Source organism: Podarcis vaucheri (assembly GCF_965113315.1).
Source record: "Podarcis vaucheri genome assembly, chromosome: 4".
Taxonomy (NCBI): domain Eukaryota; kingdom Metazoa; phylum Chordata; class Lepidosauria; order Squamata; family Lacertidae; genus Podarcis; species Podarcis vaucheri.
This window is the reverse complement of record NC_138762.1, coordinates 60,163,009-60,307,187: the sequence shown is the minus strand read 5'-3', so window position 1 is coordinate 60,307,187 and position 144,179 is coordinate 60,163,009. Positions and strand designations below refer to the sequence as shown.

Here is a 144,179-nt window from a genome sequence, read left to right as displayed (position 1 = left end):
CAACTCTGCAAGGTGGGTTAGGCTAAGGTAATGTGACTGGCCCAAGGTCACCCAGTGAGCTTCATGGCTGGGTTGGAGCTTGAACCCTGATTTCCCAGGTCTTATTTGGCCCAACACCATACTTATTTTTTTCAGTTCAGGTTCAGAATGCTACTGTCTTAAATTTTCTTCACTCTTCATCACTATTTTCCCACAAGGCTACTAGGAGGGAGATATCTGAGATAGGCTGGTGCAGAAAAAACAAATTAGTATCTCCACCATCAGTTATTCATGTAATCCAGAATGTGGCAGCTAGACTGGTGACTGGGAGTGGCCACCTAGACCATATAACACTGGTCCTGAAACACCTACATTGGCTCCCAGTACGTTTCTGAGCACAATTCAAAGTGTTGGTGTTGACTTTTAAGGCCCTAAACGGCCTCAGCCCAGTATACCTGAAGGAGCATCTCCAACCCCATCATTCAGCCTGGATACTGAGGTTCAGCTCTGAGGGCCTTCAGGTGGTTCCCTCATTGCGAGAAGTGAGGTTACAGGGAACCAGGCAGAAGGCCTTCTTGGTAGTGGCGCCTGCCCTGTGGAATGCCCTCCCATCAGATGTCAAGGAAATATACAACTATCTGACTTTTAGAAGACATCTGAAGGCAGCCCTGTTTAGGGAAGTTTTTAATGTTTGATGTTTTATCGTATTTTTAATATTCTGTTGGAAGCCTTCCAGAGTGGCTGGGGAAATCCAGCCAGATGGGCGGGGTATAAAAAATAATTTTATTTTTTTATTACTACTACTACTACTACTACTACTACTACTAATAATAATAATAATTCTTTACTTATAGCAACATGAATCTCTCTACACTTTTTTGTATCTAGAGTTAGTTAATTAATTACCCTTTAATGTGCCTAAGATGTGGCAGAATTGAAGTATGTTAACAGCATGCTCTTTCAGCATTTCCCAATAAAGAACAGGAAACTCTTGTGCATATAGAACACCATTGTTGTTGTTTGCATTGGAACTATTTTCAATGAAGTTGCAAAGTAAGAGAAAGAAAGGAAACCTCAATAAAGTATAATCAAACAAATAACAAACTGACAAACTGGAACGTGTCCAGAGGAGGGCAACCAAAATGGTCAAAGGTCTGGAAACGATGCCTTATGAGGAACAGCTAAGGGAGCTGGGCATGTTTAGCCTGGAGAAGAGGAGGTTAAGGGGTGATATGATAGCCATGTTCAAATATATAAAAGGATGTCATATAGAGGAGGGAGAAAGGTTGTTTTCTGCTGCTCCAGAGAAGCGGACACGGAGCAATGGATCCAAACTACAAGAAAGAAGATTCCACCTTAACATTAGGAAGAACTTCCTGACAGTAAGAGCTGTTCGACAGTGGAATTTGCTGCCAAGGAGTGTGGTGGAGTCTCCTTCTTTGGAGGTCTTTAAGCAGAGGCTTGACAACCATATGTCAGGAGTGCTCTGATGGTGTTTCCTGCTTGGCAGGGGGTTGGACTCGATGGCCCTTGTGGTCTCTTCCAACTCTATGATTCTATGATCTTCTATGATCTTCTAAATACAGATCTCATAGCAATTTCCTGAGTTTGCCCCAATGCTCTGCTCTATCCACTGTGTATTATTTCCATGTACTGTGCAGTAGCCCGTCCTACACTGGCTTCTGAAAAAGGCTCTGCAGCAGAAGGAACACAAGAAGTTTTTCTTTTCTTTTTAAAACTGTCCTATTATACTATTCCAGGGAATAGGTTTACCCAAGAGCAGAACGTTTTTATCAATAAGGCACCAGTTACTTCCCTCTTGGTTGATGATTACTTCAATTAGAGGGAGCCGTTTCCAAACTGATACTTGGAGAAGCATAGACATGGCTGTGAATCATCATCATCATGGCTGTGAAAGTGGAGATCACTGGTTCCATTTACACCCTGGGCAGAATCAGGACCTAATTGACAGACTCTTTCATCATAGCCTCCTGAACCAGCGCCCTCCCCCTTTCCTATTATCATCTGCAAAATGAAATAAGTAATCTGCAGCTTAGTTTCCCGCTGATAGCAATCTGCACCAAGACACCACCACACACCAGACGCTCAGCTTAACCCCATGTGCTAGAAGCTTGATTGCAGAGCCTTGGCTATGGAGGAGCTCAGTGATGAGTTAATATGGAGACTGACGAGTGGCTCTCCCTAGGGAAGAGTGCGCTCACAGGTCAGCGCTAAGATAATCGGCAAAGCAATCCTGGGAAATGCCATTACTGTGGTTGCCTGCACCTGACACCTCTGCTGCATGTGTCCCACCCTTCACCTCATTGATCAAAAATATTTTTCCTCCCCCCTCCCACTTTTCTGAATTAAAGAGAAAAGCAGAAGGTTGAGGAAATATTCACTCTTGTTTTCTTGTTTTAATCAATAGTTGTCACAGCAGCAAACAGCAGCTGTGGGTTGATAATAGTTCAGTTTATATATATATATATCCTTCACCTGTTTTCTCTCTGTTAAATTACTAGTTGAGTGTGTGTCTTTGTCACTGTAGTCCTTATCAGCACTGCTGGAGACAGTGATGGCTGTGTATCTGAAAATGATAGTGAAATTAAAGCTTAATTGGTTGTTTTAGAAGAAGTATGATATCAACCTTGAAGGGATTTAAACTTATACATTAAGGATTGCTTTCTGGTTCAAAGGCAGGCTAGAAGGATGCTTCCACTGCAGCAATGAAGAAAGAAAGAGAGGGGGGAAACACCCCTAATTCCTATTACTGGGGACGAATGCTCCTCATATCACAGGGAGTGATGAATTTGCTCGCACTGCCAAAAGGGATACAGTGGTACCTTGGGTTACAGACCCTTCAGGTTATGCAATCTCGGGTTGCGCAGTGCACTGAACCCGGAAGTACTGGAACGGGTTACTTCTGGGTTTTGGCGCTCGTGCATGCACAGAAGCGCTAACTCGCGCTTTGCGCATGCGCAGAAGCGCCAAATCATGACGTGTGCATGTGCAGACGTGGTACTGCAGGTTGCAAACAGTGCAGATTGTGAAAATGTCTCCCACACTGATCACATTCACAACCCGAGGTTCCACTGTAGTTACCTAACACTTTGTTTCCGCATTTGTTTGTTTTCAGGGCAGCAGTCTGTGAGCAAATAAGGGGCAAAAACACAAACACAATGTAAATAGATGAAAACTGGCAACGTGAGTGCTAAATTCTTGTCATGTAAAAGACACCCTAAAAGACTTGGGGGAGGGGGATGTTAATATAAAAGGAAAGAAGAAATAGGTGAGAGTGCTGCAAGGCATCACAGACAGATTATGCAACGTAGACAATAGACAACTTACTCCGTGCCCTCGGATATACGGGTCGCTTCTGTATCTCTAACAAGCACCGTGCATATGTTGAGCCGTGGGGCACACATTGGCCCACTGTGTTTAATTCCTGAAAAACTGCAGGTTGCTCAACCTAAACAACTGTCACAGTTTGTAATGCTCTCAACAACCACTTCGCTCTGAGATGCAGTGAAAGCTGCTGCTAACAGCTTAGAAAGTTTACCTTCTGATTCACCTGGTGAAACCATTGACAGTGTATCATCTAAGAGAAGCGCACACATGGCCCCCCTCCACCCCCCAGGTATAAGTCAGGCTGAATTACTTCCTTTGGAGGCATTCTCTATGTGGCAAACAATCCATGCGCACTGGATCATACGAAGCCAGCAATTTATTTGCCAAGAAACCGCAGGGAGTTTCCATCTCCCCAGCACTTAAAAAAAATAATAATACAGTAGCACAGAAACCATAAAATAGTATAAAGCAGACTTTGCCCAATAACTCTATAGCACAGGGGATGGCCAACATTGCGTTCCCCAGTTGTTATTGGACTCTCATCTCTCATCAGCTGTAGCCAGCACGACCAACAGTCTGCGGTAATGGTAGGAGATAGAATCCAAGAATCCAACAACAACTGGAGGGCTGCCTCTGCTATAGCACATACTGAACCCAAGGGGCAGATCTACTATGAAACTAATGAAGCTTACGCTTCAGGGCCCTTAATCCTGGAGGGGGTCCAGAAGTGACTTTAGTCCACATTGCTTTTAAAAAACGGGTCTAGTAGACCCAATATGAGTCGCATGACTCAAATTCATTATTTTATTTTTTTGTATCTGTTTTAACAATCACAAAATTTGAAAGTCAGTAGCATAAACTGCGGGGGACAGCCCCATCAAATATTTTATTGGGGGGAGGCCAAGGGACCTCAGCCCCTGGGACTTGGCTCCTGTGCTAGGTTGGGGCCAAAGCTGACATCACGTCTATAAGGAAAGGCATATGAGGGAAGTGAGAGTAACTGAATATGTTTAACTTGGAGGGGAAGGCAAAGGAGGTTAAAGGGAGATACGCAACTATTTTCTTGGTTTACTTAAATTAGAAAGAAGAGAGTCGATTCTTCAGTCTATCTGAGGGTATGAGCAATGATTTTAAACTCCAGGAAAGTAGAATTGGGCAAAGACTAAGCAAACCTCCCTAGCTAGAAAAGCAGTCCAGAAATGGAATAAGCTGCCAAAGGAGGTTGTGGAAAATCCTTCTTTGCAGGTTTTTAAGAAAGGTTGGCTAGGAATCAGTTAGGATGCATTCAGCTTTTTTTTTTTTTAAGTTCATTCTCACTGCTAAATAATAGGCAATTTAAAATTTGCATGCATCTAAGTTGATTAACATGCTCCCTCCCTTCTGTGGGGGGTGGTAATCCTAGCTCCTCAGTAGTATAGGTCTCTTTCTGAGCAGCAAATCACTCCTTTATTTTATGGGAATTAGACGTTGTAAAGTAATTGGTTATTTCAATAAGCCCCCTTAGTCTAGGCAGTTTCTAATCTCTCACACACGGCCTGAGTGCCTTATCGGGTCACCCAGGAGAAGCTTATGTTCTCCACCACAATTGCAAGTTGGGATGCAATCCCAGACTACATTGTAGGAAAGCAACAGTTTGCTTTGCTGACAGGGAAATTCAGGGAGTCCACTGTGCAAAGTGAACATGTGCCTAGAACAGGAATGCAAATGGGCTGGCGTGGTGCTAACTAGTTTGTTACTGTTGGGAAATAACTGGGGAATACCAATTAATCATGAAGTCCCACATGTGTGGGGAACTACAAAGAAAAATGGCTGACTTCCTGAATTTGAAATTATTGGGGGGGGGGGGCTTGGCTCACTCTTTAGCCAAAGCAGTCCCCAGCAGAGTTTAAAACACAGTTCTACGCAGCATTTGCAAAGCATGGGAAATATAGGTTGTTAAACCTTTAAATGTCCCACTATTACGTGCTTACAGTTCTCCCCTGCCTCTACCCACTTGGAGTGAATAGACTTTGAGCTTTAGTAAGTTTAAATGCTTTACTTACAGTACGTTACAGGTTTCATTCATGCATTGTTCAATGCTACAGCAGAAACGGCACAGGCAAGGTATTCTTGGTTGCAAAATACAGAAGTTAGTCTCAAACACATGGTCTGAGTCTGGAGAAGCAGCCTCAGATGTCTGCTTAGCTTGCTGTATATGATTCAAAAGCAGGGGGAAAGAGAGAAGAACAGGAAACAAACAATACTCCCCCCCCCAAAAAAAAGTAAGAGGGTATGACCTAGCCATGCCTTTTCTAGAAATTTACGGCTCTGTGATCCTTAACCCCTTTGTTAAAAAGGTAAAGGGACCCCTGGCCGTTAGGTCCAGTTGCAGACAACTCTGGGGTTGTGGCGCTCATCTCGCTTTATTGGCTGAGGGAGCCGGCGTACAGCTTCTGGGTCATGTGGCCAGCATGACTAAGCTGCTTCTGGCAAACCAGAGCAGCGCACAGAAACGCCGTTTACCTTCCCGCCGGAGCGGTACCTATTTATCTACCTGCACTTCTTGCTTTTGAACTTCTACGTTGGCAGGAGCAGGGACCAAGCAACAGGAGCGCACCCCATTCACAGAGATTCGAACCACCAACCTTCTGATCGGCAAGCCCTAGGCTCTGTGGTTTAACCCACAGCACCACCCGCGTCCCAACCCCTTTGTTAGTGGCAATTAAAATACAGTTATGTTTGGTTGCATAAAATCTCCCACAGTTACCAGGTGGTTTCCATATATAGTACTACTAGAGGGCTAGGGTTATAATTGTGACTGGCCTTTTTGCCCATTAGGCATTAATAAGTGAGAATCCCTTTTTTGACCAGTCAGATGCTCAGCCCTAAGACCAGCCATAAAAATATGACTGAATGATGTTAGAAAACTGTGCATCCAAAAATCTCCTCATTATATGGTTTTAAAAAATATAGTATTTACATTTTATAGCAAAGGTACAGTCGTATAGGAGCACACATAGTTTTGAAGCTAAGGTTAGAAAATATGTTGAATGGAGACTGACATCTCTTCTTCCTTAGCCGGTGTTAGTGGATGTATTTGACAGAAGTATCTCTTTAATTCCAACAGGAATTATTTTGGAGCCATGAGCCAGATCAGTGAGATATTTGTTCTGTTTTGCTTCATTGCAAGTGTAACAGTGACAGTGTGTTTCAGAATAGAGAGCACCTACATGGGAATATAACAGCCAGCCACAGTAGAAAATCCATACAAGCGAAAGCCTTTTCATCAAAACCAACTTGGTTCTAGAATTTCCTCAGCTTATGCAGTATTTGCTAAAGGGCACAACTCAGTCACCAGATGTGGGGAAATCATTGCAATATGCTGTCCCCTTTTTGTACTCTAACTTTCTTTGCTCCCTTATGCTAATGCTGTGCTGAGTTAAATGACATAAACAGAAACATGGTAATAAGAACAATTGAACAAAGCGTAATCTTTCAATCACACATGAAAGGTGCTAGAATACCAGTGTAGTTGAACAGCTAAAACTAAAGCTTAGACTTAAGGAAAGACTGTTCAGGTCAAGCTACACATGAGAGGAGCTGGCCCATATGGTTAAATCTGGGACAACTCCAATCACATATAAAGTGAGGGCAAGGAGGAGCCATGTTTTTAGAAGTTAAAGCAACATACAAGTGAGAAGCACTAGACTCTCTCTCTTCCTATAACTTACCTCCCTAAAGTATATCACCCAAACTCATATATCTCTCTGTCAGGCTCCAATACTAGATGTGAGCTTGGCTGTGAGAAAGGGGAGTGGCGGTGGCAAGGCTGTAAGGAGGTAAGTTGGGGGAGCGCGTGACAGAGGAAGCTGCCTTACACTGAGTTAGACCACTGGTCCATCAAGCTTAGTATTGTTTACACTGGCTGGCAGTGGCTCTGTAGGTTTCCAGGTGGGATTCCTTTCCAACCTTACCTGGAGATGCCTGGGATTGAACCTGGGACCTGTTCATAGAATTGCAGAGTTGGAATGTACATCAAGAATACATGCAAAGTGTATACAGTGGTACCTCGGGTTACAGACGCTTCAGGTTACAGACGCTTCAGGTTACAGACTCCGCTAACCCAGAAATAGTACCTCGGGTTAAGAACTTTGCTTCTGGATGAGAACAGAAATCGCGTGCCGGTGGCGCGGCGCCAGTGGGAGGTCCCATTAGCTAAAGTGGTGCTTCAGGTTAAGAACAGTTTCAGGTTAAGAAAGGACCTCCAGAATGAATTAAGTTCTTAACCTGAGGTACCACTGTACTTTACAACTGAGCTATGTTCTTTCCCTTGAGCTATGGTTCCCTTGAACTCTGCATCTCCTTTACCTCTTAAAACCAGGGCTTCTAAGCCACACTTTATACATGACTAGGGCAGATCTGGAGTAAAGCCAACTGGTTTGCCACAATGTAGGTTGTTTTTAATGATGATGGTGGTGGTGGTGATGTTTTTAATGCTGGGTGAAAGGCAGGCAAAAAAATATTTCTAATACTAATACTAATACCAATAATGTGCAATTTGAGCCTTAGCTGTGAAACCAGTTGAGTAAGCTTTGGCAAGTCACTCCCTCTTTGTTAAGCAAACCTATCTTGGCAGGGGTTTTTCTGAGGCAGGCTTTAATGCTGTGGCTCCCTATCTGTCTTTGTGCCTTCATTATAATCATTTCATCAAGGATTCCTCAAGCATGTAGCTTGCCCAGTCCCCCAGAATGTTAATTCTCAGCAGAACAGTTGGCGCTTTGCATATTTGAATATTCAACACATGGCTGATTAGGGATTATACTTCTTCTCATCCCCATATCTAAACTTGACCTGATCAAAATTCTGAAGCACCACAGTTTGGTCTTAATATAAATGTTATAGCACAGGGATCTTCAGTAATGGGAACTGGATAGAAGGTTGCTCTTTGTGTGATCTGATTTGACTAATGGCTTGGTCCAAAGTCCTGTGCTATATGCCAAATAATGCCACTATCACTTAGAGTTGGACCATTTTTGCATCATTGGCAGGGCTTCCATTCAGGGGGACAGATTATGAGTGGCATTGCCAATGGCTAGCTCCTCCAAATGATTGCTTTCTTCCACTGGGGCACAGCTTCAGAGATGATCGGCCTCCTCAGCTAGCAGAGGCACTTGAACTTCTAATAGGGTAGAAATATTTGGTTGTTACCTTACTGTGTAAGAGCAAGAAGGTATCTGCCATCCTACAAAGGGTCCCTTCTCAGGCCCATTTGTGATGTGTGAGACATTCTAACATGTCTCCATCCTTTCTGGACCACAAGGGCAGTGAGGGAAGCCCCAGGCATGTGAAAGGAGCCCAATGTTACAGCCTGTTGGAAACCAGGACAATGTTGGTGTGAAGAACAGAGTCAAATGTAGGTCCCTACTTCATGGCCAAAAGGGATGCTGGTGGCGCTGGGGGTTAAACCACAGAGCCTAGGACTTTCCGATCAGAAGGTCGGCGGTTTGAATCCCCATGATGGGGTGAGCTGCCGTTGCTCAGTCCCTGCTTCTGCCAACCTAGCAGTTTGAAAGCACGCCAAAGTGCAAGTAGATAAATAGGTACCACTCAGGCGGGAAGGTAAACACTGTTTCCGTGTGCTGCTCTGGTTCGCCAGAAGCGGCTTAGTCATGCTGGCCACATGACCGGAAGCTGTACACCGGCTCCCTCAGCCAATAAAGCGAGATGAGCGCTGCAACCCCAGAGTCAGCCATGACTGGGCCTAATGGTCAGGGGTCCCCTTTACCTTTTTACTTCATGGCCAAGGACTTCACAGCACAGATTTAAGCTGCATGACATCAGCACCCACACTGCAAATATAACCTTAGCGAGAAAGATCCCTTAGTGTAGAGGTTGGCAACCTGTGGCCCTCCAAATATTGTCAGTCTCCAATCTCCTATCATCCCCAGCTGGTACAACCAATGGCAGGAGCAATCAGAAGTAAGGTGGGGTAAGGGTAAGGTGGGGTAAGGTGGGACTGTGTTGCTTATCCAAGCTTGCCAATCCTGGGATTGGTGCTGGTTACTGAGAAGGAGAGGAGGGATGGGGAGGGGAGGGGAGCTGAGTGTAATGCAGGCACAGCAACAAAGACAACCCAGAGCTCCCATCGCTGCATCTGCACCAAACCTATTTCCTCGCCAACTCCTGCTGCTCAATGGTCAGAGATAATGGGATGTGCAATACAATAAACTCTGGAAGGCAGCCTGCCTTTAGTGGCTTGGCTACCAACAATGCTGTTTTAGCATTAAGGTCACTCACCTCCTATTTTGGCTTTTTTGTCTTGGAAGAGGGCAGAGGAAAAGGGAGAAAGTAGGTTGTGTTTAGACAGTGAACAAGAAAAATGGCTGAATTTTTTTAACTAACAAGAAGGCACACTTGGGAAGGAACTAAAAATATCTCTGTGTCCCCTCTGCTTCATGTGCACATTTGTAAATAAACAAATTATTATAAGAGACACCATCATTCTCCAGTACTTTCTCCCCAGAAGGAAACTGAGCCTATATATGCAGACATCCTTTTTCATCACAACAATCTTTTGGATTTTCTACATCATCCGTGTAGAAATCTAGGTCCTTTAGCTATATTTCACAGTTGTATAAAATTTAATTCCATGAATAAAGAAATGCAGCGCTACTGAGATGTCCTATATACTGAAATGTTCCTAATGGGAAAATATTTCCACATCAGCAACTTTATTATTTTGGGAGGCTGTTTTAACTTGTAGCCTTCTTAACCTGGAACACTGAAATTTAAAAAAGGAAACAGTAAAACAGATATTTTCATGTCGTTTATTACTCTTTCCAAAGGAGTCTGATTAGAGCCCAAAAGAGCAAACATCAGCACTTGGGGAAAGTTAATTTCCCAGTTCAGAAATGTAAAGAATTAGCTCAGGACAACATGGACTCCAATCACAGAAGCTCAGCTGTTCTTCTAACAAGAGAGTATTAAAGATGATTAATTATGCATTGTGTCTTATTAATTATGCATTTATTTTTATTTTTACCTACATATCAAAATTGCCCAGAAAATCTTCCCCCTTCCCTTATAGGATGATTACAAAGTGGCAGTAAGTGATTCTTAATGCAAATATTCTCCTTGAACTGTTCCAGAATGGGCACAATTTTTCTCCCTCCTCTCCCATTGAGCTTAGTCCAGCAGTCTGAATTCTGGTAATGTTAAGCTGTCCCCAATTTAAAAGTAAGTGGTTAATTTTGGATCTACTACCTAAAGCAGTAGGGAGACAAGTCTCTGTGGAGTTGCTATTTTGTGCCACTTAGGAATTATCAAAAGCCCATCACAGCAGACCTTGCTAAGGCTGCAGTCCCAAACACACTCAGGATGCAGAGGTTCCACTACATGGTCTACTCAGACTTCTTCTAAGTAAACATGCCCAGGTTTAGTCTGGAAATCCAGGGGCACAGTGTTGACTAATTTGGGATGGAGAGTTTGCTGGTGGTGCTCATTCACTTCCCAGACCTGACACTTAAGCTGTGGCTATGCTTCACACTTATCATTTGAAACAGCATACTAAAGATGCAATATCATCATAAAACCATGTGCTGTACATTTAAAGATACAAATGGAAGTTTACTTCCTAGAGATATAAGGCTGCTAAACTCTATGTTTACTCTATTACTTCAGAGTAATAAATGTTTCAAATTGAGCCATTGATACTATCATTCTCACTGTTTCATCTCCATTGTTTTCTGAAGTCTATTTGTTGCGGGACTTTTAGTAAAGGGATACATTACACGTGTATCTTTTGCTGTCTGTAACACATTTATTCACCCTTAAAATAAATGCAAGTGCTATGCTGGCTTAACCTCCTTATAAGAGGATAAAGATACAAGAACTTCTTTATTTAAAAAACATACATTTGGAAAAAGCATTCTCACAAATGACAAGCTGCTTGCACCGTGTGTGTGTGTGTGTATCTTCAAGCTCAATAACTTGCTAGCAAGCAGAGGGACCAAGTAATGGGAACATTTAAAAAATTAATTATGCATAAAATCCAAGGCTATGATTTCTACATAAAATATTGCAGATTTAACACAACCTGACCAAAGAATGTTGATTTTTGGTTTTACATTAATAGGCCTCATTAACTCCTGCTTATATAATTACAAGACGGACGACACTTGCTGGAGGTTGAAGCATCCGCTTCATAATCTCTGTGCAACTTCTGTTTTTATGGCTGAGATGCACTTGGTCCATACTTGTTTTTCCCCCCTTTATTGCAAAAACTCATTACATAAAAACTGTAGGTAAAACAGCACAGAAGGCAAGAAGCACAATGGCAAGCTCATCCTCATTTATGTTAGCATTGTTGAACAGTTTAATGCTCATTTTATCACTCATCCCTGATGTGGTTGGTTAATTTACGTTAAAATAAATCAAACGTGGGTATATTTCTGAGATAGTTTTTGCAGCTCCCTGTCAGTACAACCTAATGCTCTGTGTCTATCTTTTACGTTACTAAACTAAAAACAAAACCCTGTTTCATTACTGGGGCCTCACTACACTTTTTTTGGTGCTCTGGGTGTAGCCCATCTTTTGTTTGTCAGGCTCTCTCTAACGTCAGCCATGGTTCCTCTCCCCAAATGTAATGTATGCATTATTAGCTAATGTTCCTTTCATGTGCATATTGTGTGAAAGGGACAGCAAATGGTTCCACCCCCTGATTCAGGCATGTTGCTAGCCCTACCCACAGATGGCATGGACTATCAACAGGTCTCAGCTTAACCAGCTGCTCTTGCATAAGAGCAATCATAACAAGAGCCCTGATGAATCAGATCAAAGGTCTAGTGTCTAGTCTAGTGTCATAGTGACCAACCAGATGTCCATGGGAAGCCTCTAAGCAGAACCTTGGTGCAACAGCATTCTCCCCCCTGGTGATTCCCAGCAATTGATATTCAGGGTTGAACCCAACAGGCAAGTAGTCATTGGTAGCCTTACCTTCCATTAACCCACCAACATCCCTTTTAAATCTATCATTAATGTGGCAGCAGCAAACTCTGTCATTTAACAATGTTCAGAAGCAGATAGGACGGTGGGGGTGCTCAACTGACCTTCAGCTGTCGACATGACTGCTGCATATTAGGACAGAGAGGAGGAGGGGGAGAGAGGTGGTGGCAAGGTCAGCATGGTGCAAATGCACTGGCAGATTCAATCTGGTGCTCCTGCCAGTGCACTTGCACTGTGCAGACCTCACTGCTACCTTCTTCTCCCAGTAAAGGGGAGAGGTTGGAGGTGATGTCATCAGTGAGTGTAAGAGAACAAGAGACTAGGGGCCAGTTCAGTTTTGGACTGGGCCAGGAAGATAGACAGAGGCTTGACTTACTCTGTGTGCTGAATCTCAAGCTATGGCTTTGCCCACCCCCTACAAAATCTAAAGGGGGAGCAAGATCTGTTGGAGTGTTAATGTGGTGAACATTGTCTGTCCAGCAGGTAGATAGTCATGCATGTTACATTCTGCACAATACATTTGATAGCCCCCAGCTGCCTAATTATCTGTTCCTTTGGCACTATGTTAGCTGGAGCTCTCTTGTTATTTATAGCCCTGTCTAATCTCTCTCAGCAGCTGCTGCAGCCAGGTTGGCCAGGAGGCCTTCATATGAAAAACACAAGGAGGTGTGGCTCAACTACTTGGCCACACCAAATTCTGGTGAACAGACGTTTGAAATGGAGATTTATTTTAGTTTGGGGTGTGATCAGAAGCTTGAAGGGCTTCCACACAGGAGAGAAATGGAAACCATGCTGCCATGAGATCTTATTTCAAAATTGGGATTCCAGGGTCATTAGGTTCAAAAGGATGAGGAAACATAGCTTTTAGGTGCAGTCTGTGGTCTAATGTGTAGTCTTTCCTGGCAGGAATCAGAAACCATGCTGGAAAACTGCTGGACATTCCCACCAAAGGTGAAAAGAAGAAGCCCATCTATCCACAATCCTTCTAGCAATACTGACTGTAGCTTGTACGCATTAGGTGAAGCCTAACAAGAGCAATGCACCATCTACTATGAACTTTGAATTGTGCTTCCTTTACATTTGTGCTGACCGATAAAGCTGCAAAAGAGATTCAGATACCCCATGCCAGTAATATTCTTGCTTGCTTGCTTCTGCATAAACTTACTTAGGACTGCACTGCATATGCAATAAAACAAGCATCTATTTCAAGCACATTATACTTGCATTCTTTAAAAAACTGAAACTGAAACTGAAATGAAAATAAAAGACATCTATATATGCATGGATAGGTAGTATTCAAATCTCAGGCTTTGAACATTAAACGTTAATAACAAAAAGCAAGCCTTCAATACATGCTACAATAATATTTACTTTAAATGAATGAAAGAGAAGTAGAAAATCCCTGTAATAATGTGTTCAAGCTTCATTAGGCTTTCTATTCTGTGTTGACTCGACAGTAAAAAATCTTCTGTATCCAAATTCTAGTTACAGCCAATGATATCTGCCTTAAAAGAAAAAGAAAAAGAAGTATCAGTTTAAAAATCGAGTCTTGCCTATGGCACTGGCAAACTCCCATGGAACTTTTATAGATTCAGGATGGTTCCACTGTTGCTAATGTCCAAAATTATGGGAATTATGAGTACAAACACCTGGAAATTCTCCTGCCCAGGCACCAAGGAAATGATTGAGAGCAGAACAAGAGTACTAGCATGAGTTTGTGCAGATCCCATTTATTTTTATTGATTTTGTAACCTTTTATTATATAGAAGGATAAACAAGGGCTGTGTGATATGTACTATATGCAGGTGCCTGGCCACAGAGAGCCTTCCAAGGATGAAAAAGGTAAGGAGGATAACTGGGGTAGAACAAAGCCCCGCAAAGAGTGGGGGAGGGGAATCAGCTACATAGATGGGTCACAGCACTTTTCTGTATGTGTGTGTGTGTGTGTGTGTGTGTGTATGTATATGTGTGTGTGTGTGTGTGTGTGTGTGTGTGTGTGTGTGTGTGTATGTATATCCATGGAAACAAGTCCATTTATTCCATTGGTTCCCAAACATTTGCTTTCTGATGGACCATCTGAAAACTGCTGAAGGTCTTGGTGGACCACTGAATGATTTTTCTGCCTCTTGTAGCAATTGCAATGTGCAATGCTAGATGCTGTATGATTTTTAATTGCATCTTTACAGACATGCTTCCCAAAAATGTGAAGTGCAATTCTGTTGACACCTCTCATTTCCAAAGTGGCTAATTAAATTTAGTTCATTTAAATGCCAGTTTTCTACTGTGCACAAAGAAGCTCACAACACCATCTTATTATCAATATACAAAACATTTTGGTACACTAAACCTATGTGATGCTTGTCACAAAACCTATCAATAAATTCAAATGAGACAAAATAATATTTCAACAAAGCAGAATAAATTCAATATAAGTAGAGAGGGAAACATAAGTTAACAGATCACCACCACCCCTGCCCAAAGCTAAATACAAGTGCTCTAGCTTTGCTGTACTCCAAGTGGCCACAACAGCCTGGGTCAAATACAGTTCAGATGGGGTGGGAATTTTCTTACCATGCTAGATGGTCCACAGCTGGCTAGTTCATCTCTCCTCCAGAGGAGGCAGGCAGCAGCAAAACGGACATGCTGGAGGAGGCAACAGTGGCAAGCCCTATTCCCCCAGCCTCCCAAATGCTCTGGCTGGTATTCCTGGTCTTACTGCAGTATGTTCCTCACAAACATATGAGCATCCAACATGTACGGCATAATAATACTGGATTATAATGCACACTTGCCTCTGGTGTAAATCTTGGAAAAGAAAAAACACAATATCCCGAACTGTCAGAAACAGTAATGGCAATTCTACTCTCTGACTCTAAACACATTGCTTGCAGCTTATTTGCTTATTTCTTTAAAGAACCCTCCAAATTCTCTCTTTACACAGCAGAAAAAATTGAAGCCTGTTTTGCACTCCCCAGTCCCAGCACAGCAAGATATTCCAGGGCACTTTGTTGGGTTCAGGGTGCTTGTGAAGAGTGAGCACTGGAGACATGTGTCCTGGTGATAATTCATTTATTCCCAAATATGTAGCTTGGGATTGCCTTGACACATTTAAATTTCCAGGAACATGGAACATGTGTGAGCTGCCAGTGGGAAGGACCAAGGAGTAAGTTGGAAGCACATGGCAAATCAGGTGGCAGGATCAAGGAACAAGTCGGACAGAAGGACAGCCAAAGGATAGAGGAACTCCAGAAGCCAGGAAGATTTTGTGAGGCTCAGTTGGAACAGGAAGCCCTTTTATACTCCTTTCTGTCCAAGGGGATCCAGTGGCCCAGTTTGGATGAGCAGTGTCAGTCAAGAGTGTTGGGGTACCTCACTGAGAAACTACCATCTACATACAGCTCAAACATTTGCTATATGGTGAGTCAGCAGTTCCTGACACACTGTACAGCTAAGCTGGAAGTATGATGAGCCTCCCACCCAAGTATGTTTTTCCGCTAGGGGCGTGCAAAAAATGCTGCGAAATCAATAGCCAAAGCAGGTGTCTTCAAACAGATTCGGGACTTGTCAGAGCCAAAGTGGGATTTCTTTGAAGCACCTCAGAGTGAAGTGGGGATCTCTGAGGCGCTTTGGATATTAGGGTGTTAAAAATATATGCTGCAGATGTGTATGTTCTAAAAGTGAAAACTTGGTTTTCAAAGTTTGTCATATGAGGAAAACAGATGGAGTTCAGAAGGAATAGTTCTGCTAGTGGTACTTGTTTGGAAAATGCTTGATATTCAAGTCCTTCTGCCTTTGTGCCACATGACCACATATCCCACCCTGGCAAATCACCTTTGCACTTACTTTCTGTCACTTTTTGTGCCAATTTAGCAGAACACCAGCCTGAAGCAGTTTAATTCATCATTACTCCCTAGGTCCTGCCCTCCTCCTTCTGAAGTTCTGTAGGTTACTTTCCTAGAGGCACTTCTATAAAGCATGCCATTTTCATATTGTTGCCCAGAAAAAAGGAGAGGGGGATGCAATCTCTTTCAGCTCTCCCCCACCCCAAATCCATTTAAAAGTGCCTGGCACAAAACATCCTGGATCCATATGTGTTTCCAAGGTTTCTTACCTTGGAAAATCTCTCCCATCTCTGCTATTTTCATACAGATCACCCATAAAACAATATGATAGAATGAACAAACTCCCAATCAGGAAATGCTGCCTTGGCAGGAAAAAACACTGCAGCTATCCTCCTGAAAGTTGGCAGGATTCATTCATTTATTCAGGACTGCCATACCTGAAAATTCCCTCTAATTCTTCACTCTTATTGGTGGTGGGGGTGTTAATGGTGTCCATCACAAAAAGTCTTGGACCTATTTGTCAGTAATATGGCATTTGTTATCCACTCAGAAGGGGTTAATATACCTGCAAATTCCATCCAGTTCTGCCAAGAGGGGGAAAGTATTATCTGAGTTTTTTGGTGTGTTTTTTAAAAATCCATAATAGGGAGGAAGGGAGCCATGAAGCTTCATTTTCCCCTAACAGGGATTCAAATTCGAACCCTGAGCCAAATGAAACAGCATCCAAAGTGCTTCTGACTGAATCTTGATCTTTTCCAAAGCATGAAGCTTTGGATCTTGATCTTGATCTTTTTAATAATAATAATAAATTTTATTTATACCCCGCCCTCCCCAGCCAAGACCGAGCTGAGGGCAGCTAACAGCCAATAATGAAAACAAGTTGATTAAAATACAATTTAAAAAACAAGATTAAAATACAACATTAAAACATTAGGATGCAGCCTCTTCACAGGAGGAGAAAGGAAAAAGAAAGAGAAGGGAGGAAATCAAACTGATTCTAAGCCAAAGGCCAGGTGGAACAACTCTGTCTTACAGGCCCTGCAGAAAGAAATCAGATCCCGCAGGGCCCTGGTCTCATGAGAAAGAGCGTTCCACCAGGCCGGAGCCAGTGTTGAGAAGGCCCTGGCTCTGGTTGAGGCTAATCTAATTTCCTTAGGTCCCGGAACCTTTAGGGTGTTGCTATTTATGGACCTTAAGGTCCTCCGTGGGGCATACCAGGAGAGGTGGTCCCGTAGGTACAAGGGTCCTAGGCCATGAAGGGCTTTAAAGGTCAAAACCAGCACCTTAAATCTGACCCTATACTCCACCAGGAGCCAGTGCAGCTGGAAAAGCACTGGGTGAATATGCTCCCAAGGCAGAGACCCTGTGAGGAGCCATAGAATCATAGAATCATAGAGTTGGAAGAGACCACAAGGGCCATCGAGTCCAACCCCCTGCTGCAGCATTCTGCACGCGCTGGAGTTTCTGGGACAGCTTCAAGGGCAGCCCCGTGTAGAGCGAATTACAGTAGTCAAGCCTGTATTATGATTGTTTGATTGAAGAGCAAGCTACCTGCAGCCCATATTAAAAGGGGTATTTTATGCCAACTTAAAGAGCCAGTCAGCTGACTTTGGGAACAACATCCAGCAAGCTCCAGCAAGCTAATGCTCATATATGTTTGGTGTTGATGACACAATAATAGAAGAAAAATCAAATGTACAATGATTAGAGCAGAGAGGTCAAGAGAAATGTAATGAAAGGCACAGGAAAGCACTGGTTGAATCAGTATTTCTTCTCAGAAGTGAGGGGAAAGTGCTGCCTGCTAGTGTAATCAAGGCATCTTAAGCTATATAAGCAAATCTGACTGACCTTCTCCAGTTAAAGTGATGCTCTGCCCTTGAACTGCCAGAAGATATTATTTTTTTCACACCTGAATTGCATTTCCCAAGAAACAAATTTACTTATTGGCAAATCAGTTGTGTATAAATAAAGACTTACAATGCAGAAAACACAGTGCATTCATGCCTAATGCTCTGGCAGCAATGGCACAATCCACTGCAATATTAAAAGCTGAAGTTTTGTTTTTAATCATATGTTATAGTCTTTGGGCTATTCTTCTTTGCCATGCAATATCTTAACATTCTGGTGCTGGTCGATTTTTCTTTCTTCTTTTCTGGCAGGCAACTGCCTAATATAGCAGATAGGCTTTCCAATGTTATTAGTAAAAATAGAGGAGTTAAGCAGGGAAGACATATGACACAGTTCAACAATGCATATTGTCCCAAAGCATTATTTTCTATGATGAGTAATGCTTTGCTACATCTAAATATTGTGTGACACCCCATTTTTGGCCAATTGAAATTCCGGAGATAAAAATGGAGCTGGAAGGGGTGCTGGAAAACTCACATAAGCTCCCAGGCATAACTTTCCTCATTTTTAATTAGTTTTTCCACCCTCTGTGCTCTCCCTTTCTGATCCTCCAAATGCTATTTATCACTCTTCACAAAATGATTCTACTAGATCATGGTGTCATGATCTGGACCTCAAGCAGCAGACAGGAAGGAACCAATAACGTTGGCAGAACCAGCTGTTGGGGTGATTAATGAAGAGTGTATTCAGCCATTAAGGGCTAACATGTAAAATAAGGTGAGTGCTGGCCCCACCAACCAAAGTTGTTGTTGTTGTTGTTGTTGAGTCATTTAGTCATGTCCAACTCTTTGTGACCCCATGGACCAGAGCATGCCAGGCACTCCTGTCTTCCACTGCCTCCTGTAGTTTGGTCAAACTCATGTTAGTAGCTTCGAGAACACTGTCCAACCATCTCGTCATCTGTCGTCCCCTTGTCCTTGTGCCCTCAATCTTTCCCAACATCAGGGTCTTTTCCAGGGAGTCTTCTCTTCTCATGAGGTGGCCAAAGTATTGGAGCCTCAGCTTCACGATCTGTCCTTCCAGTGACCACTCAGGGCTGATTTCCTTCAGAATGGATAAGTTTGATCTTCTTGCATTCATGGGACTCTCAAGAGTTTCCTCCAGCACTACAATTCAAAAGCATCAATTCTTCGGCAATCAGCCTTCTTGATGGTCCAGCTCTCACTTCCATACTTCGCTACTGGGAAAACCATAGCTTTAACTATACAGACCTTTGTCGGCAAGGTGATGTCTCTGCTTTTTAAGATGCTGTCCAGGTTTGTCATTGCTTTTCTCCCAAGAAGCAGGTATTTCGTGACTGCTGTCACCATCTGCAGTGTTCGCCCTCAACATAGAGGGCTAAAGAATGGTTAGGGTTGTTGTCTTTCCTGGATGTGGTGAGCAGCAGGTCTGTAATCGTCACCTGTAGCATTTGCCAAGTCCTTCTAGTTTTGTCTCCTGCAGTGTTTCATTTTACTCCCTTGGAAGCAACTGTGAAATTAATAGTCACTCTAGGAGAAGCCATGCTTATTCTTGCCATCATAAAATCACAGTGATGAGATGGCTCACTCCAACGCCAGAATCCTGCTCAATTTGAAGCAGAAGCATGAAATTTGGATCAAGTGCTATGTTTGTCGTGCTGAGCAAAATAGGGTATGAGGCCAGTCCTCATTTGGCCTTGTTTGGGCAGGAATGGCCATTTTCCAACATGGCAGCTCCAGCGATGGGTAGCTTTTGAAAAAAGGTGCAATTCAGCTTAACATTTACTAGTTGAAAATTAGCCTTCATCCTTGGCATGGTTGCTAGGAGCTCTGTTTTGGCAAAAAATAATAATGACATATAATCCGCAATCTGAAAAATCAGAAAAGGGTTCTGCTGCTCTTGAACAGCACTGCTATATATAAAAAAATGAAGCTGTTCTCAATGCTTTTTGTTGCATATCAGTCACAAAGAGATCTCATGGCTGCCATCTGTTTCAGCATTTAGAGAATGCAGCTTTATGGCATAGTTTAATACATGGGTAGGCAAACTAAGGCCTGGGGGCCAGATCCGGCCCAATCGCCTTCCATATCCGGCCTAAGGACGGTCCAGGAATCAGTGCATTTTTACATGAGTAGAATGTGTCCTTGTATTTAAAATGCATCTCTGGGTTATTTGTGGGGCATAGGAATTCGTTCATTTCCCCCCCAAAAAAAGAAATAGTCCCCCCCCCAGGTCTGAGGGACAGTGGACTGGCCCCCTGCTGAAAAAGTTTGCTGACCCCTGGTTTAAGGAAGGGGTCTGCATTGAAAGAGTGGGCCACATGGCAGTGGTGGTCAGTGCAGGGTGGGGCATTGCTCACCAGGCTTCACAATGCTGAGAATCACTGTTGGATACTGAAAGGAAGAGGGGGAGATGCACGGGCAGCTCAGTGTGGTGCCAATATGGCACGCCAATGTGTGCCCACACTGCAGCAAGGCCCCCTTGCCTCTCCCTTTCTCAGTAACCAGAAATGATCAGCGTTTCATAGAACCATAGAATCGGAAGAGACTCTGGGGATCATCTGGTCCAACCCCCTGCAATACAGGAATATGCCGTTATCCCATATGGGGATTGAACCTGCAGCCTTGGTATTATCAACACCATGTTCTGTAACCCAGGCTTCCTCAACCTCAGCCCTCCAGATGTTTTGAGACTACAATTCCCATCATCCCTGACCACTGGTCCTGCTAGCTAGGGATCATGGGAGTTGTAGGCCACAAACAGCTGGAGGGCCGAGGTTCAGGAAGCCTGCTCTAACCAACTGATGTTTGTCATTGGGAAGCCAAGTGAGTTACACTGCCCTACCTGTGCCACAGACTGCTGCTGCCATATGGGCCAGCTCTGTCCCTGCACTGGTGATTTGGAGAGCTTCAGAAGGAGATGCCCATCATCAATGCACACACAGAGGTCCTTCACAAGAGGGTTTAACCTTGCATAAAGAAGCTCCAGGTACATACACTGGAGTCATCATAATCCAATGTACTCTAAATGCACAGATAATGGAGAAAGCCAGTGTTTCCTCTGGTATGGAAGAGCTTTATGGAGCATGTGTAAATTCCCTGTCTGGTGCACTCTGAGTGTTCATGGTACCTGTGTAAAGCTTCTGTCCAATATACCCCAAATGCCAATTAGACAAATTCAAACAAAACACCACTCCAGTCACACAAACACCCAACTGTGCGAAGTAGATGAAAACGACACGACACAGGCAAATTAGTGTCTCCAATATGGGGAAGAAATGGAATTGTTTGCATATAGAAGGTCCCAGATTTACTATCTTCAGTTTTCAGGAGCTAGTGTGGTATAGTGGTTAAGAGCGGTAGTCTCGTAATCTGGGGAACCGGGTTCGCGTCTCCGCTCCTCCACATGCAGCTGCTGGGTGACCTTGGGCCAGTCACACTTCTCTGAAGTCTCTCAGCCCCACTCACCTCACAGAGTGTTTGTTGTGGGGGAGGAAGGGAAAGGAGAATGTTAGCCGCTTTGAGACTCCTGAAGGGGAGTGAAAGGCGGGATATCAAATCCAAACTCTTCTTCTTCTTCTTCTTCTTCTTCTTCTTCTTCTTCTTCACAGCAGGTGTCTCTGTCCGAAACCTTGGAGAGCTGCTGTCAGTCACAGTAGATAATACCTGGCTCGATGAACCAGTGCTCTGCTTTGATAAAACTCGGCTTCATATGTTCCTTGTTAAAATGATTGCATAAATTCATCATTTCACTTTTATGAGCCTAATAAATGGGACTTAGGCTGTGTTTTCAATGGAACTAAATTTCATTAAAATCAATGAGGCTTATTTCTAAGGAAATATGTTGTGGTTTTGGATCACGTTGTCACACCCCTAAGTAACTTTGAAAGTCTTTTGTGCCTTCTAATGTACAGCTGCACCTCTTTCTGTGAGCAAGAATAGCATGCCTCACCAAAAGAAAAAACAGCAGCGTATCTATATGCTGCTACGTCAGAAATGATTACACATATTTTTTAAAAAAATCTACCAAACTTGAAATTATTGGCACAACATGCTATATTTGAGAGTGCAATTCTATGCATATCTCCCCACAAGTAAGTCCCATTGATTTCAATGATGATGTCTACCAGGTAAATGGGTCTAGGCAGTGTTTTTTTCTTAAAAAATGTTATAGGTACTCTCATTTTTCTACTCATATTAAAATACTGCCCCTCAATGGGGCCAAACTTAGATTCCCAAAATGTTTAGGGGTATGCTTACCCCTGCGTCTCCCCAGAAAAAAGCACTGGGTCTAGGATTGAGCCCTCAATTATTTATTTTCTTTGCAGTGTTTCCATTTACGCAGAACAATCTCTCCCCTTTGTAGCAGCTCTTCCTTTCAAAATGTACCATGAATAGGCAGCAGCCTCACAAATTGCAGACTCACAGAGGCAGGAATCAAATCCAGCAAGTATATTCAGCTTGTCATCCTCTTAGGTACAAACAAGCCAGCAAACAGAAAAATATTCATTTTGCCTTGAGACCCCCTGTGGCAGTGTGGATCGAGGTGCACGGTTCCCGGGATAGACGTTCTTTGCGTTTTCTCCATAAGATTAGTTAAATAGGACTGTAGGGTTTGGCTTTCAGTACAGTAAAAATTGTTCTCAGTTGTTCTCAGCCTTTGACGAAGAGACACAGAGAGGAGGGGATGTGAAACAAGACATAATGCTATAGGGTGGAAACTAGTGTTGTAGTCCCACTCATTGAGTGGCTTTTGGTGCAGCTGAGGAATCCACTAATACAGGAGGGGGAACCCTTTGCCAGCCAAAGGACACATTTCCTGCCAGGCAACTTTCCACGCATCAGACACTGGTGGAGGGAGGGGCCAGAGGTGAGTGATGAAGTCAATTTTACTTTCCCATGGTAGGGTGATTTCAATACACACTGGATGGTCCTCCATCCAGGCAAACCGAAAGTATTATGACTACGATTACCCACTTTTAATTGGAGGCCCCAGGGCAGGCTGTAGCCATTTAAAATCCAAAAATTAAGAACAGTTGGAACAAATTAAAGTCACAGGAATAGGGCGGGTTCTGAAAGCATCAAGTGTCAAAGGCAGGGTCGAGTTGTGTCTTCAGGATTCACCAAAAGCTATAGAATGAAGATGTCAGATGCATCTCTCTGGGGAGGAAATACTACAATTTAGGGACTACCACAGACAGGTATCAGGCCACTACCCTCCAAATCTCTGTTGATCTTAGCACCTGAGAGGGTCAGTAGGGAAGGAAGACACTTCCCAAATATTTGAGGCCTAGGTCATTTACAGACTCTCCAAGTGCCACTATAGTCCAGGTACAGTCCCAGATTTACAGAAGCCATCCCAGTTTCTGATTTGATTCTGAAATGTCCCACTTTTTCTTGTTGTTGTTTAGTCATTTAGTCGTGTCCGACACCCCTATTTTCATTGGAGAAATGTTGGTGAGTATGGCATTATCTGATCCCCGAGTCATCTGAGGGCAGTCCTGTATAGGGATTTTTTTAATGTTTAATGTTTTATATATGTTGGAAGCCACCCAGAGTGGCTGGGGCAACCCAGTCAGATGGGTGGGGTATACACAGTAAAATTATTGTTAATAAAATTATTATGGAATAGGATGTCCCTATTTTCATCAGGTAAATGTTGGAGGTTAGGCATTTAGGGCTTTAAATGCTAATATGAGCACCTTAGATCTGGAAATGAACTGGAACTACACTTGGCAACACTCTCTTGGCCAGATGTCAAAAGCCCATTCACTCCTTGGAAAAGCTCTACCAAACAGCTGCTTAGAGATACAATGGTGGTGGAAAAGCTTCCTTTTCTGCTACCACTACTATTCTTATCAGAATTCCAAGACACATTCCAGCCAAGCAAAAACACTAAAGAAAGGTGCACAGCAAAGTCAGTGAGGGGTGAACCTCAGGATGGTGTCTGGCCTGGGAGGAGTCCTGACAACCATTTAGAGGGCGCTAGGGGCCTACATTTGACCTCCAGGCCTGAGGTTCCTCATCCCTGAACTAATGTAATAGGAAAGGAGGGAATCTTCTCAATCCCTCCTCCCACTGTCCCCTTATAACTTGTTCTGTAGGTTCCTCCCCAACCTTCTGGACCATATTGTGTTCCGGAGCTATAATGGGAAGAGAACAATTGCAGAAAATTGCCTCCCATCCTTTTATGCTTCTTCAAAAACTCATAATGTGAGCAGGATAGCAAAATTGGATTTCACCCATAGCTTAAGACAAGCATTTCCCATGAACGCATTCGCTCACACACACACGTTGTACATTAATGCTGCACCCAAAATCAATTCTTTCAGTGTGTATTCAAGCACAATGCAGAAGTGCATGCTTCTGGGAAGCAACTTCTTTTTAAAAAGAAAAGAAAAAAACTCTCCAGGGCAGGCAAGATTACATACTGAGATAAAAGGATAGTTTACAAGACAACATTGACTTAATGATGTTAATAAAGAAGAGCTATTAGTTCACTTATGAAAGTAGGCCACCCCGCCAAACCTGACAAGAGAAGATGATGAATGTAGATAAAACAAGCCTTCCCTTGCTTAGTTTCCAGATCAAAGAGCAAAATGTATTGAGTCCATCTGACTATCAGCAGCTTTGATTGATTACTTCTGACTTCTATGGTCAGCAAAGAAATTTTCCCTATATCTCTGGATGGAAATAAAATGGCTCCAAGTTAAAGTTTATTCTCGATCTAGCCTCACTGAGAACAGGTAGCATTATATTTCTGAATATTTGGAATAATATACATATTTGGAATAGAGATACATGCTGTATCTCTATTTAATCAATATTAAGATTGCCACGCTAGAAATTTTAGCTGACAAATAGATTAGTTATTGATTAAATTAACATAAATTTGCATATATAAACAACAGCTTTGGGGGGAGCTGAAAAGGCCTGAAACACATTACAATTGCATTGCCTAGAAGAGGCATGGTCTTCCATATGTAAGACACAGAAGCATTTGTAAACTATTGCATTAAGAACTTTAACAAAACAGTCTGGTTATATCAGGGGCAGCTGCATAGATTGAAGCTGCAATCCCATTCCCACTTAACTGGGAGCAAACCCCACTGAATTTAGTAGAACGTCCTTTTGAATAGTGATGGCTAGGATTACTCTATAATTAACTAAACATATAATCAACTAAACATTGTAACCCTAATCAATATATGACAGAATACTAACAAAAATGTAATTTGTAAACCGACATTGGTTTTCATAGTATTAGTTAATACAAGTCATGACTTAGCTGAACTGTTCTTGTCAGAACTCACTTCGTCGAGATAGCTTCCGTAGCAGATTGACTTTGACACTAGCAAATGTCTCTCCATAATTAGGGCAATCTGACAGGTGATATTTCAGACAAAAGCATTCTGCAATCAAAATGAAAAGCTTCATTGCCCCAACAAACTCTGCACTGGGCAGCCCACTGCCTAGGACAGTCAATCTGTCTTCCCGGACATTTGAAATCGCATAACAGAATATAATGAGCAGGGCGATAGGAGAATTGATTTAACAGAAGGTCAGGCTAATACTGCTTGCACGTAATTTTCAAGCCCACCTCTGTTTGCATCTTTGCACATGAGGGAATTCCAATAACTGCTGTGCCCTAGCAATTCTGATTTGTCAGGCAATCTTACAGCAACTGGCTCAGCACTTAGGGAAACCTGTGCATCATCTTCAGGGCTAACCTAGTTTGGGATCTGAACTGATTGACCATACATGAGGCACAATATCTTGATTACAATTCTACAAGAGCAGATACGAAAACGTCAATTCATATCTTACTTTAGCAGTGGTTTCGCTGCTACAAAATCATTTCCCTATATCTTGCTCTCAGGCTCCACTAGTAAATAATGCATTCCATCATCATCATCAAACCTTTATTGGCATCATATACAAACATTCAGAATAAATAGGCCAGTGCGATCTCGCCACCATTTCAACACTACAGTCATTTGCCAAAGGGAAATAAAAAAATTCCTTCCAGTAGCACCTTAAAGACCAACTAAGTTAGTTCCAAGAACTAACTTAGTTGGTCTTTAAGGTGCTACTGGAAGGAATTTTTTTATTTTGACTATGGCAGACCAACACGGCTACCTATCTGTAACTTTGCCAAAGGGAAGAAGAGGCGAGCAATCTATTTCATCTCTGTGGATCTCCAGCAAGGGCAGGATCCTGTAGCGTACGTTGGCAATAAAAAAAATCAAATAGAGGAACTTAGCTACTGTCTTGGTGAGCTCCTGGTCTCTCCCCTGTAATAAGAAGCGTATAACCTCTGTCTCTGGTTTCCATGTTGGAATACATAGATGGTCTAGAAATTGTTGGCGGAGATCATCATACGTTTTACATTTAAGGGCCACGTGAGCTAGAGTTTCCACCAGGTGGGCATTGCATGGGCAGATCCTATCTCCTTCTGCCAATAATGCATTTCAGCTCGTTGCATGTTGTTTCATTTTTGTGTGGTTACTTGGATATGTCAGTATTCCCATGCTAACATTAGCAGCCCCAGGTAATCAACTAGGCTTTACTCAGAGTAGACCTACTGAAATTAATGGACCTAATTTACTCATGACTCCTTGGCAGCTTGTGTTCCCTAGCCACTCCAAGCAGCTATGAGGCAGTGTAGTGCAGCATTTAGTGGGAGACCATAGTTCGAATCCTTGTGAGGTTTCTCAGTCTACTTCACAGGTTTAGTTGTGAGGATAAAATGAGGAAGGGAAGAACTGTGTATGCACATTGAGTTCCTGGGGGGAAAGGCGGGGTATAAAATGAAATGAATGAATGAATGAATGAATTTTAAAGGCAGCTATCAGATCGCTTCATCAGATTATAAATTTATTTCTTTTTTGAGAATAGCATGCAGGGATAGATAGAAAGAAACAAAAAAAAATAGATAAAATCTGCACATTAAAGTGCAAATGGGATGGAATAGAATCATAGAAGAGAGTTTGAATGGAACATTTTTAGAAATGGTATTGACCAAATTTGGACGGATCTGTCAATCCCCCCCCCGAATTTTTTTAACGCTATATAAATATGATAGACTGTGTGAAAAATATTCCCCCCCCCCCAAAAAAAGTCTAGTTTATACATTGAATGGGAAAGCATTTGAGAACTGCATGAGAGATTAGCAAAGGGGTGTCAGAACTGTTGGAGATCAAGTGTTGATCAGAAAGAATGAAAGATCTGAGAAAGACCAAGGGCTTTTTGGTGACACTGCAGAGTTGGATGAGGGAGTTAATATGGTGCTCAGGTTCAAATAATATATATAAAAAAACAGTTGGGAAATAAGAGAATACAAGGTCAGCTGTCATGAATATAAATGCTGAAGTTGCTCAGGGTAAGGAGACTGATAAAGAACTGGGCAGGATAATGAGAAGAATTTAAATGAGCAACTGTGAGATATACCAGCACTGCTCAGGCATTTTAACACATGTACAATGAACACCCTTAGGCTTGTATGTGCTTCCTGGGGATTTGCAAAAAGCACAGTCCCACCACTGCACGTATGACTAAATGATGTATTTAGGCAAGTTGGAAACATGCACATGAATGTACATATGGTGGTGGCAGAGCTTTGTCACAATTATCCTACTGACCCAACATGCACATGGACAAACACTGTAGATAACGAGCGAGGCACTAGAAATGGCATAGAAACCATTTTTGATGATTGGAAGATAGGAAGAATAAAGCAGGGCACACAGGAGCTGTTGTTTTTTCTCAGAGTGCAGCATGCTCAAAGAAGGTTCATCAGATCATTGGTTCAAATGCTTACAGGGCTGGTACTACAACACACAAAATAGGAACTTGCCTTACACCTAACATATGTAGTCCCCAGCAGCCTACAAGCCCCAATCCTTTCTTTTTTATATAATATTTTTATTCATTTTCAAAAGCAATTTTATACAATCAATTCACATTTTCTCACACATTCATCTATTTTTTGACTTCCCTCAGTTTCTCTGCCAATCTTTCGTTTAAATTTATATTATTAAAGCATTTCTAAGCTTAGTATTGCCTTTAAAGATCACCTCTCCCCTCTTACTCTCCTTTTTACAATATTTCTTAATTTTTCACAGAGTCTCTTGAAAACCAACAAGCGTTATCTGTTCATCACATATGCTTTTCAGATAATCTGTAAATCTCCCCCAGTCCTCGATGAACTTTTGGTCTCGCTGATATTGAATCTTCCTGTTAGTTTATCCAATTCTGCGTATTCAGTCAATTTCATTCTCCATTCTTCCACCGTTGGAATTTCTTCCTGTTTCCATCTTTGGGCCAGAAGTATTCTTGCTGCTGTTACTACGTATTGGAAAAGTTTACAGTCTTTCTTATTTATTTCATTACCTACCAATCCTAGTAGGAAGGCCTCTGATTTCTTAACAAACGTATATTTCAACATCTTTTTCAGTTCATTATATATCATTTCCTAGAAGCCTTTCACCTTTTTACACTCCCACCACATATGATAGAATGTTCCTTCTTTTTCTTTACATTTCCAACACTTTATACATTTTGGCCAGTTTTACTGGCATTATATACCATCTGTATACCATTTTCATTATATTTTCCTTCAGCGCAGTACAGGCTGTAAATTTTAACCTTTCATTCCATAATTTTGTCCAATCATTATATTGTATATTATACCCAAAATCTCTGGCCCAATGTATCATTACCGATTTGACCTCTTCATCTTTTGTATGCCACTCCAGCAACATTTTATACATTTTTGACAAATTTTTATACTCCTTATTCAATACCTCTGTTTGAAATTTTGAATCTTTTTCTCCATATCCACACTCTTTACAGTCTTTTTTAAACATTTCATTAACCTGATAGTAATGCAACCAACAAGCCCCAATCCTTTCAAGTACCAGTTTTAGCAGACATGCAAATCTCAGGAGCTCTCCTTGTTACTAGCATCTTTGCAACCCTTGCACTGCCTGCTTCCTGCTCCACTAGGATCCTCAGCCAATATCAGCCTCTCAAAAAGTTATTTGAGAGACCTGCCCTTCCCCTGTTATCCCCAAAGCTCATCTTTGACATTTCCTTCCCTGTAGGACCTCCTCTTGTCACATTTCATCATTACGTATTTTGTAAATGCCGCTGCAAGTTTTTGCAAATGATGAATTAATGTTTGGGTATGATAATGACGCTTCGCCACATGAGCAGGTAGCTTTCGACAGTAGGCAATATATAAAATGTTGGTGAATCACTTTGATATGACCTAAAATGCCATGATTCAAATCTCGTCTCAGTTTTGGTATTTTTCAGGTATGCTGTTATCTTTCATCCACACACCATACACGACTTGCCTTATAAAAGAAGCTGAGATAATGTATATTCAATCCTTCAAGACTGACAGAGACTGAATACTAGCACATACACACACCAAAATTTCATCCTAAATATGCAAACCAAATGATACCCGTAAAATATAGTGCCTCTGAAATAAAAGCCATCCATTGTGTTGTCTAAGAGTTCTTACATTCTAGAAATATGGGGCAATCATTTTCCACTGGGGGGGGGGAGGAGAGCAAGTAATGTAGTAGAAGGGACTTTAAAAAAGAAAAAAGAAAAGAGTAAGATGTCCTTCCCACCTGCACTCCAGCTTGGCAGACACACTGGTTAGTCACAAAGCAAATCAGATCAAAGCTATTAATGTCAAATTAAGGCAATTCATTATTTCACGGAGCAAATAATCTTTCTACAAAAATCTGATCCCTCATGCATTGTAATGGAGTCAGTCTTCTGCTTTTCTCTGTAGTAGCCAGTCCAGCAAACCTTGCATTTCTTTGAATTTTTATACAAATCACATATTAGCATAGAACCAGGTGAAGCATTGCTCTGAGAAGGTGACTGGTGTGATTTTTTTAAATCTTCCCTATTCCGAATGGTTCCATGCTGATCTCACAGTCCTTTGAGCAGCTGACCTAAGTAGACCATTCTAAGTACTTATACTGCAAATTAGTACAGAGTTTGCTTTTAAATATTATTGAAGGTGAGCACCTCTGTTTGTTACTAAAGTATACATTTGATTTCTCTTGGAATGTGTCAGATTAACAACCATGCTTATAAAAACAGGATTAGATCTCGGTTCCTTGAGAGTATTTTCATTGTGCTTGGGAAATCCATAGGTGATTTGTGGTGTGGCAGCGGACTAAGGAGTGAAGATGCTGGATGCTGGACTATAGATACGACATACATGAATATATCTTTAGGAGGCTCATTGCCACTACTCCTAAATCACTTTTCTCCTCTCACTCTCATGTACTCAGTGATGCTTTCAGTCAGCCATGTTCTAGGCTGTAGTTGAAATAAAGGTTGCTGTTCTTTTAAAAGCTTGGCACTATCTGCTTGGTTCTTCATTCTGTGGACAGACTTTTTGAAAGTTGGTCTACATATAACCCACATAGAAATAATAACATAGTCATAGGCAGCCTGGCCAGTCAGGGCTTGGACAAGCAAGAGAATAAGAGACAGCAATGGGGGCCAGTCTTAGCTGTACCATGTTAGGCATCAATGAGCTGACCAGATGAATGAAGCCACAATGGAGCCTGGTGCAACATCGGAGTGTGGGAAATATCTTAAGCTGCCATGCTTCTAATGGACAGAACAGCTTGTCGACTGGAAGATCCCATTTTCTGGTTCCAGCCATTTCTGGAACAATATTTCCTGTCTTAAAACACGTCAGTTTTCTGAGCATTCATCTTGATATGTTTGCAGGGAGGTTAGATGCTGACAGTTGTTTTTGGAGCATTCACACTGATTTGTGTATGAGGAGGTTGTACAAAAACATGTCGAGCCTCGTGATTTGTAGTTGCTTCCCCTACACTTTCCAGTACTTTTCCTTATCACACAAAGTCTGAACCGGGCGGGGCGGCGGAGGGGTTGTTGTACAAATCAACTTTCATTGCACAACTCAAATCTGCCAGAATGTGGCTGAATCCCACCTGAAAATAGTGACAGTCAGGAAGTGTCCCTAATTTCCCCAGCAATTTTTATAGTCAGCAATAACAGAAACTATGTGAGTGAAAGGGCAAACACCTCTCTTGTTTGCCAGGCTCCTCTTGTTCCTCCTGTTTCTGGTTTGGGGTGAGGGACCAAGGAGAACATAAGAAGAGCGTGCTGGATCAGGCCAGATGCCCATCTAGTCCAGCACCCTGTTTCACAGTGGCCAACCAGATGTCTCTGGGAAGCCCAAAAGCTGGGCCTCAGTGCAACAGCGCTCTTCCCATTTGTGATTCACAGCAACTGACATTCAGGGACATACTGCCTCCAACAGCAAATGTAGGATGCAGCCATTGTGGCCAGTAGCTACTAGCCCTAGCCTCCATGAATTAGTCTAATCCTCTTTTAAAGTCATCCAAGTTGGTGGCCATCGCTCCATTTGTGGGAGAGAATTTCACTGTTCAGGTATACACTGGGGAGCAGTCAGGGCAGACAAGAACATGGAAGTTCTGGACATTTCTCTTCATCCATTTATGGTGCTTGAAGAAGGGGAGCTAGCAGCTGTGAGACGGCACAAAGCTCTCCCCTCAAGTGGCCTGACTTCATACACAGGCTGTCAGCAACCAGGATTTCTGTTTTATAAAGACCCTTTTGCCATTTAGGTTTCAAAGTATTCCTGTTTGGGTAAGTATACTAGATATTGTCAAGATACTAGATATTGCCAGTAAGACAGAAATTTATAATGAGTGTGCAGGAATTAATGTGATCTCCAGCATACAGTGATACCTCGGGTTAAGATCTTAATTCATTCTGGAGGTCCGTTCTTAACCTGAAACTGTTCTTAACCTGAAGCACCACTTTAGCTATTGGGGCCTCCTGCTGCCGCAGCGCCGCCGCACAATTTCTGTTCTCATCCTGAAGCAAAGTTCTTAACCCAAGGTACTATTTCTGGGTTAGCAGAGTCTGTAATCTGAAGCGTCTGTAACCCAAGGTACCACTGCACCTTATTTTAATGACTTGGCAGAAACCAGAACTGAAAATAGATGATGAATATTATCACTTTCATTGCATGGAAGAATTAGTATAGCTAGGATTAATGCTTAGATTAACAGTTAACCCCCTGAGCATTGGCCTATATATGTAATTTCATTATTGTTTATTGCTGACATTTTGGCTTGGCAGTGCTTTGGTGCAACCACCATTTCTCTTCATTAATGGCTGTGATAAGCAGCTTGGAAATAAAAATAAAACGCTTTTTAAAGTCTCATTGTGGGCTAATGCTACACTGAACGTTTAGTAAATTTTATGTGTAAATTGGTAAAGTTCCAGGTTGTATGGTTTATCGTTCAGTCTTCTATTAGTCTAATTCATTGCAGTTTTTGCTTGTAAGCATGCACTGGCATACATAATTTTTGCAACACGAGGATGTAGGCTGCCATGTGTGAAACGGCTTTGAGAAATCATGTCTGTGACACAGGACCTAAAGCGGACCTGATCAGAGATTGATATGCTTAAGCCCATTGATTTAATCTAACACGCTGAAGCCCATTGACATCAATAGGCACCAACATTTCAAACTCTGCTATGCCTAAAAACATGTATCTAACAGGTTATCATACAACTAAGTTATATTCAGAATATAATTGAAATTAATTTCAATTGGTCTCCTCTGAGTAGTGCATATTAAGGATAATTGCATACAAAAATGAGGACATTAGGCAAAATGAACACGAAAATTCACACATTTTTTTTCCTTTGGAGTAGAAAATTGCAAACTGATATGGAAATGGGGCCAACTGCACTTAAGATTTTTTTAAGAAGAGAGAAACTGAGAAAAAAGGAAATGGGCAAATCTGTTCCTTCCTGCTGGGGACCCAGTTTCTCTGGAAGGAGTATGCTAATGGCCAGATGCAGTCGCTGCTTGTCTTAAATTGAGTTAATGCTGATGACTGTCTAGTCATGGTAACACAAGGCTTTGGCCAGTAGTTTATACCTCAGCCCCTAATCCCTTCCTATTAAGGGCTTTAAAAAGATGAGATGAATTCTATTGACTTTTACCTGAGCTGTGCTAGAATAAATATATGGCCATTGGCCAAACACTGAAATTCCCAGAGAGTCCTATAACTCTTAAGTCCTTCAAGAGGCATGTAATCAACGAGGCCTGTCAAATGCATTTTCAGAACACACTATGCCTGATATTAGCCACATAAAACATAATGTCTAGCAAGCTCATGCCATTCTTTGATCTAGACCTACAAAGGGGAAAGGCAGCGTGTTTCACATGAGCTCAGCTATTTCCCAAATGGTTTGCAATTCCAGCAATCCAGTCAATGCTTTTTTTAAAAACAACAACAACACTAATCCAATTAAAAAACAAAATATGGTGTCAGCCCTTAAAATCTCTGCAGCCCAGGTTCATCGTCCTTCTGAAGGCCAACTGCAGTAATTAGAATGGTTACTTTAATTGCATAATATTGGTAGCATAAGTGGCACTGGGTTATCTAATATCAAATGCCAGCACAGAGATGGCAAATACAGTGAGTCAAATTAATATAAGATACAATCATATTTGCTTTCTAGGGATGCTGTTGGAGAGGGTCATGGCAGGGCACTTGCAGACATTCTTGAATGATATGGGTTATCTAGACCTCTTCCAATCTGGTTTAAGGCCTGACCCTTGAATTGAATCAGCCTTGATTCACCCTGATGGATGATCACTATCAAAAACAGAACTAGAGAAGTGCAGCCTTGCTCCTTATTCCTAATATCTATGCAGCCTTTGATGTTCTTGACCATGGTATCCTCCTGAACTGGCTTCCTGGGATGGGAATTGGAAGCATTGAGTTACAGTGGTTCTGTTCCTACCGCTGTAGCTGAGTCAAACAATTAGCTTTGGGGGTCCACTGGTTGGTAATGGTATGGAGTGCCACATGTTCTGGGGTGCACATTTGGTTTGCAGGAGCTCTGTTGGACTTCCCACCCCCAGAAATGGTCCATGAACTGAAAATGCTAGAGCCTTTACTCCTACCCTTTAAAGCAGGATTCCCTCCAGGTTCCCCCTCCCCCCAAAAAAACTTTGTTGAATTAATTAAGCAGATACACACACACACACACACACACACACACACACACACACACAACAAACAACAACAAACAACTAGCCATCTCCCCCAGAAGCACATTCCATAATGTACATATTAATCATATCAACAAATATTAATTAAATTTAAAATGTGTTTGTTATCTGTCTGCTGTTTCACAGAAATGTCCAACTCATCACAACTCATTGTGCCGATCAGAGGCATCCAGATTCTGAAGAAAAGTAGCTGACATTATTGGTTCCATATGAACTGGTATTCCGTTGGGATATTCTGATCTTGCTATATAATCAATGAAGTCAGATCAAATGGTGTAAAATGTGTCTTTTTTTTAGTCAGTGTCTCTGAAAATGTCAAAAACCATACCCCTTCATACCATATCTCTATAGAAAAGCTCTCCAAATATTTCCAATAGCTAAAGGTTCTTGCAGCCATAAAAAAATCTGACTAAAATTTTACTTTTCCCATCTTTGTTTTGATTGCTCCATATACCTACAAGTGGCAGTGAGGGCACTGGCAACAAGTCATGTGCTGCTGTTTGAGTTAACATTTGTTATAAAAACCTGAAGCATTTTCATTAGGGATTGTAGGGAAAGATCTGCCAAAAAAGCTGAAAAGCATCTTCATTTATGCGGCAATGGCCGCAAGAGTTCTGGTAACACAAGGATGGAAGACTGAAGAAACCCCAACCAAAGAATCATGGCAAGAAAAATTGATGGACTATGTAGAACTGGCAAAACTGACATACAAGCTACAGGACAAGGATAACTGTGACTTTAAAGATGAAGATACAACAAAGCGAACTGGACTCCATGGCTTGTTTTGAATAAACATTCATAAACTTTTTATTGATAATAATCAGCTAAATAGTTTGAGGATTTATACAACTGTGTAACATGCAGAAAACAGCATTTTTAGAGAAATCAAAGACTGGAACTGAGGGAAGTCGGGGGGTGGGGGTGGGTGGGTTCTGTGGGGGGAGGGAGGGGGAGGGAGGAAAAATGGGGGGAAATAAGGATAATATGTTTCTGGATAATATGTTGGTTTTAATTTTGAATAAAAGTTATTTTTAAAAACCCCTGAAAGTGGAGTATTTTTAAATTACAAAGGCCTTTAGAAGTCTGTGGAAACTAGCAGATTCTGGAATTAATAATATGCAAAATACTCACCTGCACTTTCTGTATTTGTGCATATCATTAACATATGAAATAAAGCCTTGCCATCTCCCATGTGTGGAATTGAATGTGCTATGCCTACACAGTGAATACCCAAACCTCCCTGTGGGGGAAGATAGGGAGTCCCTGCTTCAGGCATTAACACTATGTGCAAATGCAGAAGCATGACTCATGCTTCCAGTAGCTATGCATATGATTAACATCCTAACCATGCTCAGAAACAAGAGGAACCGAGTTGTTTGCTATCTGGCACTGTAAATGATTGGCTATGTGGTGACTTGCCTGCATGCTCAATTCTGGAACAGGAGAAATTAAAAATAAAAAGCAAAAACCACTTTCATTTTGACCTATTGCTATTCCAATCGATTTTAGTAACTCCGCAGGCCTCCAATATAGCTTGTCAAAAATCCTGATTCACTTTCCCACCCCTTTTCCTCCTTGAACTTGTATTGTGCAAAATCAATGTTTCCTAAACCTTTATTGCCCCCTGGTGGAATTTCCTAAGTGAACACCTACCAGCAGGCATTTCCAGTTGTAAACATCTGCTGCTTGATACAAACATACATGGAAAACTAACAATCATCTAATCCACCAATAAATATTTCAAGCCTTCCTAAGAAAGTGGGTCTTCCAGAATGAGCACTAGTCTAATCCATCTATTTATTTTTTTGCAATTATGGATCAGAGCAAGGATGTCCACTTGCACAATGGAACTTACCCACCCTCCCTAAATCTGTTCTAGGGTTTTCCCCAACCCTTTAAAGCAGATTTGGGGAGGGTGTGGGTTGCCGAGAAGGGGGACGTTCCATTGCATGAGTGAAAACCCTTGCTTTGATGGAGCCAGTTAGTTGAATACCACTCATAGTCTATAAATTCATTTTCCAGACTTTTGTACAAAGCACATTACAAATCTGAAAAAAGACGACAATATAGCCTTTAACCCCTAACTTCACCCTCCTGCTGAATTAAAGTAACTAAAATTAGGTCAGAGCACATTCATTCCTCAAGGCATGCAACACCCCCCCCCCATGCTGATTTTAAATATCTCTCTCTCTCTCTCTCTCTCTATCGAATTGTGCATTCATTGTGCTGGTGAATTTCTTTCATGTCTCAAGGTACTTAATGTGATGTTCTCTCAGATGCACCAGTAAAAACAGATATTAGCTTTCTTCAGTATACAGTGGTACCTTGGTACTTGTGTGGCTTGGCTCCCGAACAAATTGGCTCCCAAATGCCACAAAGTGTTCTGGTTTTCAAACATTTTTCGGAAGCCAAACATCTGATGCGGCTTCCACTTGAGTGCAGGAAGCTCCTGCAGCCAATTGGAAGCTGCGCCTTGGTTTTTGAACAGTTTCAGGAGTCGAATGGACTCCCGGAACAGATTACGTTTGAGAACCAAGGTACCACTGTAATGTTGTTTCATATATTTTACGATCTGAGGTTAATTTTAGTATTTATTTGGCATGGTCATGTTCTGTGCTAGGCCCATGGGGCCAACTCCTGGGGGCTGAGGACACTTTGACCTCCCCAATAAAATATTTGAGGGAGGCAGCCCCCTCCCCCAGTTGATGGGCATTGCCATTCAAATGGTGTGTGTGTGCTGTGTCATGTGATTGTTTATGGGGGGGCAGAGCTTACCTGTATTTTGAACCATACAAACTGAACACTTGCCAGGCAACTGTAGAAATGTCCATGACAAGGTCATAGATGCAGATCATTATTCCATCTAGTTGTGTATTGTTCACACTGGACCTGGGACCTTCTGCATGCAAGGTACCTCTGGTTACAAACTTAACTCGTTCTGGAGGTCCGTTCTTAACCTGAAACCATTCTTAACCTGAGGTACTACTTTAGCTAATGGGGCCTCCCGCTGCGCGATTTCTGTTCTCATCCTGGGGCAAAGTTCATAACCTGAGGTACTACTTCCGGGTTAGCGGAGTTTGTAACCCGAAGTGTTTGTAACATTCCCTGTCAATGTTTCCCTTTTTAAAAGGGAAATCCCCTTATTCCAAATAGGATTCCTCGCAAGAAAAAGGAAACGTTTACAGCTATGGTTTGTAACCCGGGTGTTTGTAACCCGAGGTATCACTGTACAACCTTCCCTCGCTAGGAGACCTTGCCATTAAACATTTTTCCTCTCTAAAAGGCTGGCAACAATTCACAACAATACCTACTATATCAACAAAAAAATGATTGCGGAAGTGCCACCCATTGCAAACAAGATTATAATATTATATTAAACTCAAACAAAAAATTGCTGCAGACTTGTTTATGCTTGGGGAGTAAGAGTCTTTGAACACGAGGCTACCTCTGAAAGAAAGGAAGATATAGAAATGAGAAATTTGTTATCAGTTACTTTTATGGATGCTTTCTTGTGCAGCTCATACATATGCAGTCCTGCACCTTCTTCCCACCCCCACCTGCAATCAATAAAATGGCTTTTTTAAGTGCCCTGGACACCAGCATACTATGCCAGGAGCAATTCTCATACCATGATCATTAACATGAGAAATTTAAATAGCAAAGTGATTCTGTAACAAATAAGCTTATTTTTACAGTACTTGTACTAGGAATATGCAGTTAAGTATTAATAGCCGCAATTGTTTGACTCTAAATAGCTGGCAACTAACCACCAGCTGTAATGAAATCTCATTTTCCTCTTTTGATCATTACGCATTAATAGCCAACTTTTAACGATCTATTTGGTCATTATGCAGGCAACACACATAAGAATGACTCACTAATGGCTTCTGCTGTAAACTGTATGTTTAAACAATGAAAAAGACAGTTTACAGTGCTAGATGGCTTATCTTGCTTTGATGGTGGCTCCTTTTACACTTGTAAGATGGAATTCCAGGTAATTTGATGGCAGTCTTAATGGCAGGTTTTCTGTAAGTCAGAATCCTGCTCAACACTGCTGACCTCAGCACAGCCAAAGGTACATATGAGGAAGGGCTGGAAGTCGGTGGCAGAGCATCCATTCCACAGACAAAAGCAGAGGAGTTCCCATGGGTTGGTGAAACCAACCCCACCAGGAGCAGAGGCAGTGAGATCAAACTCCTCGATGATAATATTAGCTATATGGCATGGTGCAATGTGAGCTGCGCTGTGGGTTAAGCTGCAGAGCCTAGGACTTGCCGATCAGAAGGTCAGTGGTTCGAATCCCCGCGACAGGGTGAGCGCCCGTTGCTCGGTCCCTGCTCCTGCCAACCTAGCAGTTTGAAAGCACGTCAAAGTGCAATTAGATAAATAGGTACCACTCCGGCGGAAAGGTAAACAGCGTTTCCGTGCGCTGCTCTGGTTCGCCACATGACCTGAAAGCTGTACGCCAGCTCCCTCGGCCAATAAAGCAAGATGAGCGCCGCAACCCCAGAGTCGGTCACGACTGGACCTAATGGTCAGGGGTCCCTTTACCTTTACCTTTAATGTGAGGTGCAGCCGTACAGGCTTACTACAGTCAACCTTTTTGGGATAACATAGTAAAACATGTTGCATAGCCCCCAACATTTTGGGAGGGCAATTCAGAGCACCCCCCACACCATCCTGCTGCCCCCGTCACTTGCCCTCTTCCTGCTGCCAAGCCCTTCCTCACCTGCCCACGTGCCCCCTACCTTTGTCCGCTGTCCTCCTCTTCCTCCACAGCCTAGGGGGAGAGTCAGGAGATGCTGCAGGGACAAGCATGGCCTACTGGAAGGTTGCACCAGCCTGTGTGGTGTCAGGAGATGGAGCCACGGCAGAAGGAGGAAGAAAAGTGGTGATGGACAGGGTTTTCCTTCTGTTTTTTGGTCCCACACTCTGGTGTGAGCCAACTGACTCGCACCACAGCGCAGAACCTAAAAACACCCATCTTTTGGTCCTGGCATGGCCAGAGCACAGGAGCCAAAATAGGACATTCAGGATGTGGATCAGAAGCCAGGGCAGCTTCTGTCAAGTCTATGATGTCCTGCTTAAATCAGGACACTTGGAGGGTATGATGTTGGTGCTTAGGTAACAGGCGATCTCAATTCATATCCATTTTTGGTTGTGGAAGAGAAGCAATTAATTGGCTCTGGTGGAGAATCTGCAGAAAGACAGAGGAGGTTATATCAGTGGCGTAGCGTGGGTTGTTAGCACCCGGGGCAAGGCAAGTAATTTGCGCCCCCTAACCCATGGATTTTAGTAGGGGCAGAGAGCTGCGAGTGCGAGAGCGCGCCCCCCCCAGATGTTGTGCCCGGTGCGGCCGGCCCCCCCTGCACCCCCCACGCTATGCCACTGGGCTATATGATCCCTTGATATATTTCCAGACTTCCCAGAAACCTTTGATACTGCTAACCATCAAATCCTTCTGACTTTCCAAGAAGAGTACCAGTTGGGTTTTCTGGTTTTGCTCTTATACCAATAGGCAGTTCTGTAAGGTAATTTTTGGACCAGCTTTTACCAACCTCATGCCCTCCAGATGTCTGGGACTACAATTTCCAGTGTTTCCCATGCACTTGGGCGTTTTGTTGCTTGTCTAGGATTCCCTGATTAATGTGCATAGGTTTCTTGGTTTAATCTGTGTTATTAATGTCACTGTGTTTTTTTATTAGCTCCATGCTGCACACTGCCTTAAGCATAATTGTGGAAGCCCAAGATAGGAATGTAAAGATAATTAAATAAGCTGAATCCATAACTTCATCTCGCTTCACCCTGCAGCCTCAGCTTTATAAATGGTGAAATGGCTCTGGTGTTTAAGCACAGAAGCAGCCTGTGGGTGAAATGGCTCGTGCATATTGTGTTTTGTAAAACACTTCATGTGGTAAATACCGGCATTGTTAAATGGTGGTGTTTTATCCATTTAATATACAGCAAGGTTGCACACTTTACAGGCCCAGAACAAGAGGCTGATAACTGATGAACAGGTTAGCACACAACTATTTAGGAAAATGAAAGTAATCACAAGCTTAAGGATGGAGTCTTCACTCCAATCCATAATCACTGGACATAATCTTTTACTCTTTAATGACCAACTACTACAGGCATAATAGAATTGCTTTTCAGAGTCCCTCACACACACTTCTGACCGGATTAAACTACAACATGCTACTACTACCTTTTTATGTGCTTTACAAGCAATTTCTTACATTCCTGCTATCCCTAGAGAGTAGTTCTTAAATGACTCTGCTTCAGCCTCTGCAGTATTGATCCTGCATTCAATTCCCATATTGAAATTTGCCTCAGATTCATCTATTTAGCTTGGCACTGTCAACATGCACTGGCAAACATTCTCCAGGGTGGCAGAGAGGAGTCTCCTTTTCAGCTCTGCCTGGGTTTACCAAGAACTGAACCTACATGCATAGCACTTTTTATTATTCTTGGTGAGCTCAGTCTCCTGACATTTGCCCTCATAAACAATGTCCTTAATGACAGAGCTTGTCATTTCAGCTTCAGCAGATATCCTTGCTCTGTCAGTGTGTTCTCCCTGCTCTACTGGTGAGTGTTTAACCCTGATTTTAGTGGTTCTAAAAAATATTCCCATTTTACCAGTTCTCAAAATTCAGGCACTGACATAATCCTATATGCCAAATTTACACCAAATCAGTACAATCTTCCTGAAATCTATAGCAATGGATTACTGGATTACTGCAGTGCTCTCCATGTGGAACTTCCCTCACGCTTGATCCAGAAGCTGCAGTTAGTGCAGAATGCTGCAGCATGATTGCTGACAGAATTGAGGCCTTGTCAGGATATAACACCTGTGCTCAGGGATCTGCACTGGTTGCCTGTATGCTACCAGGCCAGGTTCAAGTATATAGTAACAACTTTGCAACTTGGGACCACTTTGCCTATAAAATCACCTTACCACATTTGACTGCTTCCATCTGTGGAACTGGCCCTGTTACAGATACCACATACAGTGGTGCCTCGCAAGACGAAAAGAATCAGTTCTGTGATTCTCTTCGTCTAGCGGTTTTTTCGTCTTGCAAAGCAAGCCCATTGACGGATTAGAGGATTAGCGCTATTAGCGCTATTAGCAGCTTTTAGCGGCTTTTAGCGGCTTATCAGCTTATTGGATCAGCTGATAAGCGGCTTAGCAGCTTAGAAAAAGGGGGGGAGGAAAAAACCCCACAGGAACTCGCAAGACATTTTCGTCTTGCGAAGCAAGCCCATAGGAGATTCGTTTTGCGAAGCACCTCCAAAACGGAAAACTCTTTCGTCTAGCAAGTTTTCCATCTTGCGAGGCATTCGTCTTGTGGGGCACCATTGTAATGCCTGTTCTGCATTTGTAAGAATGCTATCTTTTAGTGTTCTTAGGCTCTTTTCAGAGCCTGCTAATAACATTTTTTTGTTTAGACAAGCCTGCCCAGAAATTTAGAAAGTTGATGTGAGTTTTAATCTGTTTTTAGTTTATTGTTATTTTAACTTTTTGGAAGTCTTAAAATTATGGTTGTTCATTCTTATTGTTAATTATATTATTTTGGGGTTGTTGTTTTTTGGTTAAGTACTTTGAGGATTGTGTTGTTTTGCAATCAAGTAGTGCACATGTTATTTTATGAACTAAATACACAATAGCATACAGTTGTCTGAACACGTTTATTATTTATTTAATGAGTTAGTGAAATGGTCATTTACGCTGCTCTTTAACCAAAAACAAAACAAAACAAAACAAAAACTTCCTAGTAAGACAATCCCTGACCTCAGACCTGCATTCTAAAAAGGCATAACACAGAAGAAAAAAGGGATGGGGGGGGGCAAAATCAGGGCCCAGTCCTTAAAATTACAGTTCTTATCATCTCCAGCTAGGACAGAACCATAATGGCAGCCTGATGAAATAGCTGCAACTGGGTGACAGTTGAAGGAGGACTAATGGCATCTGGCATCAATAGAAGCAATTACTGCTTCTCTTTTCTCCTTGCACTCTGTAGCCTGATAGAATGGTACCAAACATGTAATCAAACCTCAGTTAGGAGCGTAGGCATTAATTTCTAGGAAAGGTGCATCCTTGCCAGAAGGCTGTGTCTGCCTGTTCAACAGCCTTTCCTTAATCAAGAAGAAAAATATACTTGGGTAGATTTTGACCTGTTGTAATGGACAGTCAGGGAGACATGTCCCTACACAGCACATTTCCCCACTTTGAATTCCATTTTGAGGTGGTACATGACCCCAGTCAAGCTTGCAAAAATCTATCATTTGCCCGATAATAAATGTTGGAAATGTAAAGAAGCTGAAGGTACATTCTTTCACCTTTGGTGGACGTGCCCAGGGATTAAGGCTTTCTGGGAGATGATATATAATGAACTGAAAAAGGTATTTAAATATACCTTCTTGAAGAAACCAGAGGCCTTTCTCCTAGGCATAGTCGGCCAATTGGTGCCAAAGAAGGACAGAACTTTTTTTATGTATGCCACAACAGCAGCAAGAATACTCATTGCAAAGTATTGGAAGACACAAGATCTACCCACCCTGGAAGAATGGCAGATGAAGGTGATGGACTACATGGAACTGGCGGAAATGACTGGCAGGGAGAAGAGTCGGTGGAAGAAGATTGGAAGAAATTTAAATACTATCTACAGAAATATTGTAAAATTAATGAATGTTAGAATGATGTTGGATAGAAATTAAGTGGTTTTCAGCTGTAATACTATAAGGGAATATGAAAAATTGATTATTAATAGGCAAAAATTTAACGTTATAATATTTTAAGATTAATGATTAGGATAAATAAAAAGGGTAAGGATTTGCTGAACCAACAAACTGAACTGGAATACAAAAAAGGGAGGCGTGAGGAGGTCCAGGAAATAAGCTAACGGAAAATAAGTAATGGAAAGAATGAGTTGTTTTTAACCATTTTTATTTTGTATTTTTTTAATTATTTTTTTTATTTTTACTTTGTAATGCTTTGAAAATTTTAATAAATATCTTATGAATTCCATTTTGAAAGACTTTTATACACGCTAAGCTGCCTTCTGTTGTTTTCTTTTAGCGGCATTTTGAGGAGGAAGCTTGAACAGTAAGGGCAGCTTGCTTTGACCAACCTTAAAAGCCCTTGTTCTAAAAGTGCACAGAATATTGGGTAGGATCTAGCCAATGTTCAGTGCTTTTGAATCTCATTATTCAATGGGGAGTTTAAGCAGTGAGCTTAAATATATTCCATGGTAATCAATGGGACTTGGAAGTGTCTCAACTGTGGCTATTGTTAACAGAAATCAGTGCAAAACGAATGCTATTTAAAAGAGGTAGGAATGTGAAAGCGCTTAAAATATTTGGAAGCAACTATAAGCCTTGCGCAGCATGTGGCCACATTGATAACAGCTTGTTTTTAAACTTGAAATCTGATTAATAGCCAGTCTAAGTACAGCTATAAATGCACTACCTGCCCAGATTGCACACTTTCCTTGTTAATCTGTAGGGGCCCAATATTAGTTCCCGTTCTCTCTTTTTTGTTTAATTTTCCTAAAATGTTTTAAGGAAATAAACTGAAGGACAAAGTTATGAGACTAAAATATAGGGTTTTTTAAATCACACACCAGGCTCAGCATGCATTCTTTGGTGCTTTATTGCATTTCAAGGAGGCAGACTTAATGAAGGCATATTAAAGCAAAAGGCTATTATCTAGTCCTAGAGATCTCATTGATCTTGGCATCAATTTATTACAAGGGTTCTTGAAATTTAAGCTAATTAGATGAGAGGCCCTGCTCTCTCAGGGTAAATCCCCCCTTTCTTTTTCTTTTATATTACAATCAAAGGCATAAATATGAAATAAGGGTTATTAGAGAAATTTCATGCCTACTCAAGCATCAAATAATCAGCACTGTCCACTAATGAATTAATAGTGCTACTGAACTGGAATTCCTGGTCTTCAACCCTTTTTGTTCATTCCGCAGTTCATTAGATGCAATTAGCATATATGCAGCACTCCAAAATATTCCTTTTGAGACAAGTGGTTGAACTTGTGCAACTGTGAAACAGAATATTCTGGACTAGAGATGCCCACCCCAGAGCGATGCAATTTACCAAGGGACAGAGCAGGAGAAGGCAGTGGTGGGTTTTCATAAGCCTCAGCACTGCTTCTTTTCTTGCTGGGGTTGCACCTGGGAATACAATTCCAGAACCGGCAGGAACTGGCCCAATTTGTGACAATTCCACCCAGGATAGAGCCCTGGCAGGAGCTCTGGGAGTGGAAGATGCTGTGTGAGCATCCAGCCCTCTTGGGACAAGCTCTGCGGGTATAATACTGCTTGGTACAGGAATGGAGGGTTAGCACCTTGAAATCCCGTTGATTTCAATGAGAGAGTTAAGCACATCAGTGTGGCCTGATTCTATGCATGTTTCCTCAAAAGTATCATCTGAACTCAAGGGGACTTGAGCAAACATGTGTACGTAAGATGGTATCCTGACAAACATTTAACTTTGGCCGGATCACATCCAATCAGCACAAATTTGTCCTCCTAGTGGTGCAACAAGAAAACTGCTACCACTTTCGCAAGGCTAAGCAGGGTCCAGTATGGTTTCGAACTGGATGGAGGACCACGTGTTGGTATTCCAGCATTTCAGGGGGTTGGACTAGATGACCCTCAGGACCCCTTCCAACTACACAATGCTATGATTTTAAGCCCTCTCAGTTCTCAGGAATGCAGGACAATATTTCAAGCCTACACTGATGTCAGCACGGGTTCTGTTATTCCTTGGGGCATGCACCTGCCATGGAGCGTTAGAAATGGAATGCATTAAGATATACGAAGCACAGAATCCTCCATAAGTCCAGCCAGCCTGCTGTTCCTAAGGGGCAGCGTTGCATTTGCTGACCTTCCAGTCATCATATATGAGGAGTGTTCTTTGCTTCACCTTTGACACTGATTGTGTATTGGCTCAGACTTGCCTTGCCATATTTCTTCTACCAGAGAGCTGTCTCAGTCCCCTGGGCTATCATTTACCTTCCAACATTTTGCTCCTTTTCCCCTTTGACTGCAATTTTATGCTTGCTGTGTATGTTAATAAACCTTATTTTTTATTTTTATGATTCTATTTTTCAGTTTTTCAAATTAACAATAATAATAATCAAATACCATGGCATACATAGTTGTTTAGACTTCCCTCCTCCCCTTCCTTGGTTCCCTATAGGAGCATTTGCAAAACTGCATCTCTTCCTTAACTCCCTTTGTTTATTACTCTTTATACTTCTTCCAAAGCCACCTTTTAACTGCTAGATTTTAAATTAATCCTGCTAATGTATTTAATTGTTTACATTTAAATAATAATAATCCACATATTCACAATAATCCCCCATTCTTTGTTGAAAGTTCTTTCTTCTTGATTTCTTAATCTTCCTATGAGTTTTGCCGTTTCTGCATAGTCCATTAACTCTGTACCTTTCACACTATGTATGTTAACTTCCAGCCAAGGAGCAAAAAGGATAGGCTGAAACTTTAAAAATTGGTGCTCGTGCTTGCCTTTCTTCTCTTCCGCCCCCTTCCCTTTTTCTTTATGTGTCATGTCTTTTAGACTGGAAACCTGATGCCAGGGACTGTCTTACTACTGAGCTCCAGGATGGAAGAGCACTTTTAATAAAGTACTTATGTGCTTTGAGACTGTATTATGTCTGAATGCATAGCTGGGAGACCAGGGTTCAAATCCCCACTCAGCCATGAAGCTCACTGGCTGACCTTGGGACAGTTACTGGCTCTCAGCCTAACCTCACAGGGTTGTTGTGAAGATTAAATTAGGAGGAACAGAACTATGAGGTCCTTGGAGAAAAAGGTGGTATAAAAATACAAGTATGGAAACTTAGCAAAACACAAGTTTAGAAATCTTAATCAGAAAGTGCATACAGTGGAACCTCGGGTTGTGAATGTGATCCGTGTGGGAGGCACGTTCGCAACTCGCAGCATTCACAACCAGCAGTGCTGCGTCTGCGCACGTGCAGGTTGCTATTTGGTGCTTCTGTGCATGTGCAAAGTGCTATTTAGCACTTCTGCACATGCACAAGTGCCAAAACCCAGAAGTAACCCATTCTGGTACTTCCGGGTTTGGCGCGGTGCACAACCCGAAATCGCGTAACCTGAAGCACCTTTAACCCGAGATACCACTGTATCTAGTCATGATAATAAAGTTTTAACATCCAATATTAGTGTTCTGTTGGGTGTCTATGGTAAAGCCTTGAGTTTCTGAAAGTCAGGAATGAAAAAGAAAGAAAACAGAAGATATGACCTATTTTAGACTCTGCCTCAGATGCATCCCAGGAATAATGGCATGCTTTTTAACTGTTGTACCGATTATGGCTTTCCATATGTACAAAAGAAATCTGTGATACTGTGATCGACAAGGTCTTTGGCTTTACTACGAAGTCTCTTCTCCACATCCTTTATCCAGGTTCTCTTTATTCTGATGTCAAAACAAGCTTCCCCCAGTCAAGAAGGGCAGCCAGCCATCTGGAAAGCTAATGACTCCAGTCTCCACTCTGCTAGCTTTCAATATTGTTGGCAGAGAATCAGAACTTCAGTTATCCTTCTGTTCTATAGATTTTTAAAAATGCTTTTAAAAGAGGATTTCAGAACACAATACAAAAGATTCTCAGAATAAAAATCGCATTCAAGTCTGGTATCTAATACACAGGTGTTAATTTTGGCTGTCTTTAGCTGCATTTTATTCCTCCTTCCCTCCAAGGATCTCAGGATGGCATACATGATGCGCAACCCATTTTATTCTCACAACCACCGTGTAAGGTACGTGAGGCTGAAAGACAATAGCTGGCCCAAAGTCACCCAGTGAGCTTCAGGGCTTAGCAGGTATTTGGCCCAGATCCTAGTCTAATACTCTGACCACTGCACCATACTGCCTTCACATTTGCATAAGCTAGCACACTTTCCTCCACTGCAGCAAAAGATTATCCCCATGTGCCACATGCTGCTGAAGCATGGCCAAGATTAATGGTGGAAGCCCCCCATGAAGACATTTGGGGCAAGAGTAGCACCCATAGGGACCATTAAACCCTAAGTGTGCAGCAGTGTTACAGCTCCTGAACCCAGCATCTTCCTCCCCAGCATCAATTCCAACACACAAAAATCCTTGAGAGTTCTCTGACTTGTGCACTTCATCTGTTTTCTCCCTCTTCCTGTGTCTTGGCTTGTACATGGGAGCAAGCAGCTGAGACTCATGATAAGGGGGAAACTGTACCAAAGTATCTGTTTGGAAGGGCTATAGTTCTTTGGCGCCTCCAGGCAGGGCCAGGAAAATTCACTGTCTGCAATCCTGGTGACTTCTTTGACCAGCAAACAGCCCCACACAATCCAAAGGCCACCAGCTGCCAGTGTTCCTGTGCCACTGCTCCCATGGAGGGGACAGCTCTTTGAGGAGTCTCTGGGGTGAGTTAGGGGGCAGACCCATTCGAACACTGCTGGCCCTTGTTCAGTTTAAAGTGTGATCCCAAAACCTGCAGTTGTGAATGACCCAGTATACATCAGCAGCTAAGACAAGGGAGGTTGTATGAATGCAAATTGGCCTCTGTATCTTGGGTTCGTGTCCAGCTTACCATTGCATTAGTAGAAGCCAGTGCAAGGAGGAAGGTTAACAACAGGAAGATTTAAAGGAACTATTGGAAACTCAAGGCAGTAGAGATATAAGATGATCAGAGCCCCCCTGAACTTGAAGCATGGGAAGTCCCAATAAAAAATTATAATTTGGTAGAATATTCAGACTATATGATATGTATTTGTATAATTTGGAATATTTAATGTGATTTGATTGGATTGTTAAAATGGAATATATATAATATATATATAGCCAGTGCAAGGATTCCCACTAGCATAATGGGAATCCCCACTCCCCATGTACCCCACACCATTCCCAAATCTGCTCTGGAGGGTTGGGGAAGGCCCAGGGCATATTTAGAGGGCACACAAGGGGAGGAGAGGGGGAGAAGTTTCTCTGGACTAAGGAAAATCCTTGCACTGACAGAATTTTGGCCGTATAACTTTGGCCAGAATGCAAGCCTTGGTTATTTTTAGCATGTGGTTTTCTAAGCTAAGGTTGGAGGCAACCTTCATTTTTTTGAGAATCTCATCAGATAATAATTAACAACCAAGGCTGGTCATAGAGATACACAAACCTTTTCAAATTCTGCTTGCCATGCAGCTGCTATAACATCCACATATAACAATGTTGCTCATTTAGCAACTACTATGAAGTGATACAATCAAAATGTATACTGTTATACAAAAAAAACCCCACCGCAAATATAAATTCTGTGTATGTAAGTTGCACAGGCAGCATTTGGGGGGCGCAAAACAAGCAAAAATGTAGAAACAAGTCCTTCTAAAACATCCAAAATTGAAACGAACTCAGTGACAACATCACAGTGATGCTGCTGACAGTACAAAGTTCCCTGTCTAACACTGTTGCAGAATTTGAAACTATTATTAACTGATACAGTTAAAATATAAACTGGTATACATAAATACAAGTGTAAATGTTGCAAACATAGCTACATAGGTAGCATTACTGAGGGAGTGGGTGGGCTCTGTGACATACTATTGTTCTCATAGTCTTGGGCTCTTAACACCTTTCTATGGTTAACTTGCTCTGAAATGATGTTGTTGGCATCTACAGTTGTTCCAGCTCTATGGTTCTTTGGTTCTATGATTATGTATTTAACAACTGCCAATATATTATGTGAACTCAGACATTCATTTTACATCTGTCTCCTGATTGCACAGAGGGTGTATTCTTGCTTTGCTTCACCGCAGTCACTTTGCCAATTCTGAATGAGCATTTGAACCCATAAAGGGGGGGGGGGAATACAGTGCTGCATTTTATTATAGGTGGAATAAAGCTGATTCTGTCAGTTCTCATCAAGTTGCTTATCTATTTGTGGCATTTACTAGCAGTTTGAGCTTGGCCTTACTTCTCACTATGGAAAAGAACTTTGAACATACTTAAAAGTAAATCATCACATCATAATAAATTTTGCAAAGAAAGCGGTTATCAATATCTCATTGATGTTGCAAACGATGGCCTTCAAAAGATAAGGAGATCATGCTTTAAAGAAAGATAGGTGGGCCTGTGAAAAGCTGATTCGATTCAAAGGACTGATATTCCGACAGCCAACAGATATCAGGAAGAGGCTCTGAATTTCTGGGTTGTGGGTTCGAGCCCCATTTTGGGTGAAAGATTCCTGCATTGCAGGGGGTTGGACTAGATGACCCTCATGGTCCCTTCCAACCCTATGATCCTATGATAATAAGAATAGTGGGTGTGGGCGCTCCTCAACCTGCCTACCAATTATATACCATTGATATATAATTTTATGGAGTAATACCACAAAATTATATATCAGTGGAAAGATAATTCAATAAAGAATGTAATGCAACAAGGTTTGTTCAATTATCTGTATTCTATCAAAAGATAAAGCCAAATAACCAGAAATAGGAGTGTTAAGAGAGCCAAGCATCTTGTTTTGGCTATGATGACTCTTAACACCACTTTTTTTTTTCTTTTTAGTAATACCATAAAATTATATATCAATGGAAAGATAATACAGTGGTGCCTTGGGTTACATACGCTTCAGGTTACATATGCTTCAGGTTACAGACTCCCCCAACCCAGAAATAGTATCTCGGGTTAAGAACTTTGCTTCAGGATGAGAACAGAAATCATGCTCCGGTGGCGCGGCAGCAGCTGGAGGCCCCATTAGCGAAAGTAGTGCTTCAAGTTAAGAACAGTTTCAGGTTAAGAACAGACCTCTGGGAGGAATTAAGTACTTAACCTGAGGTACCACTGTATAATGAAGAATGTAATGCAATAACTTTTATGAAGGATTATTTATTACAACATAAACAAGGAGGGCATTTGTCAGTGTGTTATTAATAATAATAATAATAAATAAAATGGTGTTATGAGCCATCAGACCTCAGAAATCCACTTTCTCCAAAAGCTTTCCACAATTTTGAGTGGGAAGAGGCTGGGCTGATCTCGCCAGTTTGGGGACTTCGCCCTCTTCCTTTCCCGAGAAGGGCCTGAGAGACCCGCTGTCTGGCCAAGAAAAGCAGCGCCCCGCCCCCTCTCCCGCCCCCTCCCCTTGGGCACCAACCTTCTGCCCTGATTGGCGGCGCCGGCGAGGGGGCGGGGCGCCAGAGAGGGAGACCCAGCTGGGAAGTTCCCAGGGCTGCCGCCGTGGCCGCTTTGCCCGAGTGGAGAAGCCCGGCGCGGGCGCGGCGCTGACAGGACGAGAGGCGCGCGAGGAGGCTGGTGGCGCTCGGAGCTGCGAAGGGCACAGAAGCAGCAGCAGCAGCAGCCATGAGCGTCGACTGCGACGTGGTGGTGGTCGGCGCGGGCATCTCAGGTGGGTGAGCTTCCCCGCTCTTTGCCCGCCCGGGTGACCCTTGAGAGGAAACCGGCCTGGCGGTGCTGCGGGAGGCGAAGGCGGGGAAAGGGTCGCGCCCTCTGTCACGGGAGAGCGGCTGGGCGCGTTGGGCACGATGGTGGCCCCGCCGGGAAAGGCGTCCGGGGTGAGGCGAGCTCGTGAGGGGAACTTGGTGGCGGAGGCTCCGGAGGCGCCTGGCCCCCGGCGGACAGGGACGCTGGCCCCGCCCCCTGTGAAGTCTGCCCAGGGCCACCCGAGGCTCGGCGTTGGCTGCCTGTCGCGGACGGCGCCGGCTTCTGCTCGGGGTCAGAAGGCTGGCCACGCCGCGCCCCACTCCCTTGGGGCTCGGGGTCCGGAGGAGCCACAGGGGGTTTGCCAGGCAGTTTGGCGACTGCCAGGACGGGGCTCCGCGAGATGGAAGTTCTTGCGAGCCGAGAGAGTACAAGGGGGTTTCGTTTTCGCATTGTTTGGTTGGTTTGTTTCTTGTCCCGCCGCGATCGGTTTTACTCTGGTCTGCCCATCCCCGCCCAGCGCGCTTTGCACCCAGACGGATCATCGCAGCAGTGAGAGGAAGGGTTTCGCCAAAGCGGACCTGAGCAGGTGCTAGGCATAGCTTGTTCCGAACAGAATTCCTCGCAAGAAAAGGGAAAAGTTGACAGCTATGGTGCTAGGGAAGACTTTCTCACTATGAGATTCTGTGATCCATTGTGTGTATGTGCTTAAAAGCCTTCACTGAGGGATAACGAAAGCGATACATTGACTCGCCCCTTTAAAACACACACACACAAATTACCAAAACTGTTGACTTGCAGCATTGCTCCCAGAAAAGCTGCTGGCACCTGTTGAGTTCCTCTTCTGTTTCTTTTCCTACCTGAGGCAGACACCTGCATTCTGATATGGAATACGTATATCTCAGCCAAAGGGGTTGGCAATTTTTTGGCCAATCCTACATGTGCCTGCTCTCAGAAGTACGTCCCACTCAGTTTGGCAGTACAGTTATAGTTGATTGGCAGGTCTTGTGCAACACACACACACGACTAGACTCGGTGCATTAAGGAAACTGACAGGAAAATGCACTGGAAAGTGTGAGGTAGCACTTGTTTTGACACAGCCATTGAACAAATCAGAATCAATGCTCTTTAAATAGCTGGTATCATCTAATCCCCATGCAAACAAGTCTGGATGGATGCTCAGTTAACAGGTTGCTTGAAAGCACAGTGCTTACCCCTGTTGCACAGTATGTGCTCCCCAGCTACTGTCTGCTACATTAAAATTAATTCCCTTGGACACTTCAAACACAGGGCGTCTTTTTTTGAGAATAACTTGTGTGCTAGAAATATAACACTGGAAGAACTATAACCCACTTACTTGCCTTATAACAAAGAGACATGTTCCCTGCAGGCGCTAACAGTTCTGTCCTGTTTAACAAGCCTGCACTTGCAGAAATATAATCCAGCTCTTGTATTATATTTTCAAGGATGTTAAAAAATGAATGTCCCAAAGTGAACGCCCATGCCATTCAGATCTTATGTGGTGTTTTATGTTTTTATTGTTTATTTGAGCAGACTGTTCAGCACCCTAAGTGCTTTTACAGAATGGCAGCATGGGCGCTTTCAAAGCAAAAAATATACATATACATAGGAGGAGGAATCTTTGCTACAGCCTGGAATTGTAAAATTAAGATGACAAAACACATCTATAGGAAAGTAGTATATAAACAGAATAAGGAAGGCCATGAGTCTGTGTACAAATACCAGGAAGTACGCCCTACTGAATTTCAGTACAACTTACTTCAGAGTTTGCATGCACAATTAGGCTACACTCTTGCACACACTTGCCTCAGAAGTAAGTACCTCTTGAATTTTGAAGGGAGGGGCTGCTTTTGAGGAAGTCCTCCTAGCATACGGGTGCAAAGCTTCCTTTATTTAGCTATTTCACTGTCAGACTTTTATTTATTCTTCATTTTTTTCTTCCAGTGCTTCAGATTAGAAAAGAAAGGATGTGTTAGCTAAGGGAGCAAACACACATAGTGCCAGCCTTGTTCCTGTTTTTCAGTAGCAGTTGGCTGTATCATATTGCTTTCTTGGATGCTTGCCACAGCGAGAGCATGTGGAAAACCTTTGATTGACCTCTCTCCAAGCCTCTATGTCAGGAAGCTACCAAAAATCAGACAGAGCCCTTCAGACTGAGAGCAGCATTATTATTCTAAATTAAAGGACAGAGGTCTCTTATTAAATAACAGTGGGAGTGGTGCTTATTTGTAGCTAGAACATGGCTGCTGAATTTGTTTTCAGGGCCCAGATCTCATGTGGAGTAAGAATAAAGATGGTGCCTCTAAGCACCCTAAGAAGGTACAGAGTGCTTTCCACATAGCCCCAATGAATAGCTACAGTCAGCCCCAAAACAACAGGTTTTAAGGCTGTAGGGTTTACAGAGGATAACTTTGAACAATCTGGAGTCACATTCCACTTCATCTGAGATATTAAGCATGCAAATCTCACGGATGGTAATAGGCAACCACACTTAAATGAACATAAAAGGGGATCTAAGTCCATTATCCTGTTCTCAAATTGGCCAGCCAGATGCCCATGGGAAGCCCGCAAGTAGGACCTGAGTGCAGCAGTACCCTCCCCAGCTGTTATTCCCAGCAACTTGTATTTAGAGGCAGTGGAGGTACATAGCCATTGTGGCTAGTAGCTTTATCCTCCATGAATCTGTCTAATCCTCTTCTAAAGAGAGTGCAGTGGTACCTTGGGTTAAGTACAGTGGTATCTCGGGTTAAGTACTTAATTCGTTCCGGGGGTCCGTTCTTAACCTAAAACTGTTCTTAACCTGAAGCACCACTTTAGCTGATGGGGCCTCCTACTGCCGCCACGCTGCCAGAGCACAATTTCCGTTCTCATCCTGAAGCAAAGTTCTTAACCCGAGGTACTGTTTCTGGGTTAGCGGAGTCTGTAACCTGAAGCGTATGTAACCTGAGGTACCACTGTATAAGCGCTTGGCTTATTATTTGATTATTGACTTCCTCCCCCACATGGGGCTTGCCATTCCCGCGCCCCCCACCCAATCTAGTCAAGTGAAGTTCCACACCTACATCAGCAATGTCACACCCACTCATCTGGATAGAATAAGGCAGGTTGTGCAAACAAAAAGTATAATATCATACCCTGTTGATGTTGGTATCTTACAGCAGCAGAGTAATGCCTTATTAGAATTAGAAGTCACCTGTTTTGAAGCAGAGTGAGGTCCAAGTTCCATGTTATAATAGGAGATCTGTTGTTGTTTTGTTAAATGCAGCTGGGGGGGGGGCAGGGAATGCTAATTTGATCAGGAAGTGGTGCCAGGGATGGTGGCATTTAACCCTTTTCCAATTTAAATATTGCTCCATGCTGGGGGTGTGGGGGGTGTGGGGGAGAAATATAAGTCCCTTATTTTCATGTCTGAATTTTTATTCAAGACAGAGCAAACACCATGTGTATGTGATATAGATTGGAAGAACAGTTCAGGGGCAATGGTTAAATACCTCAAGCCCTTTCTATTTATCCCCAATCAGATTAGTACCTCCACTCTTCCATGAAAAAAAAAGCTTGGGAATCAGCTAATCATGGATCTTTCAGCCTAGCCTGTAGTTTGGCCTTGGGATAAGAATTCAGCCTTCTTTGTCATTTATGTCCCATAATTTCATTATTACTCTATGCTGTATTTTTATGGCAGCAATTATAAGTTCAGTGAACTGATGAAGGTCTTGAGACACACAGTACAAAAGATGGCCCCAGCCGTGAAGACTTGCAATCTAACATCTCAGTCCCTAAGCACATTTCACATGATCCTCCCCATGAACTTGGAGATGAGTATTTCAAATCACTTTTGAACATTCATCCATCAGAAGGGAGTTCCAGATTTGTCAGGGGCCAGAACTAAAAAAGTTTTGTCTTAATTGTTCTTTCCACTACATGGGGTGCAGAGCAATCTTGCCCACTCCCTCCAGCATCCCCATACATATCGCGTTAAGAGAACCAGCTGAGGTGCTTAATTAATAATAGTAAAAACCCCCTTCTCTCCAAGCATTACATATTTCCAAGAGTTCTTATCTGCCTGCTGTACATTTTATTCATGTATTTTGTGTGCTAGTTTGTGTTGGTGCAAGGGAAAATAAATGCATATAGAAAGGAGAATTCCCTGGATGCCAAGATCCAAGTTTGGGGCAAGTATCCTTGGGTGAGAGAACCCAAAAAAGTTTAAAAATCACAAAATGTGTAAAACCTATGCATGCTAATTAGGGTTGTTTTTTAAAAAAAACAACAACAACACAAGGAATCCCCATAAAAATATACAAAGAAAACCAAAAAATTACCAGGGATAAGCACCAGGAAATAGGTGCTGCCTATTTATTTATTAAAATACATACATTTATATTGTGCTTTTTGAAAATGAAGTGTTTTGGCCACTCATATCCCTATTACTGGTAACCCTTACAGCATAGTTGACTATTGTTAGTAACTCTATATTACAGATGGGGGAGGTGAACTAAGAGTGAAGATGTGCGGCTTCCTAAGACCAATTCATGACTGAGGTGAAATCTGAATTAGGTACTTCTGACCTCATAACATTGGCCACTAACCACGGATCTTAATAAAATGCATTAACTGGGAACTTGTATTGATCTCTGATGGGATATTGGATGATGGTATTCCTATCATTCATGTATCCCAACTTGAGTTGAGTGGTGGTATTGATTATTTCCACAGTACAAATAAAATGGAGGTGAATACTGGGAAATGTTTCAATAATTTTTCCTAGTTCTGATCCAGCAGCATCAGCTTGAGTCAATGTTATATAGCAGATCAAAGTACAGAGGAAGTTAATACAGGCACTTCCCCGAATAATATTGGCGAAGAAGGATCTGAATGCATTTGTGGGCTGCTTTAATCATGGTCAGGATTCTGTGATCTTGTATTTGTTCTAGGGGTTATAATGGAAGTATGTAAGCAACATCAAAAAGAACCCTGCAGTCAAATTTAAGACATAGGAAACTCTAAGCTATGTTCATAATTAGCATCATCTCATTTAGTACAGAGGACTCTGAGTATAGTAGTAAGTGGTTTGTTGCTTGGAACATCAAAAACATTTTGCCAAGACAAGTGGATTCTCAAATTTGCTGGTAGCAGTGGGAAATGAAAGTGCTTCCTACCATATTTATCTATCAAACATGGCCAAGTAGTTGAGAAGAAAAAAACTGAATCCTATTCCATTTCATAGAATTGCTCATCCAGCTATATCATAATTTTAACTAGTTTTCAAATATATGAAAAACAGAAAATATAGGTGTGCTTTGTGAATTCTGCAATGACAGCAAATATCATATATGCTTTGCAGACAGGCAAAATACTCTTGGGTAGAAAATACAGACTATAGTTCCAGACACATGCTCTAAGCTTGGGAGCAAGCATAGCCATGTCCTTCTTTGATACATGGGAGGGCGGTGGAGGGAGAGAAAGAGAGAGAGAGGAAGGAAGGAAGGAAGGAAGGAAGGAAGGAAGGAAGGGGAAGAAGCTTCATTTTCTTCCTCATGGAGGTAAGGGAAAGTGACCTAGTTTAGGAACAGAACACACCCCTTATACACTAGCTAGCTCTCATGCATTGCTATGTATGAGTGCAATTTCCCACAATATTAAAGTCATCTTGATAGAATACCAACAACTTTATTTACTATGCAATTACTTTGTGTGGGAAACATTCTGTCTATGGTCTTTGGGCTGTCCACAGTGTCTGTACATCCTCATGACTGGTTTATCACTGGGAATTATAATCCTAAAAAGAAAGGGGTTTTGACTATTGGTGGCTACCTAAAGATGCATTGGAAAAACAAGTCTAGGCCATGCATTTCAGTAAGCTGCTCCAACAAAATACCATTAAAACACAACTGCATATTGGAAAAGGGAAGAATGGGCAGGAAAGTTTATCCCTGGGGGGATTTTCAAAGTATTATCTGGCCCATATTGGCAGCTCCACATTTTACTTGGCACAGAGATTCCTGTTTGACTAATGAGAGCTGAAGTTAAGATGGGCCATTGCCAGATTTCATTTCTCAGTTGTGTGTAGGAATAATTAGATTTCCCATTGAGGAAGCAGCGAAAGTAAATCATGGCAAAAGTGCATCATTATGGTGGAGCTCTAATGTAATAAAGATACATCAATAATTAGCCTTATTTACCACTAACTGATGTGGACAGTGAATAAGAAAGGAGAAATGTTGGGAAATAAACACACAAATAAAATGCAAAGACAAGACCATAAAGGGATTTTCTGTGTTTACTGTTCAGCATTAACTAGCAAGGTGACTGCTCTAATGGGCCAATAACTTTATTTTTAATGCACCACTATAACCATAATCTCATGGAGGATGCTTGTGTTATCATTCTAGCTGCATAAAGCTCATATTCGTGACTTATTTCTTTAGCTGTTCATTACTTTAGCAGTTTTTTAAAAAAATCTTGCTTAATTAGTAAAGAACTGCACAGGAAAATCATATAAACCACCTTCCTCCATTCTTAGAAGTAGCCATTGATTTTATTTATTTAACAAAATTTCTATGCTGCTTGATTGCAGGGAGGCGGAGGCGGCTCAGTGAGTAGAAGGGAGCATGTGCACGCAGTGGCTCCAACAGCCCAGACACATGGAGGGGCCAGGCACCCTACCCCTCCTTCCCTCTCCACAGGCCCAGGGTCAGGGCATGCTCAGGCATCCCTAAGCTGATCCTTCTCCTTGTGGAGAAGGAGGCACTGCTGGCACCCCAGCCCCTAAGGCCTGACCAGGTGCAGCTTGTCTCCCCACGGCTCTGATTCTCCTCCCACCTGCACAGTGGGAGCCCCAGCAGCCAACACAGTCCTTGGTGGGTTAATCCTCTCCCCTCAAAGCTGGTGGAGAGGAGTGCTACATGATGTTTCAATGTATATTATACACTCCTTTGGGTTAGTGTCCCCTGCACATCATATATGAATAAGTGTTTTGACTTCCTTCTTGTCAACTTACACCTTGCTACATCTCTACAGGCTTTGACATAAATAAATACATTTAGAACAATTTCTAGCTGAGAGATACCTGCACATATTAAATAGTTATTGTAAGGAGTATTGCAACAACAGCCCAAGTTTCACATGTTTGGATCTGTTGAGTTGGTTCCGGTAGGGAACCTTGCAAATGGAATGCAGTTAACTAACAGTTTACGCATGTTTTTTAAAAGTAATGCTAAGATAAAGCCCTCAGTCTACAGCTTGTTTGCACAAGAGAAGTCAATTTAATGTGAATGGGGTTGCTACAGACCATATTCTGGTCTGCAGCCAAATGGATAGTTTCTACTTAGCACTCACAGTTCTTCACACACTTAGGATTTGTTGTGATGAGAACAAGCAGCTCTTGTAGAATTTTGCTGATGTTTTATTTTGACTTTTAGCTAAATTTGGGGGCAGCTGGGAAGAACTGGCTTGTAATCTTTAGCCTGACATTGGTTTATTTCCCTTTTTATCATACTGGATCGTACCACAAATTGTATATATCGCTGTGCATCTGTGTTTGGATACGATGAGATTGAGGGCTTTTTCTAAAAGTAGGTCAGTTCTGGTGCTGAATGTGGCAGTTGCAGTTTAGTGTCTTTGAATCCACTGTAGAATCAAACTGGGATGCAGCCACCCCCCCCTTTTTGCAGCACCTCCAAGCTTGAGTTGAGTTGCTATGGAAACGCCTGGGCAAACTGTTCAAGTGGCTATGACTTATTTACCCTGACCAAATAATAAGCAGACTCTACCTTGCTAGGAGCTTGCGAATAAGTCAAATTTGTGATAGTAATGTTTTGTTGTGACTTTTGGGTGGAAAGGCTTAATTTCGTCAGAAAATGCCAAGGTCTATAATAAATTGTAATGGCATGAAGGTTTTTGAAACTAGGACTATGTTTGGAAGACATGAGGGATACAGCTGAGTACTGTTCACCACTGCTGGGGAAGGAAGGAAGGAAGGAAGGAAGGAAGGAAGGGAAAGAAAGAGAAAGAAAGAAATCCCGCCGTTCCTCCTGAAGTTACCCAGGGTGGCAAACACACAATTAAAGCATCTAAAATTCCAACACAGTTGCAGACTGAGAGCTATCTGTGCTAAAAAGTCATGTTGAAAGAAGAAGGGGTTGTATTCAGTGCAGTGCTTGCCTTCTCTCCCCCTCTTGGTAGTCTCTACAGCAATGTGCAGCATTGGGAAGCCAGAAGAGCAATGCAACCCCAGCTACACAGCCCCACTGGCCAGTGGCGTAGCGTGGGTTGTCAGCACCCGGGGCAAGGCAAGTAATTTGCGCCCCCTAACCCATGGATTTGCGCCCCCTAACCCGTGGATTTGCGCCCCCTAACCTGTGGATTTGCGCCCCCTAACCCTAACCCCCAGATGTTGCGCCCGGTGCGGCCGGCCCCCCCTGCACCCCCCACGCTACGCCACTGCCACTGGCCACTACTGGGAGGGGTAAAGGTAAAATCCACCTCTCTCTGTAGCCAGACTCTACATGGTTGTGAGCTGTCATGTAGTCAGCTCAGAGGATATAATCACCTGCTGTGTCCAGCTGCATTGGAATACATGGAACTCTGGAAAAGAGAAACACTGTGGCAGGCAAATGAATTTGGAAACAGAAAAACAGCTGGCAGGGAAAGGATAAAGCCCCATCCACCTCTCTTCCTGATCATCCACTCCTGAAACTGCTTTTTGATTTTAAAGAAACATTACATGCACCTGTTTCTCACGTGTAGCTTGTTCCCCTCCCCATCATAGTTGGAGTCTTTGTTCTCCATGGAAAAGGCAAAGTAGTGTCTTACTACTTGGAGTCTCCAAGAACTAGTGAGGTTCTGGAACAGAGAAAAATAAATGGCATAAGGATAAAATTCTAAAATTGCTTGCTTGGTTTTCCTGTTTAGAACTCTGGGTTGTTGTAAGACTGCACTGTGTCACATGAGCCTGAGGTCCTTTCCAGGCTTGTGATGCTAAGCCTTGAGACTAGACATATGGGGCTCCAAGGGGCTTTTCCTTCCTGCCTCTGTGCTAGCTGATAGTACAGAGAGCCAATTGCTGGATTACATATAAGACTGGCAGTACACCTATTTCCTTCCTCAGACTGTTGGGAGTGCTGAGATGTTTTGTGTACTTCCTCCTCACTCATAGTATATTCCTAGCCAATATATAGCTAGTTAACACTTTGCATATCCAGCCATTTTTGTATTTAAGAAGGTTTTTTGTATTTTGAGGGGTTCTTTGTGCTACTTAGCTCCATCCTCGTGCAGTTATACATTTTAAAAAAGGGGGGTGGAATTAAACCCAATTTGAGGGTATCCATTTGCATATTGCCCAAAGGGAGAATATGCACCATAAAGGGGGGGGGGGATAGGGCAGAAATTTGCATTAAATGTGCATTTGCCAATTTTTATGTGCAGGTACAAATTTAGAAATAATTGTTAGAATTTAAATTTAACTGCAGGCAAAACAATTTATTTCACTTTGAGATTACCCCAAAAGAGTTCATTTAATTTGTTTCACACCTCCCGATCAAATGAACTGTTCAATAATTTTGCCCTGTATCATTAGGTCAACCATCTTCGGTTCATGGCCCACAACTGCAGTGTGTGTGTGTGTGTTAAAAGGTGGCCAGGGGATGGTGGTCTTTTGGGGTTTTTTTTCTTCCTTAATCTAAACCCCAAAAGGCAAGCTGGGAGCCCAGCAACAGGTGTTCCCAAACCACAAATGACCTGGGAATTGGAAAATAACCCTGCAGGATTACGTACCCTCCTGGTATATAGCCTTTTCTTTTCCCACATTTTCTGGAAATGAAATTGAGGGTACATCATTCTGCCAGGTTGATTCCCACTTTTCAGAGACATCCTGCATCACAATACATATTGCTTCCCTTTAGGCATCTTGCAACACAATCCTAGAATACCTGCTCTGTAACAAACACCATTGACTTCAGTGGGACATAACTATGACTGCAGTCTTATATACACTTACTTAGGACTAAGTTTAAGTAAATTCAATGGGACTTACTTCTGAGCAGACGTGTGTGTCTATATCATCTATCTATCTATCTATCTATCTAGTCTAAGTGGTTTGAATAAAAACATTAACATTCAACAGTTCAAAAAATTCATAAAAACCAGATTAAAACGATATACCAACTGAATGCTACTGTATATCACAAATCAAACTGAGTAGTGTATAAAATGGAAAATAAAAATTAAAAATTAACCGAGTCCAGGAAAGTTTGGGTAAACATAAAAGATTCTAAGATGTGTTTAAAGGTCATTACTGTCTCCACCTCACAGAGTTGTTCTGTTTGCACTTATTCAATAAACTTCCCCTCCCCTCCTACTCCCCCCTCCCTCCATGCACCCCACTCCCCAAATCTCTACTGGGGTTTCCCTGACCCTCTGGAGAAGATGCAGGGGGCTTGAGAGGACAGAGAGGAGAAGAGGTCCTAGCATGAAAGGAGCAACTTTGTTGGAGTCAACCCAGTACTTTTTAATAGTAGAGGAAATAAAATAAAATACTGTTTTGTCTTTGTTTTAGGTCTGTCGGCAGCTAAATTGTTGTCTGAATCTGGAGTTAATGTTGTGGTTTTAGAGGCTCGTGACAGAGTTGGAGGACGGACTTTCACAGTTAGGGTAAGAAACAAGTAGCCAATAACCATATTTTATGTAAATGTAGCATATGACATTCTTGAAAGAGGGTGCCAATTCTGCAAAAGGTTCTGCTTAATCACAAAGTTGTGTAGAACACATAACTGTGGTTCTAAGTTTGCATGTGTGAATTAGGCCTAATTCTGAGGTGGAGCTTTGTTTGCTGCTATGAAACGTAAGCACTTCCTGGCTCTTCCAGTGTGGAACATCTAGTAGGTTCTGTTATTCCTGCATTTTTCCTCTTTTGACAGAACAAGCAAGTAAACTATGTAGATGTTGGTGGAGCCTACGTGGGACCTACCCAGAACCGAATTCTGCGACTGGCTAAAGAACTTGGCATAGAAACATACAAAGTAAATGTAAAGGAGAGAGTTATCCTGCATACAAATGTAAGAATTACATTTTCTACATCTCCTTTTGGCAGCAGTGTACGCAGGAAAACATTTGATGCATTGTAATATGAAGGACATAGATCTATTTTCTGTTCGTTTATTGACAGCTGAGTGGAAATGTTTCTTATGTATTCTTTTTCTAATACAGTGGTACCTTGGGTTAAGAACTTAATTCGTTCTGGAGGTTCGTTCTTAACATGAAACTGTTCTTAACCTGAGGTACTACTTTAGCTAATGGTGCCTCCTGCTGCTGCACGATTTCTGTTCTCATCCTGAAGCAAAGTTCTTAACCTGAGGTACTATTTCTGGGTTAGTGGAGTCTGTAACCTAAAGCATCTGTAACCTGAAGCGTCTGTAACTCGAGGTACCACTGTAATAAATTCCCTACTGCATATGGATGGTCCATGAAGCACTGCTGAGTGAAGGCAATTGATCAGGACTTAACAGATTCAGGAACCTGAAGATTTACAGAACAAATTTTTTATTGCCCTCCAACAAAAAAAAATCCCCAAACTCCAAAGCACTCATAAGAACATAAGAACTTGCTGTGTCCTGCCAGTGGCCCATCTAGTCCAGTATCCTGTTCTCACAGTAGCCAACCAGATGGCAATGGGAAGCCTGCAAGTAGGATCCAAGTGCAAGAGCACTTTCCCCTCTTGTGCCTTCCAACAACAAGCATTCAGAAGCAGAATGCCTTCAACCATGGAGGCAGAGCATAGCTATCCTGACTAGCAGCCACTGGTAGCCTTTACCTCTATAAAACCTCCATGCATTTGTTTAATCCAGGCATAGGCAAACTCGGCCCTCCAGATGTTTTGGGACTACAACTCCCATCATCCCTGACCACTGGTCCTGTTAGCCAGGGATGATGGGAGTTGTAGTCCCAAAACATCTGAAAGGCCGAATTTGCTTATGCCTGGTTTAATCCTCTTTTAAAGCCATCTAAGTTGTTCACCATTACTGCCTCCTGCTGTAGCAAATTACATAGATCAACTTTGCTCTGTGTAAAGAAATATTTCCTTTTGTCTGTTCTGAATCCTCCAGCACCCAGCTTCTTTGGACAACCACAGATTTTAGTGCTATGAGTTCTCGTGTTTCCAACAAAACAAAAATGTCCCATCTTGGTTTCAGAAATTAAAGAGAATGCTTATCAGTGGAGATGCTTTCTGTGGAGGAACTGTCTCCTCATTCCATAAAATAACACAATCTTTTTAAAAATAATAATAATGAATAATTAAATGACAATTACTAATAGCAGCAGAAATCCAGGTTCTCGCTCCTCCAAACATCCACTGAAAGAAAAGGGTTGTAACTATTCACCTAAAACTAGGAGGGGTTGGGGTTGGGAGAAAGAGTGTGTCAGTTTAATTCTTGTTTCCTTATATACACATTGTATTATTGCAAATCAATAACTGGATACAGAAGAACCGAACCAAACCCTGTACTTGCCTGTCTGTGCATCCTTTGCTGTGAGTGTGTTCAACGGGACACAGTGGGACTTACATCTGAAAAAACATGCATGAGTTTCCATAGTTACAAGGCGTGTTCTCCCCACCCCCCAATACACTGTAGAGAAAAACAAGTTTTTGGAAGCTCAAATGTTATTTAAAAATAATAAAGCAATAGAGTGTGATAGCCAAAATTGTATGCAATAAAAAATAACTTCTGTCATGCCACCTTGGTTACGCTACATGCTGTTCCCAACCTTCAGACCATAATTCCAGTCACTGGATTAAGTACAAGTTCACTGTTGAGTTTTAAATCTGAATGCAGAGCACTTAGAAGATACAGCAAAATGTTTATTTCTAACTGTTGAAGAGAATTTGCTTTCTTGATTGATGAAGTTTCCCCCCTCCCTCTTGAGTTATATGGGAATGATCATGTTCCTCCATTCCCAGAAGGTGTGTATCTTGTGATTATGAGCTAAGAAAGGGTTGAGGACGTTTGCTACTTGGCTGTGATAACTGGACAAGTTTTCTCACGTTTCTGTAAATCCAATTGGATTATCTGCTGAGTTACTTTGGATAAAAACTGGCAATAGAGCACTGCCACTCACATTTATCTCCCTGCCACTCTGAGCAGCAACACAGGATTAAGTGGGGTGTATCTATAGCCCAAAAGTCTTCTGCGGTTTTCTTATTTGGTTTCCTTACGCTATGTTTATTTAGCTACAACAGTAGTTTTGGTGCCTATTCAAACACTGCATTTCACATCCATGCAATAGGGGAGCAGAGATCTAGAAGGGAGTTCAGTGTTGCAGCATCTCCCTTGCACGCAGAAGGTTCCAGGTTTAATCCTCGGAATCGTCAGGTAGGGCTGGGAATTCTCCCTGCCTGTAATCCTAGAGAGATGCTGCTAACCTGTGAGGACAGTACAGAGCTAAATAGAGCAATAGTCAGACTTTGCATAAGGCAGCTCCCTATGTACCTTATCAGATCCATCCTCCTAGGACCAGCGCTGTAGTGACCCTGCTGTCAGGAGGGTGACTTTGTGGCTCTGCCTCACCACAGTGGTTTTTATGCCACCCAAGGAAACACGGGACATGGAATTAATAGGCAAAGCCCTAATTTGTGCATGCTAGCCTGCTTCTCTACTGAAGTTTAGCAATTGGTAGGATGGGTGGGGCAGGTCTCTGTAGTATAAGAAAGCAACTCTATTTGCTTAGGAGATGAAGTTTTCAATTTTGGGTTTCTGTCCTAAGGACCAAACTGAGCACAGTTTGCAAAGGCAGAACTGTGAGAACAGCTGAAGGAAGAGAAGAAGAAGAAACTCTGTAGGAGATTTTGTTTCTGCAATACCTAGAGGTCAGAATACTCATTCCATAGTAATCATTAACCTTTATTTCTGAGGCAGTTGGACAATGAACTTGAGCTTTGTTTATTGCATTTATTATGTGTTCTTTGATTTCAGTTTGTTGGGGTGGATAAATGGGGTTGTTAGCTGATGCTTTTTGAATATTTGAAACGTCCTGCTAACCTGTGCAGATGAATTATATAGAGCACACTTTTAAATGTTGCTTTTTAGAGCCGTTTCAAGAGCAGTTTCAATCTGATGAGCTACATGGGATGAATGTAAAAGGGTTTACTCAAGCATGAATACAAATCAGGAAGAACCTTTAGCTTGCCATAGCCTCAATCCAGCTTTTCTAATGTATTTTGCTGACATTCTGGACACACACGCCCATATCACAACTTGGGGACACAAAATTAAATCAATTGGTAGTAGAGTCAGCAGCAAAAAATTATGCTCTTCTCACAAGACATGAGAGCATTCATGCAGTCAGCAAAAGGAAATGGCAGACCTTAACCCTTTCACGCCCTTGTGGTTCTGATCCCTATAGTCCTAAAGTAAGAAGAGTGGCATTCATTTAAGAATATTCATGAAATCACATAAATGACATATGATGCAGCAATATTTGCATCCAGTTAAATATTTATTGATTAATCTGTATGTAGTGTAAAGGGTTTGTTTTGGGATCCATCTGGCTTATATTTGAACATTATATTATATTCTCACGAAAAGGAATACATTTTCTTTGGTTTTGACTGTGGTATAACAGCATGTAGAAAGATTAATTCCACACACCCACACCCTGGAAATGGACATTACATTTTGGGATCTTCTCTATATGAAAGCTACCTTAACTAGCTTTGCTTATTGGCTGATGTCTTCAGAAAAATCCATCTTTTTCTATACTTTGTGTTTATGGATTCATTTCCAATTTTGTTTGTGGATTGTAACTGATATGGCTGCTATGGAGACCTCAGATCCATGCCAGGAAACAAATCCATTGTTCCATATATTTATTTGTTTCAGGGAAAGTCCTATCCATTCCGTGGTGCATTTCCTCCAGTGTGGAATCCTATCGTATATCTTGATTTTAACAATTTTTGGAGGACAATGGATGAACTGGGAAAAGAGGTATGCTAGAAACAATGAAGGGATACTACGTATCAATATCTGCAATATTTCTAAAAGCTCATGTGGAAAATCATTAGGGCTACATGAAGATAGCATTCAGTAAGAATCCATCAAGAATCAAAGAGAGTTCTTTATACTGTATAGTCATTGTGTAGACATTGAAATCTTCAATTGTGAAATGTATTGGCCAAATGAGTTGGTGTCATCTGGCATGATTAACAACCAAGTGTGTTTTACTTCAGGAAAATAAATTGTGCCAGAGGCACAGACCTGCCTTTCCGGCACTATCCTAATAATGAAATACAGATAGTGGAAATCTCTTGTGTGTTCAGCTTTACTGGCTCTGTTGGATGTGACCCAGCCTAGCTTCACTCTATTTTGCCCAGAAGCAGAGTTAGTGGTGTATATTTTGTCCAAGCCAATTTTTCTTCTTTCCTTCCACCTGATAGGTTTTTTTTGCAACAGCAGCAAAGAAGGGCAAAATAAAACAGACGTAGTTTTGGAGTGGGCGGAGCCCAGTGCCTTGAGAGGGATACAAATTGCCCCCTCCTCAGACATCAGGTGGATCATCTGATGGGCAGAGATGGGGCAGTGAAGGTCTCTGCCCAGTTGATCTGCATGGATCAGCTGAGAAAAGGAGGCTTTGCACCTGAACATCTGCCTTTAAGTGGTGTCTCTCTCTGTGTGTATGTACAAGATGCATGTGCAACCCCTGGAGGGTTGGTTATGGTTGAATGGGACCCTCAGGCTGAAAAGGATTAGCCCCCACTGGGTACCTGGGTATAAGTCCTATTGGTGCTATCTGAGTAGACATGTATAGGACTGCACTTGAAATCTTAGTGAGTATTAAATGTACATATAGTTAACTTCAACAGCAATGGAAAATATCTACTAATAGCTGTCCTATCTCCAGCTGTTCTGACTGATTAAAACAATGTTCTACTGGTTCTGAATAGAAGAATTCACCTATTTAATTTTATTCCACATGGAGTGTTCTGCATCTATGAAGCATGAAACACACGTGTGTGTGTGTACATATGTATGCGTGCATGCATACACACACACACAGAGAGAGAGAGAGAGAGAGAATTGCATTAGCATGCATTTGGGGCTGTGGAGTGAAACTATTGCCTAAATGCCCTTTTGGTGCATGGATGGAAGTTCAGTTTTGACTGTGATGTATGTAGTAAGGAGAGTGACTTATTTCCCCACCTCCCACCCCTGGTCTTCAGATTCCGGCTGATGCTCCCTGGGATGCACCACATGCTGCAGAATGGGACAAAATGACAATGAAAGAATTCATTGACAAACACTGCTGGACCAAGTAGGTGATTTGATTCATTTTGAAAGTTTACCTTAATGTGATACTTGCTTCTTTGCTTGCTGCATGCCATATTCAGGCTACATACATCAAAGCCTTATTCATGTTGCCTCTCTCCTCTAGTCATAGAATAACCAATCACACATATACAGTGTTGCTAGAGAAATACATCTGGGAGCAGATAGTAAAAAATGTAGAATATACTTAAAGTGTGGAACATGCTTGACAGATTGACCTTAAGCATCCATCCTGATTTGCTTGTGCAAAGCTTATGCACAAGTTAGACAATACCTAGCCTTTGCTGAGCATTCATTCTGATTTCTTTGGTGGGCAATTATACAACAATGAGTAGTCATTCTGATTTGTTTTCAGGGTGTTCTCACTTCTTCCCGGTAAACATTGATCCACCTCACACGTTTCAGTGTTTTCCCCATCACTTCCATAAAATCTGGTTTTTTTAAAGTGCATTCATTGCATCAATGAATAATAAACATGAATACTGGAAGATGTATAGAAAACACGTTCCTGATTCTGAAGGTGAAAGGAGGGGCTTTGGGATATGGTATTATAGTACCCATTACCATTCCCTACAGTTTGATAGGTAGTTCCACTTGTTTCCTCACATCTCAATGTATGCAGGCATTGAGAGACAGGAATAGGGAGAACTGTGGTGGACTTCAAGGGAAGACTCCTCACATTGAGGGGTATCTGCATTGTGTGTGGTGGGGCAAAGCCACCCTCCTGCCATTGATGTCATTGCTGCTTATCTTGGCAGGACCATGGTGAGGTTGGGACTACATGGTTGCACTGGCAGAGCTGCTGGATCACCCCAGCCCAACCCTGTCCAGACAAGGAGCCATGATGCCCCAGCCATGCCATGCCCCACCACACACACCAGTACTGAGGATTCAAAAGAGATGCTGAAAGACTTTTCAACTACATAAATGATGAGCTTAATGAGGCTCCCTTGGAGGGCAGAGCAAACATCGCCACTAAATATGAAATACAGTTTTCCCCAAAGCAAATATTAATCATTGACTGCAACCATTGAATAAATAAGGCTATAGTATGTTGAATCCATAGAATTTGTACATTCATATTGCTTTTGTAGACTAACAGCCTAGTTGGGAGCTACCTCAGATCATCAGCTGGTCAGTTCTGGTCTAGACCAATATTAATATGCTATCTGCAGTTTTAAGGTCTTTGCAATTAACAGAGAATTTGGACAATTTATTTTTAGTGGAAGTGATAACATCTAGGAACGTAGGCAATAAATTCTGAACAAATCAATAGCACTACAAAATTAATGAACAAAGGAGGAACTGTCACTCATTCAAATGATCTTTCCTCATCAGATTAAGAAACACTTCACTTTCTTCTATTATTATTTATTAGATTTCTTACCTATCCTTCACCATAAGGTCCCAGGGCAGGTTATAATGGCAGAAACAATAGAGTTTAAAACAAAAGAAAACCAACAATCAATAATAATATTTTAAAATCCTTACATTAATTTACAATTTTCAGGTAGGCCAAAATAATACTATTCAGTTATCAAAGCCCTGGATAAATAAGTGCATTTTCATGCGTGATAAATGCCAAATAATGATGCTGCTGGAGGCATACCTCTGTTTGGATGGAATTCCACAGTTTATGGGCTACTCTTATCTCACATTGCCACCCCTCAAGCTTCTGGTAGTGACAGAACTACCAAGAAGGCCAATTAAATAGAATCTTTGTTTGGTTTTCTAATAATAATATATTAAAACATTGTAGAGAAAAGTACTGTTGATAATAGCAAATTAATATCAATAGCTCTCAATCTTTGTTGTCTCTACCTCTTCATTGTATAAAGAACCACTAGGGATTTTGCTACACTCTTTGTTGATATCAACGTCACTTCGGAGTCACACATGGTCTCTGCTCTCTGGTTCCTGTGGTATGTGAAGCTGTGTGGAGGAACAACCAGGATATTTTCTGTAACCAATGGAGGGCAGGTATGTGAAATCATATACGGATTCTTCCTTGTGAGAAGAATGTGCTGTTGCATCTTCTCTAACTGATGGAGAAAGAGCATTTGGCAAGAACTCAATGTGCTGGAATAAACAAACAGAAGATCATGCTATTTTGGACATTTAGACTTGTGTTGAAATTAGATTAATATTATTTCCTCTCCCACATTCACACATCCCATACTATGGAGGCTTTGCTGTGCTATTGTGATAATGATCCAGTTTAGTTTCTATGGTTACTAGCCAGTTACTGTGTTCTTAAGAATTCTGTATCTCATCAGAACCACCTCCTGCCCAGAGTCTCTAGTTTAATAAACATGCACCCAAAGTACAGTACTACTTATTGCCTGACATAATCACAAGGGTCTTTGGGAAGGTCCCTCAATTAGAGCAGAATTTATAAAATAGTTTTTATTATTTCTGAGAACATGAAAGTAATAAAGAGACACTATTTCAAGGAAAACTTTGTCAGGAACACTTCTGTCCCCAGTGAAAGCAATATTTCATAAATTGGAAACTTTATGCTTTCCCTGTGCTCATATCAATTGTGAATTCTCCTGACCTAGAAATGATAGCAAAAGACTGTCTACGATCACCTCTTTCATAATTATACTAAATGTATTAGAGATACCATATCCCATAGAAGAAAACTAATATGCTTTTGTCCAGATATGGTTTTGGTTCAGGGCTGACGCCAGTAGTCAGCCAGGTCAAGCACATGTTGAAGATGTTTGCTGATTTTGATTACTTGGGAAATCCAGATTTCAATGTCTTTTTCTCTCAAGCTTAACTAAAGATGGACTACACCATTAAAAAATAATAATAACAACATTGTTATCTTATTTCTCTGATGGTGCTGGTGTTCCCAGGAGAGGAAGTTTGTTGGGGGTTCTGGACAGATAACAGAGAAGATAATGGCACTACTCAAAGGCACTGTGAAACTGGAGAGGCCTGTAATCCACATTGATCACTCAGGTGATAGTGTCATTGTGGAGACACTGAACCATGAGACATATAAGGTAATCCAATAAGAATAAAACATAGTATGCATTTAATAGGGGGCATGTCCGCTATAGCTTTTAAGCCAATGTAATCAGCCCCACCCTTGTGTGTTACTCTGCCTCTCTCAGTACTGAGGAAATCTTTGAAATCTATTTTATTGATCTATTTATGAGAGCTTCATCAGCCTCTGACATTTTCCTGTCCTCGCTGTCACTTTCTTCCTTCCTTTTATATTTATGTCACTGGACTGCCACTACAGTGCTCACTGCTTTTATCCTGTACAAATGTAAATGTCAGAATGATTGAAGTACTGAGCGAACATCTCTCAAAAGTGTGTAACATTTCCTCGTACAAATCTGGATGAAAAGCTTATGCCACGATAAATGTTACTCTTTCAACATTTAACAAAGCAGCGTTAGCCTTTAACTGCCATGGTTGCTCTTCTGGGATATGTGTCCTATGTTTTCCTGTTTACATTTTACAGAGCAAGTACGTGATTAGTGCCATCCCACCAGCCTTAACCACAAAGATCCATTTCAATCCAGAGCTACCAACAAAAAGAAACCAGTTAATCCAGCGTATTCCCATGGGCTTTGTTATCAAATGCATGATGTACTACAAAGAAGCCTTTTGGAAGAAGTCAGGTATGTGTGCATCAGTCTGGCACAATTAAGAATTGATTCATTTATATCCCACTTTCTGCTTACAAAAACAGAGTGGACTTTGGCCTTTCAAATTTGAGTAGCACACTGTGCAAGGTCAAAGTCTTGTGCCCCCCCCCCACCTCTCACTTTCCGTTCTGCTCAATTCACATCATAGTTGCGGCGTTCCCTAGGCTATCCATCTAATGTAGCAGAACCAGTTAAAGGTAAAGGGACCCCTGACTGTTAAGTCCAGTCGCGGACGACTCTGGGGTTGCGGCAGTCATCTCGCTTTACTGGCCAAGGGAGCCGGCAGCTTCCGGGTCATGTGGCCAGCATGACTAAGCTGCTTCTGGCAAACCAGAGCAGCTCATGGAAACGCCATTTACTTTCCCGTCGGAGTGGTACCTATTTATCTACTTGCACTTGACATGCTTTCGAACTGCTAGGTAGGCAGGAGCTGGGTCCGAGCAACAGGAGCTCACCCCGTCATGGGGATTCGAATCACCCACCTTCCGAAAGGCAAGCCCTAGGCTCTGTGGTTTAGACCACAGCACCACCCAGTTATGCTGCCCTAAATATGCCTCTGGTAGAGCTCAAGAAAGCTAACAACATTCAAAGTAAAACTGTAATAAGGCTGGAGTTATCAAGCATCTAAGTTTCGTCTGTTGGGTACACAAGTTATGTAATCCTGTCAGTATGTACAATCACTAGTCTTGATGCACTTTCCTTCTCTAACTCATATTAATCACAACATAGATATGCAGTGTATTATCTCAGTAACTGTGTTTAATAGAATTTTCATTGTATATGACAAGGGGAGACAGGGAGGCATATCAAAGAGTTTTTGAATATTGCAATGAGCAAAAATGTTTGTTGTAAAGAATTTAAGATTAGAAAGTGCATTCCTTGGAAGTTTGAACAGGAAGATTTATGCAACACAAGAGTTCTAAATGTGCAATGGCTAACAGGATACTTAATGTTAAAATAAATGTACATTTGTGCCTGGAAATACTACTCCACACTGAGTATTTCTGGTGGCCATTCTATTTTTCCTTTCAGATTTTTGTGGCTGTGCAATGATTTTGGATGAAGAGGCTCCAATTTCAATCACCTTAGATGATACTAAACCTGATGACTCTGCACCTGCTATTATGGGGTAATGAAGCCTGCATTTATATATTAGATGCAAGAAATATTGACAGAAAGACTTGTGCAAGACCAGCTGGTGTGAAGTTATGGAATGTATGCTAGGTAACATTAGAGAACCGTATAGAAAAATGTATTTATACCTTGCTATTAGTTCCATCATGCATGTCCTGAGCTCTGTCCTTCATTTCACACACATGCAAACATTATCTTTCAGCACTTGTTGCTGTGCCCACAAATCTCCACATACCACAAGGGAATCTACATCCCATTGCAGGAATCCAGTATTGAAGTTACCAATTTCTGAAGAAGAATAATAATAATAATAATAATAATAATAATAATAATAATAATAATAATAATAATTTATTTATACCCCGCCCATCTAGCTGAGTTTCCCCAGCCACTCTGGGCGGCTCCCAATCAGTGTTAAAAACAGTACAGCATTACATATTAAAAACTAGTTGCATGTAGCTCTTGCATATTGCTGTTCTTTTTTTTACATTTTGGTGGCATGTATTTTTTTTCCAGTTGGTACCTTTATGTATGCAATATTGACATGTACTTTCCTCCCTGTTTAGCTTTATCCTTACAAGAAAGGCATTTAGACTAGCAGATCTTAGCAAAGAGGAGAGGTAAGAATAAGCAACTCCTAAACATATCTCTGATTTGTATTCCCTAACAATAATTAATTCTTTATTATTGTATAGTGGTGCATTTTTAAGATGCAGAAGTCAGATTTTTAAGATACATACAATCAAACCTAACTTCATGGTTGTTATGAGATAGCACCTTGGACAAGGTCACCTAACAAGCTGAGCAGCAACTAAATAGCATGCTCCGACTCTCTGGAAGAGGCGAAAGTCTGCCATCTTTGTGTATGAACTTCAGTTTAGTACAAAAAAATGTAGTTTTTGAGTATATACACTCACTGGAAGATTTGAGTTGTTCAGTGGTTTTGATAGTTGTTTGAAATCTTATTTTGCTATCCTATTAGTTTCTAAAACCTAGTGATTATGGATTTGGGTGCTTTCACATTTTGTCTATTCCTTTTCCTTCTTCATGTAGGAAGAAAAAAATCTGTGAACTCTATGCAAAAGTCTTTGGATCAGAAGAAGCTTTACATGTAAGGAAGAAGAGCATCTAAAATTGGTGGAGTATTAATTATTACAACTTATGGTTTAGCTATATGAACATTTGAGGTCTGTGTTCATATTATTATTTGTTTCTTAGGTGAAAAGGTAATAGAGGACAACTATTTTATCCCTTACCATCTGAATGAAGTCCTTAAATGTAAATATCAGGTGATATCCAGTCATATTCAGAGCAGACCCCTCAGAATCAATAAGGGAAAAATGCAGAATTTCATGCCACAAATTAGGAGATACAGGTGTGTTAAGTAAATTAGCACAATCATTATGGGTGGAATAGGGTATGTGATAACAATCTTTTTGAAAATGAATGAAGATCCTTCTATATTATATTAGAATGCAAGACAAAATAAGGTGCTGGAAAACTCCTCTTTTTGTAAAAGCATTATTTTCTTTTTATTTGGAAATATATATTTTACAGCATGTAATTGATTAATTTCCTTGTAAAGCAAAATACAAATCTAACTTGAAAGCAGTGCTTCTGTTATAGGGAAATGTAATTTATCTAATATGATAGCAATCTTGTTAATGGTTTTGATTAATGTGAATGGTTTTGATTAATGTTAATGGGCCTAGGTAAAGGTAAAGGTACCCCTGCCCGTACGAGCCAGTCTTGACAGACTCTAGGGTAGTGCGCTCATCTCACTCTAGAGGCCGGGAGCCGGCGCCGTCCGCAGACACTTCCGGGTCATGTGGCCAGTGTGACATCGCTGCTCTGGCGAGCCAGCACACGGAACGCCGTTTACCTTCCCGCTATAAAGCGGTACCTATTTATCTACTTGCACTTTAAGGGTGCTTTTGAACTGCTAGGTGGGCAGGAGCTGGGACCGAAAGACGGGAGCTCACCCCGCCGCGGGGATTCGAACCGCCGACCATACGATCGGCAAGTCCTAGGCACTGTGGTTTTACCCACAGCGCCACCTGCGTCCCTGTTAATGGGCCTATCTTGCATCAAGTGAGTGACTAGCAAAAGAAGCTTGATGGTCTTTAATTACTTAGAATCTCAGAGGCAGAAAGAGGCAGGTATCTTTGAGCAATGTTGTTTGGGGATCTGATGCAGGAAGAACCATGTAGTGATTGTCAACTACCTTTTAATCAGAGTTGCTCCATTGATATTTACGTAAGAACAAAGCTAGATTAAGTTTATTAATTTCAATAGGACTACCTATGAGCAAAACTTAGTTGGTAAAACTTACTTTTACTTTGGATCTATGTGGAAGCAACCATAATCTCAATGGCAATCATAACAATTTCTATACATCTAAAGATTATCAGAGCTTGTTTGCCTATCTTATAGACTATCCAAAGCAACCCTGAGAGGTGCAATTATGCTTTCTTAAAACATGTTAACCGTTACTCTTAGAACATTGTTTCAAAAGGCAACTGCCATTATTCTTTTGTACTGTTGAAACACTCTGTTTACGAAGCATTGCCTAATCCCTTGTATCCCATCACTGAAATCTTCAGAGGAGTCACTATTAACGACTGCCCATGGCTTGGATGAAAACAGCTCAAATCCACCAAGAGCTGTGCATTCAGCATTGTGGTTCCAATCTTATGAAATTCCCTTTCAGCTGAGGTCAGGCAGGCCCCCTCCCCCGTTGAACTTCCAATACCTGTTGAAGACCTTTTTTTTTGTTCCAAAAGACATTTTAATGGAAGTCTGGTTTTATAGTTGTAGCACATTTTTATATTTTCTGTACTGTATTCCTTGTACACAGCTTAGAGATGATTATAGTTAAGCAGCATATAAATCATTTAAATACCGTATTTTTCGCCCCATAGGACGCACCGGCCCATAGGACGCACCTAGGTTTTTTTGGGGGGGAATAAAGGGGGGAATTATTCAGCGCTACTCAGCGCACCCCGAGCTTTGGGATGCAGGCAGCTCTCCACAAGCATTGGGAGACCGGCGGGAACTCCCTCAGGCTCCCAAGGCTTGCGGATGTGTTCCTGAAGCCTGGAGAGCGAGAGGGGTCGGTGCGCACCGACCCCTCTCACTCTCCAGGCTTCAGCGAAAGCCTGCATTCGCCCCATAGGACGCACACACATTTCCCCTTCATTTTTGGAGGGGGGAAAGTGTGTCCTATAGGGCGAAAAATATGGTAAATAAATATAAGCCAAATCAATAAAGTTTAGAAAAAAGTAGATTCTGTTCAATACTTATAGGAACAAATTAATGCAGACTTTTCCCATTTGCATGAAGACTCTCACTTCTTCCTGAAGGGGGGAGGAAATTGCAGGGGGGGTCACTTCTACCAAGGACCCCACCCCTCGGGTTGAAGAGCATAACCTATGAGTCCATACCATGGGACTGCAACATGTGAAAACAATGCAAGTTCTGGAAATTAAAGTTCTGCTCCATTATTACCATTTCTTCATAGACATACTGCAAGAATAGTCATTTCTCTTACCTACCAATCCTCAAAGCACTCGGCTCTTTGGAGATATGAATCAGGCTTTGTGTTAGAGAAATGCTTGAAAAATCACAGCCTTGTTCATAGCCAGTAACAGTGAAACCCAGCTCAGTCCAAAGTATTGAGTCAGCACTGTGTAGTAGCATAACCTCCTTCTCTGATTTATATGAATTGTATTCCGTTTGTAAATTAACACACCTCCCTGTAATCCAGTAATGGAAACCTGGAAAAATATCCAGCATTTACAATGTAAATTCTACCATGAATCAATGCCTTAAAAAACAAACAAAAAAACTATGTTTGATTTATTCCTGCAGCCAGTGCATTATGAAGAAAAGAACTGGGGTGCCGAACAATATTCTGGTGGCTGCTATTCAGCCTATTTGCCACCAGGCATTATGTGCCAATATGGAAGGTAAAACTAGCTAATAATATACTCTTGTTTCGTTGTTGCTAGCAGAAATTTGTTGAACTATAAATCCTTCTAGATATGAAGCCTGCTACACTTAGGCATACTAATACACTATCCTAGTGAGAAAAATGCCAGAAAACTGAAGCTATTGCCAGCAGGCAAAATAATAATATGCTGTAAAGCGCTCTGTAAAAGCATAATAATCTATTTTAAGGTTGTAGATAACATGCTCCTGATTTAGGCATCATTGAGGAGAAACAATTCAATTACAGTCATGGGGCTTAACTACATATTACTAGCAAATATGTGGCTTATGACCTGTGAAGAAGAAGACAGTTGCGAGGGGCAGGGGGGGCAGTTTGGAGATTCCCACCCCCCAAATGGCCCACATATTTCCAGTTCCCTTTGTTTGATTCCTCTTAATAGATGTTGGATATATTTAAACCTCTGGAACTGGGGATTACTAGAGCTGAGGCAAAATGGGAAGGCTGCATTTCATACAGCATTTTTGTTTCTTGTAGAACACATCACCCACTCATTCCCTTGGTAATTTTTTTACTGTGTTAGGTTAGATGGCATGTCACCATTGGCTAGGCAACTGGACCCAATGTTCTCTCCTCCGGCTCTGATCACAATTAGCAGAATATTTGGGCTAGAATGTGGACACAGATGCACATTTGAATGTGCAACCAAGTCCGCATCCTGCAACAATTAGTACTGCATAATTAGACGTGATAATTGGAGGCAGGGCAGAGTTTTACTGCACAATACAAATTGACAATGATGCTGTCAACAGAACAGTCAAGGGTGGCACATTTGGGAAGCAGAGATGCTTTTCCTTTCCATCTGAAACAATAACCAATTAGGGTAATGGCGTAATCATGAATGGGAGAGAAAAAATGAACAGTGAAATGGAAGGTTCTGTGAGTTTTCCAAACATTTGCACCTTCCCTGAAACAACTTTCACAGTGTTACTGGCCACCCCAATCTCTGCCAAGCAGTGCATGAGATTCAAAGAGGGTCTTGGCACTCAACTAGGGTCTGTGTTCCTTTGGAGAAAATGAGACACAGTGGAGTCTTCAATGTCTTATATGATTTATTTACACATATTTATACCAGATCTGTAACAATAGCAAAAGTTGAACATCATGAATATTTGATGCTATACTGCCTGCTACTGTTCAGTAGCCTAAAGCTCTTTGCTCTCAGCACCTACCAAGTGGGACTTATGTGTTGCAATGTTTGTTTTACAGGGTCATTCGTCAGCCGGTAGGTAGGGTCTACTTTGCTGGCACAGAGACAGCTACTCAGTGGAGTGGCTACATGGAAGGTGCAGTGCAAGCTGGAGAGAGAGCTGCCAGAGAGGTAAAGAGAGCCAGAACTCACTGGGCATCTTCATTAAAGATCTAAGTGATATAGCTGTACCAATGAGATTTTGGGTCTTCTTGGTATTTAAATCTCAATGTCACTGTGGTAAAGAGAGAATTCTCAGCAAATCAGAAGGACCAAAGAAGAACAATAGAAGCTAACATTCTTTTATAACTATCAGCTGCTAATGAATCCCAGCTATTGTTGTTTAATGTATCCTTGAAATGCCTGAATCAAAGTTTTTATGTACAATAGGATTTTTTCAAACAGAATGCTAATTAAGCCAGAATAGACTTGAATGGCGTGGAGCAGCTGCTTTAATTTAAACAATAGCTCTTAGTAGTCAAATGTGCACCATTCAGCTATCGAGTAAACCACTTCAGATGACTCAAATGATAAAGGTATTAGGTGTGTGTCAGTTAGCTTCCTTGTGACATCTGAACCTCTTTTGTAAATATGTTACGGTATTTTTTGTATAGGCTAGATATTGAGGACTTGGATCTATGAATCTTCCTGGCTTGCAGTATTTGTGGGAAGTAAACATGGAACCAATTCGTATCTCACCCCATTGTCCTACTGAATTATGAGTTGCCCTTGTGGTATGTTTATTTTTCCACATGGTTTGGTTTTGCACCACCAACATACTGGTAATGTTTGAAATTTGGATCATTTGGGATGGTCAGACAATGTGGTGCTTACCACATCAGTGGTGTACCTTCTGGGAAGCCAAGAGAGTTAGCATGGAAGTTAAGTGTATGATCTGTCTCTGATCTTAGACATCACTCTTACAATGTGGGATTCTAGTATGTGGAAACAGTGTCTGAACACCATGTGCAATGCAGGAAATGGCCCTCAGTTGTCTTTATCTCATTTCTGCCTTCATGATTTGCATGGTGATGAAAAGAATTACTGTTAGTGGGATATCATTTTCTGTCTTCCAGATACTGTGCAGTATGGGAAGGATTTCAAAAAATGAAATTTGGGCGACAGAACCAGAATCAAAGGCAAGTATGATTTATCATGCTCTTTTTGTACGGCTGAACACAACATTTCATTGTCTGGCTTATATGACTGCATCACTATAATTTATTGCCATATTATTATGAGGATACCTGATAGAAAAATAGCCATGAACTTAAAATGGAAATCTTGGCCTAGTTTCTAGTATGTGCATTCAAGGTGGGCATATTTCATCAACAGAAGCCCAAACAGCCCTGCAGTCTCCCACTAGAAAAATTGCACATAAATAGTTTCTAGTTAGTTAAGTACAGTGGGGAGTTATTCCTGTGCTTTGCAAGTCTCTCGTTCTGCTCCTCAAACTGCCCATCTCTATCCCATAGTACCTGTCTCCACCTCCTTCTAGTTCCTGATAGTCTTGTAGTCTCACTCATTTGCTGAGATACCAGATAGGGGTTCTTCTAGCTTTCATCTAGCAAGAGTTAGTTTCTTTTTTTTTTTAATAAATTTTTTTATTGGTTTTTCGCATTTTATAAAAACATAACACACACAAAAAAGACACAGACAAAAACATGTATAATTTCAAAAGTCCTGCTTTCTTAACCTTGTTCCTTGACTTCCCCCCACCCCCCTTCATGCATCCTAATTCCCATAATTATGTCAGCAAATTATTATTTCTCCTCTTTACCATCTTAATATTACATCTTTTATAACAAATAAGTTCTTTCCTAAGTTGGACTCAAATTCTCTTCCATCGATTTCCCATTTTATATTAGATAAAAGTCATAATAACTAAACCCAAAAGTCATGAGTGATTTTAACGTTCTATTTTCCCCTCCCTCCCATCCCCGGTTTTCGTCCCTTCCCCAATACATGTCCAAAATAACAGTTCTTAGCCTGGATTCCTCACATCCGAGGCTTTCAAGTCTCTTTCCGTCCCTCTCCGCCGGTCTTGTTGGTAGTCCTTTATGTTGGCCGTCGAATCTCGAAGGAGATCTATCCCCATCAAACCAAATTTTCTTCCCACAAGAGTATTTAAAAACAACTGCTGCAGAAGTTCCACAAGCCATTCAACTTCAGAGTCAAAGTGGAGGCCCCAATCGTATTTCTTCTTTATTTTAAGTTCCTGTATTCCATATACTCCAGGAGCCTCCTCCTTCATCTTTCGCATCTTTCGCAGATTTGTAATCCATGTGATCCAAAAGTCTCCTTGCTTATACTCCACTAGTGTAAGCTTCTGGTTGGTGCTTTCCATCTGTGCTTTGTCCTTTCCTTCTTTAGTCTCCTCCACTTCTTGAGATATCATTTCCAGTTCAGCTACAGATTCTTTCTCATTCAAGTCCTCAATACATTCAGCAGAGCTGCTTATTCCAGAAGTCAAGGCCGTGAGTTGTTTATTCATAGTCAGACTCTGCTCTTGTAAAATTCCCACCAAATAAAACATTCTTTCGATTTCAGCTAGTAACTTTCCATCCGCAGCCATTGTAATGTCACAGAATTCCCCCTAGAGGGAATCTGGTTACTTAGTAATCTTTTTCCAACAAACCTCTGACTCGTTGTTGTTTCTTTGTTTCCAACGATTTTAGTTCAATTGTAACTCATTTTAGTCCAGAGAGATCTCAAATAACAATTTTTCAGCTTTAAACTGCCCGTTTGACAGCTTTGACAGCTGTCAAACTCCGTATTGCTCTTCCACAGACTCAAACACGGGACGCTCCCGGGCCCGGGAGGGGGGTTGTACACAACAGAGGAAGCTTCTAAAATTCCACTCTTACACTCCAGCTCAAAATTTCTTTTTGCCAAATCGAGGAAGTTAATTTCTTTTTTAACTCACCCCGCAAAGGGTAGGCTCTCCAGCTTAGTTCTTCTATCGTTGCTTTAGATCGTCTGCAAAAGGTGGGGTGCGGACTTCCCTTTAACACCCCCCCCCGGTCGTACCGAATTCACAAATAGATATTTTAAAGTCCAAATTCCGCTTACTCACGGGTTATTTCTTTTCCAGCCGAATTCAGGGGAAAAAGTCAGCGCTCTTCAGCCATGGCACGCGGCTTCGCTCCACTGGGGTAGCGGTCTACTCCCAGCACCGCGCCGCTCTCCGTACCCTCTCCGAAGCCTTTAAAAAGGCTCTTCGTGGGTCAGAGGGGGCGTTTAAGGTGCCCACCGAGTCACCAGGTCCGCAGGCATCTGCGCCTGCGGTTTTTAAGGGTCTCCGCGTCGCCGTCGCGGCAAGACCCGTCTCCAGCGGAGCCGATTCCCTCCGGAGCTCGGAGGGAATCCGCCATTAGCTGTTTGCGCTAACCCGGAAGTCCTCAGCAAGAGTTAGTTTCTGGCGCCCTGTTTAACTGCATTGTACAGTTGCTTTCTTTGTTGTTGAAACTGCTGTGCTCTAAAAATGACTGCACATTCTACCTAGGATGTCCCAGCTTTCCCAATCACTACCACGTTTTTGGAGAGGAACTTGCCATCTGTCCCAGGCCTCTTGGGGTTCCTTGGATGTTCTGCTTTCCTCACCTCGCTGGCTGCGGCTGGACTTCTTGCCTATAAAAAGGGACTTATCTTCCGAGAATGCTTCTGAAGAAAATGTTTCAATTTCGCCCTTCATGCTGGGTATTGTATTTTTATCGTGGGAACTGTATTTTTATCTGTTGCTTTTATAAGTGGCCTTGAGTGGGTGAGTTTTACCCATAAAGGTTGCCTATAAATATTTTCAATGAACAAATGTTGTTCTTGGAGAGAAGTATCAACACATCAAAAAGAGTTTTAGTATCCATTTAAAAATCAAGCAGTAGTGAAGCAAAAGTTCTATTTTCTAGTTCAAGCCCCATGTTGGGCAAAAGGATTCCTGCATAGCTGGGGGCTGGACTAGATGACTCACACGGTCCCTTCCAACTCCAGAATTCTATGATTCCTCACTTACTTTTATTGATTAAAGTCAGTGGCCTTTTATCCCTTATGCCTTTTGAGAACAAGCCAGAACAGATACTTTGCACATTTCACAATGCTTTTGGGGAAATTCTGTTCGACTTAATTTTTTTTTTTAAATCTCACAGTGAACAAATCAATGTTAAAGGCTTACTCTAGTGGCTCATTAAACTAGATGTTTATGCTGTCAAGTGCCTGTTGTACTTAGTCTACTGCCATTTAAAATGACAAAACTGTAATTTTGTAAATTTTGCAACTGTAAATGTAGTTTCAGCTATTATAAGATATGAGGTTCAGCAAGGATTTGACTAAAGAGAAATAACTAGCATTAAGTGCAAAAGCAAGGTAATAAAGGTAATAAAGTTAGCAAGAGAGATAATTCAGGATTCCCAAGGCTCTATAAATAAAAGTGGGGTTACGATACGAGATGTGTGTAATTATTTTACATGTACTACTCTACAGAAAAAAGTATAGAATCCCTCACTATGTTCTGAACACATAAGATGTTGCTTTGCCATTTTTGAAATAGGAGTAACTTACAAACCCCTTAATTAAAAACAGGAACTAGGGAAGTAGAGCCACATTTGTGTAGAAAGCTAGACAAAATGTTTCCCTTCTGACACAAACAAATAAAAATAAATCAGCTAAATGAAAATGGGTTGTATTCTGCTAAGCATCCTTATTTCTCATAACTCTGTGGGATAGTTTAAGTTGACAGGCAGTGAATGGAATTAAACTAAGTTTCTCAGAGTAGACCCATTGAAATTGATGGGCATGACTGAGTTAGAGCCATTACTTTCAGTTGGTCTGTTCCGAGTAAAACTTAGTTGACTACCCCCCAGAAACTGACTCATGGTCATCTAGTGAGCATGGTGGCTGGACAGGCATTTGAACCCTGTTCTCCTCAGCCTTACACAGTACTCCATGGGTAATCAGTGGCTACTAGCCACAGTGGCTATACTCTGCCTCCACCATGATTCTTCTGAATACCAGTTGTGGAAAATCACAGGAAGGGAGGGAGGAACACATATCTTGTGTTCAGGTCCTGTTTGTGGGTTTTCCACAGGCATCTGATTAGCCTCTGTGAGAATATGTTGCTGGAGTAGATGGACCACTGCCCTGATCCAGCACCTTTTTCTTATGTTGTTAATGTCCAATGGTAATGTGACCAATGGTTTCCGGAAAAGACAATTTACTTCAGGTAATGTTATACAGGTATGTAGATAACTGACAATTTGGTGATAAGGGTACCCAAGTCTGTTGGGTGCTCCTCTCATCATTAACTACCTTTGTAAAATGGTAGATACGATTTGTGCCTCTTATCTGTGTAATTTAGTGAAATATGCCTTTGAACATTCCTTGAATTGCCATTAAAGTATCCATTTAAAACACTCCAGATCATTCAAGCTGTGTCATTTTTATATCTACTGAAGGGCAATTTGTCTGCTGCAAATTACACCCTCCCTGCAAATGCACATACGCACAGCTTTTAGGAAACATTTCAGAGCTTTGTAAAGGAGGACTGTAGTGACAGCTCTAGATGCTAATGACCTTGGTGCAGGGAGAGGGGGAGGGAGGCGTTTGGACAGAAGGATGAAACTCTCACAAGTGCAGCAATGGGTGCACACAGAATTTTGCTATGTTTGTGGCTCTCTGAATTGAAGCAAGCATGATATGTGCACAACTCTGGGGGAGCTGGGTGCTCGGATTCTTTCTTGGGGGTGGGTGTTTGAGGCCAAATGGCAATGTGGCACTCAGGAATGCCCCGGCTCTCTCTGAACTCAGCAGGAGCCAGGGCATTCCTCAAAACAATGCTGCTTACCTGGCTTCTCCACCAAGGCCAGGGAAGATGAACATCTATGACACATGCTGGAGAGCCTCCCTCTCAACAGTGGGAGTGGTGGGGTGGGTGGAAGACCACCTCTTGCACTTCTGCCTGAGGTGGGTGCTTCACCTCGACTCATGGGTGGGCTGGCTTCGGCTCCAAGAATCATTGGAGAGAAGACATGACTTTGTATTCCCAACATTAGTATCCATTTAGAAATCTCTCTCTTTGGTGCAGAAAGAAGTAAATCAGGTTGAAGCATAGCTGTCAACTTTCCCCCTTTCTTGCGAGGAATCCTATTCGGAATAAGAGAATTTCCCTTTAAAAAAGGGAAAAGTTGACAGCTATGGGTTGAAGTTCCTGTTGTGTGTTGTGGATCCAATTCAGAATGGCCTTTTGCATTGTACAGCCCACTTCTTCTGCAAGTGGATCAGTTTTGCTGGTTTGGGGCATTTAGGGGGAACCTTTTATTGGCTTGCGAAGTGGCTGTATTGTTCTGCAGCTGCTCTCCTCAATCACTTAACATTGCCTTGTGCTGTGTTCCAAAACTTCACACAGAGAAAAGCACTTCTCATGACTGTGGGAGCTGCAAATGGGATTTCGACTAAAAGACTTTCATTAAAATTGGCAGTGCCCTGCTGCTTGCTGACATGATGCTCCTGCTGGAAGCAACATCTTTCTTTTGCTGCAGAATAAATTTATACATCCAATTTCTTTCTACTTTTTGATGTTTCTGACAACCAGCTCAAACTTAACAGAAGTAAACTTAAATCTTTCAGTAAAGTAGATACAGTGAAGAACATGCTGAGCTTTAGCTGCAAGGACAAAACCATTCTTCTCAGAACACTGGGCTGAATCCAAGTACTGTTGCCATAGAACTGCTGTGTGTGAATAAGTGCCCTGAGTCAGAGAAGATGTGACACTATGGATCTGTTGTTTGAAAAGCCAGCAGTATGAGCTGGAACATCTCAATTTCATATTGTTTATCTCTGCGAATAGGGATATAAATAGCCTAGGATTTCTTTCATTAATTCTGTTGACTGGTTCTGTTTTTGCTGAAACCAGGCTATGAACAGGTGTAAACATTACAATTCCAAGGCCATTGTGTAGCATATTGGTTACTAGATATATAATTGGTTACAGACCATTGTGTTGCATAGTAAATGTTGGCTTTAAAAATACTCTACAGTGACATTGCAGGGCTCCTCACACACATCAGGATATCAAAGAACTAGAAAAGTTGCAAAATATTGGCAACCATCAGTAGTAGACAGCATGGTTGGCGAGGGGAATGATGCTCATCTGACCTCTGGTTCATTACATCCCTGCCTTTTATGGGGAAGGGAGAGGCAGTGGCAAGTTCAGCATGGTGCAAACACACTGCCTGGAACACTGCAATGGTCTGCACCTTGCTGACCTTGCTGCCAGCTCTCCATCCCATTATGTAGCAGTGATGCAACCAACCGGAGGTCAAATGAGTGGCATCACCCCACCATGGCATCTCCTACAAGCATCTAAAACAATCAGGCAGATGTAGCATTTTCTCTAAGAGGAAAAGCTATGATATTCAGGGATCTTTCATTTAGAAAAAGGCAACTTCATGAACTAAACATGCATGAACTGGGGGAATTATAGTTTTGCAGGAAGGGACTTGCCTCAGCAACAGGTGAGGGAAGGGTCAAATATTCTCACCCGCCACCACCCACCTCTTCTCCACTTTGCATTTCAAGAGCAAGCTGTCAAGCTTTTACAAAATTCTTTGTTACCCAATAGCAGTGCAGACTGGGGTGGGGTGGGAACTGTCGTCCAAAGGGATTGGAAAGCCACCAAGAAGGCTTGTTTCAGACTCTCATAGAGACCAGTACTAAGACTCAGATGCAGGCTTGGCCAATTTGTTTTGTGTATTTACAGACGGGCTGGTGGCATCTGTTCATAGTTCATGTTCCCAGAGTCAGCTTCTTGATAGGCATGGCTGAGTGTTTACTCTGTCAACACTGTGAAAAGGGGTAGGCAAATCAGTCTGTTCCAGTTCATGCCTCTTTCACATTTGTTGATGCATAAATCTGTCTTGTCCCTTTTCTACAGTCAACCATGTTTGAAATCCACACTTTTAAAACATTTTAAACACATATTTTTGCACATACACATTTCTAAACTTATTTTGATAGTCTCTCTCTTTTGAGCAGAGAACTGCACCAGAACATTCTGTAGAAGAGCCAGGGGACAATTTAGCCCCAATCCACACATTAATCTGGGAGAGAAGGGTCAGATTGGTTGCAGGTTTTTCTAGGACACCACTGATTTTTGTGGTGATGATTAAAAATATATATATCCAGCCCAGCTCTCTGAAGGGGAGGCAAATTGTCCTTTCCCTCATCAACTGATGGATAATTTGATGGATGGCGAGAGGATGATACTCATTTCCTTGGCTGATCCATGCAGATCAGCTGAAGAGGTGGGGCTCCGTGCTTTTCTGTGGACATGCCTGTAGACTTGCATGAGTGGTAACATCTACCACTGTCATGTAACCCCTAGCAGGTTGGCCAAGGGTGGCAGAAAGAGTTAGTCCCCCCTGCCATAAGCAACTATGAGTTAGCCACCCCTGCCATAAGCAACTATGAGAGCCAGTGTGGTGTAGTGGTGTAATGAGAGCCAGTGTGGTGTAGTGGTTAAGAGCGGGAGACTCGTAATCTGGTGAACCGGGTTCGCATCTCTGCTCCTCCACATGCAACTGCTGGGTGACCTTGGACTAGTCACACTTCTCTGAAGTCTCTCAGCCCCACTCACCCCACAGAGTGTTTGTTGTGGGGGAGGAAGGGAAAGGAGAATGTTAGCCACTTTGAGACTCCTTAGGGTAGTGATAAAGCAGGATATCAAATCCAAACTACTACTACTACTACTACTACTACTACTACTACTCTTCTTCTTCTTCTTCTTCTTCTTCTTCTTCTTCTTCTTCTAACTACAAAATATGAGTGATATCCACCTCATACAGTAAACCCATTGATATCCATGGATGTAAATGCATTGGGTATCACCTGTTAGGATTTCTATCTATCGAAGCTGCTCCAGCGAGTGGTACTATGATTGTATAAATCATGTGAGTGTCTGAGAGAGCGTGAGAAAGGAAGTCTGTATTATCTCTTCCTTCTGAGTACTATTGGAAGTTAGTTTCACTTCTGGGTATGTCACAGGTTTCTGTACTGGTGTTCAGAGAGCACAGACGTACTGATGGAGTCTTCTGTATATAAGACTGTAAATAAAGTAGTTTTAGAACTACGATTGAATCTTTCTTCTGCTATGATATACCAGAAGACTGGCGTGCTCTTTTCAGGAAAGAAGGACCGATTATTACCAGCTACTCTGGACTGAAGGAGATTTACAGCCAGAGAGGGGCACCGAAGAGACATTCCGAAGACTTGGGAAGCTTGCAGCCTTCCCAGGGCATTTTTCCAACATCACACCTTGACCAAATCAATGCACCAATGGAATGCAGGGACTGCCAAAAATTAAAAACAACAAAAGACATTCAATGTGGCAATGTTTATTCCTTTGAGTTGAACTTTTAAAAAGGTTCACAGCTGCCAGATAAAAATATCTAGAACAGAAAAAGGAACATAATAAGGGACTCAAGACGAGATAGCCACCACAGAGGCACTTAAGAAAACGCCACAATCATGTAAGGCACAAACAAACCATGACTGACTGAATCCATATCTTGATACTGCGATGTTACACTTGTACAAAACAGATACGACGACTAGTACTAGTATGTGATCAAAGGAGAAGAAAGCTCAGCTGCAGGTTAGATCAGTATAATTTATTTAATTTAAAAACCCCTTTTTAAAAACCTGCTTTGAAGATTTTCACTTTTATTTCCACTGGAACAGAAACCATTAATAAGGTTTCAGGGATGAAGGTGCTGGAAGGAATATTATGTTTAATCAATGGGTACATTTACTTAGGGAGAACTGTTAACTTTTAATTGCACTGTGCAAACTTGCCCAGGTCTCCTGCGGATTAGCTCTTCCAGTTTTCAAGCACACACTTTCCTAGTGTGTTGTAATTTTTCCTTTTCTGCGAAGCAAATATTTTATTTCTCCACACTTCAAAATAGGCTTAAACTTTAGAAGCCTGCCTCTGGACACAGTTCTTATAGCACAGTAATATTCTAGACTAATGTTATGCTAGTTTCAGTTCCATAAACTGAACCTCTTGGGGGAATGGGACTTTCCAGAAGATGAAATCAGCTAGAGGAAGTAGAGTCCATCCCTTTAGGATAAAGTAGAGCCCTTCTCTTTCTGAGAGTGTTAATGGGCATGGAGGACCTTTCTGAAAAGTGAGCCACTATTTAAAAAATCACTGCAGATTTGGACAGGCCAACATCCAAGACGGTGAATGTATTAATTCTCATGTGCATGTGTTTTTGTGGCCAGAATGCATGCATATAAAGATTTTTAAGTGTTAATTTTTGAGTTTGAAAAACTGAAATTTTACTCATGGACAGCTTTTTAGTGTCCCAGCCTTTAGGAGATGCATGCTAAATGTTCTTCAGATATCACAGTATTGCAACTTTTCCTGCACTTCTTCATATCTGCTGCCAGGATATTCCTACCAGAGAAAACTTAGTTAAAATCACTGAAAAAAATATAAGTGTCATGCAGACACCACTGCTCCTACAGGCCCTGCAGAGCAGATCCCCATGCAGATCAGCTGGGGCCAGTACAACCTCAACCCAGTGTGGACATGCAGGGATCAGATCTCAAAGACAGATAAGAGTAGACGTACTTGAAGCTGGCTGCTTATAGGTATGTTAGGTTAATCTCTATGCGAACAGGTCAGCGGTTTTAAAATGTTGGCATTGGTCTTCTCTCCACCACTTAATAATCTGCTTGATTTCCGCTGATAATTAGAATTCAGGTGTTATCTTGGAACAGGACATCTTGCAGCAAAGATGACATTGTTTCTAAAGCCTTTAACAGGGTATTGCCAGAATATTCATCTGTCTGGGTGCAGAGAGGGGCCCTGTAATGAACTATGCACCAATTCTCACTGCCAAGTACAACAGCTGATTTTTCTGACCCCTTTGACATTTAAAACAGCAATACAATAGTTACAGCTCTGCAGTATATGAACAGATACAATGGCTTTCAAATGCATTGATATAAGGGGCAATTAGTGCACACTTAGCAGCACCTTTTTCTCTTCATTGTCTCCTGGACTCTCTACATTCCTTCCCCTCCAATTTTTGCAACCTTATCGTTAACCTGTAGGGCAGCACCATAGTCATTTACAGAAAAGATACAGTGAAATGTTACCGTGCGCCTCTTATTCAACAGCCTTCATCGACATCAATGGTGCACAGAGTCCTTAGTTCACTATGTCCTAAGTGTCACTTTCCCACAATTTGACATATTGATCTGAGTACTGCAACTGACAGTGGGGCATGCCTCTATGCCAAAATAGTTGAATTCATTATCCACAACACACACACACACACACACACACACATGCACACATGCACGCGCGCACACACACCCCTTCAATAAACAAATGAAGAGATGAATGGATTGTCTGGCTCCCTTGAAAGATGCTGGCATTGTAGCCTGCTGCCCATTCCAGAATTGGGCATGTACACACACACACACACACACACACACACACACCCTTTGGCGATGTGGCTCAACAAGGGCCATCCAAACTGTGGCACTAGGGTGAACTTACAATAAGCACCCTGGTCAAATAAAACACTGACCCAGACATTCATTAAAAAATATTGTAGCCATAGCAGCATACATGCTGTCTTTACTGAATCAGTGAAGTGCAGTTTTAAAATTGTGTCAGATTTCCAATCACATATCGCAGAGAGTCAAGTGGCCCTGCACAGAACAAGCACTTACTTAAAAATGTCATCAAACTCCATGCTGTGTTATGTGCCTTACAGTCCTATAATGCCTTTCAGAGGAAGTAATTAAATTCCTAGTGTGAAGGGAAATCTCTGTTATGCCCTTCTTGTAAGCTCCACAGAGGCACCTAGCTAACCAATGGAGGCTGCAGTCCTATATCCACTTAAAAAGGTAAAGATTAAAGGACCCCTGACAGTTAAGTCCAGTAGTGAATGACTCTGAGGTTGTGGTGCTCATCTCACTTTACTGTCCGAGGGAGCCAGCATTTGTCCGCAGACAGTTTTTCCGGGTCATGTGGCCAGCATAACTAAGCCACTTCTGGCAAAACCAGACCAGCGCATGGAAATGCTGTTTACCTTCCCACCGGAGCGGTACCTATTTATCTACTTGCACTTTGACGTGCTTTCGAACTGCTAGGTTGGCAGGAGCTGGGACCAAGCAATGGGAGCTCACCCTGTCGCGGGGATTTGAACCACCGACCTTTCGATCGGCAAGCCCTAGGCTCTGTGGTTTAGACCACAGAGTAAATCCCACCAAACTCAGTGGCACTTACTTCTAAGCAGACATGTGCAGGCTTGCACTACACATTGATAGAGTACAACCTTAGATGGACATTTCATCTGAGGATCCAAGCAAGGCAACCTCTGTGTTCTTTTCCTGTAATGTTGTATGACATCATACACATTTTTGTCCATAAACAAGAAATGGGATGCTAGTTAAAGTATGATGCAAAACAGTCAGTTGTAAGTTAACGAAGCACACCTCAAAAGATTAAGACGCTGTCATTTTATGAAGTCTAACACAAACAATTTATGAGGTGACAGCTTAACAGTTTGCATCTTCCTTCTCCCATCTGACCCTGATTTTGGTTCTGAACTCTCAGAGAAGTTTATAAATTCATGAGAATAAAACACGCTGCTCTTAAAGATGTTGGTCCTAGCCTTAGAGGGGGGATTGCAACATGCTGAGTGCCCAGTATTTGGCTTGTAAAACCCTCCTCTTCTCCTTTCCCCACATTATCTTAGGTATGATCAGCATTTATCAGCTCTGAAAGATTAATCACTTGGTAGATAAGAAGGTTGAAGAAAACATCATCCCTGTATTGACCCCAGTTCTTGTTTTCTCTTCAGCTAAAGAGGTGATTGGAGATGGTAGGCACTTTAAATTCTTTGCATGGTGCTGGAGCTTAGTGGTACCCGCACCATGTGTTGGCTTGGGGTTTCCCCATAGCAACCTTTTATACTGTTATTGTAAATTCATGCCCAGAAACCTGTTTCCATTCATGGATTGATGTAGAAGAAAGTTATATTGAAATATGTGGGACATGCTTCCAAGAAATGTTGATGAAAGAACAGAAGTTCAACAAGTTCAACCTCTTGCCTAAAGGCAGGATCATTCATCCACCAAATCTCATAGGCCAACTTCCAGACCAGAGGTAAGGCTTTAATGTGCAACCGATTTTTGTTTCTGAAAAGCAGTTGCATTCTCTCCCCCCTCCCCCCCCAAAAAAATCTCCACATTCTCATTTATCTCAAGAAATGAGGAACTGAAGAAAGCGGGGAAACAAAACATTTATGGAAAAGAATGATTAAATGGAAGAGCTGAGGATTGTTGAGAGTGTTTGAGTGCTTTTTTGAAAATGATCAAAAAGTAATCCACAACCCACTTTTTCATGCCTGATGGGTGAATTTCTGTGACTGCTACATCATAACTTAGTTAGAACAGGGGAAAGGGGTGCAGTAAAGGAAATCACATTTTGCATAAAATATGCTGTCTTTGTTCTCCGCCTCCCTCAGTTCTGCCAAATATTCCTAGGGCTGCATGCTTACTCACAACAGTATAGGGAAATGCTTCTTTATTAAGTCTAGTCTCTTGCCCTATCGTATGATGCTGATGGGATACTAAAGCAGAAATACCACAAACAGCTGTATGCTCACCTTCGCCTCCTCTCTATAAACTAAATATTGCAGGTGCTACAGATCCTCTCATACTACTTGAATGGCCGTCACTGACACCCAAGTTATACACAGGAAGAAACCCAGAGCTTCTGTGGTCTCATACATCTTTCCTCTCCAGTCTTTGTAATTTCTAACAAAACCAGTGTATAAAGCAAGGTGCGGGGAGCCTTTGGCTCTCCAGATGCTGCGGAACTGCAACTCCCATCATCCCTGACTATTGCTGGTGCTTGCTGGGACTGATGGCACTCATAGTTCAGCAACATCTGGAGGGTCAAAGGTGCCCCATACCTGGTATAAAGTGACCTCAGGTTGGTCATTTCTTTGACCCCTGCCTCACATTATTGACAGGAAGAATCAACGTGCTAAAATGTCACATCGCATCATATTTTATAATGTCTAATACATTACCAAAAAACAAAACAAAGCAAAAACCAAACCCAGATAGCAAAGAGGCACACAGCTAATGTCCCGTCTCTTTACTCCAAAGACAAGTGTTTATGATGCTTCCAAAAGATGACTGGACTGTGGCAAAGCTCTGAGAGAATGAACTATGAAGCACAAATGTAAAATGCTTCATTACAGACCCCGAGGGGAAGAGGCCATTGCTTGGTGGATGAGAAGATGCTTTGCATGCTGACGTTCAGGTTCAGTCTCTGGCACCTGTAGCTAAAATGAATTCAGATACCGAGCTGCTACCAGTCAGAATGGGCAGTCCTGGGATAGATGGACCAGTGATCTAACTCTGCAACCTGTTTTTATCACAGACTTGCCTTCAAAGACCCAACTGTGTGATACATTTTTGCATTCAGGTGAAATAATAATCAGACTTTGACATCCGATTACCATAACATTCCTTGTTTAGAAATATCAGTTTGACAAGTGCCATTTGAGGAATTATTATTACTTAAGAAAAAAGTTCAATTGAATTCAGTAAGATTTAGTCCCTAGTAAGTGTGCACAGGAACACTGCCTTGAATTACTAATTTCTTTAATAATTAAAATGGAATTAGTTTCACCACTGTTTTGACTAATAGATTCTAATTAGTGATAAAGCCAAGCACATTCTGACTGATGAAAAGAAGCAATTGAACAGTGCTTGCTCCCTCTGTGAGAAAAAGGGAAGGATCTAGAATTGCTGGCATGGTCCCAGAACCCAGCAGAGCCTTCAGGAAGATGAGGATATACAGGCTGTCCCACTCGGGGAGTGGGGTGGGAATCTTTAGCACCACCTCCTACATCATCCCAGCTTGAGAATGTGGTCCTTCCACTTTCCTTGGGTTCCAAATCTCCAGCAGCATCTCCATCTCTTCCATCTTGTAGACAAACAACAATAGTTCCAGAACACCACAAGGGTCATTTAATGGAGCACAGCCAGGTCTTCCAGGGAGATGGGAGACAGAAAAGCCCTGGTGGAACATGATAATTTCAAAACTGCAGCATTCTTTAAGCTAGAGGTAAAGAACTTTTGGCCTACAACTCTCACTATCCCTGCCTATTAATCATGCTGGCTAAGGCTGATGGGAGTTGAAGCCCAACAACCGATCAGCGACCCATGCTTTAAACCTTTTCAGTTCCAAGCCAGGAGCCACAAGGCTGGGCGGGAGAGAGGCCACACATAGACAGGGTGACTTCTCATTACCAAAAACCAACACTTACTACTTAAAAACCTGCCCCTCAATTGCCTGAAAACTACCCACGAGTACAGAGGAACTGTGGAAAAGTGATCCATTATGAAAAAGGGAAAATATCTTCATAACAGCAGCCCTGGGATATTGTTAACAAACCTGTCTGTCCAAAGAATATAAACAAAAAACATAATACCACCCAAAGGAAGAGGATAGTAAATTCATCAGGCCAAAAGCTAATAAACCTTGGCATTCCATTTTGGTCAAGGGATGTAACTTGGAAGTTGTATAAATACAGTGGTACCTCTGGATGCGAACGGTATCCGTTCCAGAGCCCCGTTCGCATCCTGAAGCGAACGTACCCGTGTCTGCGCATCTGCACAGGTCACGATTTGCCGCTTCTGCACATGCATGTGACGTCATTTTGAGTGTCTGCGCATGCACGAGTGGCGAAACCCAGAAGTAACATGCTCCGTTACTTCTGGGTCATTGCGGAGCGTAACCTGAAAACGCTCAACCTGAAGCATGTTTAACCCGAGGTATGACTGTATACATATGTAACTCCCAGGGAGTCACAATGCCATTAGTAAAAGGTAATCCTAGTTTAGAAAAAAAATGCAAAACAACTCCAAGACTTGGAAATCTTTTTGTAAGAACATGACTCTTCCATAATACCCCAAAAGAAACATCATGTCTGTCCTATAGCTTGTTCCTCTGTCTTTCAAAGTCCTAAGAGATGCTCTCTCAAGTTAAATTGGTGCCTTCAGTTTACAGTGGCACACAGCATAGCCAGAGCACAGAGAAACAGCTTAATTCTTGCCAGAGGCAAGCAACAGACTTCCCAACAGATTGAAATCTGGCATTCTGAAATGCCATTCTAGTTGGCCGTCTTGATTTCATTGGAGCTACTTGAGTAGCAAGATGTTGCAGTTCCATTTTGTGGGTGAAAAATGGGCTTCAAGACCCTTCCCACAGTGTACTTCCTGTGTGCCATCTCATTAGAAACCAAAGCAGAAACACTTTCACACATAGAAATAATAAATCGTTTTAACCTGATGAGGATGTTAATATCAGATAGGAAGTAAACATAGATTTTGGACAACAGTAAGTGTTAGTTCCTACTGCAAATCCAGGAAGTGCAAAAGAAAGCTAGTATCATTTGTATACACTTTTAAAATAATGGATCTTCAAGATGATGCAAGTATGACAAGGTTCTTGAAAGGACCTTTCCCATAGCCTCAGAGGTAGACATGGACTCCATGTTACGTTTTAAGATACCTTTCCATATGATACGGTTTTCAAAATTCAAAATCAAGTATCTATTGCTGAAGCTGGGATCCTGAAAATCATGTTTTAATTTAAAAAATAAGTAGTAGTAGTTAAGTGTCCAGAACTCATATAGAAAAGCTTAGAAATGTTTGGGTGCCTGCATGTTTTTGGAAACCCAAAATCTAAAAGGGAATATCTAGGGAGCTGAACTCTTGTACCATGCACAGTTCTTTGTCCAGCTCAATATTATTTCCTCTCTTTTGCCCACGTACTGCCGAAGTTCATGTTGATCCCTCCCTGTGTGAAGTGGAGCACTGGTTTTCTTTCCTCAGCTACTCACAATGCCAGGCGTTTCTAAATGCTCAGGCTACACGAGTCTTCATAACACTGCAGTGGTCAGATTAAGATGACAGACAGGAATCTTTCACAATTCACAAAACAGCGTCAACAAGTTCCATGTGATAATCATCACAATGCTGTTTTGAGAGGCCATTGGCTGAGAGCAGGCTTTGGCTGTAGAAGCTCCCAGGTTACACCTCCAGCTTAAAGATCTAAGTTGATGGGCATCTACTTAAGAACCAGAACCTGTTGGTAGATATTACCTAGATGGACCAATTTTCTGATTCAGTATATGGCTGTTCCTTGTAGATTATCATCTTTGGTAATTTATTCCCTGATTTGTACAGCCAAAGACATGAGAAAGGAAAAGCAACACTGGAAATGACCCCTAACTAAGATTTGCACCTGTATTTAGCCTGAGTTGATAGGTTCCTTCTTTGGATGGAAGGATGTGTCCATTTTGGTTCTCTCAAGTTTCACATTTTCCCCGTCTTAAATTCAGTTCTCAACATTTTGCAACAATTTGCCATGTTTTAAGAAATACTCACGAAAATTCACCGGCATGTTAGAGCGAATTTCTCCTAATAAACACAAAAGCTTTACGCAACTTTGGCTAATGTACACTTTTTAACAAACCTATTTCCCCATCTGCATTTTAAATGTTATCTTTTTTTTACTAATATCTTCCTCCTAATACCTGCATTATTGTGAACATTGCTTGATTGGACAAGTGCACCACAAAAATGCAGAGAACTGTGCTCCGATTCACATACTGTTTCGGAAAGTCCAAATCTGAGTGCGTAGTGATTTACACTTTTCCTCCATTCCTAGTTCTTCATAATGCCACAAGTCAAAGGCAGGAAGTGACAAGGGGGAGGGTGTCTAACCAGGAGTCCCAACAGCATCAATGCCCCCCAACCCCCTTGCACACTTTAATCTGGTCCTAGTATTTTTAATGACCAGATTAAGGCTTGGCCATGTAAAATAAAATATTTGCAAACACATAACTCAAGCCTTAAAAATGTGTGTTTTCATTCGTTGGGTTCACTCAGGTGTAACTGCTCTTGCATTCTTGGAGTTAACACATGGTTGAATAGTAGTTTGCCTATGTGTTCTAGAAAATGTGCCATGGAGTGGAATCCCTCAAAAAAAGAGACCCCTTCCAGCTTTTTGATAACCCTTCTCGGCAAAAAAAAACAACCCAAGAACAGAAACCAAAAAGTACTTCTGAAGAAATAGACCCCTAAATTTGTGTAGAATGTTGATCCTAGAATTTATTCTCTCATATAATCTCTTCATTTAATTATCATTCTCCCAAAACATTTGGAGGCAATGGAAATGTTCGATCAACTACTTTTCTCCCACTGTGCAATGATTTTTGCTTTGCCACTGTGGTGAGATCAACATAGTAGTTGATTTTGTAAAAAAGGAAAATGTCATGGCAATACACTGGGCTCCACCAGACCACTTAAAAAAAAAATAACCAAAATAATAATAATAACAACAGCAGCCCACTTTGTACTGGCCTCAGAAATACATATTGGACCGTTTTGCAAGATAAAGTTTCATAGGAGAAATACATGGGATAATTGTGAATTGCATTCATCGCTACCTGACAAGAGTAAAATGAACCTGCAAATGCACACAAATCTGCCAATTCTTATTAGATTCACAGATTGATTTTCAGTTTTTCACCAGAAGTCCCCTTTTAAATGTGCAGAGCCCAACTGCAGTCGCTGATGTCAAGAGAGCACAGAAGCCAAACAACTTGAGGAGTCCAGGTACAGAAGGCAGGTTCCTTTCCCAAAAGGTGGTAGTGATTGGCAGGGCTGGGACATCCTGGATGAAAGAACATTCGCTATTAGTGTAAGGCAAATGTGATGTTCTTCTTAGGTGGCAATCTTAGTCACATCTATTTGGGTATAACTAAGAGCCATGGAATTATGCAGGACTTGCTTGTGACAAAGCATGCACAGGTTTCACTGTTAGTTACAGATCCTGTATAAAGCATGTCATGAAATGGTTGATAAAATTAATAATAATGCAGCGCTATTTCACCTTAAAGGAAGAACTGCAAACTTACGAGTGATTCTGGTTCTGACTTCCAAATTTCTGCTTCCGAAATCTTCCCCATTGAGTGCAATATCTAAAAATGAAGATAACATTTACATGGCTTCCTTTTATTTCCAAATACCTTGGTGAAGGCTTCCCAAAAATTATACACTAAATGCACGCCAAGGTTTCAGATCTTTCTGAAATGAGTGGGAGGTGCACAAATTCACACGTAAAGCAAATATATCAGAAAGGTCCAAGATTTAAGGGCATATCAAAACAAGCTAGGCAAAACATTGCCCCCACAGATGCATAAATCCTGCATCTGCAAACCAAGTAAAGTTTCAACTGGCTTTAAAATGGACGATTTCCTGGGAATAGTCCAAAATACTACAGGCCTCCCCTAATCCCCAATGTCGAATTTCAAGCTCTCTTTCCAATTTTAAAATGCATTGCATTATTTTAAGCACAGTTACAACCAGACTATGTGTTCAACAGTCCGCAGCCATGAGAGATCCAGCAGGTGAGACAGGGCCTGTTCAGTTGTGGCACCCATGTTTTGCAACCCTCTCTCAAGGGAGGCTCCACTTTATTAGAATTCCAGTCCATTTTCCTTTCTTTGGTCACATTTTGGGATTCATTTGACCACCACTACCCTTCCTTCTGTGATTTTATGTACTGACTTTCCCATTTTGGTGGCTTGATTGCTTTTGTTGATTATTTGCTTTTAATGGGTGTCTCTTAAATTGCTTGGCCAAACCGTGGAATACAAATGTTTTAACCAACAAATACAATTGCCCTTTATTCAGACATATCAGCAGTGCAATCCTATATGCCCCTATGAAAGAAAAAAGCCCCATTGAGTCCAATGGGGCTTACTCCTAGATCCGTGAGTATAGGATTGCAGCCTCACAAGGCCTTGTTACTCAGGGCTCACTGTACCTCTCTGACGGCTCTCTCTCCAGCCTGCACTGCACCTTCCATGTAGCCGCTCCATTCTGAAGCCGTCTCAGTGCCTGCAAAGAAGATTCTCCCAACTGGCTCACGAATTACCCTTTAAAAGAGGCACAGAATATGGAAAGCATGAGGGACCCATTTCTCTAATCGTAAGTCAGACAAGAGCATTCCTAATATCATTCTACCACATCACCATTGCAACCTATGGCAGATTGCTTCTGGCCCCCTTTTCCAACTTTATGAAATCCTTTCTGAAGAGAGGAAGGGTGACTAGAATTGAGTAACAGTCTTCTGATACAGAAAGTTTTCAAGGCACAGAAATCTGAGTTCACATCCAGAGCACCCTTGTTGAGCAAAGGCATTGAATTCCAACACTAATTACGTAATTTGTTAGCTTACTACTTTGATTTATTAGAGACATATTATAAACTCAAGAGTTGTAACTGAATGTTAATCAGAGCTGTTATGTGTGCAAGGATGCTCAAGGCTGATGGCACTGATATAAGTAGCAACATAAAACCTTTGCTTCAGATAATATGCTTAAGATATTTCCAAATAATAAATGCTTTATCTTGAGTGAGGAAGTTACTTTTACTGAACACCTGCAACTTACCAACACTTAGACGTTCTAGTACCCCTTTAATTAAGGATGCACACTTTCCTGGGATCTCTTGCATAGGACTGAGCTGTTTGGAGCTAATTAACTCATTAAAGGCATGGTCGCCAATCAACAACAAAACATGAATCTGATTACAGTTTTTATTAACTGCTGAAACCAATGCAACCCTCCTGCCAGTCATCGCGTAATCACAAGCTAGGGAATTGTGTTTCATACGTTATCATCTCCTCAGGTTTCTTACTGTAATGAAACATCCTTGCTTATTGTTAACATACCTTCCAAACTGAGTCATTATCCCTGGTGGGAAATAGGCTGTGTAGCACCCCCCAGAATACTGTTCTTCACACCAGTTCTTCTCTTCATAGTGTACTGGCTAGAAAGGCAGAGTTAACAGGGTTAAAAGTAACAGAGGAAGCGTAAAAAACAACAGAGAACTTATTTCAGAGATCTGTGAGGAGTACCCAGTGTTTTCTCATGTCACTTCAAAATTTACACATCTATTTACAGATAAAGCCACTCCAATTTGAAAATACAGGTCAGGTAGCACATTTAAAAGTGTAGGTAAAAATACTTTAAAAGAGAAAAGAAAATGGGTAACACACATAAACTTTAACCCCGCTCTGCCCCACTGCTTTGTTAAAGGTTTCTTAGAAATGTATTATAATAAGGTACAAAAAATATAGCAAGTGCTTGCTGTTCTCAGTCCATCTTTGAAAAAATTGAAATGCAAAATACATCTTTGAAAACCCTCACGTGGTTGACTGAGATCCACATAATGTGAAATATTCCCAAATACTAACACTCATAGTCAACCTACTGGTTTTCTGAGGTCATGGATTGTGTGTCCAGCTTCATGGACCATGACCTCAGAAAACTAATCCAAGATGACTAGTCTTATAAATCTTCCAAAAGACGTCCAAGCACTGTCCTGGAGCCCTAGAGGAAGATTTGGTGCCAGAGTACTGTCATACAAAAAAATTACTAGAAATCATCTGCTAAAGGAGGAGAATGCTTGAATCCCTGCAAGCTGTATCATGAGAGCTAATCATTAATAAAAACAATATATATTCTCCTCTTACATGCAAGGCTTCCTGGGATCCCAACACCTTTGCATAGAGCTCACAGATCCTTCTTTTCCTATAGCAGAAATACAAGAAAAAACATATTGCTGAGTTTACGTTTCTGAAACAAACTATAATTTGCTCTGAATCTGGATTTTATCACCTCAGTTTTTAAGATTAATATTTACAGGGATTGGGGCTATACATTCTAAAGGCCCTCATAAACATCATGGGCCTGAGCCTGCTAGGGACCACCACCCCACACACAGTCTGCATACAACATCAGCAGCAACAAGGCTAGCCCTATTGTTGGGCTGCTGGCCTTCTGAGTGAGACTGCCACCTGGGGCAGCTTACTGGAGTGTCACAAACAGGCAGCAAACATTATTGTTGCATTTTTAAAGTGAGGGAGGGTAAAGTGGTGCTTGTGGGATTTTCTGCCTTGGGTACCAAAATGACTCGGCCAGCCTTGGAGACTCTGCCTTTTCTGCTTTTCCTCAGGTACTAAAATTTCTCTGGATGGCCCTGCTGAGTAGCCACATGTGCAAACAGATCCTATGTGTGCAGTTTGAATAGCTGGGCCTGTATGCATGGAACTCTTCCTTTAAAAAGCTAAAGCAAAGCTTTGCCAATTTCGTGTTCATAGGAAGATACAAGCAAATGGAAATGACCCCCTTTCCTTTCCCCACCCAATGGCTGATCAGTGGGATTCTCACTTTTAAAAAATGCATTACAGGCTGCTCTGTGTCACAGTAGTTGCATCGTATCCCCTGTGCTTGCTATGAGCCAGTTTCACAAATGACTCCCATAAATGGATTGGGGGCATACTGAAATTGCACAAAGGCAAAGGTGGAATCCATGCATGAAAAGAAGCTTCGATGCATCATTGGTGCGTCTTCTGGACATGTTCCCACATACACAAAGAGTGCTGCAGGAGGAGTTCCCCCCATCCCCATGGATGCACAGCCCTCATCCTCTGTTGCAAGAACAAGGCTGGCACCAGGCCCACCCTCTCCCACTATGTTGTTATAGATGTTATGACCGTCATTGCATATATCAATTTCTGGACTGGGGAGTCGTAGTAACTACGCACCAAATGAAATACTTTAAACTTAGCAAATATCAAACAGCATTAATTTGGAGACCATCGAAACCATCAAAAACATCATTACTTCCTTGACTCCATTTTGTCCTGGGAGTCAAACCTATATGAAATATATTTGCAGCCGAATCATTTATTTGTTTATTTACAAATAAAATTTGTATGCTGCCAGCTCATATAAAAGATGTAAAGCAGTGCACAAGATATACAAGTACAACAAAACACAAAACAATACCCCCCCAAAGAACCCCCAATAAAATGAATGGCTTGTCAAGAAAGTTTAAACAGCTGCATAGACCTGTTAGTGCATAAAGGTCATTGCTGCTGAGCTTTACATGGGGCAACCCTGGGAGTAAGGAGGAGAAACTTGACTGGCAGTGCAACCACCTGGTCTGGCTGTAAGTAAGAAAGAAGGGAGGCGAGGGTTGGTTGAGGCTGGTGGAACAGTGCTCCACTTGCCCTACTGGGTCAGTCTCCACTGATTCTACCACCATATGAATGAATGAATTTATTATTTTGGTCACAGACCGGTTCCAGCTCACATACAAAATCAGGGAAGTCCATATGGGAATGGAAAGAAAGGAACATCTTGGGCTTCCAGAAACAAAATCCAGAGGTTTATTGTTCATACCTTTCCTCCGCGGTGAGGTGAGTCAATTTTCTGCATTTCCGAGCAAGGATAAAACTAAAATACAATAATATAGAACAGACTCTTACTTCTATCACCATAATAGAATCAATAATAATTATAGTTTAGATTAAGACCAGATGATGCCGGTGGTTTTCAAACATGTCATAAAGTCCTCTTTCAAGACTTATGCAGACTCCGTCAGGTAGCATCTTTCCACGCGATGTGACAACACAGAAACACCAGCCATCTCACTTTGTCTCTCCTTCTATGACATTGTGAAAAAGGGGAAGAATGGATTTTTCTCATGGAAGCACCCAAGGGCACTTGACACCTGGTTGGCACAGCTTATGCATGGTACACACAGAAAATAAGAAACTCCACACTTGCATGTTACCAAAAAATGTGTGAAAGAATGAGGGACCCATTATTTCTCTTCCCGTACTTTACATAACATATGAAAAGGTATGCAGGTTATAAACTAAATAGGTGCAAACTCAAACATAGTAGACTGAGACAAGAATTCTTCTTCACAGACAGCTTTTTATACCCTACAGGACATATAAAGCCAATGTCCTCTTGATTTTCCATAAAGAATGATGTTCCAACTGTATGGTACAGTTGCTCAAGTCATGCATGTATGGTACATGCTTAAGTCAAGACACAAATGATACTCTCTTCACATTTCATTTCTGATTCTCTTCCTCTCTTAAAAGACTCAGAAGGTGGCTTTTCAGTATTCCTTACCCAATTATTGCTGGAAAACTTCCATCGGGTTTAGTGTCATCTAGCGTCAAACCAATAGCTGCATCCTCATCTTCAATTATCATGGTGCCACAATAATCTGAAATGGGAGTGAAAAGTGAATCCATGTATCAGTAATCTAGGTAGTTCTAACAACTATGTCACTCTCATGCCTCTAAATAATATATCTTAACAACATCTCTTGACAACAGGGGCACCACAGGAACATTAAATTTAATGCAATGTATATGCAGCAATTTAAAAGTCACAATACACAGCTACTTAAAGTGGTTGGGAGAAACTACATAGTGAAAGGGCCTTTAGAAAACCCTCCTAGTAGGTCGCAGGAAGAATTATTCCCACCTAGACTAATGTCCCCAAGATCACTTAACTGTGGGTATTGATTGATTGATTGATTGTATTTTAGTTATTATTACACTTTCCTCCAATGAGCTCAAGGTGGCATGTGTGGTTCTGCTCCTGTCCATTTCATCTTCACAACAACCCTGTGACATAGACCAGGCTGAGAGAAAGCAACTGGTTCGAGGGTATCCAGTCAGCTTCTTGGCTGAGTGGTCCAGCATTCTAACCACTATACCAATTGGCCTTCTGGGAGATGCCAAGAGTTGAGCCCTAAAAGTGCCATGCACCACCATTATGTTTGGATTTCTAGAAGTTTCTGAGATTCCTATATTGTACTCTGCAACTGTGTGAGGTAACAGCAGGCTTTAAAAAAGAGAGAGAAATGGATAGTCTTTGGGTGGCTGCCAGATTCTGGGTTACCATGGTAATTCTTCAGGCACAGAGAATATCGACAACTCTTTGCATAAGAGCTTGCTCTCCATAGTGCACCACATTAATCATAAAGATAAAAGACGTAACCCCATCTTCAAAGCACCTTCCCCAGGGAGGGTCCAGTATCTTTTCGGCACTATTTGCTCAGGCCTTTTAGACTCCCTTTAAAATGCTGTCTTAGTAAGGGTTATTTTGCTGCCTTTGGTTTTAATATGCATTGTCTCTTCACGGCTGTTCCACCATCTTAATGCTAATGTTTGGTTTAATTGTTAGTTTTAATTGTTTGCTTTCAATTATTAGAATTATTAGTCACTTTGGGATTCAAGAATACACACACTTTATGCATCTATTTCAATATGTGGGTTGGATCCAGACTTCATCCATGCTGCTAGAAGGGAATGGTGGTGGAAGACAACTTTCTCCACTTCCTCCCTTCCCCTGAAGTTGCCAGAGGATTGGGGGGACCCTTTGGAACAGCATGGGAGGGAGGGGAGTAATAATAATAATAATAATAATAATAATAATAATAATAATAATAATAATATCACCTCCCTCCCTACCATGAGCAGTATCAAAAACCTTCAGTGAAGGAACCACAGACAGCAAGATTGTGCCTGTCTAGCTCTCCATCTATGTGTCTGTCTCTCTAAGATGATGCTGAAGAAGACAGGATGAGAACAACATGTAAGGAAAAAGTATACTTTAGGGCAATTCTGCATGTGCCCCTTCCCTTCAATCAGCAAGAAATACCTTTTTTCCTCCAGAATGCTTCCTTGTAGTATACTATGCATTTGATGACTGATCCCATAGGAACCCGGCTGATCAACTGATTCCTCATTGAAGGCAACTGTGGGTTAAAGTGAATCTTCATACAAAGTGCAGGAGGGATGGCACTAATAACATACCGGGCCTTGAAAAGAAATACAAAGAAAAATCACATCTATCTTCACAGGATACTTGAAACTGCTTGTGTTATTCTAGGTGACTTCCGGTTACATTTCAACGAAAATTTGACTCACAGAAAAGGATACAAATTTCTCATCAGGTTACAGGTCACAGAAATTTAAAGTGACAAGCAATTTTTCCAATGATGACAGAAATGGACCTTTGAATTTTTCCAAATGGCTGAATAAATTGTTGAAAAGGCTCTTCGCAACACAAAGAACACAAGGGTAGTTTTAGATACCATTTAGATACCCAGGCGTCTCTTGGGAAAACAAAGAGGACAGCAGCCACAAGGAAGGAGTACAGTCACAACAGTCAAGAGAAATAATTAGAAGTAAGAAAGTAAGAAAGCACAATAGCATAAACTCATTAAGGAACTTGCAACCAGCATGCATTTAAGCTTTACACATTAGTAATTTTCCTTTAATTTTTTTTTAAAGGGGACAGAAAGGGGGTAAAAAGGAAGAAATACTTTGGGATTCCTGCTTGCTATTGAATCCAGTGTGTTTTGACTATACACGATTTGGGTTTTATGCACTATCCCCAGAATGTAACTCCCACATGAGTTGCCTGTACCAAATCAATTATTGCATAGAGATATGGCAATCAAGCCATGGCTTACACACAGTCTTCTACCCTTCCCTGCTTCCTCAGGGTATGAAGGGAGATTAAATCTTTAATTCCTGGTTTGCAGCAACCTGCTCACAATTTTGTTGTCCAAACCTGGCAAACCATGGTTTGTGCAAACTCTATTTGCTTCTAAACCACAATCCCAAACCATAATTTGATCTGTGCTTGAGATCTGCTTTGTGGGTAAACTATGAGGAAGGAAAGTTTATCATCTCCTCTCTCACAAACAGAGGAAGGAGAGGGGGAGAAAGTGTACAGGTCCAAGGCATAATTTGTTCATGTTTATAATAGCAAACTGTGGATATTTAACACAGTCAATTGAACACAGTCGTTTGAACATTTTTGTTTGTTGGGATTCTTCGCCCAACTAACAAATGTCCTTTATATCCTCTTCTCCTTATATGACAAAAAGAGAATCCTTGTACAGTGGTGCCTCGGGTTACATACGCTTCAGGTTACAGACTCCGCTAACCCAGAAATATTACCTCGGGTTAAGAACTTTGCTTCAGGATGAGAACAGAAATCGTGCGGCGGCAGCGGGAGGCCCCATTAGCTAAAGTGGTGCTTCAGGTTAAGAACAGTTTCAGGTTAAGAACAGACCTCCAGAATGAATTAAGTTCTTAACCCGAGGTACCATTGTATATATTAGAACTGTAAGCTTTTAAATCACCTCGTATGTTTCATGATCCAGTGTCTCCACAATGACATTTTCACCAGTCTGATCAATGGAGGTAACAGGCTTCTCTAGTTTAACCAGCTCTCCTAGATAATCCATGATCTTCTCACAAATTTGGCCAGAACCTCCAATGAATTTCCTCTCCTGGAAGATAGAAAAAACACACAACATAGTTCATCAGACCAAATTGGTGGCTTAAAATGATACCCAGATGGAACAGATGAACCACAATAGAACCCCCTTCATATTAATATTTTTATTCTGGCTGGGCTACACACACCCAGCACCTTCACATGTTGAGCATGAAGGTCTAAAGGTGGCTTCTAGCCATGTTTGGAAGCCTCTGTACGGCTACGAATCCTGTTATCGGGGCTTTCAAGCTAGAAGAGGCTACTAAGCACATTCAGCCCCCTTCAGACCTTCCAAATAAAAATATCAGTGTCAGAGATGGTGTGGCCAGTGCATGGAGAACATGGAGGGCAGATTCTGCCCTCTGGAGACATTCAACCCTCACTCAATCAAGCTGAACATCTGAAATTATTGCCATAATTGTTGAACACAAATAACGGGGGGGGTTCTAGTTCACTATACCTGGCCTCCATTGGTTGTTGAAAATATCCTGGATGTCCCACCGCACTGTTTAACATACCACAGGAACCACAGAGCGGAGACCTCATGGGGCTCAGAGGTAACATCGACATTGACAAACAGAGTAGCAAACCGCCTGGCAGCACTGCATACAAATCCAAAAGAGAGAAGGAAAATGTTGAGTCTGGCCTCTCCCCCTGCCCCACCTTCATTATAGGTGTGGAGATGCAGGATTCTTGCTGGACAGCTCTTACTGCATGCACAGGGAGGGGTGGCTAATATCTCCATTCTCCCTTTTCATGAAATGGGGGGATCTCAGTTCCAATCATGGTGGGAGGGTGAGATTAGTCTTCCCTCTTCTGAGATGCCTTCCCAGTAAGAACTGGACTACACTCATGTCTGCTGAGTATTTAAAGAAAAACAAGTCTCCAGGGCACATCATGAGAGGACAACAAATGGTTAGTTAATTTTTAGGGAGGGAAAGAGGTGTTTTTCCTGCCTCGGGTGCCAAAATAACTTTACCAGACTTGGGTATTAATCACTTTAACATGGGGAGGGGGAATGCTCCACTTTGGCAGTCCTAAGTTCAACAGCTACTGAATGGCTGTGTGTGTGCACGCGCATACATGTACATGTATACATACATTATGTATATGTGTGTATATATATATATGCACACCCACACCCCAGTGGACTGCAGCTAAAGATTTCTATCATAGCTATAAATGCCCTGTTGAACGGTCCTTTGAACTTTTCATTTACTATTCCACTTGAGACTATCAAATAATTCATGTATTGAAGGGAATATGTTTTTTATTAAAAACCCACAGGTTTATAATTTTAATTCTTTTATAAACCAAGGGAGCCAAGAAAATGTCAAATAAGTGAAAACCAATGAGAAAATATTATTCAAGCAATGTTATTTTTTTCTGATTAGTTCTTTCCAGAAACCAGCATGCCCCATTTGTTCCTACCTGAAAGAGCACACTGTGCTTAAGGAAAGTGTTGGCCTCCAGGGAAGCCTGACATTTTGATCTTTTTGTGCATGATTTTGACAGCAGAGTATTATTTCTAAATGATCAACCACTGAAATAGCAACAGTGCAATTGCATGTAATATTTATCACATGTTTTCACATATAAATCTGTTACTGTTCCTCACCTTCTTGAGATGCTTCAAACAAACAAGGCAATAAATAAGTGACCCAAAAAGGCTGAGAGTTATTTCCATGATATTTGAAAAGCAAAGGAGTGAATTAAATATTTCCCTGGCATATAGACTAATATCCTGTTATGAGAGAACCATAACTGGAAGCAATAGACTAGAGGCGAAAATTTCCCCTTGTTTGTGTTTTGATAATATTTAGTATTTTAAGAAATTAAGAGGAAACAAGGAATGCTCCAGTACTACCATCTTGGCAAAGGATGGGGACAGGATACCAAAATCCCCCTTAATGTTATAACCACTGTAACCATCAGTGATCTGGACACAGAGTCAGAGGCTACAGGGGCACCAGATGGGGAGTCAGTGGAGGGCTCAGAGCTGATTGCTGAAGATAGGAGGCCCCAGAGGAACTTCCCTATAGTACTCTCATGGGCACCTTCCCCTGACCCTGAAGCACCAGTTGCTTCCCAGTGCACATCACCAGTCCAGCAGCACAGGCAATGCACCAGGAAGGAAACTATGGAACAGGTGAGAAGTGACTGTGCACAGGCCAGAGGGTTGGGTCTTTAAATCAGTAAAGCTCACTCAAGGGAGCGGAACCTGGAGGAAGCAGTCTGGAAACAGAGGCATAAAAGACCCCAGTCTGCTCCCAACCTTTGTTGGAACAAGTTGCTCACTTGGAGCTGTCCATGGTCCAGTTTTGATCTGCCTTGCCTCCTTCTCCATGGAATCTGACATCAGACCAAAACAGGGCACATAAGTCCTGGTTTCTTTCAATCTACTGTTTCTGGCACAATGTTGGAAGACCCTCACAAATCTCCCCCATGTCCAAATATTTGTTCACTATTTCAGAAGTGGGTCCTCAGAAGCACCTCTGAGCACAGCATGCATCACATGCAGCTCTGTGGGTTTTGTCCTAAATAACAGGAGTCTTCAATCCTAAATAGGTTAGTGGTACAACACATGCTTTCAATCTGTGGCATGCTTACAATCCTGGGAATATCCAGGTAAGGCTAGAAAAGACTGATATGAGCAACCCTAGAGAGCTGCTGCCAACCAACATAGACCAGGAGTAGCCAACGTTGTGTCCTCCCGATGCTGTTATACTATAACTCCCAACAGCCACAACGATGATGATCCCAATGATCAGGGATGATGGGAGTTGTAATTCAGCAACACTTTGGGCTGGATTGGCTATCCCTGGGGTAGACAATGATGAGCTAGATGGATCAGTGATATAAACAGCTTCCCATGTTCCTTTGACTTCTTGCTCTCATGTTCCAATCAATCCAGACCTAGTGCTGTGCCAAAATATTTCTCCAGAGTTTTATTTCCCTGTGAAAATTGTCATTTTTCCCTTCCTCATTGTTCAGCATTTCTGTGGGTGTAGGATTGTGAGCTTGCCTTATAGTTTAAGAGAGTAGTGGTGTGTGCATCTTTCCAGAAAACATTTATTCACCACTGTGCAGCCTCCCTGGCTGCCCCTGATTCCTGATCTGAAAAGCCCCATGGAATGAGTTATCTTATGATGTGTTCCCCTAGGCTTTAATTGAAGCATGGGTACCTGGGCAGGCTGCAGAGTGCAGACTACTGGTGAGATAATTTGCAGAATAAAAGAAAGGACACTCAAGTCCACCCACTGGCCACCTTGAAAGCAAGGTAAGCACATCAAAAACACTGTCCCCTATCCATGAAAATTTCACCAAAATCTACTCTCGGTTTTTATTATTTTTGAATGCAATTTCTTAACACTTGATAGAGAAAGTTTAAAAAATGAGAGAGAAAATTAGCACAGCACTCATTTAGAACATCAGTGCACACATGCCATGGTAGAGTCTGCATGCACGCACTCCATGTCTCTGGAAGGTTTTACTTCCATGCCTTTAGAATTAACTATACAGGGAAATAGATGGCTCCTTCTATTTTATTTGTATGTAGTATGGCCCTTGTGGATTCATCATTTGAAATATGTAAAGTTTATAGGAAATTATCAAACACACATAGCTTTCTGGCTGCATTAGAGCTTGCCGGACCTAACTAGGCACCTAATATATGTCATGCATCTCATTCCAGCATGCAATGCCATATAAAGGCAAATTTGTTCAATTTGTCAACAGAATGGAAGAAAAATGGAGATTACCCTTCAGCTCCATTGCATCCTAGAGAAGGGAAGCCATTTCAAAAAACATAAATCTTGATCACAAAGGCAGATCAAATGCATAGAAGTACATGAAACATGCACATCGATAGGTTTCTAATAAGAGAGAGAGAAATGAGGTTCACCCAAAGGTCTTTCCTGGGGCTTAATATGAGATAGGACTCAGTTTGTGTAGGAACCATTGGTTTTAATTCATTTTTCTAGACCACATTCCCCTGGAAGCTGAAGAAGAGTGGGAGGTCTCACAACCCTCCTGGCTGAGCATTAACTTAGGAATGCTCACTGCAAAAACAAAAGTGTTAAGTGCTAGAAAAACAAACGCAGAAACAGAAAAACAAAAAAGCCTAACACTAAAGCAGGGGCAGTGGGAGAGCAAGATCCAACTCCACAAGCCACTTCGACAGGCTGGCAGGGCCACCCATCTGTCAATTACCAGGTATCATAGGACACCAGGTAATTTAAAACTTTCATGAAGAACTGGGAGCACCTACTGGGTCAGATAGGGAGACATTGGCAGATCACCTTAGCCCATGGCTTGTAGGCTCCCCACCACTGATGTGTGGTGCTGTCACTGAAGAGTTCTTAGAAATGACCTCTGGTAGAAAATAGGACTAACAAATTGACCAGAGTTGCTAAGAGAAAATAAATGAATCAGCTCCCATATTTTTTAAAAAAAAAATTGGCTGTGGCTTTTCCGATGTTGCTTCACCATTGTCCATGCTGGCCAAGGCTGCTTGGAGTTGGTACAAAATCATACTTCGTAAACCATGGGTTGCTTAACCCCAATCTATTTCTCTGTTGCTAGTTTTATGGTGGCAGATAACAGTTTAATTTCTAGGAGCATTTGAAGTCCTCTGAATTGCTGTTTGGGGGTTTGGAGTTTTCCACTGCTAGTCTGTTTTGTTTATTTGTTTTTTAACTGTTGCTAAACTCAGCAGAGCTTACATGAGTAGACATGTGTATGATCACACTGTCAGAGCAATATAGCCACATTTCCACATGCACATTATTTCACTGTATCTCCCAACTGTGAACACAATTCATCATTCACTATGATAAAGATTAATATTACTGTAGCAAATAGATGGTGTTACTTCTCAACTTAGGATGGAGGTGTTTCCTCTAGGTACTATTGCTATTGAGCTTATCAATATGGAATGTATAAAACTGCATCTCACTTTGTCCAGCACACTTTGTCTATCAATTCTTGCATAGTCATTTTGTCCCATTCCTCTGCATGGGGCGCCTTCCATGGCGCTTCATTGGGAATCTAAGAGAGAAAGAGAGTCACATCTCAAGAAAGAAGCCACAGATCTGTTTAGAAATTATTCACTCTCTTCACTGGCTCCATTGCTTTCTCCACAGGAGCATCATACTAGTTCACTTCTAGACTACTTAAGACTTTAGAAGCAGAATACTAACAGGATTCTCTAGAAAAATAAACAAAAGAGTTTCATTTATCCATGACACCAAAGAGTTTTTACCTTCTGCAAAGCCCTCTGCTTCCCAGTTTAGTAAAAGAAAATAAAGCCTTTGTGCTTTGGGAACATATTCTGCATATCAAACTGCAATGTTCAATGGGCTGGACAGATTTTCTTTGAAAATTTGAAAATACTATATAGCATATTTTAAATTAATTAAGTCCTGTACTCTTTTTATTGGGTTTCCCCACACAATAACCTATTATAACCTTGAAAGACCTACATTGGCTCCCAGTACGTTTCCGAGCACAATTCAAAGTGCTGGTGTTGACCTTTAAAGCCCTAAACGGCTTCGGCCCAGTATACCTGAAGGAGCGTCTCCACCCCCATCGTTCTGCCCGGACACTGAGGTCCAGCGCCGAGGGCCTTCTGGCGGTTCCCTCATTACGAGAAGCGAAGTTACAGGGAACCAGGCAGAGGGCCTTTTCGGTGGTGGCGCCCGCCCTGTGGAATGCCCTCCCATTGGATGTCAAGGTGATGGACAACTACCTGACATTCAGAAGACATCTTAAGGCGGCCCTATTCAGGGAAGCTTTTAATGTATGATATTTTAGTGTTTTTTGGTTTCTGTGGAAGCCGCCCAGAGTGGCTGAGGAAACCCAGCCAGATGGGCGGGGTACAAATAATAAATTATTATTATTATTATTATTATTATTATTATTATTATTATTAAGTCTGCAATGTTATATACCCTTACTTGGGAATAAGTTCAAAATAGCTCATTGAGAAGGTATGGACACAATGCTATGGATAGAATACTGAGCTGAGCATCATGTGCATAAGGGGCACAGGCAGTCACCTCTGGTGCAGCTGCAAGGAAGAGATAAAAAGCATTGTCTCCAATTTCAATTGAACATGGCCTGCCATTATATCCAAAGTAGATAAATGAAGTTTAGTTTGAACTATGATTTATCCTAACAAGCCAACTTCCAACCATATCTTATGGACCTTGCTTGTTCAGATAAAGCATAATTTAAAAAACTAACTGAACTTCCTAGTCCAGACCTAACATCAAGCTGTGGTTAGGTGAAATGGAAGAGGACACTGGAGGAAGAGAAGGGAGATAGGAGCCTATTCATTTATTGCTAAACGTGAAGACTCATTCTGGGTTTTTGTTTTTTGTTTTGGAATAAGCCATTTAGAACTATGAAATGGATTGGCTTTTATTTGTCTTGCTTTATTTGCGCATTTTTGGAATTAATTCTTATGCTGTTTATAGTTTATATATTTATTTAGTCCTGCATAGCTCAATGAGACCTACAAACAAAGACCTACAAATAAATACTGCATAGGATTGCAGTATTTATTGTTTGTTAATTTTTATTGTATAAATTTATATACCACATGATTGTTTTTATTACAAAAACCCCTCAAAGTGGTTATCTTGATTATTTCTTTATCTTGAAATTAGATTTGTATGTCTGCTTCCCTGCAAGTTACTTGACCATTTCTAGATAACAGAAAAATACCAACCCAGCAATGCAGGAAAGGGGTCAAAGGCAAATTTGTAGTGCAAAGAGGTGTGTGAGAGAAAAGAGTATATTCTGGAGCAGGATGGAGAGCTTATGGCAGGGGTCAGCAAACTTTTTCAGCAGCGGGCCGGTCCACCGTCCTTCAGACCATGTGGTGGGCCGGACTATATTTTGAAAAATAATAATAATGAACGAATTCCTATGCCCCACAAATAACCCAGAGATGCATTTTAAATAAAAGCACATATTCTGCTCATTTAAAAACACCTGGCAGGCTCCACGAATAACCCAGAGATGCATTTTAAATAAAAGGACACATTCTACTCGTATAAAAACACACTGATTCCCCAACTGTCCGTGGGCCCAATTTAGAAGGCGATTGGGCCGGATCTGGCCCCCGGGCCTTAGTTTGCCTACCCATGGCTTATGGGCACTGAAGCTCAAATGAAAGGCTTCTGATAGATATCACCAGTCTGGACAATAAGCTGGAGTTTACCTCCTTCCCCATTTCATCCATTGTCCTCCACAAATTGTTGTAATCCAAATAGGCAATGGGATTCCACATTGGAGGGAAAGGGCCTTTGAACGGATAAGATTTGCCCTGCAAAACAGAAGAAGCAAGAAAAAACCCCACTCAAATCCATTTGTTTATTTTCCTCTATTTTGATTGAAAAAAAGATGCAATTCAATACAGAAGATCCGTTTTAGAGAACAGATCTCTCAAATGAATATACAAAACAAGTCCTTGAGATTGCCATTAAAAACACACACACATTCTGTCCAAGTTGATGCAAATAACTCTTCTTTGAATCATACATGTAGGCAGCCAACCAGGGCAAGAGACCTCCTCCACCTTTTTGGCACTTGCAGCTGACACTGGAAGAGGAGGAGAAAGTCCTCCATTACTCAACTGGCCTTCTTGAAACTCCTACAGGCCATCTTTGATGAGCTTTCTAAATGGCAATGATAGGCGCAGCTTGGATTTGTATCACACTAGCCAAGCAGTTTCCTAAGATGGAAAACTCTGAGCCAAGCCGTACCTTATACCTTAAAGGCCTTTGGGGAAGGGTCATAGCTCCATGGTACAGCACCTGTTTTGCATGCAGAAGGTCCCAGGCTCAATCCCCAGCGTCTCCAGGTAGGGCTGGGAGGGACCTCTGAAATCTCAAAGAGTTGTTGTCAACAATACTTAACTAGATAGACTTCACTTGGTAGAAGGCAGCTTCCTATGCTCCAAACCAACTTATTTACATATCCCCCAAACTTCCCTTTAACATATAGATCAGCAACGCTCTGTCTGTGGCAAAGGTGAAGGAGGGAGGTCTGCCTCTCTGACAGCCCTTGGAAAAGACCCAAGGACTTCCAACTGCTGGCACTGCTGCTGGTGAATGCAGGATGGATGGAGACCTTTGGGCAGGGGGTAAGCCAGGAATTCTTCTCCGGTTTGGATTCTAAATCTGAAGCAGAATAATTCAGGAACTCGTAACACACATCAGTGAGCTTTGCTGATAGCCCCATTTATTAGTTTAAAATATTCAGGGCATACACATAAAGGACATAGCATTAGAAATGGACACATTAGCTAAAATCTGTACTGTAAGTCAGTGCAAAAGGATTTAGGCTAGGCTGGCCTCCCTGCTTCCATCAAAACAGCCAAACTGCCACCCGCTTTTGTCTTAATTGGATTGTAGATTATGCTGCTTGTGTGCATGTAATATCAAATTTTAATAAGTATTTGATTAAGTGTCCAGTTAAACTGGCAAATTAATTGAAATGAACTGCTACACAAGCAAGATAATATGATTTTGAATGTTAATAGATTGATCACAACAGGAATCATTTGATAGGAGAGATTTTGTGGATCAGTGTTATGTCTCATTTTATTTAGTGTCTTTAACAATAATCTTTGGTGAAAGGTAGCCAGCATATGTAAAGTGTGCAGCTGTTATAATTCATTGCCTTTGCAGCTATTTATTTAAGAAAAACCCCTGAGAGGCTAGAAATATCAACTGTACATACAGCACATAAAAAGCAGATACATTTTTTTATTAGCTTAAAGTCTTTAGAAATTGAATTCAAAGGAAAGTAGTAAAAGCAAAACCATGGAGACAAGGAATAGCAAACCTGGCCTGTTTGAAAAAGTACACAGTATTGGAAAAGACAAATTGGATGACCTGAAATAATATGTTCTACTTTACTGGAAAAAATACAAGTTCTTGGAACGTCTTACAAGAATTTTATCTGTCTAGCACTGTTTGTGGAATGAAAACCACCTTAGATGCCCCTGTGGGTGATCTATTACCAGAAATGAGGAGGGGCTGATGAGGTTGAACATCTTAAAATTTTTATTTCATGATGTATGGCTGGACGCGGGTGGCACTGTGGTCTAAACCACTGAGCCTAGGGCTTGCCGATCGGAAGGTCGGCAGTTCGAATCCCCGCGACATGGTGAGCTCCTGTTGCTCGGTCCCAGTGCCTGCCCACCTAGCAGTTCAAAAGCACGTCAAGTGCAAGTAGATAAATAGGTACCGTTTCAGCGGGAAGGTAAACGGTGTTTCTGTGCGCAGCTCTGCCAGAAGCAGCTTAGTCATGCTGGCCACATGACCCGGAAGCTGTCTGCGGACAAACGCCGGCTCCCTCGGCCAGTAAAGCGAGATGAGTGCGCAAGCCCAGAGTCGTCTGTGACTGGGCCTAACAGTCAGGGGTAGCTTTACCTTTACCTTTACTACCTCTCATATTGTTGTGCCTCTGAATACCTGAGTATCAAGTAGGGAAGCTCTTTCTGATATCTGTTTGGCCACTGTGGGGACAGGATGGGGCTCTGGTCGGATCCTGCATATTTCTTTTTATATGCTCTTATTTTCAGCTTTTAGACAAGGCCTTAGCCCATGTTCCAGTGGCTGGGGAAAACCTGAGAAGGATGACAACATCTTAAGTCATCTTGACTCTAATATTTATGCTTTAATTAGAACAGGTCTCCAAAGAAAAGTTTGAAAATGAAAAACGAAAGCAATTTCACCCAGTCATTTAAAATCCATTTAAGCTGTTCTACTCTGATCTCTGCACATGGAAATGGCCATTTATTTTGTGGAGCATGTCAAGGATGAGAATAAATCAGAGTATTTAACTCTTACACATGTATTTCCAGCCATAAAAGAGATGCCACAAAATTGAATGTGTTCCAATACAGCAATCACGTACTTTGGGGCTAATTAAGTCTGAATGCTCCAGCTGCTTTGCATATTTTATTCATAAACAAGAAGAAGGCAAACAACATTTTAATAAACAGTTCCAGAGCAGGAATGAAAATGAACAAGGCTTGAGAGAGCCTTGCAAAGTTGTAATTCAATGGTTAGAGTCAAAGAAGAAGGTAGGCTATGCACTTTACATAGAGACAGATTTGTGGCTATGGTTAATATTTTATGGGAACTAAAAGAGGAAGGGAAGAGGAAACTTAGAGAAAATAATAACCTACCCTCTTAATTAAGAAATATATACATGTTTGCAGATAAGATATTCATCACCTGTTGAAGAATACACAGTGGTGCCCCGCAAGACAAATGCCTCGCAAGACGAAAAACTCACTAGACGAAAGGGTTTTGCGGTTTTTGAGCTGCTTCACAAGATGAATTTCCCTATGGGCTTGCTTCGCAAGACGAAAACGTCTTGCGTTTTTTGCAAGTTTGTTTCCTTTTTCTTAACACCGTTAATACAGTTGCGACTTGACTTCAAGGAGCAACTCATAGAACGCGGTGTGGTAGCCTTTTTTGAGGTTCTTGGTGATTTTTGAAACTTTTCCAAAACTTTTCCGACACCGTGCTTTGCAAGACAAAAAATTCGCTAGACGAAAAAACTCGCGGAATGAATTAATTTCGTCTTGCGAGGCACCACTGCATTTTGAAGTGATTGAGGTGTTAATTTCCCCCCATGGTAAGGTAGGTGGAAGGGTGCAGAAGGCAAAAAAACCCCATATTTTTATTTCAAAAGTCCCCAGACTACCACATGCCCTATTCATATTCATGAAAGTGTATGTAAAATTATATTGCTTTCCTCACCCCACTTCTCTAAGCAGCAAGTAATTGCCTCCATTTGGTTTCCTTTGGAGGAGCCCACTGGTGACTTATGCCGTTTTGTGATGTACGAATTTATTTACAACTACATAGGCCACATCTCCAGCACAGAATCATCATAGTCCAACCCTCTGCAAATAAGTTTTCCAAATCTAAATACTGCGACCAGAGTAGCCCAACTTCTCCACACTACAATGGGCTAAGCAAGAACACAGATACACCATACCCAAGCATACCATACCCAGAAGGTCAGTCTTATAAAAACAATTGTGCAGCTGTAACTTATTTGTTGCATTGGAACTAGGTATCTTCCCTCCAGTGCTTTGTCGCTTGATTATTTCTCCCCACTAGGATTCCTGTGAGGGCAGAGCAGAAAGCTCCTCCCACTGGATAGGGGCCATGACTTCATTAGTTGAGTGACACAAACGTCTTGCCACATACACCCCACTATGTACATTTTAATTATCTGAAGGAGCCTTCTCTGAATAAAAAAATGTGTTGTGTGTGGGGTGGGTGTGAATGAGAGGGAGAGAGAGAATAATCTCTTAAGAAAAATTGCAGTGGACCCTCCTATTTGCCTCCACTCAGTTGCTTATTCCATAGCATAATAATTAATTTCTAACATACAGTCCATCCTGGTCTGAAATTATTTTGTTAATTGATATTAGAAGTACCGTAGTTCATACCCCTTGAATTAAAGAAGCACCTCAGTTAGTGAACTTAATCAACTCTCAAGTATTCACCATCAGAAAAGAAACAGAAAGATTTTTATACAGCGCTTTTCAATGAGAAAAATAGTACTGGTACCCACCATAAAGATATTACAGTGAGTGCCACATTTTAACATATGGGGGGAAAGGTGCTGGTTGCATACCCTTGAATACCCCCGGAAAAATGGACTGGTTTTACATGACCCTCATTAAAACTTTCAAAGATAACATTGAGGTGAATCCTTTACATTTCTTGCAAAGGCATCCACTAATGTTTTAATCTGAAAGTATGACATCATTCCCATATTGGATCGTCAGACAGGCAGTACTTTTCTCTGTGGGTACGCAGGGGTACGCATACCCCTAAACATTTTGTGGATCTTTGAAGTTTTGTTCATTTACTGTATTTATTTTCCCGGATTTGAACTATAAAATGGTGGTTTTCTTGAGTCAAAATGAGAGTACCCCTAAACTTTTTTTTTAGAAAAAACATTTTGCAGGTATGCAAAATCCTGCAAAACCCTTGTTATTTTTAAAAATAAATAAGGTAATTATTATTCCAGTTATACAGATGTAAAGTAAGCTTAATATGGTGAACGACACTCTCATATCTGAACTAGAAATGAAGCCCACATCTCCTAGGTGCAATCCATTGATTACAATGCCTTGGTGCCAGTTAGCAAACAACACTAGAGCAATAATTTGTCTCATATTTATTGATTAGTACACCAATAAAACATCACTTAAGGGCCAAAACACATAAAGCCAGCCCCATGTAGAATGCTTAACATCCCACACATATCCCATCATGTACTTGCTACATGTCGGTGGGCCTACACGTAGTATTACCAAGCCAGTAATTCCTGGCCTGCTGATGTGGTAATGATGGAGCTTAAATGGTAAATGTACTTAAATGCACTGGGGTATGCATAGAACATTTACTTAAACAAACATTTTACCTGTAATATACCATTATGTATGTTATAGTAGTTTTTGCTTGGAAAACATAGACTGATCATAGTTCTCCCTAATAACTCTTTGCTCCTATCAACATATATTGACCTTTTGGTAGACACTGTTTTGTTTGTTACTTTGAGTGATATTTAGCTTTTGTCATTCCACCTAAAGGAAAGAACTGCTATAACCTAATCTATACTGGATTGTGCTCAAGGCAGCAAAGCCTCAGATACCAATTGGCTCGAATGTTCACAAATATTCCAACTGCACAGAGAACTAAACTGTCAGAATGGAAAGTTGTCTGCCTGCCTGGGATTAAATAGTGACCCACAGGTCCCAGGAAGAGAAGTAGTTTTGTGGGCCAGACTGAAAGGAAGGGGAGCCAAGGGACACCAGACCTAGACACAATGGGACTAAGAGAAATGTGCAGATTAGGCAGTAGAGTAAGAAACAGGAACATGAATGAAAGAGCTATTTGGGGGCAAATGGACGGCTGAACTTCACATTTTGAATTTTGAACTTGCCCACCATATTTGCAGGCTCCTGTTGCTTCTTTGATGCACAAGATCTAGATTCAATATTCCTTCCTTACAGCAAGCATTCTGCTCCAACCACAGGTCTGAACACCCAATGCAAAAGTGAATGACCAGTTCAAACGTGAGTCCATCTGTCTACTTCTACCTTGGGCACATTTGCAATATCTGGGAAGCCAGAGGGTTTATAAACCATTTCCGTTCAAGGATGATCACTATCTGCCCTTATTGCAACTGTAAAAGTTAGTGAGATACTGCCAAATACAATGTAATGTAATAACATGATGATTAATATTTCCGCGCTTATCTGACATACAGGTAAAATGGTCCAGGCAGTCATCATCAACCCTAACCTTTCCCCATTCAAGAAAATGAAACTGAATTTGTAATATAGTAATCATGCTGGCCCATGCTAAATCATTTAGCATTATATGCTGAGATGGCCTTTGAGACATAATTAGAAAGCTATCCAGACATTAAAATGTCCCAGTATAACCAGGTCTGCCATTGGGCATTCATCTAAGAAAAGACCAATTAGGTTTTCTTCCAAGACTCTCTCATATACAGCAGAGCTGCTACTGGGAAGCTACACTTTCACAGCACTGAGGGGAAGGGACATTTAAATAATAAGATAAATATTGCTACCCTTTACTGTAAATATCCCAACTAGATGATGCCAGCATGTTTGAACTGCCTGAAATTCTGCATCTAACAGAATTTTGCATATCTCTTTAGAAGGCATTAAACACTTCAAAACCCAGGAAATAACAGTCACCTCATTGCTTAATTCTGCATCTTGAGTATATACCTGATCAAATTCCAACAGGGTATCACTACAGTTAATGATATTATTTAATACTGCAATAATCCATCAAATTATTTTGATTCCACAATCAGATTAGATCACTTGATCCAGTCAAACTCCCAACTTCTTGCAGAAAGAATCATTATACATAACCCCAGTTAGGCTTAAACATTGATCTTTATCCTATTTAGGGATTCCAATAAAGATGTTATGAGCCACCATCCTAATTCCAAAAACATACACATTCAGAAAAAAGTTCTAGTCATACCTTGACATGGTGAATGAGATGTTCTACTTCATTCACTTTATAGGTCTCTAGTCCCAGCTCCTTAGATAGTCGCAAGACACGGTTTTGTGTTGGCCCCACGTATGCCCCTCCCAGGTCCACATATTTGACATGCTTATTCTGGCAGAGAAGGGAACAGAGGAAACATTCTTGGCAAATGGCTATCAGACAAAACTTGTGATTCTCCATTTTTGCCCTCAATTCTGTGCCATGGGATGAAAATATTTTTTAATGTTGATGGGAAAAGAGTTTGTCTCATATATACACACACACACACACACACACACACACACACACAATACACACACATACATACACACAATTTCTGCAGCAGTGCAGTACATGGGCTGAACACTTGTGGTACAGAAACCTGTTGATGCGAACTGGGTACAAGCCTGGCTAGCATTTTGGTGGGAGACTGCCATGGAACCCTATGTACCACACCTTCCATGATGGAAAGAAAGTTGTGATACAAATGTAATAAATAACACCATGGGAGAGGAGTTTTCAGCTACCCCACCTCCTGCCGCTGGAAGCCTTGTAAGAAGCTGCTGCAAAAGGGGAACTGTGAACAACATCACGGGACTGGGGTTTCTAGGACCAGGAAACAGTGTTAGACTCTCTTGTTATTTTTGCTGTTTGCCAGGAGGTGTAACACTGTTAATGTAATGTTGCTATACAGTACTGCAATGTTTTTTGGAGTTGCAATATTTGCTATTGTGTTGCTGTTTTATTATGTTATTATGAAATAGTTTGCAATGTTTGATTCTGAAATGCATTATTGTTTTCTTTGTTGTGAGCCAATTTGAGCATCATTTTGTGATGCTTTGTGAATGAATGAATAAAAGAGGTAAGACAGGAATACTTACTCTGACCGTGAATGTTCTGCCTCCAACCCTGTCACGGGCTTCCAGGACCACAACACTCAATCCCGAGTCAAACAGCAACTTGGCTGCTGACAGACCTAAAGAGCAAACAGAAGGATGCATTACGCTCCCTCCACCACGCAAAGTACTCATAGCTACATGAAATAAGAGCCAACCTTGAAAATGGATTTCATTAAATATTTCAGAGGTTTAAACCACCCAGTTACAAAGACTGAATAGTGAAGTGCTCCTTAGCCAGTGTTAAAATGCCATTATGAAATCTGGAATGCTATTGCCATGGATGGACATAGTCAATTGTTCATCAGATGGTGTTCACTTGAGAATACATCATTGTCTCACTCACGTCCTGCTTACAGGCTTTTGCATGGGCATCTCATTGGCCACTGTGAGAAGAGAACGCTGGACTATATGGGACCTTGGCCTGATCTTGCAAGCTCTTCTTATGCCCTTATTGTACATCATTCAGGGCAAGGGCTTGGGAAGGTCTTTGGACTCCAATGACGCAGCGTGACAAATGAGAGCACTTCCTAGCTATGCCACCTTTCTTATCCATTTGAAGGAGAATAATCATTCTAATATATTACATGGCAGGAAACTAAAAGCATCTCCCATACCTAACCCTAATAATATTTTCACACATACACAATATTAGGGCACATGCTCTCTGGCATATTTTTCTTGTTTTATGGTTGATATTTAGCAATATATTGAGAATACCTCTCTCAGCTTCAGCTCCACAAATGGAAGTTAAACATGCAATTTTATGAAGAACAGTGAAGCAATCACATAAAAATATTCTGTGCTGAAGTTCTATGCAGTATCTCACTGCATACTCTCTTAACAGCTTTTATTTTTGTTCGTTCCAGTTCCAGTGCTACAAAATGTTACTTTCTTCATTGCATTACCCTATAGATCCATATTTTGCACCATGGCTTGGCATGATGTCCGAATTTAGCCATTGTGTGCCCTGCGGCAACTCAGCAGCTTTAACTCAAATTTCTCCAAGAGTTGCTGTAATGTGTATGGGTTGCTCGTGCGTAAGTTGCCGCCTCTCCAGGCTTTGTTGCCTTGCTAAACCTTTCAGTCTGGGCAGCCCTTCACTTCGTGGCTGCCTCAGTCGCTAGCAGAATCCATCAGTGGGCGTTTCTTAAATCTTTTCCAAAATAAAAGTTGTTTGACACCCAGTCTCCTCCTACTCTCTCTGCACAGAAGTCTTCTGCGCAGGGTGGGCGTGGGTAGCGGAGGACCCGTGCTCTCCCCGCTGGTGTCCGGTGAAGAGTCCTGGAGCCCTCTTGCCGATTCCCCCATCAGCCCCTCTATATCCCTGGTGTTGCGCTGGTTTGCTTCCCCATCTGCGGAGCTGCCTCTCTCCCTGCTGGGCCCTTCTCCAGCATCATTTGAGAGCCTTCCCTCCGCCTCTAGCTCCGATGTCAGTTCCCTGACAGTTGCAGTGGTAGCAAAATTAGTAAAAACAACTAAGAATTGACAAGGATTGATCTTATTTGCACAAAGGGCACTGGAACATTTAGACAGAGGTGAAGCAAGGGAAATGCAGTAAGCCTTCATAAGTAACTATGGCAACCTGCTATAAAATTGCATCCCCTTAAAGACTGGCTTCTAAGGGCTTTTACAATGGAAATTTAATCTGCAAAGACTGCTTCCCTATCACAGAATAATCTGTATTCAAATTACTGTCTGACTGAAATGTCAGCAATCATAATTATTAACCAAGCTCAGATTTTGGCCTGTTGGATTCCTGGTGGTTCATCTTTCATCAATCAGAATTTTAGATTCAATCATTTATCTACCCAAAACACCAGAAAGATAAAATAAGATGAACATTACACGGGTTCTCTCAGTTAGGCTCACCTTTAAAGATGAACTTTGTGCAGTTATAAAATATGAACTGTAAGTGATATTGCTGTACAGTGGTGCCTCGCAAGACGAAAAGAATCCGTTCTGTGATTCTCTTCATCTAGCGGGTTTTTTTTGTCTTGCGAAGCAAGCCCCTTGACGGATTAGCGCTATTAGGGCTATTAGGGCTATTAGCGCTATTAGCGGCTTTTAGCAGCTTTTAGCGTCTTATCAGCTTATCAGATCAGCTGATAAGCGGCTTAGTGGCTTAGAAAAAGGGGGAGGGGGAAAAACCGCAGGAACTCGCAAGACCTTTTCGTCTTGCAAAGCAAGCCCATAGAAGATTCGTTTTGTGAAGCACCTCCAAAACGGAGAACTCTTTCATCTAGCGAGTTTTCCATCTTGCGAGGCATTCGTCTTGCGGGGCACCACTGTATACAAAGGGAACTTGACAGAAGGTTTGGTTAGTGAAGTATATACACATGTGATCTGACAATATCCATTCATTCCCATGGCCAATATTTTCTACAATTTTAACTCAACAATCATCTTCTCCATCCATCCCTTTGATTGGAAGTTTCCTCTCTGCGCCTTTTGCGTGCCCATTTGCCTCCATGGCTAAATGAGCTCCATGGCTCATCCAAAACCAGCTTCTTCTGTTATGCCACAGGGCCTTATTCTTAGCATCTGTGACCTATCGGTGGCTGCAAACTCCTTCACCAACCCCAAACAGGTGGTGAAATGAAGTCAAGGAAGGCATCAAAAGGCATGCTGAATGGCACTTTTAGGAGCAGCTTTCCAAGCATGAGCCCCAAAGACTGGGACATTAATGAATTAGACTAAAAACCATTTGCAACAACTAAGATGCTTGATTTTGGGGCCAAGAACAAGCATTTCCTCTCCACCCACCCCCCTTGGATTAAGAGCCTGTCTGGAATTTCATCTTTCCAAACCATCCAAGGTCAGGGTCACAGAGATGCTTCATACTTTCCAAAGCAGCCTGGGGGGGAAAAAGAATACAAACCAGTGGTCCTTCCTCTTCCCACGCTTCTTGAGAATGTCAGAAACGGCTCCCAGGCATCTACCTCTGTAAGGAAATCTGTCTGCTTTCTGTCCCTACATGTGTAATGCATTCACTTCTCCAAGGAAAGGGAAGCACACAGGGACAGCCAAGGAGATGCTAAACAAGTGTGGGAGGAAGTTCATTTGTGTGTGTGTGTGTCCCAGCTTGTTCTGAACATCCAAGACAGTTTTGCCCACAGATAAAAATAGAAGTGTTTTCTAAAAAGCGCAGTCAGACAGTATACAACACTTAAATGTCTCAAAACGTTTAAAGACAGTTTCATGCAGAAGACTTTCCTCCAGATTGTTTTCTCTCCTAAGTACTCTAGAGAACAGCCACTTCAAGCCTAATTTGGAACTCTGAAGTAATTTCACAACTAAATCATACTTAGCAGAATATCGGCTGCTCAAGTGAGACATTAAAAACACCTCTAAAAATTAAGGTGAAGTGGGAAGCTACCCTCTCACAATTACCACAGTGGTGAAAAGCTTTACATAGTCAAACCACAGAAAGCACAATCATTGATAATCAAATAACCGTTGACTGTGGAGCCATTGAGTTTATGTCCAATTAGGTAATGTACCCACTTTAGATATACACTGGGAAACTAGCTTGTGTTCAGCTACAATTACTGGTAGCTGTTTGGTAAGGCTGGTCACAGATATTTTTGCAACTATTCAGAATAGGTCATAGTCAGAGTAGTCACATTGAAAGTAATGGATAAGAGCAACTAAGGTTAGTTACTTCAATGAGTCCTATTATTAGTAAAACTTAGTTAAATGCAGCCCAATGTATGTACTCCATATAGGACTGACCTGCTTTAATTAATGAACCTAAGTTAGTTTTGTCCATTAATTTCAATAGGTCTATTCAGAGTATGATTTAGTAGGATGACACCCTGTGTTACTTACTTATGAGGCACCCTCATCAGCATACTTAACAAATGCCTCTTTCGGGAAGTGGATAGGCCAGCCCCATGCAGCTGTTTTTTCTTTGAGTTCAGATCAGTTTAGTCCATGATCAAATCAGACCCTTTTTATTTACAGGCTAACTTGCAAGTCAAGCACTTTCTTGAAAGCATAAGCACAATAAACTTTGCAGTTCACTAGAATATACAGAGACAAACAAAAAATTATGTGATGCACAATGAGGGAACTAGAGAGGGTAAGGCTCTTTTGTTCACAGCTAGAAAGCAATTTCCCCAAGCTTAGATCTCCTTTCAAAGCCCCAACATTCTGCTTATTGCATTACTTTGCCTGAAACTTGGATTTAATAGCATTGGGGTCATTAGAACAGTCAGCACAATATAAACAATCTGATTACTGGGTTTCAGCTGAGATATTGAACTTGGCATCAAGTACTTTGATCTCTGCTCTTACTCACTGTCAGTCAGCAAAATTCTGTTAATAAGATAGCACTGAAATTGCTCAACTGAACAGTTTCACACGCCTTTGATTCTTCATTTCATTTTTTTAACTTTGACAGATTGTTTTGGGGTCCTAAATTATCTCTGTGTTTAACTAAAGTCATGCAGTAGTTGAGAACTCTGGAACAACAGTGTTCTATATAGACTGTGGTGTTTTTAAGGATACATGGTTTATTTACACATACAGACAACCTGAGCCTACAATGGAGGGGTTTGCAGCATTAACACCCCAAGAGGGCCTTGCTTCCCCCAAAGCTGCAGCCTTGGATTAAAACAGAAATCAGACATCACTCTGTCTCTCTCAGGTCTGGTGTGCTGCTTAAATTCTGTCTCAGATCACCGACAAATTTATATTCATGGCCCAATAAGATGATAAGAATGCAACCGCCCTGTTATAATATTTAAAGATTAATTAGTGGTAATTAGTGGTAATTAATTATCTCACCCAGTTATATCCAGTTTTCTTTCTGGAAGGAAGGCAGGCAGGCTGTGGTCTAGGAATACACTGGGAGGTTCATGAATTAGAGAAGTGCTCTCCTGTGAACAGAGTTGGTGCTATTTGAACACACCCACCCACCACTCAGTACACAACTCTAACTTTGACAGATTGTTTTGGGGTTCTAAATTGTCTCTGTGTTGAACTAAAGTCATGCAGTAGTTGGGAACTCTGGAAAAACAGTGTTCTATGTAGATTGTCCTGGTCAATGTCTATGGCACATTCGGTATTAAGTATGTAGAGTCCATGCAGACATTCAACTGAACATGGTGTATGTTGGAGACAGAGCCTGTTTTCAACAACAACAACAACAACAACAACAACAATAATAATTTATTATTTCTACCCTGCCCATCTGGCTGAGTTTCCCCAGCCACTCTGAGCGGCTTTCAACAGAACATTAAAAACAGAATAAAACTTCAAACATTAAAAACTCCCCTAAAGAGGGCTGCCTTCAGATGTCTTCTAAAAGTTAGATAGTTGTTTATTTCCTTGATGGGAGGGCGTTCCACAGGGTGGGCACCACTACCGAGATGGCCCACTGCCTGGTTCCCTGTAACCTCACTTCTCGCAATGAGGGAACCGCCAGAAGGCCCTTGGTGCTGGACCTCAGTGTCCGGGCTGAACAATGGGGGTGGAGACGCTCCTTCAGGTATACTGGGCTGAGGCCATTTAGGGCTTTAAAGGTCAGTACCAACACTTTGAATTGTGCTCGGAAACATACTGGGAGCCAATGTAGGTTTTTCAGGACCAGTGCTATATGGTCTTCGTGGCCACTCCCAGTCACCAGTCTAGCTGCCGCATTCTGGATTAGTTGCAGTTTCTGGGTCACCTTCAAAGGTAGCCCCACGTGGAGCGCATTGCAGTAGTCCAAGTGGGAGATAACCAGAGCATGCACCACTTTGGTGAGACAGTCTGTGGGCAGGTAGGGTCTCAGCCTGCATACCAGATGGAGTTGGTAGACAGCTGCCCTGGACACAGAATTTACCTGCACCTCCATAGACAGCTGTGAGTCCAAATGACTCCCAGGCTGTGCACCTGCTCCCTCAGGGGCACGGTTGCATATCATCTGCATACTGATGAACACCCAGCCCAAACCCCGATGATCTTTCCCAGTGGCTTCATATAGATATTAAAAAGCATGGGGGAGAGGACGAAACCCTGAGGCACCCCACATGTGAGAGCCCAGGGGTCTGAACACTCATCCCCCAAAACCACTTTCTGGACACAGCCCAGGAGAAAGGAGCAGAACCACTGTATAAGAGTGTAAACAGTCCAAACATTTGCATAGGTCTAGGGAACACGATATTTAGTGGTAAAGGCCACACAGGTCAAGAAAAAAACTTAAGCCACTTTCTATCTTCACTGCTAAGGGTTACAATATCTAGTTAGTCGTCCCTCAGAGATATTGGAGGGTGAGATGCCCAGAGACAATGCACCATTTTGAGAACACAGCTTTTTCTTCCAAAACAATAAGAAATGTGATGCCATAAAACCTGAATGTATTCTGTTGCTTCAGGTAATTTGACCTTCATAGCTGTATCAAAAAGAGATTGTGCAAGTTGCCATACTAGATATTTCCTTGGCAGCTACCCAACGCTGAAACCAAATTGATATTGTAGCATTATGAGCTATTTAGGCAATTACAGCATGTTGGACAAATTGTTTAATCAGCTGCTTCAGAGGCTGCAAACTCTGTAGATTGGATTCAGAGCCTTATCTGAAACTTGATATCATGTATAAAGAGGAAGTGCAGGTGATAGACAAGAATGGGCTTAATGCTGTGCTAGAAAGGAAGTCCTGTGAGGCTCAAATCTAAAAGAACAAGTTACCAGGGATGCTAGACAAACTATGTGCCCATATGAAATAAGAATGCCGTTCACGCCATTTATGGCAGGGATGAATTTGCCAGAATCCTCCTCCCCTGGAAAAAGAAGAGAGGTGGTATCTCCCTAGGGGAGGACAATGGTCTGAGGGCAACTTTTGCCCAATGGGGAGAGAGGTGGTGACAGGCTATTTAGGCCTACTCCACCCTGCACGCTTCCCTCTTGTTTATTCAGCACCCTCCCTCCATTTTGCAGCGTGGGCCTACAGGCTAGTCATCTGCTTTCCAGGGGCGGAGTAGGATTTTCTTTGGAGACTGTAATTGGCTCCTGGTCTTCTCTTTTTTTACTGACTCCACACTGTAGTGGTGTTTCTTGGAGTGGTGTTCCTTCAGTTTGGTTAGTTGGCATGTATTCTGGACAGGTGAGAAGATTTCAGAAAGAACAGAACACGTACCTAAGGCCATGTTGGGTTGTGGGCATCCCTTGGTCATTGTTGTCAGGCATGGCTTGCAGGAGCTGAGGGTGGGGTGCCCTTTGGCCTGGCAGACACAATGAGGTGAATGCTGGTCAATGGGCCACAGTGTGCCTGTTTGGCTCTTCCACTCAAGGTCCAGGCAGCAGGGAGGGAGGAATGTTAGGAAACCTCACTGCATGCACACAATGTGCAGCTGTTAACTTGCCCAGATGATGAGGATAGAAATTGCCCCCTCTATTAATGAACACCTGCCCAAAATTAATTAATTTGATTTGGTTACATTGGCTGAATGTGACTAGTTAATTTGTTTTGCAGATCCGCAAGTTGTTATGTTTAGTAAATATAACCTATTTATCCACATTTGGTTGTCTTGACACTTCTTCTTGGTGTGCTGGCAAATTAATATACTGCATAGATATTCTACAGCAGGAATGCTTGATCTGTGCTTTTCACCAAAGGAAATAGTCTTGTACAGCCGCATTAGCAGCATTAGTGGAAACACAGCATACTGGCATGAGCTCTCTGAAACTACCAGATACATAAGGTTGTGTGAATTTTCATAGTATGGGTACTTGTGACATCACAGAGATGCCTAAAATTGAATGTTTCTACCAGAATCTGGACATCAGCAATATAAATGGCAATATAATTGGAACTGATGCAAACTGTTGGGTAGCTTATTACCCACAGAGTGATAATTACCATACCTAGTTTCCATTCCAAGCACTGGAAAGGTTTCCTCACCCACCGGTACCCTTAAGGAAAAGGCAAATTAAGCAGAGATCAAGGGAGCAATCAAAGATACCCCACAGTTCAGAAACAGTCTGTTACCCATGACCAGTTGGAGGAAGGTGTGTGTGTGTGTGTGTGTGTGTGTGCTACCACAATCTCCCTTGTTCTTGTTTCCCATAGAATGAAGCACAGTGGAGACTGTGGTGTTTTTAGGATACATGGTTTATTTACACATATATACAACCGTTTGCAGCATTGACACCCCAAGCAGGCCTTGCTTCCCCCATAGCTGCAACCTTGGATTCAAACAGAAATCAAACATCACACTGTCTCTCTCAGTTCCTAGTGTGCTGCTTAAATTCTGCCTCAAATCACTGAAACTCTCTGTTCTCAACTCTGCCTTTGTCCTTCTAACTATCCACGAGTTGATGGAAGGCCCCACTCATATGCCATCTCACACAGAGGCCCTTTCCTTTGCTCCCCTTAATGTCTCATCACCCAGCTGACTGCCTCACCAAGAAGCTAGCCTCACTTATAGTTTAATACTTGCTGGATCCAAGGGTTAGAAGGGTCCTTGTTCCCAATCACAGTGCTCTCTCTCTCTCTGGGGAAGGTGACAAGAACAGTTCATTTTGTTAAAGAAATACTCTTATAAATTATTTGTAAAGAGAATGCAGCAACTAAATCTTTCAAAAATGTTGCCTGGCTACCTTACCTAATAGCACCCTCACACTATTGAGGGTGTTTACACAGTGCACAAACATTGTGCAAGGCTCTATTTCCTGTATTGAGCAAGTTTAATGTTACCTGGAGTTTTGCCTTCAAAATGCAATGTCAGCCTTTGAACAGTAGCCATTAAAAATGCTGACAGATTTATATTTATGGCCCAATAAGGTGATAAGAATGCAACTGTCCTGTTATAATTTCCCCAAGCTTAGATCTCCTTTCAAAGCCCCAACATTCTGCTTTATTGCATTACTTTGCCTGAAAATTGGATTTAATAGCATTGGGATCATTAGAACAGTCAGCATAATATAAACAATCTGATTACTGGGTTTCAGCTGAGATATTGAACTTGGCATCAAGTACTTTGATCTCTGTTCTTACTCACTGTCAGTCAGCAAAATTCTGTTAATAAGGTAGCACTGAAATTGCTCAACTGAACAGTTTCACACGCCTTTGATTCTTCATTTCGTTTTTTTAACTTTGACAGATTGTTTTGGGGTCCTAAATTATCTCTGTGTTTAACTAAAGTCATGTAGTAGTTGAGAACTCTGGAACAAGAGTGTTCTATGTGGACTGTGGTGTTTTTAAGGATACATGGTTTATTTACACATATAGACAACCTGAGCCTACAATGGAGGGGTTCGCAGCATTAACACCCCAAGAGGGCCTTGCTTCCCCCATAGCTGCAGCCTTGGATTGAAACAGAAATCAGACATCACTCTGTTTGTCTCAGGTCCTGGTGTGCTGCTTAAATTCTGTCTCAGATCACTGACAAATTTATATTCATGGCCCAATAAGATGATAAGAATGCAACCGCCCTGGTATAATATTTAAAGATTAATTAGTGGTAGTGGGACATCTCACCCAGTTATATCCAGCTTTCTTTCTGGAAGGAAGGAAGGCAGGCTGTGATCTAGGAATACACTGGGAGGTTCATGAATTAGAGAAGTGCTCTCCTGTGAACAGAGTTGGTGCTATTTGAACACACCCACCCACCACTCAGTACACAAATGAGTTTCACAGCTCACATCAGCCTTCCTCAAGCTGATGCCCTCCAGATATTACTTGGACTGCAACTCAAAACATTCCGGCCTCTTGGCTGAGGCTGATGGGAGCTGGAGGCCAGCAATAACTGGAAAGTTGCCCTCACCATCAGGCTGCAGCCAGAGCCATGAACTGAACTCTATTTTTGAAAGAAGGCTAAACCTGGAAATGGGCAGGGAACCATGGCTTCTCTCCACACATTTAAGTACAGGTCCTTCGTAGGTCCTTCAGACATGTTTCCTAGCTACCTTGCAGTCACCTAACAGCACCAGCAGATAACACTGTGAGGATGTTTTGGCAGAGCACAAAGCCACTTTCAACATTGTGCAAGGTTCTATTTGCTGTATTGAGCACGTTTAAGGTTACCTGAAGCTTTGAGTTGAAAACCCGAAATCAGTCTTAAATTTAGGTGGTTTGAATAATGACAGAGTTGCCCAGCATGCTTCTGGTGACTGAAGCTTATTAAGTCCATTCTTTAAGAGAGAAATGTCAGCATTAGAGTCAGATACATCTACTTTCCAAAATATATATTACACTACAAAAGGGTTTTAGGAAAGTTAAATGCTAAGTTCCTCTTCCCACACTGAATGATAAAAGACATTTGATGATATTCATGCCTGGGAATCTGTATGTCCTGAGCCAAAGGGACAATTTGCTTAGAAAATGTTTTTTTCTCACATTATTTTTGGAATAGCCAAAGTCAAAACATTAGGTCCCTTATACTGGGAAGTAAATATGTACCTAATTTCGAGAATCTGGAGATGGCGTTTGTAAGTGGTCCATGTTTCACAAGCATACAGTAAAGTTGGTAGTACAATAGCTTTGTAAATAAGCATTTTGGTTTCCCTGTGAATGTCCCGGTCCTCAAACACTCTGCACTTCAATCGGGAGAAAGCTGCACTCACAGAGCTCAGGCAATGATAGATTTTGGCAACAGTGTTGACCCTTGTGGAACGATAACTGCCTAGGTAGGAGAAGTGATCGGCATTTCCCAACGTTACACCATTGAGTTGGATTTGTGGTGCTACAGAGGGCTTATTTTGTACTTGTTAGTGCAGCACTTTGGTTTTTTGGATGTTGAGCGACAGACCAAGCTTTTCATAAGCTTCTGTGAAGATATTTAGGGTGGTTGGGACATCTCTTGGGAAGACAGGCAAACTAATATCAGTGTACTGGATGAAGCAAAGATCACCAGTGTTGAAGCAATGATTCTTCAACATCAGTTTCGTTGGACTGGTCATGTTGTGTGGATGCCTGATGATCGTCTTCCAAAGCAACTACTCTATTCTGAACTTAAAAACGGAAAGCATAATGCTGGTGGTCAACAAAAGGGGTTTAAAGACTCTCTCAAGGCAAATCTAAAAAAATGTAGTATAAACACTGACAACTGGGAAATACTGGCCTGCAAGCACTCCAATTGGAGAACAGCCTTTACCAAAGGTGTCATGGGCTTTGAAGACACTCAAACTCAGGACGCAAAGGAGAAACGTGCTAAGAGGAAGGCATGCTTGGCAAATCCACACCATAATCAACTCCCGCCCAGTAACCAATGGCCCCATTGTGGAAGGATGTGTGGATCCAGAAATGGCCTCCACTGTCACCTACGCACTCATTGTTAAAACCGTGATTATGGAAGACAATCTTACTCGGCTACGAGTGATTGCCAAAAAGAAGAATGTACCTAATCTATGAGGAAAAACACACACTTTTCAATTTCCTTCACAACAGTCCAGCAGTTACTCTTCACCCAGAATGATGTGAATGATTACCATCTACTGAAAGCTTCCTGGACTTTTTCTTTTTGCCTCGGTTCAGTGAGTAAACATCCTTCCCTTAAAGGCATATCAGGATATGAGCACATGGCTAGCTTGTTCTTGCTGTCTGGGTGCATGGCAGCTGGTTCAACAAACACAAATACAATTTAAGTTGAAGTAAGATTGTGGTGCAGTCCCCCAACTAAACTTTTTTAACAGCTCATGCATCCATGTTTCCTCTATTTCTCATCCCTTCCCATAGCTCAGTCAGTAGAGCATGAGACTCTTAATCTCAGGGTCATGAGCAAAAGATTTATGCATTGCAGGGGACTGGTCTAAATGGCCATTCTATGAAAACAGTAAGAGAGAGAAAGTTGCCCCAATACACTTTAATCAAACCTAAAGGTTTTAAGCCTCCAATATACATTTAACTCTTTCAAGCCATTCCCATCACCTCTGAACATCCTGCCTGCTACTGCCTCAGGCAGGTCTTCAGAGCATAAAGGCTGAATACACCAGCAGGCATTAAAAGCACATTACCCCCCCTCAAAAAAATAATCCTGGGAACAGTAGTTTGTTAAGGGTGCTGGGAATTGTTGCTCTGTGAGGGGTAAATTACAGTTCTGAGGATTCATTGGGGGTAAGCATGTACTTTAAATGTGCTTTGAATTAATGGTGCGCAATGCAGCCAAAGTCTACTAGAGTGGGGTAAAGGTAAAGGGACCCCTGACCATTAGGTCCAGTCGTGGCCGACTCGGGTTGGGGCGCTCATCTCACTTTATTGGCTGAGGGAGCCGGTGTACAGTTTCCGGGTCATGTGGCCAGCATGACTAAGCCGCTTCTGGTGAACCAGAGCAGCACTCGGAAACGCTGTTTACCTTCCCGCCGGAGCAGTACCTATTTATCTACTTGCACTTTGACATGCTTTCAAACTGCTAGGTTGGCAGGAGCAGGGACCGAGCAACAGGAGCTCACCCCGTTGTGGAGATTCAAACCGCCGACCTTCTGATCAGCAAGCCCTAGGCTCTGTGGTTTTAACCCACAGTGCTACCCGCGTCCCTACTATAGTGGGGTAGGAGGAATTAAAGTGGGACAAGGGTTGAAGTGTCTGACATGCACCTGATACTACTAAGCAGAGCTGTTGAATGAACTGAAAAGTGCATACTATGCTTTGTCATTCACCTTCAAAAATGATCCTTTTGTTCTCTTAGCATCTGCTGGAACATTATAGGAGCATGTAAATCTGAAATTGCAAATCTTAACTTCAAAGACTTTTTTGTCGGATGCTGCTCATTAACCCTCACGACCCATATCAAACCTCTAGCCTCCTTCAGTCAATATAATAAAAGGATTTGTGCTTTCAGAAAAGTGTTAGGTGTTATAGGTGGTAACCTGTTGCTTTGATAGTCAAGATTTATGCCAAAAGTGAAATACAGAAGATTTGAAAGAGCTGCAATGGTAGACAAAGTTTCTAAGGAGATTTTGCCACAGAAGTCAACCTTTTACTTAAAAGTTCTCACTTGGTGACTGCTGATATTAGAGGCAGAAAGAAAAGCCAACTCTTACGTAGACAGCATTTAGCTCAAATAGGCAATAAAATATCTGGAGAAAGAAAGGCCAGTTCTAGTTTTCCAGACTAGACTTTTGAAGTCAGAAATCGCTAAGCCCAACAAAAAATACAAAGCTATAAATTTGCCCTTATGGTGGCATATATGGTAGCCATATTTATGACAAATGGCCTATGTCTTTTACCAGCTGCATGGCAGAAATTTGAAAGGCCTTTCTCTCCACCACTGCATATCTCACCTGGGGAAAGTTGCACCTGTTGAGTTTTGACCTGTCATGGACCTGTTAGAGCCACAGAAACTGTCGTAAAATGAGTTTAGAGAACAGTAAATGCATGACGTTAGGTAAGCAGGTTCCTTGGAGTTTTATAGCACATCATCATGCAGACTACAAAGTAACAAACCCTAATATGAAATAATAATATAAGCCTAACACAGAGACAAATCAGCAAACTGTCACCATTTCCAGCTGGTAGGTTAGTAGTGTATAAAACAGATCCAAAAGCAAAAGCTCTCAGAATATTGAAAATTCAAAATGCTGGGGGGGGGGGGAACCTAACCAATTTTTTGCTTTTAAAAAAGCAGACATCCTCTACTGTAACAGAGAAATAAGATTGGAAATGTAATAAGACCGTACACTACCAGTGCAGTCTACTTAGACGTGAGCACCACTAAGTTTGATAGGACCTACTTCCAGGTGGAACCCTTAGCTGGGAATAAATTCAATTTAACTTAGTGGGATTAACTTCTGAGTAGGCATGTAGATTATTGCACTGTGACTGACCTAGAAAAATACCTTGCTTCACTTCAGATTGCTGCCCCACCCTAATCTACAGTTTTTAGGCAGGAACACCTCAGCCCCCCCAAAAATATTCTGTAAAGGTAAGAGCAGACAGCAATCCATTTTTTCCCCTACCCCTTAACAGTGTATAAGTTTTAAGCCTCATTCCCTCCTTAAATGCCTTAAAGGCATCTCTCCATCCTTTCCCTTCAATAAGCCTTTTCTTCCTCACTCTAGTGCTTCCCTTTAAGAGAAGAGGAAAACAGAATTATGGAAGTAGCATGGAGGCACTTTCCTCACTGCTCCTTCTGCTTGCCTCTTTTGATCTCATCATCACCATCTCCTGTTACTACTGATGCTACTGTGGGTACAAAGAGTGGCAATTTATTTGGGTCATGTTACTAGTGGTGGCAACCAGAATGGATCCACTAGCTCCAGCGGAGCTAATAAATAAACACACAACAGGGATCTGCCTCAAAAACTCTCCCTTCTAGCCAGATCTAACCATGCAATTCATTATCACCTTTAATTAATTAAAGGATCCCAAAGGAGCCCAGGGCAAGCATTCCTAGGCGCTGATTTGGTGCTTCCACATCAGGGTCTGGGGCAAGACAGTCAGCCTTCCCCTTTGGATCTAAGATGACACGCATCTGGGTACCACAAAACAAAACACGAAATTATGGGCACGGCCTTGGGAGGGCTTCTGCCAAAATAAGGTGCCACCGGCATTAAGCGAGGCTAAGATACCCCCAGCCTGCAGACATCCTTGTTGAGGGAGCCAGACAGATCGTCCCTGGTGAGAAAGAGTAGTCGGGGGACGGGGGGAGACTCCAAAGAGCGGCCGGCGCCCCTCGTCTGATATGGAACAGGCTGCCCGGGCGGCTGCTGCGCAAGAGCGCGTTATCAAACCATTCAGAGAAAAGAGCAACATAGTCTGTGTTCTGGCGGGGACGGGGCACCCGGCAGCTTCGCCAGTCTCCGCGAGGGATATTAGTGTTTCCCAGCCAGTTTAACCCAGTATAACCCAGCGACTGGATTGGGGACAACCCTGGCACGCCCCGAGCGAGGCGCACGCCCCTTCTCCCTCCGGCGCGGAGATGCTTTCGCGCTCGCCCCGCCACTGACCTGAGATGCCTGCCCCGATCACGACCACATCGCACTTCTGGCTGCTCATGGTGGCCGCCTTCTCTCTGCTCGTCGGCTGGCTGGTTGTTCTTTCTGGCGGCCGCCGAGGCTCCTGGAACAATTGCCAGCCGGCGGCAGCAGCAGGAGCAACAGCGCTAGCTCGGCGCCGCCCCTTCGTTCGGCCTGGAGGGGGGCCCCGCCCCCTGCTTTCCTCCTGCCAAGGCGGCTGATGGAGCAGAGGCTCGCCATGGAGCAGCTCACCCTTGGTCGACTCTCTCTGGCCAAGAAAGAGACAGCAAGAAGGCAGCAGCTTCTTGCCCCTGAGCAAGAGCCAGGGCCATTAAACAGGTGCCACCTTTATTGGCAGTGGGGACAGGTAGCAGGTAACCCCTGGGCCTGGGGGGCGGCCTGTGGCCAAGGAGGTCATGTAGGCAGGGGCAATAAGGTCATATGTGTGGGACCAGGAGGCAAGACACAAGAGCAGGGACAAGTAGTTCTGGCTTTCTTCCCATCGTTCTCTCCCTGGCAAAGGTGTGGGCTGGAAAGCACAGCAGCTGTTTAAGCGCTTAGCACCTATCTCAACTGAAAAGTGTCTCACCTTGGTTTAGGAGGGGTCCCTGCTGTCACACTTTCTAGTGCGGATTGATGTCACAATAACCACACTCAGAAGTAAGTCCCACTAAATTCCATGGGGATGGCACTCATAGAGGACTACAGCCTGAATGTGTTAGTTAGTTGTTGTTTTTTAATGTTTATTTGCTTTTCTGTTTTATCGTATCATCAATACATAATATGTTACAGTCAAACACTTGGTAGTAAGAAGGAAAAAAAGAAAAAGAAAGGAGAATGACAGAATTATAATATATATATATGTAAGTAATAATAGTAACATAACTTATTCCTCCAATTTAATGTGTTAGTTTTAAAGGTATCATGCACAGCTGTTACGAAGCCCAACCCAGATTACCAAATAAGCAGAGCAGGCACTGGCCTATGGGCCCCATTCCTTTTAGAGGCCCCACAACAATGGATCAAAATAAAGACTGTTTCTTTTGTGTAGTAAATTTGGTTTATTAAAATTGTTGGTTGGTAAAATAAAAAATGTATTAGGAGATAATTTGTGAGGGCTCCCCAGAGATTTTGACTGCCTAGGGGCCTCCACAGGGTTTAATCTGGACTTTCTGACCTGCGGAAAGCTATTATCACCCACCCACCCACCCCAACTTATTTACTTCCATGGCTTATTCCACCAAGTGGGGAAACAGGACGTGCTGCCCCTCATCCATAAGCTTCCAAGGCACAATGGTCAAATTGAGTTTGCAGAGGGGAGATGCCAGTCCTAGTCAGGTGCAGTGGTACCTCAGGTTAAGTACTTAATTTCTTCTGGAGGTCCGTACTTAACCTGAAACTGTTCTTAACCTGAAGCACCACTTTAGCTAATGGGGCCTCCTGCTACCGCTGCACGATTTCTGTTCTCATCCTGAAGCAAAGTTCTTAACCCAAGGTACTATTTCTGGATTAGCGGAGTCTGTAACCTGAAGCGTATGTAACCTGAAGCGTATGTAACCCGAGGTACCACTGTATTTTAAAAACATCATGGAAAGAGCATGTGGAAGGACTAGGATGGTCACATTCCCCAAAAGTCATTCCCTTCACAACCTCCCCACTTTAAGGGAAAGATCCAAAGGGGGAGGGGTCTTCATATGTTCAGCTGAATGCACTTAGAATCCTCACTGTGACCACGAATTGTGACTATGTGTACTATTTCTATATAGTTTGGAAGAGTGTCTAAATAAGACTTTGATCATGTAGTGATCTGGCTTGGAAAGTGACCTTACTTCAGTGCCACCAGAAGCCTGCTTCAGTGATATTTTCATCTGGTTAGACTCAGTGGGAAAAAGAACAAAGCACCCTTCTCCTCCCTTTCCCATTCATTCCACCTGCATGAAATGATCCTGCTCAAACAAGACTGTTTTTCAACTAGAAATCACTTCCAGATCTGTAGGGTATTAACAGGCTGCAGACCGGCATTGCTATCAGGCTGGCTTGGGTGCTTAGCAACAATCTAATCCGCAGCATCCATCCCCAAGGCTGTGGCTCACATGACATTGTCAAGATACAGATGCTCTTTTGCCAGACCCACACATGTCTGCTGCCTGGCAGAAGAGGGAGTCGCTGCTCCTGTCAACCCAAGCAGGAGCATGCTGAGCAGGACCCAAGCAAAGCAATGGGGCAGGTATCAGGACAGGGCACTCTGCAGATGGCCAATCAGTGCCACATGCTCATTATTATGAGAGGAGATGAGATGAGGTTTTAGATCACCCTTGAGGATATCTTTATGTATCTTTATGGGGAGTCCATATCTTGTAAGATTTGCTGGAGTCAAGCAGACCACATTATGAGCTGTGTGCTGTTTACTCAGGTCCTCTTGGAGAAGAAAGAGAGAGCAGGGAGAAGCTTCCTTAGAGAAGCTCAGGGAGTATTTGCTCATCTAGCGCAGTATTGCCAATAATAATAATAATAATAATAATAATAATAATAATAATAATACTTTTTATTATTTATACCCCGCCCATCTGTCTGGGCTTCCCCAGCCACACTGGGTGGCCTCCAACAAAATATTAAAATACAGTAATGCATCAAACATTAAAAGCTTCCCTAAACAGGGCTGCCTTCAGATGTCTTCTAAAAGTCTGGTAGTTGTTGTTCTCTTTGACATCTGGTGGGAGAGCGTTCCAAAGGGTGGGTGCCACTACTGAGAAGGGCCTCTGCCTGGTTCCCTGTAATTACTACTGTGACAAGACAATTTTGAGGAAGATATGAATGCAGGAAGTGCCTTAAATCAAATCAGACCATTGGCCCATAAGAAGTTGCTTATACCAAGTGAGACAGTGGTCCATCTAGTTCAGAATAGTCTACCCAAAGGGATCATCCATACTTCCAGTTGCAGTGGCGTAGCGTGGGGGGTGCAGGGGGGGCCGGCCGCACCGGGCGCAACATCTGGAGGTTAGGGTTAGGGGGTGCAAATCCACGGGTTAGGGGGCGCAAATTACTTGCCTTGCCCCGGGTGCTGACAACCCATGCTACGCCACTGTCCAGTTGTCTGCTTGTCCCATGCTTTCTAGGCATGGGTCCAAGCACCTTTCTCCTGGAAAACATGCTCATCACCACTAAATTGGAACAAATGGAAATCTGCAGGAAACCCAAGTGCCATTTGGTCCAATTCAGTGTCAAGCTGCAGGTTTTCCCGAGGGGAAGCAGCAGGGCAAACAGAGGTGTGGGCAAGCCCTGACTGTGGTGCTCCAGAATTTCAGACAGGAGTCTTTCGTAAGCCTACCCAGAGATGCCTTTTGGATGCAAAGCATGTTCTCTGTCTTTGAGCTACAGTCCACTCTGATCACCTGCTACCCAGTCCCTTTTTAACTGGAGATGCCAGAGATTGAAACTGTTTAGATTCACCCCTTTAAAAATTGACTGCAGTCTAAGCAGCTGTTTTAAGAGCAGTGGTTTACGCTCCTCAGCCTGCTAAAATAGCCATTTAATAGTGCACTCCAACTTCCCTTTCCCCCCTTAGCAAGTACACGAATCCAAGTGCCACACAATCCTAATAACTTCAGACATTGGTAAGCCATGCTCAGACAGGTGACTGTGCTGAATAATTTGCTGCTCTTCAGCCAATTCCTTCAATTATTCTTTCCCTATGTGACATTCTGTGTTTCCTAAACATTCAAAACCACAAAATACTCTGTTTAATCCAAGACACTGATAGACAAGATTAAGAGTTGAAGAGTTAAGGGTTTTCAGCTAATTCTCAGTGAGAGTTCCCACATTCTACTTCTCCTTTTCCTCACTACTCCCCACAGATGTTTTCATGTATTTTAAGAGCTACTTTTTCTTCTAAATGCTTTAAGTAAGTAGTATCCGTATATTGTATGAAAAGTTTTATCCTCACTTATGTACACTGGGCTGGAATAATATGCTGAAGAACAGTTAATTAATAGAATAACACTGCCCTGGAATCTTGAGCAGTTCAGAAATTTGTATTTATAAATAAAGTAATTGAATGGCCTTGCTCCGTTGCATGAAAGCATTCAGATCCATTCCCCCTGCAAAGTTTCCAGTGATGGATGACTCTATAGCTTCTTCTGACTGAGCTTCGATACCTAGCTGTTGTCAGGATCCAGAGCAGGGATAACCAAGTGGCATTTAGTTCTCAAGATGGTAAACCAAGGTCTGAATTTTTTTATATGCATTAAAGTAGTCATAAAGTTTCAGACAGAGTTGTTATTGGTCAGAACAGTTTCTGTTTAATCAACACTTCGTTAACATTGGTTTAATATTATTATAATCCACTGTGGATTTTATGACTCAATAAACAAAACTGTGCGTCTGCACAGCCTGCAGCAGCCTTTCTTCCTCAACCTGGCATGCTCTCGAAAATTTAAGTTCCAATTCCCATCAGCCAAGTCAGGGCAGCTGTGCTGGTTGGAGCTGATGGGAGCTGTAGTTCAAATCTTCTGGAGGGCACCAGACTAGGGATGGCTAGCCTACAGTTTCCCATGTATTTGATTTACATGGTCAATAAGGCTCAGGAGTTGACATGTCACACTGTGGTTATATGAGAGGAAAACATGGCTGCTCCCGTCTGTAAAATTATTTTTCTTTTATATTGTCAATGACATCTACAGTGGTACCTCAGGTTAAGTATTTAATTTGTTCTGGAGGTCTGTTCTTAACCTGAAACTGTTCTTAACCTGAAGCAGCACTTTAGCTAATGGGGCCTCCTGCTGTCGCCGCACTGCCGGAGCACAATTTCTGTTCTCATCCTGAAGCAAAGTTCTCAACCCGAGGTACTATTTCTGGGTTAGCGGAGTCTGTAACCTGAAGCGTATGTAACCTGAAGTGTATGTAACCCAAGGTACCACTGTACATGTAGTTGTACAGTGTACAACTACACGTACCCTAGCTTCTCTGACATAGGAATGGAGGAAAATTTCATTCCATTTCTGAACTGAGCTAATGCACAATTCCTTGCTGGAACCTGATTATTCTGTGAATTTCACTCCAAATTTGGTAATGCAATTCTAAGCTCTAAGCTCACTCCAGCTCCTTAATAAGGGGGTAGTGCATACTTTAGAGGGATAAACATACAAAACTGCATATTTTAGGGGGAAAATGTGTACAATTTAAATACAATTGTTGCTGTAGTCTCTTTTTTGGAAAAAGAATAGCAGAAAATGGGGTGGACATATGATTACTCCTGCAAAACTGACACATGCTGGAAATAGGCTGATCCATCTGTCCCCAGTCTGGCATGATTATGATGCTTCCTAAGACTGAAAGGGAGAGAGGGGGTGCATCAACCATCTACTGTCGAATAGCTGCCCTTGTTGATTTTGGCACAGGCGACAGGGCTGCCATTCGCTATTAATCTTTCTGAGCAGCTACTGCATGTTAAATAGTGTAGCATTATCTTTAAAAAGAATGACTGGCTATCTAGGCATTTGTGTACAATTTGGCTGTATCCATTATTCTATATGAGCCTGCATAGAGCAGTTGCTAGAATAATTCACAGAGATCATAGCAAGCCAGATTTTCCATTCCATAAAATTCTGTTTCTAAGTCATTTACTATGGGTGGGGAGAGCAGGGATGATGTTTGGGCAATCCCAGATAGCTAAGCAGTCCCCTGAACAATGGGGGCATGGAGAGGCTTCTGGGAGAAAGAAGAGGTGGAGGCTTTCCTTCTGTGAGTGTCCTCAGATCTCCAGATCTTGGGATCCAAGTCTCTGGCCCAGCTCACCCATAATGCTAAGCCAATCCACGGCTCAAAATGAATGAGCAAGCATGCGGTCTCCTGGAAAGTAGATCGTAGCTGCTTTTCTCCTCTTCTAGTCCTGCTGCAACTGCACTAAGCCACAGAACAAACCTTGGTTGCAGCTCATTGATTTTCTAGAGCAAAACAAACCATGTATTTTGGTTTGGCTGTAATGCTGAGCTGGACCAAAATGTAGCAGCAGATAAACCAGGGCAGGAGCATAGCGACGGCAATCTCTGCTCCAGGAACCTGCACATTTCTTGTTCACACTGAAGTTAAAGGGTATCTTTTGAATACAAGAGACCTCTATATCTTTTGAGTACGTTTCTTTCTTTATGAACTTTCTCCTTTTTTATGTCTCTGAAGGGCTTCCCTACACTACTCCAATGCATTATATATTTTGCTCAGAAGTATGCCTTTAGGGTTATTTCAGCTGCAAACCAAGATGGAGAAAATGTCATTTGGAATATTGCCTGGTGATTTCAAATACCCCAAGCTCATTATAACAGTAATTACTTCTTGTCTTCTAAAATGTCAAGAACTAATTGGCCACTAGAAGTAATATTCTGTAAGTAAATAAAGGTAACTGTGTAGCTTCCAGACTATGGCCGGGAAGGCGGGCTGAATTTGAACATGTCATATTTTGCAGGAACTAGTAAATGTTCCTTAAAAAGAAACACAGAGAGTAAAGCCCAACCAGAGGAATGGCAAATGTTTTCTTTTAACCGTGGTTACACAGTGCCTGGATTCATTCAATGTCACCAAACTATTCTAAGAGTCAGGCTACAATTTATGTTAAATGTATTTTGGCATTTCTCACTGGAAGGACAGATCGTGAAGCTGAGGCTCCAATACTTTGGCCATCTCATGAGAAGAGAAGACTCCCTGGAAAAGACCCTGATGTTGGGGCAGATGGAGGGCACAAGGTGAAGGAGACAACAGAGGACGAGATGGTTGGAGAGTATTCTTGAAGCTACCAGCATGAGTTTGACCAAACTGTGGAAGGCAGTGGAAGACAGAAGTGCCTGGCGTCCTCTGGTCCATGGGGTCACGAAGAATCAGACACGACTAAATGATTAAACAACAACATTTTGGCATTTGTTTATTATGTGGTGGTTGTTTTTTAAAGCAGCCACCTAAGGTCCTGGTCTGGAATAGTCATGCAGTAGGGGTTCTTAGTCCTTCCCCTAAACAGTGATCATTGTGAAAATCACACACCACACCCTGAAGCTATTTGGCCCATGAGAGATCCTGCTATTAGCAGCCATAGCAGATTTCCTCTGGGGCAAAGAGGAGCTTTAGAGTAGATTTTCAGCAGGATACCAGCAGTGGGATAGTGGTGGTAAGTGAATCCCCATCACCTGCACTGTGGTTCAGCCCAGATCAGGACTACTCCAGCGTGTGTGTGTGTGTGTGTGTTTAAGGCACACTCATATACATAGTCATACATTTACAATAACTCATATTTGATCTTAGGGCTATGCATTAACCATTGCTTTTCATTGCCAGGGCTATGCACATTCATTATTTGAGACACCATTTTGGTGTATCTTATTCAGAAGCTGTATCCTAACAGATCAATCCAGTGTCCCCATGTGTAGAATTTCATTTGGGGCCCTTGTATTTTTTATATTATTATTATTATTATTATTATTATTATTATTATTATTACTACTACTACTACTACTACTACAACACATCCAGGGTGATTTGTGCTCATGATGGTATTGAGGTAGTTATATGTGACCCTGCCTTTTCTCCCCTTTTAAAAATATACTATTTTATTTTCAAAGTTTACATTAATCCAAAAATTCCAAATTGTAACTTAGAATAAACTAAATACAGCATACGGCTGTATATATTCATTGCATTTATTATTCTTACACAGCAAGAGAACCGATGTCCCCATAAATATATGAGGTTGATTTTCCTACAGCAGGTTAATTTAATCATTGCAACCATAGACCAAATATTTTTAATTCATGAAAAAAAAGAAGGAGGTGAGGGGTTTTTTGTATTTGCAATTACTATTTTTGCTGGGGGGATCAAATTAATTTCTAGCTCAGGATCACTGTCCATAATAACATCTTTTTAAATAACCCAGCAAAAAAATCTCAGAATCCAAAGGAATATAAATTTCTGAGATAACGTTGGATACAGCGTTCTAGAAGGTTTATGATTCCACTTTCAATGCTGCTTATGCCTGAAAATGTTTCAGGGTGGACATACTGCTTCTGTGTGTGCAGTTGTGCATATCCTACAACTTCCTGCTGAAATCCTCTAACTTTTCATGTCACTTTTTCTTGGGGGGCAGGTGGAGTTTCTGCTTTTATTGCTCTGCAGCACAAGAGTGCTCTCCTAGTGGCAACAATGCAGTATCATTCTGGAAGCACAACAGAACAACAAATAAAGTGGAACGATATGTAGATGATCAAGTTTAATTCCACCACTAAAGCACTATTATTGCATCAATGACATGTTGTAGAATACAAAAAACACAAGGTAAGAGGGGGCCTTGGTGTCTTCACCACTTGAATAAAGCTATACCACTGGTCCATAAAACCAGCAACATAGCTTAGGTAGCTTCTTGTCTTGTGCAGTTTTCCACCCATAGTTACACCATTCTTGTATCAAACCAGCATCCTCATCCTCCCGGTGCTTTGAAAGACTAGGAATCTTGAGCAACATTAATCCGCTGTAGATGTGTGCCATAGACAGATGCAATTATATCTATGGGGATGATTGTAGCCAAATGAAAATATTCAGCTGTTAACATATAAGAAGAAAGAACTAGGAACAGTAGCTATTTGTTACCTGTAGCAGTGATAGAGCATTCATGCCTTTATTTATTACTCTTGTTTCCATTCCTCTGTGCTAATCATTTAAATAGTTTGCCACTTCAAACACTCCATTTGTTCCAAATGCTTCAAGGTGCATCCTTGAAATGATATCCTAGGCAATTGTGTTATCTCAGCAAACATTGTTTATCATTAAGAGTGATAAACGGCTGTGAGAATGCTGGGATGAGTAATACGCAAGGGTCCTAATAGCCTTTTTGTACAGAGAACGGGTCCGGGAGACATCATTGAAGCAGCAAGCAGGAACAAAAGGGGGTCTCCTTTCAATATTCAGCAATGCATTAGCACCACCTAAAGGTGGATTGTATGTATTCCCATTTGCAATTACTGTGAAATATGAAATACCGTAGATTTAAAAAATTTAAAAAATGTCCAGTAGCACCTTAGAGACCAACTAAGTTTGTTCTTGGTATAAGCTTTCATGTGCATGCATTTGTGCGATATGCCCAGTTTCCTTCCAGTAAAATACAAGTCCATTGGCAAAAAAGTCTTATTTCTTTGACTAGACATGAGAACCTCCGTACAAAAAGAAAGCAGAATTTTCCATCCTGATTCTGTGCTTTCTGCATGAACAATATCATTTTTCTTCATGCAGCAATTGGCTTGGGTGTCAGATAGATTTACTCACCATCCTTTCAGTTTTGCTTCTTGTTTTCATTTTTAATCCATTTTATTTCCTTATTATCTACCATGCACTTGGACCCCATAAAATTCACTTGTATTTCCTGGAAAAGATACTGCAACCTTAGCGTAGCAACTCCAGAGTTTCCCCTTCCATAATTATTGCATTTATTTCTAAATCATTAGTTTATTCTTAAATATATGACAAGTATTGATATTTTTATATAATGCAAAACATGCTACAAACCTATCATAATGGTATGAAAATAGAATAGCAAATACATTCTAAGACTGAGTCTAATCATTTCTTATATTCGTAGTACAAATAGAGTACATGGAATTGCTTCTGAAGACTGCCTGAAAACTTCAGTTAGTTTCTAATGCAGCTGGTAGGCTTCTAATTGGGACTGACCACTGAGAACACATTTCACTGGTTCTTAAAGAACTCCACTGACTCCTGGTCTGCTTCTAGGCATAGTTCAAAGGGTTGGTGCTAACTTGTTAATCCTTGAGTTCTTGGTGACTTGAGGGAACGTCTTCTCCCACCCTGAGTGCCCCTATCATCAGTGGACAAGGGCTGTAGCTTAGTGGAAGAACAACTGATTTGCATGCAGAAGGGTCCCAGCTTCAAGCCCCCAATATCTCCAGATAGGGCTCAGAAAGACCCCTGCCAGAAAGTCAATATACACCATACTGATCTAAGTGGACCAATGATTTGATTCAGCGTAAGGCAGCTTCCTGGGGATGCGGGTGGCACTGTGGGTTAAACCACAGAGCCTAGGACTTGCTGATCAAAAGGTCGGCGGTTC

At 41.9% G+C, this 144,179-nt stretch overlaps 2 protein-coding genes across 3 annotated transcripts; one reads left to right on the top strand and one right to left on the bottom strand.

The window, feature by feature from the left end:
• The first annotated feature begins 50,417 nt into the window (after positions 1-50,417).
• LOC309530768 (amine oxidase [flavin-containing] A-like) lies at positions 50,418-82,357 on the top strand. Its single transcript, XM_082219858.1, has 16 exons — positions 50,418-50,467; positions 50,502-50,583; positions 61,192-61,286; positions 61,553-61,690; positions 65,510-65,614; positions 66,847-66,938; positions 68,791-68,932; positions 69,817-69,966; positions 70,434-70,593; positions 71,653-71,749; positions 72,321-72,374; positions 72,808-72,865; positions 75,625-75,722; positions 76,973-77,084; positions 78,029-78,091; positions 80,458-82,357. Exons 2-16 carry the CDS (start codon positions 50,538-50,540, stop codon positions 80,617-80,619), a joined length of 1,572 nt encoding a protein of 523 aa, XP_082075984.1. The 5' UTR covers positions 50,418-50,467; positions 50,502-50,537; the 3' UTR covers positions 80,620-82,357.
• LOC309530769 (amine oxidase [flavin-containing] B-like) lies at positions 75,879-134,220 on the bottom strand. 2 transcript variants are annotated; one of them, XR_014218880.1, is made up of 16 exons: positions 134,075-134,220; positions 119,190-119,284; positions 118,303-118,440; positions 111,456-111,560; positions 109,185-109,276; positions 104,688-104,829; positions 104,091-104,240; positions 102,596-102,755; positions 101,054-101,150; positions 100,310-100,363; positions 98,596-98,653; positions 97,792-97,889; positions 96,883-96,994; positions 95,972-96,034; positions 95,391-95,727; positions 75,879-75,893 (listed from the first exon to the last, which is right to left on the bottom strand). XR_014218880.1 is itself a non-coding variant. In XM_082219859.1 (15 exons), exons 1-15 carry the CDS (start codon positions 134,121-134,123, stop codon positions 95,572-95,574), a joined length of 1,569 nt encoding a protein of 522 aa, XP_082075985.1. In that variant the 5' UTR covers positions 134,124-134,220; the 3' UTR covers positions 94,464-95,571. The 2 variants fall into 2 exon arrangements, 1 of the variants encoding a protein (XP_082075985.1); XM_082219859.1 differs by lacking the exon at positions 75,879-75,893 and having other exon boundaries at positions 94,464-95,727.
• Between the last annotated feature and the right edge of the window lie 9,959 nt (positions 134,221-144,179).

What these genes read in the sequence shown, in the direction of transcription:
- LOC309530768 (XM_082219858.1), top strand. Translation starts at nt 50,538, where the DNA reads ATGAGCGTCGACTGCGACGTGGTGGTGGTCGGCGCGGGCATCTCAG. An exon ending in TCTGCACCTGCTATTATGGG is followed by an intron (nt 71,750 to 72,320) that starts GTAATGAAGCCT and finishes CTCCCTGTTTAG; the next exon opens with CTTTATCCTTACAAGAAAGG. An exon ending in ATTATGTGCCAATATGGAAG is followed by an intron (nt 75,723 to 76,972) that starts GTAAAACTAGCT and finishes TTTGTTTTACAG; the next exon opens with GGTCATTCGTCAGCCGGTAG.
- LOC309530769 (XM_082219859.1), bottom strand. Translation starts at nt 134,123, where the DNA reads ATGAGCAGCCAGAAGTGCGATGTGGTCGTGATCGGGGCAGGCATCTCA. An exon ending in AGTTTTCCAGCAATAATTGG is followed by an intron (nt 100,364 to 101,053) that starts GTAAGGAATACT and finishes ATTGTATTTTAG; the next exon opens with TTTTATCCTTGCTCGGAAAT. An exon ending in GAGAGAGAGCCGTCAGAGAG is followed by an intron (nt 96,035 to 96,882) that starts GTACAGTGAGCC and finishes CTTCATTTTTAG; the next exon opens with ATATTGCACTCAATGGGGAA.